Source organism: Mytilus galloprovincialis, chromosome 14 (genome assembly GCF_965363235.1).
Source record: "Mytilus galloprovincialis chromosome 14, xbMytGall1.hap1.1, whole genome shotgun sequence".
In the NCBI taxonomy this organism is placed as follows: Eukaryota; Metazoa; Mollusca; class Bivalvia; order Mytilida; family Mytilidae; genus Mytilus; species Mytilus galloprovincialis.
The window spans coordinates 37,096,136-37,240,314 of NC_134851.1; the positions used below are offsets into that span (position 1 = coordinate 37,096,136).

General features: G+C 32.0%; 5 protein-coding genes and 1 long non-coding RNA gene across 6 annotated transcripts; 2 read left to right on the top strand and 4 right to left on the bottom strand.

The window, feature by feature from the left end:
- Positions 1-230: 230 nt before the first annotated feature.
- LOC143058741 (uncharacterized) lies at positions 231-8,607 on the bottom strand. The gene is made up of 6 exons (XM_076232191.1): positions 8,469-8,607; positions 7,309-7,425; positions 6,208-6,259; positions 2,975-3,694; positions 1,504-1,652; positions 231-859 (listed from the first exon to the last, which is right to left on the bottom strand). The coding sequence occupies exons 1-6, from the start codon at positions 8,595-8,597 to the stop codon at positions 635-637; spliced, it is 1,392 nt and encodes a 463-aa protein (XP_076088306.1). The 5' UTR covers positions 8,598-8,607; the 3' UTR covers positions 231-634.
- A 1,913-nt stretch (positions 8,608-10,520) lies between these two features.
- Positions 10,521-11,639, bottom strand: LOC143058630 (uncharacterized). Its single transcript, XR_012973158.1, has 3 exons — positions 11,601-11,639; positions 11,027-11,132; positions 10,521-10,672 (listed from the first exon to the last, which is right to left on the bottom strand). It is a non-coding gene; the product is annotated as an uncharacterized LOC143058630 (long non-coding RNA).
- Positions 11,640-12,574: 935 nt separating this feature from the next.
- On the bottom strand, positions 12,575-19,050 carry LOC143059463 (uncharacterized). The gene is made up of 6 exons (XM_076232965.1): positions 18,979-19,050; positions 17,004-17,151; positions 14,030-14,132; positions 13,672-13,765; positions 13,314-13,391; positions 12,575-12,730 (listed from the first exon to the last, which is right to left on the bottom strand). The coding sequence occupies exons 1-6, from the start codon at positions 18,979-18,981 to the stop codon at positions 12,575-12,577; spliced, it is 582 nt and encodes a 193-aa protein (XP_076089080.1). The 5' UTR covers positions 18,982-19,050.
- Positions 19,051-54,635: 35,585 nt separating this feature from the next.
- On the bottom strand, positions 54,636-73,372 carry LOC143058671 (uncharacterized). The gene is made up of 17 exons (XM_076232135.1): positions 73,205-73,372; positions 72,327-72,535; positions 71,922-71,999; positions 69,878-70,025; positions 68,596-68,698; positions 68,232-68,325; positions 67,872-67,949; positions 67,078-67,229; positions 66,099-66,136; positions 65,524-65,629; positions 65,005-65,169; positions 62,657-62,801; positions 61,316-61,432; positions 60,210-60,261; positions 57,014-57,733; positions 55,520-55,668; positions 54,636-54,876 (listed from the first exon to the last, which is right to left on the bottom strand). The coding sequence occupies exons 1-17, from the start codon at positions 73,293-73,295 to the stop codon at positions 54,652-54,654; spliced, it is 2,670 nt and encodes an 889-aa protein (XP_076088250.1). The 5' UTR covers positions 73,296-73,372; the 3' UTR covers positions 54,636-54,651.
- Positions 73,373-83,729: 10,357 nt separating this feature from the next.
- On the top strand, positions 83,730-99,678 carry LOC143059465 (metalloprotease mig-17-like). The gene is made up of 15 exons (XM_076232967.1): positions 83,730-83,793; positions 85,157-85,365; positions 86,064-86,141; positions 89,351-89,498; positions 90,243-90,345; positions 91,076-91,169; positions 91,729-91,806; positions 93,129-93,283; positions 94,642-94,682; positions 94,945-95,050; positions 95,405-95,569; positions 96,064-96,208; positions 96,564-96,683; positions 98,032-98,083; positions 99,590-99,678. The coding sequence occupies exons 3-15, from the start codon at positions 86,139-86,141 to the stop codon at positions 99,676-99,678; spliced, it is 1,299 nt and encodes a 432-aa protein (XP_076089082.1). The 5' UTR covers positions 83,730-83,793; positions 85,157-85,365; positions 86,064-86,138.
- Positions 99,679-100,389: 711 nt separating this feature from the next.
- LOC143059417 (A disintegrin and metalloproteinase with thrombospondin motifs 7-like) lies at positions 100,390-111,311 on the top strand. The gene is made up of 9 exons (XM_076232905.1): positions 100,390-100,503; positions 101,450-101,501; positions 104,176-104,243; positions 105,494-105,613; positions 106,591-106,642; positions 107,067-107,134; positions 108,085-108,207; positions 109,914-109,965; positions 110,978-111,311. The coding sequence occupies exons 6-9, from the start codon at positions 107,072-107,074 to the stop codon at positions 111,244-111,246; spliced, it is 507 nt and encodes a 168-aa protein (XP_076089020.1). The 5' UTR covers positions 100,390-100,503; positions 101,450-101,501; positions 104,176-104,243; positions 105,494-105,613; positions 106,591-106,642; positions 107,067-107,071; the 3' UTR covers positions 111,247-111,311.
- Positions 111,312-144,179: the final 32,868 nt, after the last annotated feature.

The window sequence follows — 144,179 nt, forward strand, 5'->3', positions numbered from 1 at the left end:
TGCCCTAACTTAAATAATCCTGTTTTTCATGAGTTGATGTTCAAATTTCTTTCCCTTTGGCCTAGTCGATTAACTTTACAAAACCTTCCCAATAGATTCAGAAATGACATTATTCTCGTCTTGAATCTACAGGAAATATTTACCACTGAACGTTTAGCAACTAACAAGAAAACATTGAAATCCAAACCATGAGAATTTGTTTATTACTTTTATTACTAATCAGTAACTGTACATTTTCTTTAATTAAAACAACTACAGGAAAACTATACAGAGACCAATTATAGTTGCTTACGTCTACGTCATTTTGGTCATTGGTAGATAAATTTTATTTGTCTTATTGGCAATCCTTCCGAATCCCATTATTTTTAACATTCGAAATTCTCTTAATCATGCCATTGTTTACATATTAAATACTTTATTTTTCCATCTTCCGAAGCATGCTTTCAGAACACTTTTTCTACCTCGTTATTGACAATGATTGTTATCTAATGCTGTGATATACAGTCAAAAAGTATATGCTGTAGTATGAATGTCCATGTATATAAACGTCTATAGCCGTTTTAAAATATATGTGTTTTTTTTAGGTTGTATCACATTTGTACAAATAAGAAAATGCAGTACAGTTTTTAAACATTTAATATCGGTCAACATAATTATAATCGTCCATTTTTGAATAGTTATCTTGATAATGATATTGTGCATTCCAGACAGGTCTTATAACTTCTTTTGAGATTGTCGAATGGTTATCGTATATGTATATGTTATGCGGTGAATAGGGTTCTCCATGCAACACCCTCCGCGGCCATCTTCCATTTACCATTACTGGAGTTGAGGGGTTATCGTATGCAAAATAATCGGACTGAAAAAACAAAAGACATTAATCAGGTTAGTGTAAAGTACTATCAAAAGTGATTTCAATAAAGTCAATGTTTTTGTTTCGATTTATTGCAATATTTTTTTCAGATTTTGCTTGTCAAACTGATGTACCTACAATGAATAGTATTCTGAATTTTATATGAATGCATAAGGAAATGTTTGTACGTTTGTATATGATGTACCATCTTTGAGTCATTAACTATGTGAACATTTCTAGGGAGAAAACAAGGATTTGAAAGCGTATCGATTTTCAAATAAGTGATGTTAAGAAGTACAAATTAGCATGACATACGCGCGTTTCGTCTACAAAAGACTCATGAGTGACACATAAAAAAAGTTAAATCAAGTTCAAAGTCGATGAGCATTAATGTTCTTAATTATGATAGAGTTTTTACAGCTTAATCAACGTGTTTGTTAATTAACAAGATGTGCCTCCTAAGTTTAATTCGACATATTTCAGGTTTTAGTGTGTCGGTCACAATTATGAAACCAAATTATACTTAGTCTAGTAACATAGTAACATAGGATGCTCTTCGAAAATAACAATGTGTTAAACATTCCCGTTGTTCAAAATGTGACTACTATGACAAAAGTCATGCATCTGTGTAAAATGATTCCAATTCATACCTCTGAAGATCTTTTAAAATCCTTTGTATTCCGACTGTGGTATTTAGAGTGTTTTCCCTGTCTTCTATAGTACACTGTTAGACAAAGTATAACGATGCCAAGGATGGTCAAACTAATCACTGCAATACCTACTCCTATCACGACTGGGTCTACAATATGAATAAAAAAAAAATAAAAAAAAATTTGTAACTTATTTATTGAAAATATTTATTACTGGGCAATATAAATGGGAGACAATGAGAAGTTCCACAAGATTAGAGAGATGCCAACATAGTGCCACTTTACAAGAAAGGGGATACTCACCTAGCGGCCAATTATCGTCCAGTCTCCCTTACCTCCATCACATGTAAGCTGTTAGAGCATATAGTTCACAGTAGCATAATGAAACATTGTGATCAACAAAATATACTCTGTGACAACCAACATGGTTTCAGGAAACGCAGATCATGTGAAAGACAGCTCATCATCACTATTGATTGTATAGCCAAATACATTTCAAATGGCACCCAGATTGACATCATACTCCTGGACTTTGAAACGGCATTTGACAAGGTTCCTCATTCAAGACTACTGTACAAACTCAAATTTTATGGAGTAAGGGGCCGGACAAACTACTGGATCAGTTCATTACTATCAAACAGGAAACAACAGGTAGTATTGGAAGGGGCCAGATCTCAACAAGACTATGTTCTGTCAGTAGTGCCACAGAGCACAGTACTAGGTCCTTTATTGTTCCTAAAATACATTAATTACATGCCCGGATAACAGGTTATGCATGCTCTATCGTATCCAGAATGAGCTGATAGACATCAACAAGAGTACTTACCTCAAAGGTGGCGACAGTAGAACTCGTGGAGGACACAAGTTTTACCAACAGAGGGTCACCAGTGATTCTACAGGAACTCCTTCTTTCCAAGAACAATCATGGAATGAAATACATTACCTTCCAGGGTTTTCCGCTCAGGGCTACAGACAACACATTAATACCAGACTGAACGATTGTACATAATTTTAACCGTAACAACCTGATTTTATTGTAAATACTGTATATATAGCTTTAGAGGACTAGATATGTAATGTCACCATGCGTAGTCCCGCAGAGTTTAAACGTTTCATTAAAGGAACCCAACTCTTATATGGAAGAAGAAGACGAAGAAGAAGAAGAGTACACGTTCTAGTGATACAGTTCACTGTTAAACTATTACTGGATATTCCGTAAAGCTCGATACAAATTTATCTGTAAATCAAATCTAAAAACAAAGGCTGAAGAGCTAACAAACAAAATTGCCAACAGTAAAGCCAAACCCGAACAAGGATACAGAGCTTGGCATGATCGAAGAAAAGTATCAGATGTACTTCTTCGTACAAAAATCAAGTAAAACCCCTTGAATCAGAACTCTGATAATTGACGTTTAACATGTCAAGACTATAATCATTGTTAATTGAATTGATGTTAACATTGTTAACCTACCTATAATACTGTAAATATTATCTACAACATCAGTTTCATTAAGAGTAGATGTGCCTGGCTGCTGAGTTGTGTCTGTTGATACTATTGTTGCTTTCTGTGTCGGTGTTGATTCTGTTATAGTTTTGGTTGTACCAACTTTTTGGGCCGTTGAGGTTAGAACAGTTGTGGTAGTTTTAACATGTTCTGTTGTTGATTTCGACGTTTCTTCAAGTCTCGTTGTTAATTCCGTTGTTGTAGTCACACCTTTAGTTGAACTTTTCGGTTTTGTTGTTGTAGTGGTAGCTGATGTAGTTTCTACCTGTTCTGTCGATGGTGATTTAGGTGTTGTTGCAACACTTGAAGTTGTTGAAGTGTTGGTCGTTATTTTTTGAGGTGTTGTAGTATCTGCCATTGTTGTATGAATTGCGGGAGTTGTAGTTTTTGATTCAGTAGATTTTTCCATTGTTGTTTTAGTTTCGGAAGTGGTTTCTGGTTCCGTAGGAGTAGTTTTTAACGGCGTAGATGTATCCGAACCCTCTGTTGTAAAATGTTCTGTACTAGTGACATAACGTTGTGTTGAAATAGGTAATGTCGTTGTTTCAGGGAAACATGAACCACAACAAAATTGAGACACAACAGGTTGAGAAGTACATAGGCCTGGATTGCTAGCATACGCATCTGCGCATGTCCAACCAACGTTACTAAATATAATACCTTTCCTGTCACCATACAAACAGTTTTCTGTAAAAGAGTTAATTTTATTACAAAAATACTATGGTCTTGTACTAGGTAATACAATTAACGGTACCAATTTTCTTGCACCAGATGCGCATTTCGACAATACATGTCTCTTCAGTGATGCTCGTGGCCAAAATATTTGAAATCCAAAGCTTATATAAAAGATGAAGAGCTATAATCCAAAAGGTCCAAAAAGTATAGCCAAATCCGTAAAATGTGGTTTATTTTTACAGCTTTCCGGCTAAATTGATATTTATGCTAGACAAAAAAATAATAAAAAAAAATATAACATAAAGAATAGTTGAATGAACTAGTAGTATATAGTAATTTCACATTTGGATCCATGTTTATCTTCGTTTTTTGGGATTTAGAACAATTCAAAGATACAAGGCTACTAATTTGGCACGCCACGGTCATTCAGATGTGTGTTTTGTCTACTTGACACTCATCAGTTAGCGCCAATCAAATATAAATATTGTGGATTAAAAACAGAAAATTCAAAAAGGTTATACAAGATACTGTGAAAGCAATCTATTTCCGGGGGTTGCAAAACCTCGGTGTTAAGGTACTAATAATTCAATATCTTATAAACAAAAGTTTTAAAAAATGTTTAGTCTCATTGTGTAATGTTATGCATTGACACAGTACTGATGCGCTCAGATGAACAATGAACAAAACTGGACTAAGTTGTAGTTTTGACAAATCACAGACTAATATAAAATATATAACGTACTAATTGTTTGAGCAAACAATTTCCGGAACTCAATCGTCAAATAAAGACTGAGCTGGAATGTGTACTTTTATGAAATATATTTTCAAACTATGTGAAAATTAGCGGCAAGTTTTTAATAAGTTTTGGATTTTTATGTTAGACATAAAAAAATATGTTGAGTTATATAATCATTCATAATAGGTATTTTTTTGTTTTTAGATTTTTGTCCTTTTCCCCGGAGAAAATAGCAATTAAACAGTAAAGGACCTAGGTGTTACACTAAAAGCAAAACAGACAGTGTAAGTGTCTTTGTTTTTTAAAATCAAATCAAGTAGTTGAAATCAACGAATCCTTTTTTTTTTCATAATAAGATCGACTATAACATCATTGCCATTGCATTTAACAGAACAAAAGAGAGACGAAATATACAAGAGGAGCATTCAAACTAATAGGTCGAAATGATACTACAAATAAAACGTACTAATATATATAATGCACCAAACTCCGAAACAGTGGTGACGTTGCTTCGCTAAAGTCAATGTAGCGTAGTAAAGAGGACGTAACCGCTGTTTCGGAGTTTGATAATGCACTGGACTGTTGCCTGCCATTCTGTGTTGTTTCTCGAATTGTAATAGTCTCTATCGTTCAGACATTTTGAAAATCAAGTGTTTCTTTGCAAAGCCAATCGTCAAAGAAACGGAGGCTAGAACTACATCTCTTGGTTAACTAAAACCTGAATACCATGATACTTCATTCGTCATAACAATATTAGAATAAATGATCACGGTAGGTAATGTATATTCACCAGTGAATAATTAGACAGATAAAATGGTTATAAAAAACAATAAATTACGCAGGTACTTACATTCATATATATATGTAATATTTAAAGTAGTCTTTGGAACGTATTTGATAGGTGCAATTGTTATTAATGTCGATGAAGACAAAGAGATGTAGATTATTTCCCCAAGGAGACAGTATCCTATCAAAAAATACTAATAATACATCCAGGGGGAAAATAGTCTAGAAAGGTGTTAGTACAATATGCCAAGCTCTAAATCGTCCCCAGCTCTAAAATTGTTAAAGAGATACTATCCTCCCCTGCAACCAAATTCTCTAAATTATAACAAAAGTATTCTAAAAACGACACAATACAACTTAGGACAGGTAATACATTATTGCCACATATTCAAGTAAAATATATATTTTTTTACCTTTTTACCTATTGCGTCTGTTTCTTTTGTTTACACATCGATGACAGTATAATGGAATTTGATGCGACTGTCATACAAGTGAGAGGTTTAGCTAGCTATAAAAAAAGGATCAATCCACCATTTTCTACATTTGAAAATGCCTGTACCAAGTCAGGAATATGACAGTTCTTGTCCATTCGTTTTTGATGCGTTGTGTTACTTGATTTTGCCATGTGATTATAGACTTTCCGAATTGATTTTCCTCTGAGTTCAGTATTTTTGTGATTTTACTTTTTTTCATAATTTGGTATTTGGATCATCCCTTTTTACTTCCAGATTCAACTTATTCAATACGTTCATAAATTTCATCGCTGATTAATTCATGCATGGATTAGTGTGACTATAAATTTTCATTTTATTCCACATGCAATTAATTGCTAGCTCTCATCAAAGACATCCAGGCTTATAATTTGTACGCCAGACCCCTGTGTAGTCCACACAGATTCGTTACCACCGTTTTGCAGGTATCTCTTCAACTTGTTCCTTTTCTAACTTCAGCCTCGACTGTACTTACATTATTTCTCTTCTAATGTTCGAGGAATTAACCTTACCGTTCCCTTTGGGGGCTTTAACATCCTGGGTACACACGCCAGAAACACACCACTAAAATGGTAAAACCAATTTGTTATCTAACGTAATATAAAACACTGTTTGACCAAGTTGTATAATAAACGCATTCTTGAATATCACTGAACTGTTTTTTTTCTCTATAGACAATGATAGTTTATTACTTTGAGAGATGAAATTGCAAAACATCAATCTCTTAAGGTTCATCATAGCAAACGGACTAATATGGCTGTATTTACATGCCAAAAATTACTCTGAGTACAGACTTACCTGTGAACTTGGAAAAATTTTAATGCCTGGCATCCACTAGATATAATAAAGTTAAATGTATTTTGTGTTTCAGAAAGATAAAATCTCTTTTGGATTTTGATGGGCATTTTTTTCCTTCATGCTAAAGGTGTGAAAATTAACTAAGTTGTGGTACAACTATGAGATGCACCCTCAGGTAAAAAACCAGTTTGTATTGTTTCGATTGTCCTTAATTGAAATGGACAAGAGGTATCTTCACAACTATAGGTGAGTTAAAGAGTGTATCTGAGTATCTGTGAGTGGACAGTGTCAAAGTAATTCATGTGTTTGTTTATTTTTGTACCTTCTGCAGAAAGGGAAAAAAAAATGCCCATCAAAAACCAAGAAAGATTTTATCTTTCTTAAATAAAAAATGCATTTAACTTTTATATATCTAGTGGATGCTAGGTATTAAAACTTTCCAAACAGCACAGGTAAGTCTGTACACAGAGTGGTTTTTGAGGTGAAAATATTTGTCCATTTGTTATCATGAACCTTAACAAATATTTTGTGTAGTAAGTTTATTAGAAAATATCAGAAGGTTTACCTTCGAAAGCAATACTAGTATACAAAATACAATTATTAAAGTATTTAAAAAAGAATAGTTTTAAAACACCAGTTCTATGACAGTTAAGTTTGATAATATTAAACCTAGTAGCACTACGGCAAATGAAGTCATGACAATAGTCTTTATCGTTCTGTATCACACGAATAAAAGAACTGTATAATATCATGTATGCCTCTAAATAATGGGAACAATGGTTTAGCTAAGATCAAATGAGTTTTAATTCACTCACCTTTTGATTGCCACACTGCGTTCCTGTCCCTGCAACCGCTGACTGGCATTGAGCAATGTCTTGTTTGTAACACCAAAGAATATTACATATTGTCGAAAAATCGGCGTTGTATTGTTCCTTTAATTATAAAAATATGGAAATAAATTAACAGCAGCAAAGATTTCTAATAAAGGTCTATCTCATATACAATTTCCTAAGGTATATATTTAAAGAAATTGTAACTTCTCTAATAGAATTATGGGATGGAACGACTGAAATTGATAACACGTTAGATTTACGTTAAAATTAGGAAGTAGTGTTTCGCTGTCTTTGACCTATATGACAACATAGTTATTGGATTTGTTTCTAGCGTTAATTCCCTTTTCTGAATTTGATCTAAACTTTCACTATTTTAAAAATCAAACAATGGACGAGTTTATCGACTCCAAGCGTGTGTTCTAATTAAGAAACGCGGACGATACTGATCGTGAATCGAAGACATACTACCAACGCCAAAATAAACTTCACACGTGACATTCAAAGTCATGTGCCTTTCAAACTATAAACAGTAATACTCGTACAGTTACTCCTATTTTTTAAGAGCTAGAACATTGTTTTGTTGAAGCATATTTGATAAAACATTAGTTTGGTGTCAGTAAAACTACCTTATATTATGATGACAGTATTACAGAATTCGCAGTTCATCTACAGTGGTTATTAGCTTATCAACACTGAGGTTGTGAGAACTAAACCTCTATGTGTCATAAACCCCTCTTTGTCAAAGTATTTTCAACTTCAATTGACAATGACCACCAGTTTTCCTGTCGAAGTTCATTGGTTTGTTTCAATGTACTCCTGTTTAATCCATCATCCAAAAATGACCGTCGTAATATAGCCAAATGTGAAGAACACTGATTCGACCATATAACATGATTCATTATGCTATTGACGATGTATAATACAGAAAACAGTTGAAAATATACTGTTTTGAGCGATCCTGGTTCAGTAATCTGCAAAAGCGCTTCGGACGCATGCAATGTAGAAACTTTTATTAAACTACATCAAGTAAATTAGAAAATCTCGATATTAAATAGACACGAAGTGGACATGAATAGATTAAACGCGAGATAAAGTATCCCCGAAAATAAGTTGGTTTACAATATTACTGTATTTTTATTTACCCTGCACAAGTATGATCCATCTCCGTGCAGCTGTACACATTGACTATCTGCATTATATACTTGTCCTGCTAGAAACTGGTCGTAAGGAGATTGAGCTGTCGGGTCAAAACTTGGACTTAATGTCTTCATACAATTGTTATTAACCCTATGGATATAAAAAGCGCCATATTTATTTTGAAAATTATACAATTTTTCTAGATATACTTTCCCATATTTTTCGTCAGTAGAAAACACAATTGTATCGAGTTTCCTAAATTTTCTGCACTATAAATCGTTATAAATGATTGGTTATATGCACAGATGTAAGAAAACGAAAAAAAACCAAAACAAATGGTTATGGCATTCATACGAATATACGAGGATGTGAAATGCTTGCCAATGAGACAACTCTCCACTAGAGACGAATGACCTACACGTTAAAACCTATAATAGGTCACCGTACAACCATCAAAAATAAGCAAAGCCGATAAACGGGCTTGTTTATGTATAAAACAAGAAATACTGAAAACAATTCAATTGAGAAAAAGATCGGCCTGGTTTATGTATAATACAATGATCTAAAAAAGATATACTGTACAGAAACAAACGACAACCACTGAATCTATTATTGATCAAATTTGTACACCAATTATATGTATATTTAACTTTAACTGAATTTGATTTCCGTTAGACAGTTATTTGGAGAGATGGACCACAACAGTTCGTCAGTGGTTTTTGTTTTTTGTTACTAGTATACATGCACTCTTATGTGGAGTGAGACTTGTAAATCAAGAATAAACCTGCAGGCGCATCCTTAACATCCGATGGCATGAAAAGATATCAAACCAAGATCCGTAGGAAAATACAATCCCCACTTGATAAAGAGTTTAAACAAGAGAAAAAATGAATAATGCACACACTGAGGAAGCCAAATGCAAATAACAGCAATTCCGATTATAATTGACCCACAAATCAGGGGCAAACCAATATACACTTGAGAAGAAACATTTTAGCTAAGATGTAGAAAAAGGATACAAGTGGCATGATCTAGACAGGCTAGCAAAGTAATAGAACTAGGTGAAAAAATATCGTCAATGGCCTATGCTTTATCAAAGGAAAACAAGATTCAGTAAAGTAAGCATACATGTAAAAGACAATTGTTTAGTTTGTAAGTTAGTGAATAATAATGGTAGATCCAAGTCTGTTTGTGACTGTTTTTTCTAATCTATTGAATAATTTAATATGGTCACATTTTCGAAAAAAAAATATTTGCTTAACTTTGAATTTTTCGAAAAAAGAAGGATTAATTGTTCATTAAGAATACCTATTTGGAAGGACTTTTTTGATACGATCATGACTCATGAGTCTTTTAAAGACGAAACACTCGTTTGGAGTAAACAATTATAACCGTACAAAGCATATAGTAAATGTTTTGTGACACAATTATAAATCCTGAACTGATATTAATACCAAAATATACCATCTTTAACGACCTGACAACAGTATCGTAACAATATCCTTTCTAAATAATTTAAATCTGTTTTTAAATGTTTGGTTATTTTTTGCAGTGAATGCGGACATTTACTTGCTTTGTAAATAATATTACAATAACAGATTGGATGTGAAATACCCGAACCTATAAGATGTCTGTATGTTGTTTTTTTTACGAATGAAGTCCTTGTTCCTATGATAAAATTTAGAAAATGTTTTGAATAGTTTGTGATTTCGAAAAGTCTTGTGCAATAATTCTTCAGTAATACATAGATTGCTTTCGTTAAGATCAAATACGTTGTTATATGCACGAGCGAATCGAACAAGTTGAGATATATAAACACCATAAGATGAAGACAAGGAAACGTCACCATCTAAATAATTCACAATAGGGAATAAATTATCTGTTTTATCACAAATTTTGATTTTTCAAAAAAGCAAAATGAATTAAGATTGCATGCCTTGTATTTTGTTGTATCTTTCGGTAGGTTTCTTATTGACATATTTATTAACGATGTTCTAGTCTGTCTCTGCATTCTGTTTTGCAACTTATACTACTTAAAACTTACGAATCAAGTTGTTTGATGTATGAGGTAAAATATTGTGTAGAACAAGAAGAGAATATCCAAGGATGTGCTGCAGTGGCCCCTTGTTGTGGCATACTAGATGGTGCCATTATATATGCGTCAGATGAACTACACAGGTTACCAGTACCGTCATGTTTGGCGCTCAAACTGAAAAAATAAGATGTGGTACATGTATGCTTGCTATTGACGTCAATGAGACAATTCGTCGCAATAAACCAAATGACACAGAAATTAACCATAAGCAACAAAATGCAAAACAGCATTGTTAAAAAAATATTTTCTTGACGCTTATACATTGAATGCATTTATACATTTTCAGTTACGTGCAGCGTGTATATGTTTACGCTCTATGTAACTGAAAATATGAACTGTCAACGGATAAATCTTGTTTATAAGCATTTCAGAATTTTATTAGAATGGTCACCTTAATGATCGTAAGCATATGTATTGAATGGAACAGTTTTAGTCTAACATAACAAAAATACTATATTTAGGGCTTACCAGTGTCCTAGTTCGTGTGCTGCTGTTGTTATGACAACGAAATCAAATCTTTCCTCAACTATGGATTGGCTGTTTTCTGTACACACAGCACTAGTGAAAGCTAGACCTATACAATGTGTCACAACTCATTTTAGGTACATTGTAGTTTAAAGAGTATGCCCAATACAAACCAATATTTCTACAAAAAACAGTGCTGGATACACAGTCAACTTTTGTTTGTTTTACCATCTTGATTACAGTCACTGTCAGAACAAGGCCTTATTTTAATCTTATCAGAAAGTTATATACAGATTTTTTTAACGAATATATGTATCATTTTTAGGTCCATTGAAAAGTTGTTTTTAAGGTTGACGAAATTTCACGAAATTGAATCAAACTGACTGCTGATAACGAAATAGTATTTCACAACTCAGCGTTCATAAATTTATGAAACAAAGACAATTATATTCTATTTTTGTGGTGTAAAAAATCGTAGCAAATGCCCTTTAAATTATGCATATAAAAAGATACACATGACATTAAATATTTAAAACCACCTAATACATATTAGCACGTGATATTGTAAATGTCTTACCTGCATTTCCTGTTAACCCAGAGGCTGTCAGATCGTATCTTTAAATAAAATGGAAATTGTTGGATGGTATAAATTGCTGATACACTACAACTTTGGAGACACATGCCGTTTGATTTTACATATTAAACACAATTAATTCAGACTAACCAGTGAATTAAAGAAAATCTCATATTTTGACCTATGATAGTATGAAAAACTTGAATGTGATATTATTGCCAATGCGAAATCTACCTTCAAGAGTTTAAGTGCTCAGTCTTGTTTTTACGTTGTGTTGTTTTGTCTTATGGTCAATTTTCGTTTCTTTTTTTGTCAGCGTTTGTCAATTTGTCATCGATTCATGAATGTGAATGTCCCTTTAATATATTCCACCTGCATGATTGTATCTTTGACTGGCATATACAGCTGATTTACGAATTAATATTTGCTTCGTAAAAGACAATATTTTTTATCAAGAGGCTGAGTCCCAAGGGCTTAGCCAGGGTAAATTGGATGTGGATGCCTGAACACGCCGAGCGGAGCGAGTTGAAAAAAATTTAGGACCTTTTTATGCAGAAAATTATATTTTTTCGGTCTTTTTCTTTGAATGAATTTGTACTTACCCCAGATTCCGACACCACTTAGATTTTTGTTTTAAATCAATGAATAATAGCCTTGAAAATATCGAATAGGGTCACGATGATAATTTTATTATTTAAATATTTACAAAAATATTAACAATTCAGAATATTTACAACAAAAAGTTCAGCTTTCTTCCCTTAACTGTTGCAAATTTTGTAATAACATTTTGTCTATCGATTTGACTGGCACATACAGCGGATTTACGTATTAATATTTGCTTGGTAAAAGACAATGTTTTTTTATCAAGAGGCTGAGTCATTGTTCAGAGATATTAGTTACGTGTTAGGAATTTAGAAAAAGATTCCGCGAATAAATGAAATTGCAGTATATCCTTATAAAGTAAAGACTTATTATATTTACCGGGTAAACAACATTGCATGATCGTGATCTGGTAATCCGGTTTGTAGCTTCACCCATGTTTGGAAATTCCCTAAACCAACAGTCGAATCCACTCTGTTGGGGGTAAATGACGCATCTTTAATATTCTCTGTCCATGAAGCGTCACCTGGTGTCTACAAATAAAGGAACTTAACATGAAATGTTTGATGGGTTACCGTCTTGTTAACATTGAATATGAAGGCAAAAACTAAGTAGTTAACCAATTTTCTTTACTAATAAATCCATATAAAAGAGACAAATTAGGATAACAAACAAAAACTGACGATACCACATGAGCTTAAAGAGCTAGCTAGACCGAGTGAGTCGACAGGGTAAGCATTTCCTGCTTTGCATGCATTACCTGACATGCGTATTCACACTCCATTTGTTTCTAACATATAGCACATGTAACTCATTTTATTTTTCATTGCATCTAACGTTCTAACAAAACTAACCGAATGTTTAAATATGGAATTATTGGAATGAATTAAACTATGTATCATTAAAATATAGTATGCTGTAATTTTTCGTGGATTATATTCCTTGTTTTTTCCCTAGCTTTCCGATCTATACTGTGACTCTAATTTTACCCGATTATATAATATATTGAATTGCTGTATTCAAATAGAAGTTGCATGAATAGTCTAGAACAGCTAAAGTGAACAGGTCGAGAAAAAAATGGTTGACAGTATTTAAATCTTAAAATATATAATATACCTGAGAAATAATAATTCCAGCAAATAAAATAGATATTGTGTAAGCTGAAGTTTGGATATTTTTATACATGGCGTCCATCTGAAACAAAATAATAAATATAGCAAAATTACTACTAGAAGTGTATAACTGAAATAGAATTTACTCAACTTATGTAATTTTCCATTTCAGATTTTAATCAATTCTGAGTAATATTATCAAAAGCGTAAACCAATACGTTGAGGGTTGCTATCATATATCTATAATATCCATATTATCATATATATATATAACAAGCATGAAAGTTAAACCAATATTATTAAGTTTACCTTTATAACAATTCATATGTGAATTTACAAAACAGACCTTATACAACGCTTACCCCGTTCAGAACAAAAGCATAATACTGACGAATTGTTGTCAGGGCGTCTGTTTCCTTTTCCTGTATTGTGGATTTATCACTCTTAGCATACCAACTGAAAAAAGTTACAATAGCCCATGTTGAACATCGTATCACATCACAAACAGTGTTTCAATGATACATCCTAAAACGAAAGCAGTTTGACACCCATGCGCCCCAACTTTGAATAGCTATGGCACTAAAAAAAGGTTGACACAATGAACAATGATAAGATGAGTGATACAAAGTGTAATTAGATACTGAAATTGTCTTTATCGAATTTAATTTTTCGAAATTAAATCAATAAAATTATAATATATATCAGCTTAGTAAAACTTACTAACTATAAATAGCATAATCACAAAATATAAGTAATTCTATTTGTTGGCTTCCAGTGGCTCTTTTTCGTCTGTGGTAATTAGTCTGATTTTTGAAACTGTCACCTATAAGTTAAATGGTAAATCAATGTTGTGGTACAGAATGGACAAAAACACAATTATAACAGTTTCAGTAGCCACTAAACAGACAAGACAACCACAGTAGTATTCCGAGAGATCTTTCGAAAGACACGAACAACTCAGTAAAGATATGAAACCTCTAATTCGTGCTCGTTCTGAAAGCATATACAAGAAAGAAGTACATGCTTGAAAGTAAATAGTTCATACGCAAAGCTATTTCATGTTAATAAGTAAAATATTATTTAGATATTTGTTGTATTAAATAAAGGGATCTGGGATCACTGTAGAGCCCTTGCTGAAATTCTCTTTTGAAAAAAACGAAATAGGAAGGCAGATATTGCCTGTTTCTCATATCGAAAGTACCTTTTTTTTGTGTGTCACTTTATCTTAACTTCAGAAAAATATCTTCGAATGCTTGAAATAGCAGAATATTATAAATAAATCAATTAGTATAAATTATATACATTAAATAATGGTTTTATTCCTATAAATTAAAAAAAAATATATATTAGAAAGAGCAACCAGGCAGATGATTGTAACACAAGTTAACTCATAGTTGTACAAGACATGATAACTATAAAAAAAAAAATTAATAACATTTGAAATGATTTTTACGATGCAACTCGTCCTCTAGCTGATTGGCTGAAATTTTTTGTCTATCAGCTCATAGTCATAATTTTATCATGTGACCTTCACGTCATTAACTTTTTTTCATGATTTTCTCCTCAAAACTGGAAATAATAAGAATTAAATTACAAAGGAGTAACTGTAATATTCTTCCGTTTATCCAAAATGTGGTACACACTTTAAAATTAACCGCTACGCAGGGTATTCAGTTAGTACAACATTTTTAGGATATTCTGTTAAAGACAGGAAACTAGAGGCTCTAAAGAGCCTGTGTCGCTCACCTTGGTCTATGTGAATATTAAACAATGGACACAGATGGATTCATGACAAAATTGTGTTTTGGTGATGGTGATGTGTTTGTAGATCTTACTTTATTAAACATTCTTGCTGCTTACAATTATCTCTATCTATAACAGTACTTTCTGTGGAAAATGTTATTGAAAATCTTCAAATTTTAAGAAAATTGTTAAAAATTGACTATGAAGGGCAATAACTCCTTAGGGGGTCAATTGACTATTTTGGTCATACTGACTTATTTTTAGTTCTTACTTTGCTGTACATTATTGTTGTTTACAGTTTATCTCTATCTATAATAATATTCAAGATAATAACAAAAAAACCCAGCAAAATTTCCTCAAAATTACCAATTCAGGGGCAGCAACCTAACAACCGATTATCCGATTCATCTGAAAATTCCAGGGCAGATAGATCGTGACCTGATCAACAATTTTACTTCCTGTCAGATTTGCTCTTAATGCTTTGGTTTTTGAGTTAAAAGCCAAAAACTGCATTTTACCCCCATGTTCTATTGTTAGCCATGGCGGCCATCTTGGTTTGTTGGCCGAGTTACCAGACCTATTTTTTTTAACTAGATACCCCAATGATGATTATGGCTAAGTTTGGTTAAATTTGGCCAAGTAGTTTCAGAGGAGAAGATTTTTCTAAAAGATTACTAACTTAAAGATTTATGAAAAATGGTTAAAAATTGAATTTAAAGGGCAATAACTCCTAAAATGGTCAACTGACCATTTTGGTCATGTTGACTTATTTGTAGATCTTACTTTGCTGAACATTATTGCTGTTTACAGTTTATCTCTATCTATTATAATATTCAAGATAATAACCAAAAATAGCAAAATTTCCATAAAATTACCATTTCAGGGACAGCAATCCAACAACAAAATGTCCGATTCATCTGAAAATTCCAGGGCAGATACATCGTGACCTGATCAACAATTTACTTCCTGTCAGATTTGCTCTAAATGCTTTGGTTTTTGAGTTATAAGCCAAAAACTGCATTTTAACCCTATGTTCTATTTTTAGCCATGGCGGCCATCTTGGTTAGTTGGCCGGGTCACCGGACACATTTTTAAACTAGATACCCCAATGATGATTATGGCCAAGTTTGGTTAAATTTGGCACAGTAGTTTCAGAGGAGAAGATTTTTCTAAAAGATTACTAAGATTTACGAAAAATTGTTAAAAATTGACTATAAAGGGCAATAACTCCTAAAGTGGTCAACTGACCATTTCGATCCTGTTGACTAATTTGTAGATCTTACTTTGCTGAACATTATTGCTGTTTACAGTTTATCTCTATCTATAATAATATTCAAGATAATAACCAAAAACAGCAAAATTTCCTTAAAATTACTAATTCAGGGGCAGCAACCCAACAACGGGTTATCCGATTCATCTGAAAATTTCAGGGCAGATATATCTTCACCTGATTAACAAATGTACCCCATGTCAGATTTGCTCTAAATGCTTTGGTTTTTGAGTTATAAGCCAAAAACTGCATTTTACCCCTATGTTCTATTTTTAGCCATGGCGGCCATCTTGGATGGTTGGCCAGGCCACCGGACACATTTTTAAAACTAGATACCCCAATGATGCTTGTGGCCAAGTTTGATTTAATTTGGCCCAGTAGTTTCAGAGGAGAAGATTTTTGTAAAAGTTAACGACGACGACGGACGACGGACGACGACGGACGCCGGACGCCAAGTGATGAGAAAAGCTCACTTGGCCTTTTAGGCCAGGTGAGCTAAAAATAATACAGTCGTTCTTTAATTTTTGTGCACAACAGTTTGTTTATATTCCTAATTTTTAATTGCTTGATATGCTAAAATTTAAAAGGCATTTCAATTCAAAAGAGTTTTAGTTTTCAAGCTTCTAAAGCCGCAGACAGTGTTTACAATAAAGTGAAACAGAGTACCATGAACATATTTACCAATTTTATAAACGTCATCAAATTGAACATTTCTTTTGCGTTCTTTTATAAGATGAACATTTTCAAGTCTTCCATGAAAGGAGGAATAGTTTCTCTGTGATGAAGTCTGTATAATATACTCCTCCCCTGCAAAGCTGAACGTTCCAAACTGAAATCACATAAAAAAAATCCAATTAGGGAGCAATCATTTAAGTTAAAGGTGGGGTTATGGTTTTTTCGTTAGTTTTTCAACACGTAAGGTATACGAGATAAGCATGATTCAAAATAAATTTTTTTTTCATCTGCTTGATCACAATATATTTTTTCATCTAACGGGATCAGAATAATTTAAAAAAACCAAACCCATAAACCATTTTTGAAGTAAAATGGTCGTTCCCCTACGTCCTTTAAAGTGACAGAGACAAAATATATCAAAGTTAAATTCATATTTAGAAAACAAACTTGCAAAGCCATTGCTAAAAACGAAAAACGATGAAAAAGTCATACACAACATAAAATAAACTAAAGATTGGGCAACACGATCCACACCAAAAATTGTGAAGATATCAGGAGGTCCGGAAGGATAGCTCCGATTGCATATGTGGTTCAAGGTTCATATTTTCATAATATTAAGTCATGTATATAAGTTGGTACATGATTTTGAAATGGGGACTTACTGCTTTGGTCGATACACTAAACTTTCAGTAGACACAAATGAAAAATCCATATGTTACTGATAAATTGATATTATTTTTGGCGGTCAACTACATGGACAGCAGCAATTACAGGCGAAACACAGGGATTTGGGTATCCTATTCGATTTTGTTCTTTTTATGGTCGCTTAGGTGTTGTCCTTGAGAATCTATTCCTTATTCGCATTTCTTTTCAAGTTAAAGGAATATCTTGAACAAGGACAACCACGGTCGTTGACTTTTGAACTAATTCAAATTCAAATTGAGTTTATTAATTCAGAAAGTGAAATGCGATATCATTCTCTGTACCCAATAAGCTACACAAAAGTATTACATTTTAACGATAAAAGGTTTGTATACTTATGATCAAATTTCAATTAAATTACTTGTCCACGGATCTTTTTTGATTAAAAGTCTGGTGAAAGGTTACATTTGTACTTCGTGCGTTTATTAAGGTTAACAATATTGACAGAGCTTATGATTTTATCCCATAAAACTTTTTTGGTTGATAAATCAGAATGGTAAATATCAACTCCCACAAAATATAGAAGACCGTGCTAGAAATCGTGTAACTTCATTTCATTTTCAATTTATTCATATCGTATAACCTAATATTGTTGAGCTTTGAAATTTAATACACTGTTATAATATTAAAAGACCTTGAAAAAGAAATTTGTAAATAACTACCATTAAGGTACGTTAAACACATTTTTTTTTACTTCAAACTATGATTTTTTTTTATTGGAAATGGAATACAAAAAAAAAATGTATTTATATGCAAAATTATCATACAGAAATATTATACATTTGTACCCGTATATTTAAAGTGAGCGAAACAATTTATCTTAAAATGGTTTTTGATTACATGTATACTATCCTTAACGGTATATTCCAGCTGTGTCGTCTATGGTGAAGATATTACAGTCACACACGATGTGACATTGTACATTATCAATGCTTTACTGAATCTTTCATGTAATAACTTGTTTTTGATATTTGGCAGGATTTTAAAGTATTGAACATGGATATTCTTATTTGATTTTAACACGAGGGGCCAGCTGACGCCTGTCTTCTAATGTGGGATTTTCATGATGTGCTGGTTACCTATTTGTGGCCTTTGGCTGTTTTTACTCTTTAGGCGGGTTGTTGTCTCTTTGGCACATTCCCTGTAAATTTTCAATATTCTCAATTTTATTTCACGTTCTTTTTTTGTGCTTATTATAGGCCATACAGTGCCCTACAGTTGTTATCTCCTTATTTTTTTCAGATTTCTAGTGTTTAGTGCCTTAGAAAAACATAATTACCATATTTTGCTTTCCTTGTATATCTCTTTGAATCACAAATGATGCACCATTCTTTACGTCTTGATAAAAATTGAATCCTAAAAAAGAAACCATTTAAATAACAATTTAAATCCATTGAATTTTGTTGCTATTTGAAACGGCAAAGAATGTCTTTTAAGATAATAATTTTCTATTTGACTGTTTTCGTGAAGCAAAATTGACATGCTATGGTTTGGACGGAACAATCAAAAAATCATTTTGTAATCAGGAAATTTATTCTAAATTGAGTATAAACAGCTGGATAAACCAGTGAATTTAGGCGCAGATGCAGTAACGGATTTTCTTTTAAAAATGTGATTACTACCTCTTAATAAAAAATAATCCAAATGAAAAATAAAATATAAAGTGAGAAAAACAATATTGAACTATACCTCGTTTTCATGTCCATGGATTTTTTTCGTTGAGCCATGCTTCATGGTATGAATTGGAACATTCGTATGAACCTTGTCATTCCGTACAAGGTGAAGCTTAACATTTGACCTTTCAACTTCAAAGTCAAGGTCATATGTTCCTATAAGGTTTAAGCGGTCTGTAGACCTTCTAGATCGTTCTCCATTTGATATCTTAATATCAATTTCATCTGTTAATAAAGACAGCAAATTTTAATCATGAAAGATATTTCTTTTTCGGTTCAATCTATTATATCTAAATGAGGCAGTTGCTCTCTGAAAAACTTTATATTGGATATATAGATGCAACTTTATAAATGAAAAAAACCCAACACTTTAAAATTGTCATGCGTCTGTAACGCTTTAAAAATAGTTGATTTACCTTCATCAGGAACGCTCAAACAAAAACATTTGAAAGTTAAGGTGGAATTAATAGTTTAAAAGTTTAAAGCTATATGAGTAAAAGAGGAATAACAAGAAGGACCTTTCAATCTTCAGTGTACAGTGTGGTTTGCTCTACGTCTAGTGGCAAATATCTCATGTATATTCAGGACAAATTGACAATTATTAAAACGATAGATTCTGTAAAATAATCGGTAAACAAATACATATGATTGATTGCAGTTGATAGCTTAAACGTCCAGTAGCAAATGTCTCATGCATATTGTATACACCGAACTAACAATATATAATGATATGATACCGCACAGTGGGCGGTTGAATAAAACCAAATCTGCAATATAAATGCATACAAAAATAGATTATTTTACTAAATACATAGTCTTATTTCTAAAAAATATATTCAAAGGCCCGTTAAAATGTGTTTCAGTCTTACCATGATATTGAATTTCATCATTAAATGGCAGTTTTAGAAGACACTGACACCTTGTTATTAACAGTTCACTTATGATAATAAATATTTGCATTTCGTCTATAATACTTCCGTAAGCACAGTAGCAATGTTTAAATTTTACACGTTACACATGCTGAATTTATCGTACCGATGCTTAAGTTTTAGGAATAATATCACTATTGAAAGCTAAATTCTTTTGTGTGTTATGACCCTTATATAAACTTGCATATGAAAGCATTTATCTATTAAATTTTATTGAGATTTCTATTGCGTGCGATGGAGTCAGGGGTGACTGGTTTCTCTGTAATAGTTCATACCGTGACTTTTTAATAATTCATAAATATTTTATTAGACAGATTGAGTTCTTTATGATTTTGGGATTAAAAAAGAAAGAAATAACAAATAATTTATTGTTCTTCATAACACATTTGAAACGATTGATTGAACTGATATTTTTATTTAACGTCCAGTGCAAATATTTCATGTATAGCCAGAGTGCTAACTCATTAACAATACTTTTAAAAAGTGTTTTGGTAAGAATAAAGTTAGGGAAATTAAGACTATCATTGGAAGGATGAGTGTATAATTTTTAGTAGTTTAGACTTGGAACATGCCACGGGACATCTCAAAGACTTGTTGCAACGGTTCTTTAACGTGAAGTTATTTAATGAAGACTATCTCCTGGTATTTTATATAAAAAATCAAAACATTTAGTTGTCAATTTTTGTTATATAGGGCCTCGGTGGCCGAGTGGTCAAAGTAGATAATATATTGCGATCTGTAGCATATTAACTCCGAGGTTGTGAGTTCGAACCCAATTGTGGCGAAGAGTGCTCGATTTCATATCCTGCCAATTACGATTATGTATACGCTTCGTTTAACTCAGTGTAACCAGTGGAGAATCGGGGGGGGGGGGGGAGATGAGGGTTCCAAGGCTTATAACCCCCTTTTTTGACGATCAATGCTTTAGAATGGAGACATATGGTTGGAACCCCCCTTTAGTCTGGGTTTTACCCTTTAAACATGGCTGGTCCGCCCCTGGTAACATAACTTTTACAATGAAATATATTATTATGTTTCTGCAAATTAAGTATTTAACATATTTAATTCCTCAAATGAGAGACAAAAGGTACCAAAAAGGTTATTAAACAAGACGAAATAAAACCTGACAACTTTTGCAAATAAATCGAAAAACGACCAAACGACAAACGACAAACAACAGTAAATAAAACACATAAAATTGAGAGTGGAAATGGGGAATATGTCAAAGAGACAACAACCCGATTTCTGTTGACGGTACTCTTTTTTGGTATGATCAAATTAAACATATAATCAAAAAAGTTAGTTCTTCATTAACCTTATTAAAGAGAATCAAGACATATACTTGAATCATAATGCACGAATTCTATTTTACAATGCGTATATTCTTCCACATTTGGATTACTGTTGTTCAGTATGGGGAAACTGTGAAAAATTGCAAAAAAGGGAGCTAGAATTATTTTAAACGAACACGATATTCGTAAACCATTCCCGTTACTAAGAGAATACTTTACCACAAGTCATTATTAATGTATATATCAAAACATGAACTGGCACCAAAATATTTATCCAATCTTATTGTGCATACAAATAGTAAACAATCGTACAATACTCGACTTTCATCATCAGATAATTTTATTGTCCCTAAATCAAATACAGAATTATACAAATCAAGTTTTTCTTTTAGTGGCCCAAAAGTGTGGCATTCACTGTCCAGTGAAATTAAAAAATCAAAAAGTTTATCTGCATTCAAATTCTCTTACAAGTCATTATATTTTTAAAAGTGTGAAATTTATGAGTTAAGCCACTATGTATACTATAGGTGTTTTGTTGTTGTTGTTGTTATCTTTGTTTTTATATACATCTAGTGTTTATATGTGTGTAATAGTAGATTAATTTTGTTTTATACATGTAGTTGATATTGTATGTAGAGAGCCTTATTGAAAATTGGTTTAATCTCTTTAAATAAAGATAATATCATTATTATTATTATTATTATTATTATTATTATTATTATTATTATTATTATTATTATTATTATTATTATTATTATTATTTAACTAGAACACACCCGCGAAATCGCAGGCATTTAGTGTTCAATAAGTGTATGAAGACATCTTGACAATAATAAGCTATATATTTATTGACCTTCTATACAGGAGAGTATCATCATTGGCGGATCCAAAGGGGGGGGGGGTCCGGGGGGGGGGGGGGTGGCCCCCTTTTTTGGCCAATCATTGCATTTGAATGGGAGCATATAGTTGGAATCCCCCCTTTACTCTGGGTTGGGAACCCGACTTTTTAAGTGGTTGGATCCGCCCCATGATCATAATACATAACAGTAAAGTCCGGATCGTATCCGGTTAAGATATTCAATATTACGGTATGTGACATCCACCTTTTTCTAAAAGATGAAATGAAATGATTTAATGAGTAAATGAATTTGAGTATTACCCAGTTGAAATGAATACTGAAATGGTTTTGACTAGAAATTAATACTGACTAGATTAACGTCTATTTTCCAATTTAACTTAAAGTCTATATATTGTCTTTTCTGATAACTAACTAAAACTAACTAAATGATTTCTAGCAACTACTCGACAGTTCAACAAAATTATTTTACATAGTCATTTAATTTGGTTGGCACTTTTACTGCTCTTCCGAATCTTGTCACGGGTGACTTAAATGGTTCAATACGTTCATTTTCCTCGAACGCAACGGTTTCACTGCGGTCTAATGTTTGTGAAGTGTTACATACAGTTAAAGTTTTACGGACGGTTGAATTGTGATTGTTCTTGAAATGTTCTTTATCAACTGTGTTTTCATTGTAAGTTGTTGGTCTCATATGCCTACGGTTTCTTCTGTAACGCCTGCCATCTGATGTTTGTGAGCGAGGAGTGTGATGTTTTTGAATTATTTTCCCTGCTTTCCATTTTCCATCTGTGTACATTACAACAGAGTCTCCTTGTTTTACCTGTTCCAATTCAGGTCCACAATGTTTATCATAGTTAGTTTTAGCTTTCCTTTGACGAACTTCCAGTTTTTTGATAATTTCACGGTTGTTGACGTTTTGCGGCATCAATAGCGGTAATGAAGTAGGTAGTGATGTTTTTAATCTCCGATTTAGGAACAATTGTGCCGGCGAAAGATCAATGTCCAACGGTGTGTTTCGATAGTCTAAAAGAGCTTTGTGCGGATCCTTCGATTTCGTGATTAGCTTCTTGATGGTTTGAACACTTCTTTCTGCTTGTCCATTCGATTGAGCATAGTGTGGGCTTTTTTGTATGTTTATATCCATATTCGGTAGCTAATCTTTTGAATTCTAATGAAGAAAACTGAGGACCATTGTCAGAAACTAACTCGTCAATATATCCAAATCTTGACATTAGTCCTTTTAAATAATGAATGGTGTTTTTGCTAGTTTCATCGTCCAGTTTCATAACTTCTGGCCATTTTGAATAGTAGTCTACTACTAGTAGATAATGTTGTTTTATGCCCCACCTACGAAAGTAGTTGGGCATTATGTTTTCTGGTCTGTGGCTCCGTTCGTTTGTCCGTTCGTCTTTGCGTCCGTTCAGGTTAAAGTTTTTGGTCAAGGTAGTTTTTGATGAAGCTGAATAATCAACTTGAAACTTAGTACACTTGTTGCCTATGATATGATCTTTCTAATTTTAAAGCCAAATTAGACTTTTGACCCAAATGTCACGGTCGATGACTGAAAGTTCATCACAGAAAGTCTAATATGGCCTGAAAGAGTGTAAAACTTCAGATTTTTCATTTGGCCATCCCTCAAATATGACATCTTGTAATTCCTGAAGGTGCTCATCATTTGCAGTTTCCTTCTGAAATTTAGCATACATTTCTGGTGCAATTGGCATGTGTGATATCAAAAGAATGTCTGTCACGTGTAAGTCAGGTACTAATACTTCATTTGTTTCTACTGAGATGATCGGCTAGATACATCTCTTTGCCCGGTTTATAATCAACTTTAAGATCATACTTTTCTAATGCTATTAAAAGTCTCTGTAATCTAGGCGGTGTTTGGTGAACGGTTTCAGGAAGATTGATTGGAGCGGTTTATGATCTGTTTCTATTTGAACTCGGCGTCCATATACATACTCATGGGATTTATTACATCCAGACACAATTGCAAGAGTTTCTTTATCGATCTGTGGATATCGTTGTTGTGTTTGAGTAAGAGCACGTGATGCATACGCAACTGGTTTCTGATTTTGTATCAATACAGCTCCAAGTCCTTTTGAACTAGCATCAACACTGAGTGTTAGCGGTTTGTTCGGATCGTAGAATTGAAGCAGTGGTGCATTTGTTGCCATTTCTTTCTACCTTTGAAAGCTAGTTTCTTGTATTTCATCCCATCCCAGGAGTGTTCTTAACGGTGCACTGACTGTTGACATATTTGGCATAAACTTGCCAAGATATTGAATAAAACTCATGAAGGTTTAGGAGATCCTTGACGCACTCCGGTTTTGACATTCTATTGACTGCACGGATTTTTTCTGGGTCTGGTTTCACGCCTTCACTAGTTAGACGGTGTCCAACATATGTTACTTCCGGTTTGCTTATTTCGGATTTTCCAGCACTTAATTTCAAGTTGTATTATCGCGCTCTGTCTCGAACATGTTTAAGACGCATATCATATTCTTTTGGTCTGATCCCCAAATAAGAATGTCGTAGATTATTGCTTCTGCTGCTTCTATGTCGGATACCATTTCAGACACAATTTTCTGGAATAGTTACTCCCGATGCTGAATTTATTCCAAAAGGTAAACGAGCAAATCCATAGCGTCCAAATGGTGTATTAAATGTGCATAGCTTTGAGCTAGGTTCGTCTAGTTGAATATATCAAAATCCACGTGGAGGCATCCAGTTTACTAAAGACCTTAGCATTCGGCATTTGCGATATTACTTCTTCTACGTTTTTAACGGATAATGTTCACGTAATATGGCCTTGTTTAGATCACGTGGATCAATGCAAATTCGAATTTTGCCGTTTGATTAAATGACAGTTGCCATTGATTTACCTATTGTGTATATAGGTACTTGCTGTTTGTAGATTACACCAATGTCCTCCACACGGTAAAGTTCAGCTTTAACTTTGTCTTTGATAGCTATTGGTATATTACGCGGTGCGTGTAAAACTGGTGCTATGGTTTTGTTGATATACGTATCTTATGTGCACCTGGTAGACATCCTAGGCCTGTGAACAAATCTCCATATTGTTGTTCCAGATTTTCTGGTAATAATGAATGTGTCGTTTCGTGCGGCGTGCTAGTATGAGTGATTACAGGTATGCGCTTTAGGAGTTTCATCGCTTCGCATGTTTTGTCACCTATGACGGATTGTACATTACGATCTACAATATGAAATTTCACGGCATGATCCTGGCATTTATAGCTACAACTAAGATTGAATACTCAAACAGTGTCAATGATGTGTCCGGAGTATGAACGGATTGGTTATACTTGTTTTGTGATGATAGGATGCGAACAAATGGTTTTCAGTTTGTGCAGGGAAAGTACTTTACACTTCGCACCTGTTTCTAGCTGAGAGTTAACTGGTACGTCGTTGAAGTTGATTGTTTCGGTCCATTCATCGGTATTCAATTCTGAATCATCAATTGTACCAACAAAAATTTCATCATCATTAGATTCACTGTATATATCTAAAGTGTGCATTTTCTTTGTTGATTTGTTTGATGACAGACATACGGACGCAAAGTTGTTATATTTATGGCACTTGTTGCACTGTTACCAAATTGCAGGACATTTTCTACGCTCATGTTTACCTCCACAGTTTTTACATTTGTTTGCGAAATTGGGTGATTGCGCATGCCCCTTACTTGTTATTTTGAGGTGGTCCCCTTTGTGGTGTGTATTGCTTGCCATCCTTTTTACCTGATGTTAATTTGTTTGATCTTGATCCTTGTTTGTTCAACATGTTGATGGTTTTATCTTCGCTTTCCGTAGCTTTTAATTGTGCTTTAGAAAGTTCATACGTTCTTGCGAAATTGATAGCCTTTTCTAACGATAGTTCTGACCCTTCGGTGATGCATTGTTCACGAACTTTTCCTATCATGATTTTCTTGATAGAGGTTTGCTGCTCACAAGGAAGCTATTAAACCAAGAGTTCCAAATGGTGAAGTTGAAATCATCCCTTCGTAAATTTTACGGACGCCATCACGAGTTGGTTGACCGTTATGGAATAACCTTTTCAAAAATGATATCGGATATGTTCCTTACGTCCCAACTACAATCCCCTCCCCTTTCATGAATATGACCTACCGAATTAAGACTATTTACCGGATTTGTAATCATATAAGCAACACGACGGGTGCCACATGTGGAGCAGGATCTGCTTACCCTTCCGGAGCACCTGAGATCACCCCTAGTTTTTGGTGGGGTTCGTGTTGTTTATTCTTTAGTTTTCTATGTTGTGTCATGTGTACTATTGTGTTTTCTGTTTGTCTTTTTCATTTTTAGCCACGGCGTTGTCAGTTTGTTTTAGATTTATGAGTTTGACTGTCCCTTTGGTATCTTTTGTCCCTCTTTTGTAATCTTTAGTTCCAAAAACAACGGCATCACGGACCATTTCTTCTGGCGTTGCATAACCACAATCTTTTACCAATATTTTAAGGTCGGTGAGGTATTCTTCGAAAGTGTTAATGTCATTTTGTACACGGCTTTAAAATTTGTATCGTGAATAGATCTTGTTTGATTTAGGGCGGACGTGCTTATCAAAGTTCTGATAGTACACTTCAAGTTTCTTTTTGCCTTCTTCCGAGAGATCCCAGCCCTCCCCCTTTTTTTTCCAAAATCCGTTATTTTTTGTTTTCTATTTTTTAAGTATTTTTTTGTTTTTTTTTGTTTTTTTTGTTTTTTTTATACTATGAACATACATATACTATACATAAAGTATTTGATATTTAATACCAATTCCAAGTTTACTATCCACGGCGGTCACTGATATATTATATAGAGACATGAGACTACTATAGCATATAGTCGTCTCAGATAGAGACTCTGTATATGATATATCAGTGACCGCCGTTAATAGTAAACTTGTATTTAAAAAGAACAAACACAGTATAAATAGTATATGTATGTTCATAGTATACAGAAAACGCGAAATTTATTGTCCTGTCCCCAAGTACTTTTAAAATATGTGTAATTCTAAACAGTCCTAAACGGAAGTCTTGTCTATTACTTAAAGTAAGCCCGATGAAGGAAACAATATCCGGACGGCTTTATTTTCGTTTTTCTCCCAATATAACCAAAACAGAATAATAATAAGCGAGGATGACAAATGCGATTTTGCATGGTACCTTTAGGATACAAACGCATGATGATAAATTTATTGTGAAAGGACGAGAAGCGACACACAAAAATCAGGTCTTCTCATATTTTAATACTATAGATGTATCATCAAAAAATGTCAAGGGCAGCGACGAACTTCACTTTTATTATGGTAATAACACTTTTCTTCGCTATCTTTATCTTGTATTTAAAAAAACTACCCATACGGTGTACACATCATCGATTCTTTGAGATTAGTCGATATTGTTCTTATAAATTCATTTTTCTTTCTTTTCGTTAATAGACAAACTAAATAAAATAAACTTGTTTTAAGGAAATCAATGCTAGCACTTCATGTAATAATCCTATATCTATCAGTCATCAAATTGCCAAATATGAGAGTACAATGATAAAGACTGTGGATTTTCTATAAAAATCTTGATTTATTTGCCACAAAGTCCTCTTTTTCTATCAAATGCAATGAAACAGTAAAAAATAATGCTTTACATCAAGGTTCCCCTTGGAACATGTAAATGTCCTATCTCTATTATTTATTATATCTTTAGTTTTGATACAATTGAGGTTTGAAAAATTCGTACAAAAATGGCAAAAGAAGGGTACATAAACCTTAACCATGTTAACGGAATGCTACTTCATAATCATATGTATAAAACTAAAGAAATCGTCTAACGACCGAAGAACCCTTTCATGTATCTTTATTTTACTAATTCTTCCAGATTGACAAAAGAGGATAAAACGTACATGTCACTAACCAAACTAAGATATGGAATTTAATGAACGTTAATGGACAAATTGGATCTTGTAACAATTAAACATAATCAACGTATCATAATACAGAACGTCAACAATGCTCATTGAGATATCTTTGGTGCAAAATTTCAATAGGAACATTATTATATTAAACAAGGTCCACGTAGTAATAAATTGTCCTAAGAATCCGCAGGAAATGGATTAAAATGGATACAGGCAAAGAAAAAGTAACCATGCTTACTAAATTGACTGACATTACTGTCCTCGTTTAAAAATTCACAATTAACTCTGTTTGTTTTTTCCTTTTAAAGATATTGATACCGTTTTACGAACATGTGTATTTGTTTAGCAATGACTGCCTTCAGTTTGGGAATGCTATTAGGACTAGTATCTGATAGAGCGACATTGCAACCTGAAAGTTAACACCTATATATTGCATTTTATAAACACAGCTGCTTCTCCAATTACGCCTCTTTGGTGAGATGTTTAATGTCCATATATCTTTTGTTTTGTTTATCTACTTGTTCCCAGATATGATCTCAATGTGTCATCTCATAGAGACACAACTTGGGAATTTTACCAGGATAAATGCAGTTAGATAGTGGTCAAATTGAATTCTGAGGAAAACTCAAAGTAGAGGGAGGGGTATTACATAATTTTAGTGTACGTTTAAATACTAACAAGTTCAAGGCACATATATGTTGAAAATATGCCGTACAACCATATGTTTTGACCTTTATAAAAATAGTAGTGCATGTCATCTTTCCCTTCAAGTATTTTTTCATAGTAAAAGTGGCACAGTTTCAGCCCGTTAAAGGAGTAACTATGGGAAAATGCATTTTCCATATATACAGAAGTGAAACCTATAATATCTCATTGGGATAATTATTAAGCTCATATTTCCACAGTAATTTATTCCCTGTTTCTTCGCAGAGGGTTTCAGCAGCCCAGTTTTAAACATACAATATTATTGAAATGGTCATAAAGTGTAAAATTATTTTCAAATACTATTTGTATTGGTCCCAACACAGGTTGTCATATGGCAAATTGAACAACCTGAAATTTGAACCCGCGATCAATTTTTACATAGCGGGAAATTGACCCTCCCCCTAGAAAATTGACCCCCTGTTTGTCCTTTATTAATAAATGAATGTCAAGTGTACATAAGGTTAAATATTATAACTATATAAAATAGTTTGAATAGCTGTGACAAATTGACATTCTGAGGTCTATAGAGGTGGGTTCCATTTTCCATGGCTAGGTAAAAACAAATTAACACGTTTTGTTCAAACCAATTTTTATTGATACATAATTACTGTATAACATAGCTGGGATAGCTATGACATTTTGAAAATCAGAGGTCAATAGGGGTTCAATTTTCTATGGCAAAGTACAAGTGTTTAGAAATATTTTCTAACATGTTTAATTCCTACCAATTACTTATCTATGCATTATTACTATATGACAGACTTGGAATAGCTATGATAATTTGAAAATATGAGGTCAATAGTTAGTATAGGGGTTCCGTTTTGCATGGTAATGGGTTAAATTTTCCATGCCTGAGTAAAAATGTATAAAAATGTTTTCTCGTGTTTAATTCCTACCAGGTATAGATACCAGGATTGAAATTTTGTATATGCTCCAGACGCGCGTTACAAAAGACTCATCAGTTACGCTCGAATAAAAACAACAGTTGAAAAGGCCAAATAAAATACGAAGTTGAACAGTATTGGGGACCAAACATTCCTAAAAGTTTTGCCAAATACAGCTAAGGTAATCTATTCCTGGGACAGATAAGCCTTTAAGTTAGTATTTCCAAAGTTGAAAGTTTTGTAAACAGTTAATCTATAATTATGACCATATCAATGATAATTCATGTCAACACAGAAATGCTGAGTACTGGGCTGGTGATACCCTCGGGGAATAAAAAATCAACCAGCAGTGGCATCGATCCAGTACATTATATTACATTGCTGGAATAGTTATGACAATTTAAAATCTGATGTCTATAGGCAAGTTCAGTTTTCCATGGTAGGGGGGATCAATTTTCCATGGCTGAGTGAAAATGTTTAAAAGTATTTTCTAACATGTTTAATTCCTACCAAGTAATTTCAATGCATTATAACTACATAACATTACTGGAAAAGTTATGACAATTTAAAAATCTGCGGTCTGTAGGGGGATGGGAAGTTCAGTTTTCCATTGAAGGGTTTTCAATTATCCATGGCTGAGTGAAAATGTTTTCTAACATGTTTAATTACTACCAAGTTCTTTTAATCTATTATAACTTTATAACATGGCTGAAATAGGTATAACAATTAAAAATCTAAAGTTTATAGGAGACATCAGTTCTCCATGGTAGGGAGTTCAATTTTCCATGGCTGAGTGAAAATGTTTAAAAATATTTTCTAACATGTTTAATTCCTACTTAGTACTTTCAATGCATTTTACTACATAACATTCCTGGAATAGTTATGCTAATTTGAATATCTGTGGTCTATAGGGGTATGGGAAGTTCATTTTTCCACTGAAGGGGTTTTCAATTTTCCGTTGCTAAGTACAAATGTTTAAAAATATTTCCTATCATGTTTGATTCCTACTAATTATTTATTTATGTATTATCTCTATATAACATAGCTTGGATATTTCCTGTAGCTCGGTGAATGTGATGAAATTTTTAACCCTATTCCACGACGTAGACGCAGTCAATGTAATCGTCATTATACACCACCTACTCTCCATGATATCTCTATTAATGATCTACTGCCATTTATGCAAAAGCCATAAGTTATTCATCACATTTGCAAGAAGCTTTATTCATTAACCATTTCAAAACTTCATTATCTGTACATTTATCATGTTTATATTTGAAGAACACTGTTACTAATCCTCATTCAAACCAATACAAACTTATAGCTATCATTTCGGATATTGCTAGTCGCATACTTTTCAGTTCAAATCGCTTTGGAAAAGATGAAACGGAGAACAGACCCTTTCTTAAATTCCTTTTCCAACAAAAATATCGATTCAATCAACTTGGGCAATATCCTTCATCATAAGTAAGTTCACTTGAAAATCTATACTACTAAAGGAAGAGACTGATTTGATTGAGCCGCAACTCCTTCCAAAGTCGGACATATTTGTTAGATGACGTATACATGTAGTGTTTTGTACTTCCTAAATTTTTTAAAATCTTTTTCCACATACAACGCAAATTTTTGAGAAAATATCCAAATTCAGAGACCGTTATAAATCTAAGTCTTGTAACAAATTTCCTGATCCTTGTTACCTAATCTGTACGTTCCGCCTCTTTCAGGCGCACAACTAAACGGTGTATTCAGGATTTGCTTTAAACACATGTAATAATCACACCTGAACTTCGTCATTATACAGGAAATAAATTTGCACCTTGTAATCGGTTTGACTAAAAATACTGGCTAAAAATAAGACAAAGCTTCTTTGATTCAGTCACGACCTTACAATGTTGCGGGTATGGTCAAGCACCTCACTATTACTATACCTATCATTTTTATACCTATACCAAAGCAATTGCAACTAGAATTTGTAATTACAAACACGCGTTGTAGGATCTCAGTATTGACGACTTCAAGTCTTAAGTCTTAAGGGCATACGATCCCGTATTTACAGTTTGATGAAAATTTCCATATAGGCTATTTTTTCCCTGATTAAATCTAATATGTAATCAAACATATACCTTCATGTGCTACTTTTTGAGATAAATGAGGTCAAAATTTTGTATATTTGCTCAAAATTCGGATTTGTGACCGTATTTTCCTTTCGAAAGAGAGTCATAACTTTATTGTTTTAAAAGATAAACACAAATTGTTTTTTTGTTAAATGATTTGTAATTTCTATATTTTTATAAGCATCCTAAAAAGTTATACATCTTTTATTCAGAAAGAACTCATATACATCAAATGGTCATGAATTGAGAAAAAAATGTATTTTTTGCTGTATATTTATCAAAATTAAAAAAAATGCATTATTTACAGTTTTATAAAATTTGGTCCACACAATCTCCCTGTAAGATGAAACAAAATGTCGTTTTTAAAATTAGGGGTCCATGCTCTTGTTTTCAAATTAAATCACTTTGAATGGTAAACAATCAGTTGAAAAATGCATCTTTTCCCGATATGTCATAGTTTGACGTCGCGAAAATAACATTTTACGTAAGCAACGTCATTACCTCCCTAGTAACAGTTTCGTATGCTCTTAACCTCCTGACCAAATCCATCAATTAAATTAAAAACACAACTTCAAAATACTAATGGATTCAGCGAAGAATTATGCCAGGCAATGGGCTAAACGTGAGAAAGAAGACGCGGATATTCTTTTTGAATGGATTTAAAGGCTGTGAATCGTAAATTCAAATCAAAATTAGGAAACTGATTGGGTCTATTAATACCTAAGCTACATCTTTCTTTAAAAACCCAAAGTTACAAAACACTTGTCCTACTTCCATGACAAATATTCATTGTCCCCACAGATTAAGCCCCAAACAACATCGTTTTTTGTGTTAAATAGACTGCTTGATAAATGAATGAGATATTGACAATTCACTTGGAAACTCAACATAATCCCATTGGTCACATTTTTCTGGTTTCTGGTAACTAGTATAAATAAACAGGTAACCGGATAAATTTGACCAATCAGATTGCCCTGTTATATTTATTTCCTAAGTTAACCGGAAGTTAAGTACTTACAAATTCAATGATCTGGAAAAAGGTCAATATTTCCCATCTCAAGTGTGTTATACTGTTTGGGGGTATTCTCAAGGTACGTGAAAGTTGTTTAAGGGTAAAGACAAATCAATTACCGAAAGACTGGTGTATGTTTATTCGTGAGAGGGGCAAGTGAAAGTAATAACACATTGGTTGAAGCGGACACATTGAAAATTTCCGTTAGCTACCTTGTGTTTTTTTGTACGGGTATGGATAGTAAATCCCATATTGACAGAAACAAGTGCCTGTGAGTGAAACACCTAGCTTTTATCAAACTTTTATGTCAAAGATGTCTGCCTTAATATTCTTTTACAACGCGTAAAAGTATTTATAAATTTTGTAAAAAAACGAGCCTTTCCTTTACCAATTGGTTTCAAATCACGATGAAACATGACTTCAAAGGCAAAACACAGCCTCTTAAATTTTTAAGGCTTTCAAAAATAGTTCTGCATAATGAAATAATTAAAACTATCTTCTTACAGAAAGTTTGTGCTTCAGTTTTATAGAAAGAATCGGTGAACGCTTTTGATGTTATATGATTTTGTTTTGTTTGAAATATAAAAAAAGAAAAAAAAAAAAAAGAAAGAAAAAAACGCGTGTTGAGTGTTCATTAATTTTGTGATTAAATGAAGTGTTTGAACCTAATGACAACATATTAAAAGATTGATTAATAGATTTAATTTTCAATGACCGAGGAAATTAAAGTATTTTGAGATTCTATTTTGAATAATAAAAAGATTTTTGACGTCACATTGTTTTCTCTTCCTTTGACTTTTAATTTGACTTTTAATTATCTTGTTTAACGTGACATGCAACAAAATGAAACGCAAAATGTTTTATTTACGAATTAATTATCTAAAAGAAATAAAACACTACCAAAAACAAAAATAAAACCCAGCAAAAAACAAATATTTGAGCTTTAACATAAAAACTGAGGGGGCTCCTGGGTATAAATCAATATTTTTTTTCTAATATAGGATTTCGCTATATTTTTTTTTAAATGAACTTTATCATATACTTAAAAGAAAAATGAAGTAAAAAAATGGGGTCACCGTTCATTTAAGCTCACAATCTGCCTCCGGAAAAAGCATATATTTTTGTTAATGTCCTTTTTTTTCTGTTGAACTAATAGGAGAAATAGAGGTAATATTGAAATAAAAAAATAATCTAATTACAGAAATCGCTTAAATTTTACAATTATTAAGTTTATGTACAGCTTATTTGAAAACAATAATAAAAAAATATAGGTCACCGATGAGTTAAAAAAGATATTTCAAATTTAATGCCAAAAAATGGTATTTTTTGCACCAAAGGGAGATAATTTGGAGCTTTTTCAATGTTATAAACATTTTAAAAGTCATCTGGGGCCAAACTGAATCGATTTCTTGGGTTGATTTTTGTGCCATATCATAAAGTAATAACTTATAGTGTAATGAAAAAAATTTGTAATGAAAAAATAAAGGTTTCATTTTTTGCTGAAATTTTTGTACCCACGAGCCACCTTAATATGATAAAGTACTGGTTTTGGAAAAACTGCCAAATTTGCTCGATTTAGGCCTTCCTGCATGTAACAATATATTAACCTTACAAAACTTTGAATTTTGGAATTACTAAGGCGATTCTATCTTCAGGAATAGATTACCTTAGCTGTATTTGGCAAAACTTTTGGGAATGTTTGGTCCTCAATGCTTTTAACTTCGTTCTTTATTTGGCCTTTTAATTTTTCTTTTATTTGAGCGTCACTGATGAGTCTTTAGTAGACGAAACGCGCGTCTGGCGTTAATACAAAATTTCATTCCTGGTATCTATGATGAGTTTACTTGCACACTATTTCCAACATGACATCTCTGCACAAAGATACAGATACATGTAAATTAGTGTACTTGGTAAAAGAATGTAGCTCAATAGATAAATGATCACGTTTTTCCATTATTACACGTTTTTAACGTCAGACTCACTCAGAGTGACATCACAAGTAAATTGTTTTAAAGAACCAACATTTTTTTTTTAGTTTTTTACCCTAGATAGATAAAATATGTGCAACGCGGGGGACATTGTAACTTTGTTCTTTTATTGTACTACAATGAATTTGTCGTCCTTTTTATTTCATTAAAATAAAAAAAAAAAACACAATTTGAGAAGGACTTGAGAATAAATTACGTAAAAAAGATAATGAGTAAATATTAGAAAAAGTTTTAGGTCAGGATTCTTCTGAAAAGCTCATAACAAATTTATGAAATATATTATTGGTGTAAACAGAAAGTCAAGTAAAATAGCTGTAATGTCAGAGCTTGGTAGATTTCCTAGTATGTATTTTACTATAATTTTATTAATGTTAAAATATTGTCATAGCTAGACTGTAACGTTTGAAAGAAGGATTAATATTTGATGCATTTATATGTTATAAACAGTTACATAGTTCTAATGTAAATACATGCCGGTATTCTAGTATAGATTATATTCAGAGAGAGATTGGATTACCAAATCTTGACCAATCAATTGGTTCTTTATGTCAGTATGTTAAAAAAAAACTATGTAAAAGTTATTTCACATTTTGGAATAAATTGAAGTATCAAACAGTTAACTCCGAAAAAGGGAAGCTTGGTACTTATTTTTCTATAAAAAAATGTTTTAAAAAAGAAAAATATTTAGAATTACAGGACTTCAAAAAAAAGACAGTCAATTTGTAAATTAAGAATAAGCGTTCACTCTTTAAAAATTGAGACAGACAGATATTCAAAAAAACATATAGAAAGATCTGAGCGTCTTTGTTCTAATTGCTTACTTGGTCATGTTGGTCAAGTTGAAGATGAGCTTCATTTTTTATTAGAATGCCATTTTTATGATATTCAAAGGGACAATTTTTTAAAAGACATTTCTAACAATTGTTATAATCTTATAAATTTAAATAAATCCTCTAAATTTTTATGGCTCTTGACCCAAGAAAATGTTACTCATATGGAAAAACTGGGCTGTTATATTTGTAACTGTTTTGAATTAAAGAGATCAGGTATGAACACTGACACTAAGTCAAGTAAATAATTCGAGAATACATACATATATAATGTAATTGTATTATTCTTTTATTCACAATATATATATGTGGTTTTTAGCTTGATTCTGACCAATGCTTATATTCCAAATATATATGTATATGCCTCTATTATTGTTGTTGTTACCAATTATAAAAATTAATTGTATCTGATTTTATACCCTTTATGGGCCCTGTAATTTGGGAAATAAAAATATTCTATTCTATTCTATTCTAATTCTGTGAGCCAGATCAGGGCCTTATACTTCCTTCTCCTATAGAAAGCAAATGTTTACGTTAATGGATTGAGAGAAATTGATTTAAGTAAACAGTAGCCTAAAATTAATTGGCAAAGACTAAGGTGATATAACCGTACTAATTTGATACCTCAATTTCCAAAGATTTCAACCGTCTCATGGATGCGTGTTTGCAAGAGTGTGGTTCAAACCCTGGGCTTAAAAAAATTGAAGTGGGGAATTAGGGCAAATCAGTTATAGAGGGCTTGCAGTCTGAGTAGGATACAATATCAAATTGCGGACTGTTAACTTGTAAACTAGAATCCGGTACAGTGATCTATATTTGTTGCTAACTTCTACGACATTTGTTCTCTGGTGAAGAGTTGTCTCATTGGAAAGCATACCACATTTTTTGTATAGTACTTTACACAATCGGCTCATTGGATCAGTCTAGAACAAAGAAGAGTTTATTTGCATAATACATGAACATAGCTTCACAGGACGTTAAACACAATCCTATACACGATCTCTTAGACCGTCATAGGAATGTTCTGATGTAAATACAATATACATGTATGAAAGAATATAGTTCATGATTAAAAACTGCCCAGCAAAATTTATTATTTTTTTATTTAGATTATTCTACAAATCGCTGTATTTTTATGACTACAATATTAACGAGAAGACGTAAAATTTTGAACTTTTCAACTTTGTGTATTTCAAACAAAAGCGTAAAAATATATTCAATATGATTAAAAACGATATCTTTTGAGATAGACATCATTGCCGGTGTATGAATGGAGATGTTCCGTTGTTTACGAATCCCTTTCTTTATCAATATAATTAAACGGAGATAAAATATAATATAATAGAACATCAACTAATTAGTGAAGGTTAACTACCTACTAACTACATGTAGTATTTGAACACAACGATGTTAAGGTGGTACCTAACACTACAGGGAGATAACTCTGTAAAATCAGCTAAACGTTTTAATTACGTTGTGTTGTAAAGGGAATATTAAGCTTCTCAATGATCAAAATTGTTGTTTGTCAAACTGCTATATAACCAGTGTAATTTTTCTGACAAAACGGTTGGTTCAAAATTTTTGAAATTTTTATATACTTGTTAAAGGGTCAAAGTAAATACTTTGTCAAAATTTTATGAAAATTAAACGAGCCAAATTAATTTTAGTGAAAGTGTTGGGTACCACCTTAATCAATTAATATAAACATCTATACGGCGCATTAGAGTCTTCATAAACAGAGAAGCGCCCTACCATGTGCATATGAAAGCTCTCAACCTTTTGAATTTATACATGCTCAGTGAATAACTTCAACGCACAACTAATAAAAGATGAAGCAATAATATAAATAACAAATTTCTAATTCTAATGCAACAACGTTTGTAACGTTCATTTTGATTGGATAACGTCACTTTCTTACATGGCATCAATTGACTAACGCGTCGCCAGTAAACTTAATTTGCGACAATCAAATCCCAAATTGATGCCATCGGAGCTTAAAATATAATACAGGTATCTCCTGAATAGTCAATCAGTGTAACTACTAATACTGCTTCTAACATCTAATTAAAAAAGATAGTCGTAAACTTATATAAAAATGAACTGAAAAAGGAAAAATATAAGTTATAGTTATTGACCAAGCAAGTCGGTATATATCATTTAATCTGCACGGCTCGGGTGACCCTAATTAACCCGAACGACGTATGTAGTTAAAGGTTAGTATAAGTATTTAATTATCAACTTTTTTTTATATTTAGGGCTTCTTCCTAAATTGTAACATTATTTGGAGAATTGTGATTAAATGGTAGATTTTTATTTATCGTTTCTGTTAAATTTATTTACAATTTTTACAGAAATTAGTGACGATTTAGAAATTTACATATTGTGTAGACACCTATCTATTGTTGGAAACTACTATATGTTACCCTCTAGATGCCCCCAGTTTGTTTTTGCCCTTTTATTGCTGTTTTTTTTTTTACGTATAGTCTACATCACCTACAGTTTTAGTTCAGTATGGTGTACTTTTAAATCGGGTTATAAAATTCATAACTGAGAAGGTTATTGAGTATAGATTTATTGCCTTTCTTTTCCTCAATAATATGCTTAGAGGAAGATGAACCGGAAAGAGATCTTAATTCATAATATTCAGTAAACAGAAGAAAAATAAATGTTTCACTCCCTCCAAATTTTGTTCTATTGTATTAACTTTTGAAGAAATGTCGCATCCAAAAAAAAAAAGGGTTATTAATCTGCAGCTTATCACCCCAACCCCCGCTGTTTTAGTACAAACTTAAATATGATCCTCATTAAATTCGATTCCAAATAGTCTCCAATAAAGCATACATATCTAAACTTGATAATCGTGATAAATTCTATTGAGAAAAAAACTAATCAAAAACAGATTTTATTTATTTTGATATTCTAAAGTACATTTCTTTTTTGGAGAAATTACTATCTGGTTTGACTGTGAAACACTGTAAAATATTTTATGTCCCATCCTTTGATTTGAAAACATATCATGTTTAAGCATAAAATTGTCAAAAAAAATGTTTTTATTCTCGCTACACTCGGTGACATTTTTTTTTTTTTTTTTAAATTTTCTAATTTCATTGAATTACACTCCTTTTAAAATCCAGGGTCCGCCCCATAAGGTAAGAATACTTTTGAACTGTGTAGTATATCTGAGGTAGTTAATGCATACCTTAGCTGTGCATTATCCAGATTAAAGCACAGTAAGAACAAAGAAATTTTACCCATGTCATTTGTGATTTAATGTAGTCATTAAAGTGTTAAACGAAAGAAAATATTTGCAATTTCATTCGTTTAAACGGGCAGTGCATTAGCATGAAATTATTTCTCCTTGGTGTTTTCATCATATGTATCATAGAGGGCGTTAGGTTTTCCCGCTTCAAAATTATTTTCGCGGTATTTTATTGCCTAGGCCACACCAATTTAATTTCTTGTTCTACGGATTTTTGGACTCCAAAATTTGGGGCGAGCGAGCGATTTGAAAATTTTAATAAAAAAATATTCAATTTGGCAATTTTTGAGGCGAAGCTTGAAAAGTAAAGGCGAGCGATTATATGTTTTTTTTGAAAACATAAAATAGTAGGTTTTGACAATATTAAAACTTGATTTATCACTTTTACTTTGACATTTCTTTAATTTCTGAAGTATTTTTTCCCTATTCATCAAGAAATATATAAATCTGGTCTATGTATATGTTACTGCCAATGAGACAATTCTCCATCCAAGTCATAATCAGTTTGGGGGCAACCCCTTAATGTTATAAATATCCCTTTTACATGTTTTATGAGGGATCAATATAAGTTATAATATATTTGTTTGTACAAAAGGGCTCATATTTTCTCAAAGAACTATATATCTATCTGGTATTAAATGGTCAAAACATGTCCAAGAATTTTGTAATATTCCTGGACTTGAACCATGTTAATACATTAACTTTAACAGTTTAATATTATTCAAAATAAGTGCAAAGACCCTATACGTGAATCAACATTAAAGCCAAAATATGCCATCTTGACAACAGGACATGACCTAACAACAGTATCGTAACTATATCCCTTCTTTATAAGTCTGTTTAAAGGTTTTGTTAGCTTTTGAGGTGAATGCCGACATTTGTGTGCTTTGTAAATAATATTACCATAAAAAAATGGATGTGAAATACCTGAACGTACAAGATTTCTGCATGTTAATTTATATTTACGAATGATGTCCTTATACCGATGAGGAAATTAAATAAATGTTTTGACTAGTTTGTGATATCAAAAAACCCTGATGTAATCATTTTTCAGTAATACATAAATTTCTCTCGCTAAAATATAAAACTTTTTATAAAAGGGACATTCAAACTCATAAGTCGAAAATAAACTGAAATGCCATGGCTAAAAGAGAAAAAGACAAACAAACAAACATCAGTACACAAAAAATAACATAGCAAACCACAGACTTAGCAACACTAACCGAACTAAAAACTTGGGTGATCTTGTAAGGGTTTCATTCTTCTGCGATTATTTTTCCGGTGGAAGATTTGACACAGTAAATATTTTTTTACAGACATGGTACCAATTTCACGTGTAAATTTATTTCGGTAAATTGAATTCTTTCCATCTAATATAGAAATTATTTAACAGTAAATCCTTTCCGGTCCAAATTTCACATAAACTTGTGAACTGCAATCCAATTGTCTTAACTTCTTGAACCTGTATTTCAATTAGAAATGCCTTATTTTCTTAATGATCAGGATATTATTTCACAATTAAGATCTGTGAAACTATTTCTGGTTTTGTTACATATGTTTCATGATTATTGTTTTCATTTTTATATTGTGATTATGAAATAAAAAAAAAAATGTCTTTCAAACGAACGATATCTTACTGAAAAAGTATTTCAGGACATCTGTGATATTATTTCCGAGTACAATTCAATTATTTGGGTTTTTTAATCTCTAACTTAGGTTTTATTTAATTACTCCATTATTAGTTCATAATATTTGCAAAGATTTAGCTTTTTATTTTAACTTTTTAATATCTTAATCGCTAAAACTGACTACTTAAACTGAAAACAACAACTTCACACCTTCTACTATCTGTACAACTTTCTTGAACAAAATTTCATGGTAATGGAAAATATCTCACAGTGAAATAATTTCCTCTGGAAAATATCTTAAAACATTATCTGCTATTTTTTTTCCGACGGATGATATTTCATCCGGATAGAATTTTGCTTTGCAATCTCTGGTGCTCCGGAAGGGTAGAGCATACATGTATCAATCTCCACGTGTAGCTTCCGTAATGTTACTCATGTTAGTACAAACCCGGTGTGAGTCTATCTCGGTAGGTCAAATTCGGGGAAAAGGGGCCGAAATTGTAGTTACGACAATTGGAACATATCTGTTGTCATCTGTCAAACGAATACTCCATAAATGTTAACCAACTCGTGTTTGCGTCTGCAAAAATCTACTAATTATAAGAAATGGTTTCAAATTCACCACTTGAAACTCTTGGTTTAAAATCTTTCTTGTGAGCAGCAACCCTCAATCAAAGAAATCATGATAGAAAATACAAACGCTGGAATATCGTACCAACTGTGAGATATAGCCTCCGTATGCAAGCGCTGCTGAAATGTTGCTACATCATAGAAATAGAAAGTTCTCAATTGAGAAGCAAAAATCATCTTTTTTTTATCGTAAAAAGTTTGTTTGGACCATCATTTTTCAATTTCTAGATGTAAGTCGAGATTCGAAATTAATTAAATAAAATTAGAAAAAAAATTTGATAATATTGGAGTTGGCTAAGTAGACGCGGCATCCTGGGAATCAACAATTTAGGATTTCGCAAATTGGAATGTCACCAGATTCGGGGGGTAAGTGCCCATTGTCCCTCTTGGATCCGCCTCTTAAAACAATGCATTAAACTGGTGTGTGTCGAAATTTCTTGGAACTTATACAATTCCGAAAATAAAAGTGAAAATAAAATTATTATGACTTTTTCGTGAACTATTTGCTCCCAAATTATCCGTGCATCTTATCACAGACTTCACTTAACCCAGGCAAATTAAAAAAGAATGGTGTCTACCATGTTATTATTTTCTGAACAGTTATTCAATTTATTTAGAAACAAGACAAAAGTGAATATAATGTATTAAGCCCGGCAATGTGTTTTTGAATTACTTTGAGAAAGAACAGCCAAAGCTTATAAATAAACTCGTCATAGATAACAGGATTCAAATTTTGTACGCCATATAATATATAATAACACCCAATGCATACTAATGTCTATTGTTTTCATTAATCTGGGAACAGTGTATTTAACAATATATATTATCCTGCATTAATGTAATATTTATCTTCCCAGGAAATAGTCGTACTGGAACTTACATATGTTTACGCCCATCCTTAGCTTTCGGTCACGTGAGAAGCAGATAATTAACATACTCTGAAAAAGAGGATAAATTGAAATATAACTAGCTTGGAATCTATTTTACCACAGAATTGAACAAATACATTGATATTTTCGACGTAAGTTTTTATTTCAGATTTTTAGTTATTTACCTTAATTTCACGTTAATAATTGAGATAAATCATCCACGCATCCCTATTGCTTGTTGACCTCAACACTAAATATAATGGTTTTGCTGCTTTTCTACAATTTCAGGGAATGTTTTTTGTAAGAGTCTTAATATTTATTAAAGGTTTACTAGCGCTTGATCTTCAATAAAATAATAACATGACTGTTGTTTTGCTTTCAATAAAGTTTCGTTCACTTTAAATGCTTGAATATAAGTTCTTTTTTGGAAAAAGGCTGCTAGATTTTGAAGCTTTTATTTTTTCTTATAAATCACATAGATATACATTTAATCATCTTTGTTGTTGCTATGAAAGCCAAACTACAGGAATGCATTGATGATTTGTGATTTTTTTTATTAAATAAAATCTATAATTCTGTATAAAACTTTTTGTTCCCGTTTTATTAAATTTTTCGGGATATTTTTGTTTGTTTGTTTGGAATGAATACCAGCGTTTAAGATAAATGGAATATTTCGAGCGTCTGTAAACATGGTAAAGTTGGAATAGAAAGATGAAATGCACTGACGTTCGCTCGTGCAACTGGCGTAAGCGTTGATATTGAAAACTTAATAAAATATACAGTTTGTTTCGTCCCTTTACTACGTAGAAGGTCATGTAAGCCAATTAAAAAAACATTCAGACCATTATTATAAACACAAGTATTTAATCCGAACTCACATTGATTTTTTTAATAAATTTTAAATAAATGCCGTTAAATGTCACAAGGTCATTCTTTCATTTGGCAGTTTATGACGTCTTTTCACGTGTACTGATTGAAATTTTAGTCTGGGAAAATTGGCTCTTAAAGAGTGTGAAGACAAAAAGAATTCAGACCGTTTTCAAATTTGACATTTTCCGATTTACAGTTTCAGTGATATTGATTTTGCTTTTACATTCACATAACTATAACAAAAGCAATATTCTTGGCATGTTTTACGATGATCAAAGAAAAAAAAACGATATGAAAGACACGGAACTCTGATCTTTTGCACACATAATGTAACGTTGGACATTACGTTTTTTCGTTAATTTGGGATCATTAAGTGCTATAATTTTTGGCATTTTAAATTTCGATTCCTATCTTTCTTTATATTCAAGCCTATTTAACTCAATTCAACCAAAATCACTATTTTTTTTATCGAGCTGACCAGTCTACGCATATATTTTATGATAATTTATAGTAAAATAGAATTCGTACCAACATCGTGCGCAACGTGTTTTTTTATATTTTTGTACGAGTTTTTGGTGTACTTAATACCGATCAGATGAGTCAAGCCTTTCCCAACTGATTTTTATAGCTTGTACTTATTATGTGCTGTAACATTACTGGCCAAGATAAGGAGAGCGTGTACAATAAGTAATATGGAAATGTCTAAGTCGTTTTCAACTTACAGTTTGTGATTTCTACTGACCCACCTTTAACGACATTTATATACTTAAGCCTCGGTCACACCTTACCGAATAGCACCAACGGACGCCTAACGGATTTGTCCGTTGACAATTTTTTATCCGTTGGGAGTCCGTTGATGTTCTGACCAAATAAAACGGACACGTAACGGATGCATAACGGACACACAACGGATATGCAACGTACGAGAAACGGAAACGTAACGGACAGAACGGATGTCGAACGTACATCCAACGGACGAGTACCGCATAAAACGGACACCTAACGGAAGCGTACCGGATAAAAAAGATATACAGAAAAATTAAAGGCGACAATAATAATACATGTAAATCGCATAAATATTCAAAATGTTTCTGTGTAACTGGTTTTGGTTTGTTCTTCAAAATGCCGCCAAAGGGCAGTGTCTTGCCTGAATAAGAGCTTCAAGATTGCGAAGACGTGCTCTTACTCTATGGTCGATTATAAATAATAATGATAGATAGTTTATTTTCATTAAACCATACAAGTACAAAGGTTACAGAGAAGTAAAAAAATATATACATAAGAATAAAAATGCATTAAAAATGCATAAAATTCAAAATTTCGGATGAGATAACGTATAAAAGAATATATATACTTATACAGTCAAATATAAAAGTTAAAACTGTATAACGAAATACTTTCTATAAGTATAAGTATGGTAAATAAATTATGGTTGTTAAGAAGGAGTGAGCTTGCTATTAATACATCTTACAAAATTGCAGAGGTTTCTTAGTGTCTTTGTTTTTTTTTTTTGAATTAATAAAAATTCGTGAACCTTGCGAAGTCTAATTGGCAATTCTAACGCGAAATTTTCAATTGGCATTTATCCGTTTCAGATCCGTTTATCATCCGTTTTATCCGTTATACGTCCGGTAGAAGTCCGTTTCACATTCGTTCAACATCCGTTTTATCCGTTAGACGACCGTTAAAAGTCCGTTGGTGAATTCATCTGCCAAACCTCCAACGGATGTATAACGGACACGTAACAGATACAAAACGGAAACGAAACAGACGAGTACCGTACAAAACGGACGTCTACCGGACGTTCAACGGACATTTCATCCGCTGGACGTCCGTTCAAAGTTTTGAACATGATCAAAATTTTCCACCGGACAGAACGGACGTCGACGGATAAAACGTACGCTAAACGGACATGCAACGGATATGGACGGACGTCTAACGGATAAGAACGGACGTCTAACGGACATGAACGGATTGAAAAAAAGTTATCCGTTAGGCATGCGTTCGAGCTATCCGTTAAGGTGTGACCGAGGCTTTAGAAGGGTTGATCTCTCCTTGTAATTGGCTACCTCGGCAAACAATGGTTTCAAAAAAATAGAATGCTACTTCCGATATCAATTATACATTTTCTTCTCGATTTGTCATACCTTTGGCTTATAACAAATGCACAAAAACTAAAATATAAGAAAATATACGATAGTTTGAAAATCAAAAACTATTAATATATAACAAATATGCTAGTTGCAAGGTCGAATATGCCAGTTTAGCTTCTGTAATTAAAGTTTGGACTTGTTTAGACAATTATCAAATATAAATCATATATATTATATTTCCAGGAACCAAATATGTGTGGTTGTTATATATTCCTTGTATGGTTTTTGCTTCTTCCATATGCAAGTACAAGTATCTTTTTTACTACCAACAACTCTGATTTACTTACATCCGACAATGATTTTGATGTTCCAAATGTCACTGTATATCCGGAAATACCACAACGGAGTGGTGATGATGATGACAATGCGATTATCTCTAGTAGATACAACGAATCAGAGGTTATGCAACTTAAGAGTGTCTTACAAAACAATAGCTACTCATTAAATAATGATACTACGCAAATGCTTTCAGGTAGAAAGAATACGACCTGCGAACAGAGTAATACTTCGTATATAGAGGTAGCAGAAAACTGTTCAATGAATAGCAACATACTCGATTCCACTGATACCAAAGACAGATTAACATCATTAAAGAAAACGATAGCGGCTACCAACAAAGTTTTTATGTATATTTTACCATTTATATACATTCCTGGTTTAACATTAGGAATCACAGGGCTGCGTATATATCTAAAGGAAAACAAGAAAAATAAAGCGTCATTTAGCATGACATATTTTCTTTTAACGATCAGCGTAAGTCTTGTATTATCCATGGTAAAATACATTGTTTATAACATTTCCGTTTTTTTCCAGACAAGTGTCTGGTTAAATATTGGTCGTTGGACAGTACTGATAAGCTATTATCATTTAGGAAAAGTCATAAATTGGATGGTTTTTTCTCAATATGCAACGGTTGCAATTAATAGCTTTGTCTCAACTGCGTTTCCATTTCATGTAAGAAGATTTCCTTTGGCGCAGAATCCTAAAAGAGTAACAATAGTTTTGCTTACCATCTGTTTACTGTTTGGCCTTCTAAACGTTCCGAGACAAACAGTCATGGTTACACAAGACGAAATTACAGGGGTTAATTATATACCTGTTTATACTGACCTCGGAAATCAACACAAAAAACTATTTGATCTGTACGGCTTCTTCACTACAGTTTTACTAACAATGATTCCGATCATCCTTACAACAGTTTTCTATCTATTAACCATTGCTGCACTTGTAAAATCTCGTAAACGTGCTCCAGTAAGTGATAAAATACAAAGGTCAAAGGAAAGAACAACACGACGCCTGACAAGGATTTTCAGTGTACTCATAGCTATTAAACTTATAACAACGTACCCCTGCCTAATATTTGTGATGAGTAAGGGATTCACGTTTACTGCTAAAGATGACGAAGGTTCAGTGTTAGGTCTATTCGTTTTCAACGTTGTACAATATGTAGGCGATATAACGCATGGAATCAGCTCAGCTATTTTTATATTCATGTCAAGTTCGTTCCGTAAGGAACTTTACAGAATATACTGTTGTTGGAAAACAAAGGAAACAGACTCCACAGGACTAGAGAAAACAGACACAAAAGGATCAGCGAAAACAGACTCAACGGGATCGTCGAAAACTGACTCAACGGGATCGGCGAAAACAGACTTTTCAAATTCCAAATAGTTATCCAAACTTACAAAGTTTGAATTTTTAAATATATTAGTTTAAAATTCGTATCGTCAATAAAGTGTTCCCCTGTGTCCAGATATATGTTCATTGCATTCAATTGAATAACAGTTTTAAAGCTTTCTCGACAGTCAAGAATATTTTCACTTTCACATTTTTCATTTTATTCCTGGACTAATAATTTCAAGAAAAGAACATCCATAACTGACTACTTTTATGTCGTCTACTGAAAGTTGTATGGTGTCTTTATTTCAAAATTATTTTTATCAATTGAAGGAGATGTGCTATTTCAGAAATTTATTTTGAAGAACTCATGTTGTAATTGCTGTATTCAATATTTAAAACTCTGTTTAAAAATGATTATTGTGCTGACTATCACTGAGTGACGGTTAAGGATAGGGTACAGTAATTTCAAACTGCTTAATAGCCCCTTTGGTAGTTGTAATCAGCTTTCAAGCATCAGTCAAGGCGAGAATCAACACATATGCGCTCGGTTGTTTTGAATATACTTACTGTTAAACTATTTTTTCACTCAATAGATCACTTTTGAGTTATGTCTTTCAACGGAAAAGTTCGTCAATTTTGTGCGCCTGTGTGACGTCATATACCGGATAGAGAGGATTGCCTGTATCCCTGCTCTATTAAAGTTCATCAAGCGTCTTTGTGATCGTCATTATGAAGGATAAACTAGAAATAATGTTTGTTTCGTAAGTGCTTAATCACAATTCCCTAATGACAGCAGTGCTGATTATCAATTATCAGACTTGAATTTGCAGAATTATTCGTGCAATATAGCATTATCATTTTTTCAACTAATCGCTCAACATAGGAACGGAAGTGACAACGCCCCTAAACGCACAAATGATGTTCACTTTATCAAAGTTTTTGACGAAATGCAACGAACTCGAAAGTTGTCTATTGGTCTTTTATACAAATAAACCATAATTTCTATACATATAAATCTAAAATACCTATAATTGATTAAGACACACACCATATTAAATATATATGACTACCTATAAAAATCATAACTTTTACGATATCTGCTTTATAATTATACATTTCTTCAAATAACCTTGTTTATATAACTGAATGATGAAAATTTAAAAGAAAAAATAATTAGCCCACAACACACTCTTCTATCGGCCATCGTAAAGTATAATTCAATAGTTAACACCGATAAACATATACTCTGCAGATTTGCGTTATCCATTGTATTGTAATGCCAAACGGAATTGAAGATAAGAATCTGCTATACACGATAGAAAAACAATTGGTTAAATAGTAATAAGGAAAACATTTCCTATTGCATCAGCTATACCGATAGCCTGTAAAAAGGATGTGAATATCAAACTTTACTATAGTGCTTTTTATACTGACATTGCACAACGGATTTTCTGATTTAAGATTTATTTTAAATCATAAGCACAACATGACTGAGGTTTGCAATTCACTAAAGAAGCCGTTAGTACGGATGCTATCGGAACCTTCTTTACTTACAGTTTGAAGTTTGTAATACGTGTTCAGGATTTAAAATGTCAGTAAGTGAATTCGAAAATTCTAAACAATCAAAATGTCAATTTAGAACGCTATTGAAGCAAACAAGAAATAAAAGAATGTTTTGATTGATCCAAGTAAACAGATGTCAGCAGTCATAATTTTATCTTATATAGACACACAGGTGGCTTTTTTTTTATTAGAAACCTAAATAATTTATTGTGATACATATAATGTTTTGTATATATTTTCTATTGACTGTTTATTGTATTATAATTCATGTTTATTATTGTATATTTACCTCATGTTACAAATTCATGTGTCTGGGCGATGCTTTACAATAAAATCATGAAATTTTGATATCTTGATTGTTGAGTTTTAACGGAGAAAAAAAATTGCCTTCCACCCGAAACCTTAAGGAACAGGAGAAAGGCATTGAATGAAAAAAACACAATCGTCATTCATGGGCAAAATTCCGTATGGAGAGGTGTCGAAGAGCTCCAAAATATATTGGAAAAAAAGGGGCACGGAGCGAAATCTTTTGACATACAGCTAGTGCATATGAGGTCGAAAAGTAAAACGGAGTTTTTTCTATTCATCTGTCTATTGGGACATTTTTTTTACACCATATAACGTTTTGAAACTACATTGATCAACGGATGGACGGACGTCGATGTTGGAAGCCTAGTGATGACAAAAGCACACCTGGCCCTTATGGTAGGGTATCTAAAAGGTGAAAATCCAATATTAAACACTTCACTTCTGACGATTGCTCTATCCATTCATTTTAATCATGTTAATTACTTTACTCTCATTTGAGGTCTCGTGGTGGCGTGTTTGTTTCTACTGCTGGAAGTCGTTTGGACGTTCCCCAACCGAATCAAACCAAAGATTGAAAATTGGTATTTACTGCTAGTCTAAGAGTAGACTAGTAAGTACAAATGTACGCATTAACTAATTGTATATCAGACACTTAATCATGCTCAAGGAAGTTGACTTACGGATTAAAGATTAAAAATCCATAATAAGAACATCATAATTAAACATGGCAGGAAGATTATAAGAAATAAATAATAAATGCGGCGAGATTATATTAGCATGCTCAAGTTTATATAATACTATCAAAACTATTAATTGACGGAATGAGACCTATATAGCGATAAAAAATATTGTTCTGAATTTTATAATCTGTAATTTATCCTCATGTTGCCAAATAAATAAGATTTATTCTTCGTAAGTGCATGATAAGTTTTCGACATTGTAAGATTTGATCCCCAATTGCAATACATTGAGAATATATCATTACTTTTTAATATTCGATTAACTTTTTCCTGTTTAAGTTAAGGTTAAGTATACACAAAACTAGACGTTCAAAACTTTACTTTTCCCATGTATATTTAATAAAGAAACGATTTGTATATAAAATTGATACTCTATAACACTTATTAATAAAGTTCTTTACATAAATATTTGTCTAAACTTGATATATTTATTTGTTATAAAAACCCTTTACGTAGCCTTATAACCCCTTATTACGACTCATCCATCATCATTGCCGAACACATAATTCATTTGAAAAAGTCTTTCCGAATCGACTGGACGTACACAATGACAGAAATACTTGCCACTGGTCTTTACTCAAACAACGATTCACTCATAAATGCATTACTGAAAAAGGGTGAGGTTAATTGTTTGTTTGTGTAGTATCTCAGATCCGTAAAAATACAAATAGAAATTAAAAAAAAAATACCCCCTCCCTTTGCCAAATACTCCTTGGAGAAAAAAATACCATTTGAAACAAACAAAAAGATACAAATGTAGTGGTCCTTAACATTGCAATTCTTTTTCTTCGTCTGTAAGCACGCTGATGCAGCCTACGTTTTTATTCCGTAATCGAGACATCTTTAAACTACTGCAAATCATCCAAAATGACTTTCTTAAAGGAGCAACCACTTTACTTTTAAAAGTGGGGAAAGGGGGTATGGTTCTGAGTCAGATTTTTTCTTGCGCGGAAGTTAATATTTAGTTTTTTTTTCTCGATGTTACCAATTCAATATTTAACAATATAGTGTATGGGGAAACTTTGGATTCAGAATATTTTTTCATTCTAAACATCTGTATGACCGGATTTTTTTTTATCAATTGTGGAAAAATCCCCCCCCCCCTTTTTTTAAAGTCAAATGGTCGTTCCCTAACTGCTAGAAAAGTTGTCCGAAAATTTGAATTCGGTTCTACGTAATGAACATTTTAATGACATATAGTTTACAAGTGTGAACACATCTTATGTACAGGTAACTAAACAAGGTGTATCGATGTGAACAAATTTAATGTGATAAACGTGTACATTACATTAAACCAAATCTAAACATGTTTACTGTACACGGCGTTTGGTGTGAACACGGCCTAAGTCTACATACTTGAGAGCTTAAACATACCCCCTCCCCCAAATGAAAAAAAAATAATAAAAAAATCGCGAAACATTGATATTTGTCAGAAACGTAGTAAGAAGATAATAACATTTAAAAATAAGCTATTAAGTGAGGTGTAAATCCCGAATTATACAATTTTATGACTAATTGTTTTTGGAAACCAAAAATGGTCTTCTTTCTAGATAATATCACTCTGAACCGAAAAGTGTCAAAATCATTATAGTAACAGATAATGGTCCCTCAAACACTTGGTTACGCGTTGCTTCGCAAACAGTTTTGTCTTTATACATTTTTTTCCAGTTTCGTGTCACTTTTTAATAACCTTTGCAAGATGAACACATTATTTATAAATTTACACTCCAATGTACATATATATTTTTTGGAGAACTGCAATATAGGGTTTTTTGAACACTCGACTCTAAAATTTGAAAACTGTGAAAATTACGCAAAATGTTTCTATATATGTGCATTATACTTATAAGGTTGATAAAATCTTACAAAAAAATGATCAACTTTCTTTGTTATAAAAATTGTCGAAATCGAAAAGAAAAAAATGTACCCTCAGGCTGGTGTTTCACTTCTTATCTAACTCAATATATTGTGTATTTAAAACTAAAATATATTGTTTGCTGGTTATTTATATCATCTTGCACATGATTGATAATATTAATCTTGGATTATCATACTAGAGTTAAGTCCTGAAAGCAATAAAAAAACTTTTGTTTCATTTCAATATTTTGACCAAAAGATATATTCTTAATACAAAGATCAAACATTTAATGAAATATCAAAGTTAAGATACACAGTATCAATTCAATTGTGTTTCTTTTTATATTAATGAAATAAATCACTAACTGTTTAACACGGAAGACAATAGTTCTATAGAAAATAAAATAAAGATTGGATACGGCAATATGAAACAAATACATTATCATAGATACAAGGCTAGAACCTCTTTACTCCAGACGTTCATTTCGTCCACTCTAATTAAAAAGTTGGAACGCCCTATCAAACAAACAAGAAGTTATAGATCATTTGATGCTAAAAATTCTGAAAAGTTATGAAAATAGGGATAAGGCCGTCTATGCTTAGTGATTGAAAACCATAGTTTTTCGAATAATTCAAATTTTATTAACAAAATATATAAAACTGGTATTTAAGATGAGTTTTAGAAAATTACCATATCGATGATATTTCATGTCAAAACAATGTGCATTCTACTGAGTTGTTGATAACAAGTGGACGAAACATTAACCAGCAATGGCATCGACCAAGTGGTTATTAATTGATATGAAAGTGAATGTAAAAGAAGGAAAGTAAATGGCACAATCTGTTCATGCATAAAGATATTTACCTACTTTGTATATTCTAGAGCGAACTATTTGCTTCTAATTGTATTTTATAAATCTTCTTCAGGCTGTAAATTTAAAAAGGCCACATTCACTTTTTAGTGCAGTTAGATGCACAAGGAAGTTATCATAGGGATAAAAAAGATAAAATTCCCCGGACAAATTTTCCGTATGCAAAGTGATCTCAGTGTGACCCATCTCGTAAAAATCTGGTGATCACAATACGCATGGATGTCCTTAAAATAAACTATTATCTGAATTTACATGTTAAACACGTGCTCAATTTCCATGCTTTTTGTTGATTTTTTGTCGATTGTTGATAAACAGGTGACAATCGTTAAACTTCGGCTTCAAAACACGAGCTTTAATTACCTGCCATATTTTCACAACAAAACTGACCGATTGAAAAAAAAAAATTAACGATTATACGAAATTTACACGAACAAAATGATAAATTCGTGCACTGAAGACTAAGTTTATGATGTTTGTATGCATTAGTTCAAGAATTGGAAGAACAGTATTTTTCATCGGTCACTCGTTTCTTATGACTTTAACTTTTAAACACGGAAGATTAATTGTGTCAAATAAATAATATCAATAAGAAATTAAGATTATACTATTTGCAAGTTCCAAATGTATGTTAAATTAAAAAAAATATCAATGGACGGAATAAGACCCACATACAATATATTATATCATTCTGAATTAATAATTGGTTGTTTATACTTATTTTGCCAAATAAGAAAATACTATATCCAAAGTGCATGACAAATGTTCGACATTGTCAACTAACATTCCCCGACAAGTAAAGGATTTAAGATAACTTTTGCACTTTCGACTTCTTTCATTCAGATAATGTGTGTACAGAAATTGTATGTTGTTTGTATGTATAAAATACTACGAGTGAAATCAAAAATCATTACCAAAATTAAAATAACAAAATACCAAAATCCAAGGAGAATTCTAACCGAAAAGTTCCCAGGCAAATGGCAAAAGCAAAGCCTAAACACACTAAACGAATGGATAACAACTATTATATTTCTGACTTGGTACAGGCTTTTCCCACGGTTTAACCTGATTTTGATAGCTAGCTAAACCTCTCACTTGAATGGCATTCGCTATACATTCCACTCAAAGTATTTTGCATACTGTGAGAGAAATTTGTATTAGTGCTTATAATTTTAAGGACTTCAAATGTAAATCTTTAAAGATAATTACATATTTTTTTTTAAAATCTGCTGAAATAACTGGTTCAATGGATGCTGACCAGTTATTTGATACTAGTCCCAACAAAGTACATGTACAGTAAAAAATCTAGTGAGAAAATATTACCTTCCCTGTAAACACTGAAAACTAGATCTTTTCAATGTTTGTCTCATTTTAGCAAGGACGGTAATAAAAATGGATATACATTGAAATAAAATACAAACTCCACCCAATCTGATCATTTTCCTCCTTTAGTATCAAACCTCGAGTACAGCAGGCTATAGCTGCTTAACGTAAATTTAGTTTTAAATGCTAATATGTGAATAAATTCCTGGAGTACCAACTTCAATTTTTTTTCTGTCTGTATGCCTTTTTGGAACATCATTATTATTCGTATATATCCACATCTGCTCGAAATGGGTTGGGGGATGTGGTCAGTCCAATATCTTCTGTAGGGGGATTGTCGCGCTCTCTTCAAGTAAGATAGACCTTGCTAGTTGTAACAATTCCAAAGATCATGTCACAGAGCAAATTGCTGCCCTAACTTAAATAATCCTGTTTTTCATGAGTTGATGTTCAAATTTCTTTCCCTTTGGCCTAGTCGATTAACTTTACAAAACCTTCCCAATAGATTCAGAAATGACATTATTCTCGTCTTGAATCTACAGGAAATATTTACCACTGAACGTTTAGCAACTAACAAGAAAACATTGAAATCCAAACCATGAGAATTTGTTTATTACTTTTATTACTAATCAGTAACTGTACATTTTCTTTAATTAAAACAACTACAGGAAAACTATACAGAGACCAATTATAGTTGCTTACGTCTACGTCATTTTGGTCATTGGTAGATAAATTTTATTTGTCTTATTGGCAATCCTTCCGAATCCCATTATTTTTAACATTCGAAATTCTCTTAATCATGCCATTGTTTACATATTAAATACTTTATTTTTCCATCTTCCGAAGCATGCTTTCAGAACACTTTTTCTACCTCGTTATTGACAATGATTGTTATCTAATGCTGTGATATACAGTCAAAAAGTATATGCTGTAGTATGAATGTCCATGTATATAAACGTCTATAGCCGTTTTAAAATATATGTGTTTTTTTAGGTTGTATCACATTTGTACAAATAAGAAAATGCAGTACAGTTTTTAAACATTTAATATCGGTCAACATAATTATAATCGTCCATTTTTGAATAGTTATCTTGATAATGATACTGTGCATTCCAGACAGGTCTTATAACTTCTTTTGAGATTGTCGAATGGTTATCGTATATGTATATGTTATGCGGTGAATAGGGTTCTCCATGCAACACCCTCCGCGGCCATCTTCCATTTACCATTACTGGAGTTGAGGGGTTATCGTATGCAAAATAATCGGACTGAAAAAACAAAAGACATTAATCAGGTTAGTGTAAAGTACTATCAAAAGTGATTTCAATAAAGTCAATGTTTTTGTTTCGATTTATTGCAATATTTTTTTCAGATTTTGCTTGTCAAACTGATGTACCTACAATGAATAGTATTCTGAATTTTATATGAATGCATAAGGAAATGTTTGTACGTTTGTATATGATGTACCATCTTTGAGTCATTAACTATGTGAACATTTCTAGGGAGAAAACAAGGATTTGAAAGCGTATCGATTTTCAAATAAATGATGTTAAGAAGTACAAATTAGCATGACATACGCGCGTTTCGTCTACAAAAGACTCATGAGTGACAAATAAAAAAGTTAAATCAAGTTCAAAGTCGATGAGCATTAATGATCTTAATTATGATAGAGTTTTTACAGCTTAATCAACGTGTTTGTTAATTAACAAGATGTGCCTCCTAAGTTTAATTCGACATATTTCATGTTTTAGTGTGTCGGTCACAATTATGAAACCAAATTATACTTAGTCTAGTAACATAGTAACATATGATGCTCTTCGAAAATGACAATGTGTTAAACATTCCCGTTGTTCAAAATGTGACTACTATGACAAAAGTCATGCATCTGTGTAAAATGATTCCAATTCATACCTCTGAAGATCTTTTAAAATCCTTTGTATTCCGACTGTGGTATTTAGAGTGTTTTCCCTGTCTTCTATAGTACACTGTTAGACAAAGTATAACGATGCCAAGGATGGTCAAACTAATCACTGCAATACCTACTCCTATCACGACTGGGTCTACAATATGAATAAAAAAAAATAAAAATAAATTTGTAACTTATTTATTGAAAATATTTATTACTGGGCAATATAAATGGGAGACAATGAGAAGTTCCACAAGATTGGAGAGATGCCAACATAGTGCCACTTTACAAGAAAAGGGATACTCACCTAGCGGCCAATTATCGTCCAGTCTCCCTTACCTCCATCACATGTAAGCTGTTAGAGCATATAGTTCACAGTAGCATAATGAAACATTGTGATCAACAAAATATACTCTGTGACAACCAACATGGTTTCAGGAAACGCAGATCATGTGAAAGACAGCTCATCATCACTATTGATCGTATAGCCAAATACCTTTCAAATGGCACCCAGATTGTCATCATACTCCTGGACTTTGAAACGGCATTTGACAAGGTTCCTCATACAAGACTACTGTACAAACTAAAATTTTATGGAGTAAGGGGCCGGACAAACTACTGGATCAGTTCATTACTATCAAACAGGAAACAACAGGTAGTATTGGAAGGGGCTAGATCTCAACAAGACTATGTTCTGTCAGGAGTGCCACAGAGCACAGTACTAGGTCCTTTATTGTTCCTAAAATACATTAATTACATGCCCGGACAACAGTTTATACATGCTCTATCGTATCCAGAATGAGCTGATAGACATCAACAAGAGTACTTACCTCAAAGGTGGCGACAGTAGAACTCGTGGAGGACACAAGTTTTACCAACAGAGGGTCACCAGTGATTCTACAGGAACTCATTCTTTCCAAGAACAATCATGGAATGAAATACATTACCGTCCAGGGTTGCCGAAGCGTGATCAGTTGAAGATTTCCGCTCAGGGCTACAGACAACACATTAATACCAGACTGAACGATTGTACATAATTTTAACCGTAACAACCTGATTTTATTGTAAATACTGTATATATAGCTTTAGAGGACTAGATATGTAATGTCACCATGCGTAGTCCCGCAGAGTTTAAACGTTTCATTCAAGGAACCCAACTCTTATATGGAAGAAGAAGACGAAGAAGAAGAAGAGTACACGTTCTAGTGATACAGTTCACTGTTAAACTATTACTGGATATTCCGTAAAGCTCGATACAAATTTATCTGTAAATCAAATCTAAAAACAAAGGCTGAAGAGCTAACAAACAAAATTGCCAACAGTAAAGCCAAACCCGAACAAGGATACAGAGCTTGGCATGAGAGAAGAAAAGTATCAGATGTACTTCTTCGTACAAAAATCAAGTAAAACCCCTTGAATAAGAACTCTGATAATTGACGTTTAACATGTCAAGACTATAATCATTGTTAATTGAATTGATGTTAACATTGTTAACCTACCTATAATACTGTAAATATTATCTACAACATCAGTTTCATTAAGAGTAGATGTGCCTGGCTGCTGAGTTGTGTCTGTTGATACTATTGTTGCTTTCTGTGTCGGTGTTGATTCTGTTATAGTTTTGGTTGAACCAACTTTTTGGGCCGTTGAGGTTAGAACAGTTGTGGTAGTTTTAACATATTCTGTTGTTGATTTCGACGTTTCTTCAAGTCTCGTTGTTAATTCCGTTGTTGCAGTCACACCTTTAGTTGAACTTTTCGGTTTTGTTGTTGTAGTGGTAGCTGATGTAGTTTCTACCTGTTCTGTCGATGGTGATTTAGGTGTTGTTGCAACACTTGGAGTTGTTGAAGGGTTGGTCGTTATTTTTTGAGGTGTTGTAGTATCTGCCATTGTTGTATGAATTGCGGGAGTTGTAGTTTTTGATTCAGTAGATTTTTCCATTGTTGTTTTAGTTTCGGAAGTGGTTTCTGGTTCCGTAGGAGTTGTTTTTAACGGCGTAGATGTATCCGAACCCTCTGTTGTAAAATGTTCTGTACTAGTGACATAACGTTGTGTTGAAATAGGTACTGTCGTTGTTTCAGGGAAACATGAACCACAACAAAATTGAGACACAACAGGTTGAGAAGTACATAGGCCTGGATTGTTAGCATACGCATCTGCGCATGTCCAACCAACGTTACTAAATATAATACCTTTCCTGTCACCATACAAACAGTTTTCTGTAAAAGAGTTAATTTTATAATAAAAATACTATGGTCTTGTACTAGGTAATACAATTAACGGTACCAATTTTCTGGCACCAGATGCGCATTTCGACAATACATGTCTCTTCAGTGATGCTCGTGGCCAAAATATCTGAGATCCAAAGCTTATATAAAAGATGAAGAGCTATAATCCAAAAGGTCCAAAAAGTATAGCCAAATCCGTAAAATGTGGTTTATTTTTACAGCTTTCCGGCTAAATTGATATTTATGCAAGACAAAAAAAAATATAACATAAAGAATAGTTGAATGAACTAGTAGTATATAGTAATTTCACATTTGGATCTATGTTTATCTTCGTTTTCTGGGATTTAGAACACATCAAAGATACAAGACTACTAATTTGGCACGCCACGGTCATTCAGATGTGTGTTTTGTCTACTTGTCACTCATCAGTTAGCGCAAATCAAATATAAATATTGTGGATTAAAAACAGAAAATTCAAAAAGGTTATACAAGATACTGTGAAAGCAATCTATTTCCGGGGGTAGCAAAACCTCGGTGTTAAGGTACTAATAATTCAATATCTTATAAACAAAAGTTTAAAAAAATGTTTAGTCTCATTGTGTAATGTTATGCATTGACACAGTACTGATGCGCTAAGATGAGCAATGAACAAAACTGGACTAAGTTGTAGTTTTGACAAATCACAGACTAATATAAAATATATAACGTACTAATTGTTTGAGCAAACAATTTCCGGAACTCAATCGTCAAAAAAAGACTGAGCTAGAATGTGTACTTTTATGAAATATATTTTCAAACTATGTGAAAATTAGCGGCAAGTTTTTAATAAGTTTTGGATTTTTATGTTAGACATAAAAAATATGTTGAGTTATATTATCATTCATAATAGGTATTTTTTTGTTTTTAGATTTTTGTCCCTTTCCCCGGGGAAAATAGCAATTAAACAGTAAAGGACTTAGGTGTTATACTAAAAGCAAAACAGACAGTGTAAGTGTCTTTGTTTTTTAAAATCAAATCAAGTAGTTGAAATCAACGAATCCTTTTTTTTTTCATAATAAGATCGACTATAACATCATTGCCATTGCATTTAACAGAACAAAAGAGAGACGAAATATACAAGAGGAGCATTCAAACTAACAAATAAAACGTACTAATATATATAGTGCACCAAACTCCGAAACAGTGGTGATGTTGCTGCGCTAAAGTCAATGTAGCGTAGTAAAGAGGACGTAACCGCTGTTTCGGAGTTTGATAATGCACTGGACTGCTGCCTGCCATTCTGTTTTGTTTCTCGAATTGTAATAGTCTCAATCGTTCAGACATTTTGAAAATCAAGTGTTTCTTTGCAAAGCCAATCGTCAAAGAAACGGAGGCTAGAACTACATCTCTTGGTTAACTAAAACCTGAATACCATGATACTTCATTCGTCATAACAATATTACAATGAATGATCACGGTAGGTAATGTATATTCACCAGTGAATAATTAGACAGATAAAATGGTTATAAAAAAACAATAAATTACGCAGGTACTTACATTCATATATATATGTAATATTTAAAGTAGTCTTTGGAACGTATTTGATAGGTGCAATTGTTATTAATGTCGATGAAGACAAAGAGATGTAGATTATTTCCCCAAGGAGACAGTATACTATCAAAAAATACTAATAATACATCCAGGCGAAAAATAGTCTAGAAAGGTGTTAGTACAATATGCCAAGCTCTAAATCGTCCCGAGCTCTAAAATTGTTAAAGAGATACTATCCTCCCCTACAACCAAATTCTCTAAATTATAACAAAAGTATTCTAAAAACGACACAATACAACTTAGGACAGGTAATACATTATTGCCACATATTCAAGTAAAATATATATTTTTTGACCTTTTTACCTATTGTGTCTCTTTCTTCTTATACGTATCGATGACAGTATAATGGAATTTGATGCGACTGTCATACAAGTGAGAGGTTTAGCTAGCTATAAAACCAGGATCAATCCACCATTTTCTACATTTGAAAATGCCTATACCAAGTCAGGAATATGACAGTTCTTGTCCATTAGTTTTTGATGCGTTTTGTTACTTGATTTTGCCATATGATTATAGACTTTCCAAATTGATTTTCCTCTGAGTTCAGTATTTTTGTGATTTTACTTTTTTTCATAACTTGGTTTTTGGATCATCCCTTTTTGCTTCCAGGTTCAACTTATTCAATACGTTCATAAATTTCATCGCTGATTAATTCATGCATGGATTAGTGTGACTATAAATTTTCATTTTATTTCACGTGCAATTAGTTGCTAGCTCTCATCAAAGACATCCAGGCTAATAATTTGTACGCCAGACCCCTGTGTAGTCCACACAGATTCGTTACCACCGTTTTGCTCTTCAACTTGTTCCTTTTCTAACTTCAGCCTCGACTGTACTTACATTATTTCTCTTCTAATGTTCGAGAAATTAACCTTACCGTTCCCTTTGGGGGCTTTAACATCCTGGGTACACACACCAGAAACACACCACTAAAATGGTAAAACCAATTTGTTATCTAACGTAATATAAAACACTGCTTGACCAAGTTGTATTATAAACGCATTCTTGAATATCACTGAACTTTTTTTCTCTATAGACAATGATAGATTATTACTTTGAGCGATGAAATTGCAAAACACCAATCTCAAGGTTCATCATAACAAACGGACAAATATGGCTGTATTTACATGCCAAAAAGTACTCTGAGTACAGACTTACCTGTGAACTTGGAAACATTTTAATGCCTGGCATCCACTAGATATAGTAAAGTTAAATGCATTTTGTGTTTCAGAAAGATAAAATCTCTTTTGGATTTTGATGGGCATTTTTTTTCCTTCATGCTAAAGGTGTGAACATTAACTAAGTTGTGGTACAACTATGAGATGCACCCTCAGGTAAAAAACCAGTTTGTATTGTTTTGATTGTCCTTAATTGACATGGACAAGAGGTATCTTCACAACTATAGGTGAATTAAAGAGTTTATCTGAGTCAGCTGTGAGTGGACAGTATCAAAGTAATTCAGGTGTTTGTTTATTTTTGCACCTTCTGCTGAAAGGAAAAAAAAAATGCCCATCAAAAACCAAGAAAGATTTTATCTTTCTTAAATACAAAATGCATTTAACTTTTATATATCTAGTGGATACTAGGCATTAAAACTTTCCAAACAGCACAGGTAAGTATGTACACAGAGTGGTTTTGAGGTGAAAATATGGCCATATTTGCATGTCCATTTGTTATCATGAACCTTAACAAATATTTTTAAGTTTATTAGAAAATATCAGAAGGTTTACCTTCGATAGCAATACTAGTATACAAAATAAAATTATTAAAGTATTTAAAAAAGAATAGTTTTAAAACACCAGTTCTAATGACAGTTAAGTTTGATAATATTAAACCTAGTAGCAATACGGCAAATGAAGTCATGACAATAGTCTTTATCGTTCTGTATCACATGAATAAAAGAACTGTAAAATATCATGTATGCCTCTTAATAATGTAAAAAACAATGGTTTAGCTAAGATCAAATGAGTTTAATTCACTCACCTTTTGATTGCCACACTGCGTTCCTGTCCCTGCAACCGCTGACTGGCATTGAGCAATGTCTTGTTTGTAACACCAAAGAATATTACATATTGTCGAAAAATCGGCGTTGTATTGTTCCTTTAATTATAAAAATATGGAAATGAATTCACAGTAAATTATTCGATAACAGCAGCAAAGGTATCTAATAAAGGTCTATCTCATATACAATTTCCTAAGGTATATATTAAAAGTAATTGTAACTTCTCTAATAGAATTATGGGATGGAACGACTGAAATTGATAACACGTTAGATTTACGGTAAAATCAAGAAGTAGTGTCCTCATGAGAGATGTTTCGCTGTCTTTGACCTATATGACAACATAGTTATCGGATTTGTTTCTAGCGTTAATTCCCTTTTCTGAATTTGATCTAAACTTTTAAAAATCAAACAATGGACGAGTTTATCGACTCCAAGCATGTGTTCTAATTAAGAAACGCGGACGATACTGATCGTGAATCGAAGACATACTACCAACGCCAAAATAAACTTCACACGTGACATTCAAAGTCATGTGCCTTTCAAACTATAAACAGTAAGTACTCATACAGTTACTCTTATTTTTTAAGAGCTAGAACATTTTTTTATTGAAGCATATTTGATAAAACATTAGTTTGGTGTCAGTAAAACTACCTTATATTATGATGACAGTATTACAAAATTCGCAGTTCATCTACAGTGGTTATTAGCTTATCAACACTGAGGTGGTGAGAACTAAACCCCTATGTGTCATAAACCCCTCTTTGTCAAAGTATTTTCAACTTCAATTGGTCATTTCAGAATCTAAAGCATCATGGGTAATTTTATTGTTCGTACCCCAAAATGAAAATAATGTCATGTCATTGGTTAAATTTCCATTGTTTATGATATTTTTAACCAATCAGGACGTTTTGGTGGACACTTTTGAAAATATTACCCAGAATGCATTAGATTCTGAAACGGCGAATTGACAATGACCACCAGTTTTCCTGTCGAAGTTCATTGGTTTGTTTCAATGTACTCCTGTTTAATCCATCATCCAAAAATGACCGTCGTAATATAGCCAAATGTGTTAAGAACACTGATTCGACCATATTCATTATGCTATTGATGATGTATAATACAGAACACAGATGAAAATATACTGTTTTGAACGATCCTGGTTCAGTAAATCTGCAAAAGCGCTGTTACATGTATTGAACTACATCAAGTAAATTAGAAAATCTCGATATTAGATAGACACGAAGTGGACATGAATAGATTAAACGCGAAATAAAGTATCCCCGAAAATAAGTTGGTTTACAATATTACTGTATTTTTTTTACCCTGCACAAGTATGATCCATCTCCGTGCAGCTGTACACATTGACTATCTGCATTATATACTTGTCCTGCTAGAAACTGGTCGTAAGGAGATTGAGCTGTCGGGTCAAAACTTGGACTTAATGTCTTCATACAATTGTTATTAACCCTATGGATATAAAAAGCGCCATATTTATTTTGAAAAAATTACAATTTTTCTAGATATACTTTCCCATATTTTTCGTCAGTCAATAACACAATTGTATCGTGTTTCATAAATGTTCTGCACTACTTCACTATAAATCGTTATAAAAGATTGGTTATATGAACAGATGTAGGAAAACGCATACAAAGACCAAAACAAATGGTAATGGCATTCATACGAATATACGAGGATGTGGAATGATTGCCAATGAGACAACCCTCCACTAGAGACGAATGACCTAGACGTTAAAATCTATAATAGGTCACCATAAAACCATCAAAAATAAGCAAAGCCGATAAACGGGCTTGTTTATGTATAAAACAAGAAATTCTGAAAGCAATTCAATTGAGAAAAAGATCGGCCTGGTTTATGTATAATACAATGATCTAAAAACGATATACTGTACAGAAACAAACGACAACTACTGAATCACATGTTCCTGACTTGGGACAGACACATACACATGTAGTGGGGTTAAACAAGTTTGTTTGCACCAAACTCTCTCCCTAACCTTGGAAAGTGATGTTAAAGTATAAAATGAGGAATAAACTTAAAAAAGCAATCAAAAAGCAAAATTGCATCGTGATACCGTCCTTACTAAAATACACTGATACTGTCATATAAAGTACACTCATTTTACAATTCTTTGATCATGTTGATGGTATCCACAGAGTTGTCTTTTTTTTCGATGATTTGTAAACATAAAGATGAGGATTGGCTATTATTGACCAAATTTGTATACCAATTATATGTATATTTCACTTTAACTGAATTTGATTTCCGTTAGAAGGTTATTTGGAGGAAGGACCACAACAGTTCGTCAGTGGTTATCGTTTTTTGATCCTAGTATACATGTATAAATATTTGTGGAGTAAGACTTGTACAACAAGAATAAACCTGCAGGCGCATTCTTAACATCTGATGGCATGAAAATATATCAAACCAAGATCCGTAGGAAAATACAATACCCACTTGATAAAGAGTTTTAAAAAGAGAAAATGAATAATGTACACACTGAGGAAGCAAAATGAAAATAACAGCAATTCCGATCATAATGGAACCCACAAATCAGCGGCAAACCCATATACACTTGAAAAGAAACATTCTAGCTTAGATGTAGAAATACGATACAAGTAGCATGATCTGGACAGGCTAGCAAAATAATAGAACTAGGTGAAGAAATATCGTCAGTGGCCTATGCTTTATCAACGGAAAACAAGATTCAGCAAAGTAAGCATACATGTAAAAGACAATTGTTTAGTTTGTAAGTTAGTGAATACATAATGGTAGATCCAAGTCTGTTTGTGACTGGTTTTTTTTTCTAATCTATTCAATAATTTAATATAGTCAAATTTTTGAAAAAAATATTTGCTTAACTTTGAATTTTTCGAAAAAAGAAGGATTAATTCTTCATTAAGAATACATATTTGAAAGAACTTTTTTGATCCGATCGTGACTCATAATCATGAGTCTTTTAAAGACGAAACACATTTTTGGAGTAAACAATTATAACCCGTACAAAGCATATAGTAAATGTTTTGTGACACAATTATAGATCATGAACTGATATTAATATCAAAATATACCATCTTTAACGACCTGACAACAGTATGGTAACAATATCCTTTCTGAATAATTTAAGTCTGTTTTTAAATGTTTGGTTATTTTTTGCAGTGAATGCGGACATTTATTTACTTGGTAAAGAATATTACAATAACAGATTGGATGTGAAATACCCGAACCTATAAGATGTCTGTATGTTGTTTTTTTTTACGAATGAAGTCCTTGTTCCTATGATAAAATTTAGAAAATGTTTTGAATAGTTTGTGATTTCGAAAACTCTTGTGTAATAATTCTTCAGTAATACATAGATTGCTTTCGTTAAAATCAAATACGTTGTTATATGCACGAGCGAATCGAACAAGTTGAGATATATAAACACCATAAGATGAAGGCAAGGAAACGTCACCATCTAAATAATTCACAATAGGAAATAAATTATCTGTTTTATCACAAATTTTGATTTTTCAAAAAAGCAAAATGAATTAAGATTGCATGCCTTGTATTTTGTTGTATCCTTCGGTAGGTTTCTTATTAACATATTTATTAACGATGTTCTAGTCTGTCTATACATTCTGTTTTGCAACTTATACTACTTAAAACTTACGAATCAAGTTGATCGATGTATGAGGTAAAATATTGTGTAGAACAAGAAGAGAATATCCAAGGATGTGCTGCAGTGGCCCCTTGTTGTGGCATACTAGATGGTGCCATTATATATGCGTCAGATGAACTACACAGGTTACCAGTACCGTCATGTTTGGCACTCAAACTGAAAAAAGAAGATGTGGTACATGTATGCTTGCTATTGACGTCAATGAGACAATTCGTCGCAATAAACCAAATGACACAGAAATTAACCATAAGCAACAAAATGCAAAACAGCATTGTTAAAAAAATATTTTCTTGACGCTTATACATTGAATGCATTTATACATTTTCAGTTACGTGCAGCGTGTATATGTTTACGCTCTATGTAACTGAAAATATGAACTGTCAACGGATAAATCTTGTTCATAAGCATTTCAGAATTTTATTAGAATGGTCACCTTAATGATCGTAAGCATATGTATTGAATGGAACAGTTTTAGTCTAACATAACAAAAATACTATATATAGGGCTTACCAGTGTCCTAGTTCGTGCGCTGCTGTTGTTATGACAACGAAATCAAATCTTTCCTCAACTATGGATTGGCTGTTTTCTGTACACACAGCACTAGTGAAAGCTAGACCTATACAATGGGTCACAACTCATTTTAGATACATTGTAGTTTAAAGAGTATGCCCAATACAAACCAATATTTCTACAAAAAACAGTGCTGGATACACAGTCAACTTTTGTTTGTTTTACCATCTTGATTACAGTCACTGTCAGAACAAGGCCTTATTTTAATCTTATCAGAAAGTTATATACAGATTTTTTTTAACGAATATATGTATCATTTTTAGGTCCATTGAAAAGTTGTTTTTAAGGTTGACGAAATTTGACGAAATTGATTCAAACTGACTGCTGATAACAAAATAGTATTTCACAACTCAGCGTTCATAAATTTATGAAACAAAGACAATTATATTCTATTTTTGGGGTGTAAAAAATCGTAGCAAATGCCCTTTAAATTATGCATTTAAAAAGATGCACATGACATTAAATATTTAAAACCACCTAATACATATTAGCACGTGATATGGTAAATGTCTTACCTGCATTTCCTGTTAACCCAGATGCTGTCAGATCGTATCTTTAAATAAAATAGAAATTGTTGGATGGTATAAATTGCTGATACACTACAGCTTTGGAGACACATGCCGTTTGATTTTACATATAAAACACAAATAATTCAGACTTACCAGTGAATTAAAGAAAATCTCATATTTTGACCTATGGTAGTATGAAAAACTTGAATGTGATATTATTGCCAATGCGAAATCTACCTTCAAGAGTTTAAGTGCTCAGTCTTGTTTTTACGTTGTGTTGTTTTGTCTTATGGTCAATTTTCGTTTCTTTTTTTGTCAGCGTTTGTCAATTTGTCATCGATTCATGAATGTGAATGTCCCTTTAATATATTCCACCTGCATGATTGTATCTTTGACTGGCATATACAGCTGATTTACGAATTAATGTTTGCTTCGTAAAAGACTATATTTTTTATCAAGAGGCTGAGTCCCAAGGGCTTAACCAGGGTAAATTGGATGTGGATGCCTGAACACGCCGAGCGGAGCGAGTTGAAAAAAATTTGGGACCTTTTTATGCAGAAAATTAAATTTTTTCGGTCTTTTTCTTTGAATGAATTTGTACTTACCCCAGATTCCGACACCTCTTAGATTTTTGTTTTAAATCAATGAATAATAGCCTTGAAAATATCGAATAGGGTCACAATGATAATTTTATCATTTAAATATTTACAAAAATATTAACAATTCAGAATATTTACAACAAAAAGTTCAGCTTTCTTCCCCTAACTGTTGCAAATTTTGTAATAACATTTTGTCTATCGATTTGACTTGCACATACAGCGGATTTACGAATTAATATTTGCTTGGTAAAAGACAATATTATTTTTATCAAGAGGCTGAGTCATTGTTCAGAGATATTAGTTACGTGTTAGGAATTTAGAAAAAGATTCCGCGAATAAATGAAATTGCAGTATATCCTTATAAAATAAAGACTTATTATATTTACCGGGTAAACAGCATTGCATGATCGTGATCTGGTAATCCGGTTTGTAGGTTCACCCATGTTTGGAAATTCCCTAAACCAACAGTCGAATCCACTCTGTTGGGGGTAAATGACGCATCTTTAATATTCTCTGTCCATGGAGCGTCACCTGGTGTCTACAAATAAAGGAACTTAACATGAAATGTTTGATGGGTTACCGTCTTGTTAACATTGAATATGAAGGCAAAACTAAGTAGTTAACCAATTTTTTTTTACTAATAAATCCATATAAAAGAGACAAATTAGGATAACAAACAAAAACTGACGATACCACATGAGCTTAAAGAGCTAGCTAGACCGAGTGAGTCGACAGGGTAAGCATTTCCTGCTTTGCATGCATTACCTGACATGCGTATTCACACACCAAGAGTAACCACGATGACAACATTTGTTTCTAACATATAGCACATGTAACTCATTTTATTTTTCATTTCATCTAACGTTCAAAGAAAACTAACCGAATGTTTAAATATGGAATTATTGGAATGAATTAAACTATGTATCATTAAAATGTATAGTATGCTGTAATTTTTCGTGGATTATATTCCTTGTTTTTTCCCTAGCTTTCCGATCTATACTGTGACTCTCATTTTACCCGATTATATAATGTATTGAATTGCTGTATTCAAATAGAAGAAAATCCGTATATGGTATAATTGCGACTACTTATAATTGCATGAATAGTCTAGAACAGCTAAAGTGAACAGGTCGAGAAAAAGTTGGTTGACAGTATTTAAATCTTAAAATATATAATATACCTGAGAAATAATAATTCCAGCAAATAAAATAGATATTGTGTAAGCTGAAGTTTGGATATTTTTATACATGGCGTCCATCTGAAACAAAATAATAAATATAGCAAAATTACTACTAGAAGTGTATAACTGAAATAGAATTTACTCAACTTATGTAATTTTCCATTTCAGATTTTAATTAATTCTGAGTAATATTATCAAAAGCGTAAACCAATACGTTGAGGGTTGCTACCATATATCTATAATATCTATATTATCATAAATATATATATAACAAGCATGAAAGTTAAACCAATATTATGAAGTTTACCTTTACAATAATTCATACGTGAATTTACAAAACAGACCTTATGCAACGCTTACCCCGTTCAGAACAAAAGCATAATACTGACGAATTGTTGTCAGGGCGTCTGTTTCCTTTTCCTGTATTGTGGATTTATCACTCTTAGCATACCAACTGAAAAAGTTACAATAGCCTATGTTGAACATCGTATCACATCACAAACAGTGTTTCAATGATACATCCTGAAACGAAAGCAGTTTGACACCCATGCTCCCCAACTTAGAATAGTTATGGCACTAAAAAAAGTTTGACACAACATAATTGGATGAAAAATAAAATGCTGAGTGATACAAAATGTAATTAGATACTGAAATTGTCTTTATCGAATTAATTTTTCAAAATTAAATCAATAAAATCATAATATATCAGCTTAGTAAAACTTACTAACTATAAATAGCATAATCACAAAATAAAAGTAATTCTATTTGTTGGCTTCCAGTGGCTCTTTTTCGTCTGTGGTAATTAGTCTGATTTTTGAAACTGTCACCTATAATTTAAATGTTAAATCAATGTTGTGGTACAGAAAAGACAAAAGCACAATTATAACAGTTTCAGTAGCCACTAAACAGACAAGAAAACCACAGTAGTATTCCAAGAGATCTTTCGAAAGACACGAACAACTCAGTAAAGATATGAAACCTCTAATTCGTGCTCGTTCTGAAAGCATATACAAGAAAAAAGTACATGCTTGAAAGTTAATAGTTCATACGCAAAGCTATTTCATATTAATAAGTAAAATATTATTTAGATATTTTTTGTATTAAATAAAGGGATCTGGGATCACTGTAGAGACCTTGCTGAAATTTTCTTTTGAAAAAACGAAATAGGAAGGCATATGTTGCCTGTTTCTCATATCGGAAGTACCTTTTTGTCGTATTACCAAACTTCCGTGAACTCTACTACAAAAATGTATGCAATTAAAGGCAATAATTAAGCTCACTTTTAGCACAAACTAATGTAAAGTTCTGACATGAAATGTGTGTCACTTTATCTTAACTTCAGAAAAATATCTTCGAATATCTGCGAATAAATCAATTAGTATAAATCATATACATGAAATAATGGTTTTATTCCTATAGATTAAAAATGTGTATAATACATTTAAGTTGTAATTTTTTTTTTATTAGAAAGAGCAGATGATTGTAACACAAGTGAACTCATAGTTGTACAAAACATGATAACTATAAAAAAAATTAATAACATTTGAAATGATTTTTACGATGCAACTCGTCCTCTAGCTTATTGGCTGAACATTTTTGTCTATCAGCTCATAGTCATAATTTTATCATGTGACCGTCACGTCATTAACTTTTTTTCATGATTATCTCCTCAAAACTGGAAATAAGAATTAAAATACAAAGGAGTAACTGTAATATTCTTCCGTTTATTCAAAATATCTTCCAAAATGTGGTGCACACTTAAAATTAACCGTTACGCAGGGTATTCAGTTAGTACAGCATGTTTAGGATATTCTGTTAAAGACAGGAAAATTTTTTTAATCTTTAATTTTTGTGCACAACAGTTTGTTCATATTCCTAATTTTTAATTGCTTGATATGCGAAAATTTAAAAGGCATTTCAATTCAAAAGAATTTTACTTTTCAAGCTTCTAAATCCGCAGACAGTGTTAACAATAAAGTGAAACAGAGTACCATGAACATATTTACCAATTTTATAAACGTCATCAAATTGAACATTTCTTTTGCGTTCTTTTATAAGATGAACATTTCCAAGTCTTCCATGAAAGGAGGAATAGTTTCTTTGTGATAAAGTCTGTATAATATACTCCTCCCCTCCAAAGCTGAACATTCCAAACTGAAATCACATAAAAAATCCAATTAGGGAGCCACCATTTAAGTTAAAGGTTGCGTTATGTTTTTTTCGTATGTTTTTCAACACTTAAAGATATATGAGATAACTGGATTCAGAATATTTGTTTTTCATCTGCTTGATCACAATATATTTTTTTCATCTAACGGGATCAGAATAATTAAAAAAAGAAAACAAACCCATAACCCATTTTCGAAGTAAAATGGTCGTTCCCCGACGTCCTTTAAAGGGACAGAGGCAAAAGATATCAAAGTTACATTCATATTTAAAAAAACAAACTTGCAAAGCCATTGCTAAAAGCGAAAAACGACGAAATAGGCATACACAACATAAATTAAACTAAAGATTGGACAACACAAAAACTGTGAATATATTAGGAGGTCTGGAAGGGTAGATCCGATTGTATATTTGGTTCAAGTTATGAACATATTTTATAATATTAAGTCATGTATATAAGTTGGTACATGATTTTGAAATGGGGACTTCCTACTTTGGTCGGTACACTAAACTTTCAGTAGACACACATGAAAAATCCAATTGTTACTGATAAATCTATATTGTTTTGGCAGTGAACTACATAGACAGCAGCAATTACAGGCGAAACACAGGGATTTGGGTATCCTATTCGATTTTGTTCTTTTTATTATCGTTTATATATAGGTGTTGTCCTTGATAATCTATTCCTTATTCGCATTTCTTTTCGTTAAAGGAATATCTTGAACAAGGACAACCACGGTCGTTGACTTTTAAACTAATTCAAATTCAAATTGAATTGAACTCAGATAGTTAAATACGATATCATTCTCTGTACCTAATATGCTTCACAAAAGTATTACATTTTAACGATAAAGGTATTGTATACTTATGATCAAATTTCAATTAAACTACTTGTCCACGGAATTTAATTGACAAAAAGTCGAGAGAAAGGTTATTTCGTGTGTTTATTAAGGTTAACAATATTGACAGAGCTTATAGAATTTTTCTCACAAAACCTTTTTGGTTGAAAAATCAGCATTGTAAATATCAACACCTACAAAATATAAACGTATTTAGACGGTCGTGCTAGACATGTTGTATATTCATTTCATTTTTAATTTATTCATATCGTATAACCTAATATTATTGCGCTTTGAAATTTAATACACTGTTATAATAATAAAAAAAACCTTGAAGACAAATTTGTAAATAACTGCCATTAACGTTAAATACGTTTTTTTTTTATTTACTCCAAACTATTAAAAAATAAATATTGGAAATAGAATATTAAAATGCAAAATTAACATATAGTAATATTATAAATTTGTACAAGTATATATAAAGTGAGCAAAATGAAGTATCTCAAATCGTTTTTTGATTAAATGTATACCATCCTTAACGGTGTATTCCAGCTGTGTCTGTGGTGAAGAAATTACAGTCACACACGATGTGACATTGAACATTCTGAAACTTTCATGTAATAGCTTGATTTAGATATGCAGTATTTCATTTTCAAATATCGAAATGAATATTCTTATTTAGCAAGCCTTTTAACAAATAAGAAGTATCAAATATTATTGTGTTGTAGTTAACGATGTCCGATACTCTAGTTTTTGACATTTTGTCAAAAGTTTTTTGAATCCTCAAGTTTTATCCGTGTAATGCCAATAAAAATTTGGACCGATTTTTTATTTTTTTTTATCAAAATCTTTGTCGTTAATCATGAAAAAAGGATTCCAATGTAAACTATATAAAAAAAAAATAAAGAGAAGCATTTCTCGTTCTGTTTGTTGTGCTTATTGTTGAAGGCCATACAGTGCCCTACAGTTGTTAACTCCTATTTTTATGTTTTTGTTATTACATTTTCATTTTTTAGTGTTTAGTGCCTTACAAAAAGATAATTACCATATTTCGATTTCCTTGTAGATCCTCTTGAATCACAAACGATGCACCATTATTTACGTCTTGATAAAAATTTGAGTTCTAAAAGTAGAAAGGATTGAACTAACATTTGGAACTCATTTGTAATTGTATTAGAAAGGGCAATACATGAGATAATCATTTTTTATTTGTCTGTTTTTCTTGAAGTAAAAATTGACATATCATGATTGGGTAGAACAGACAAAACGCCGTTTTGTAATCAGAAAAATTATTCTAAATCGAGTATAATCAAAAGGAGAAACTAGCGAAATCAGACACGGATGTAGTACATGTAACTGGGTTCCACTCAAAAATGAAATTAATTTGTAAAAACACTATTTAAAAATGAAGAAATAAATGAACAACAACATTGATCTATTATACATGTACCTCTTTTTCACGTCCATTGATTTTTTTCGTTGATCCGTGTTTCATGGTATGAATTGGAACATTCGTATGAATCTTGTCATTACGTACAAGGTGAAGCTTAACATTTGACCTTTCAACTTCAAAGTCAAGGTCATATGTTTCTATATGGTTTGAGCTGTCTATAGACCTTTTAGATCGTTGTCCATTGGATATTTTGATATCAATTTCATCTGTTAATAAATACAGTAGGTTTCAATCATAAAACACATTTATTTTTCATTTTAATTCATTATAATAGATGAGGCCGGTGCTGTCTGAAAAACTGTATCTACGATATAGAGATACATCGTTATAAATGAAAATAACACTCAATAGGCATCGTAAACGCTTAAAACATATGAATTTACCTCATCAGAAACGCTTAAACATAAACATTTGAAATCCTAGGTGGAATTGATAGTTCAATAGTTTGGTGCTACATGTATATGAATAAATTATACATAAAAAGTCAGGTCTATCAATCTTCAGTGTGCTTGATTGTTTTTTGCTTGACGTCTTGCGGCAACTATCTCATGTATATTCAGGACAAAATGACAATTATTAAAACCATAGATTCGGTAAAATAAATGGTTGACAAATACATATAATTGATTGCGTTTGATAGCTGAAACGTCCAGTAGCAAGTGTATCATGCATATTGCTTATAGACGAACTAACAATATATAATGATATGATACCGCAAAGTCGGCAGTTGAATAAGACCCAATCTGCAATGTAAATGCATACAAAAATAGATTATTTTACTAAATACATAGTCTTATCAAGGTGGTTATATAACCTACTTGGTCTTATTTAAAAAAATATATTAAAAGGCCCGTAAAAATGTGTGTCAGTCTTACCATGATATTGAATTTCATCATTAAATGGCAGTTTTAGAAAACACTGACTCCTTGTTATTAACAGTACACTTATGAAAATGAATATTTGCATTTCGTCTACAATACCTCCGGATCGGCAAGCATAACACCAATGTTTTACACGTTATACATGCTGAATTTATCGTACCGATGCGTTTTTTTTTTTAATAATACCACCATTTAAAGCTTAACACTTTTGTGTGTTATGACTCTTATATACACTTGCATATGAAAGAATTTATCTATTGAATTTTTATTGAGATTGCGTGCGTTGGAGTCAGGGGTGACTGATTTCACTGTAATAGTTCATACCGTGACTTTTTAATAATTCATAAATATTTTATTAGATAGATTGAGTTCTTTATGATTTTGGGATTAAACAAAATGAATAAATGTGTAGTTCTTTTACTGAATTCTAAATTTGAAACGATCTATTAAATGAATATTGTATTTAACGTCCAGTTGCTAATACTTCACGCATATTCAGAATGCTTACTCTTTACAACAATAAATATAAAAAGGGTAATGGCAATGATAATAATTATAGAGAGAGGACAATTTAGGTGAATAGTTTTCAAAGGTACCAGGATAATAATTGAATACGCCGGAACCGCGTTTCGTCTACATAAAACTCACCAGTGACGCTCAGATCAAGAAAGTTATAAACCCAAACAAGTACAAAGTGGAAGAGCATTGAGAACTCAAAATTCAAAAAGGTTGTGCCAAATACATTATGTTTCCGTTACCTTCATGTAATATTTTAGTTTTCTTTTAGATTATTTTGTTTCATCCAGTATTAAGTTTTGAACATATCGTGCGAGTATGCCTCAGTCTATAAATGGCATGACTTTCAAAACGTATTTATCAGTCTACAGAAAGTGCGAAACGAGAAAACCGTTTCTTATGTGGAGAAGCGATATTTTCTTTTGTAAAACAGATGCATTATAAGGAGATCTCAGACGAATGTTGACATTTGCATGATTTCAAGAAAATTTCTCAAAAAGTACTTGTTTATTCTATTTAAAATAATAACGTTATATCCAGAACAATCGTATAATATATAACTTGCCATGTGTTCTAACCATTGCATCCAATGTATGTTGTATTTTTACGTTGAGTATATAAGATGATATAGCAGGAGATATATAAACGTAAAACACATTATATCAGGCTTCTATGTGGTTTCTTTCCCTCTTGTAATGCGGACTAATACCCCAAGTATGTTGCTATATCTTTGCACACAGTTGGGTTGACATGGATATTATTTAATTCCAAGTTAAAGGGACCAAAATGAAAATATCACACTGCCATAAGCAGAGGTTTATTTTTTTTAACTATACTATTTGTAATACAATTGCTTTAATGGGATAAATTATGACTGAGATTTGAAATCTTTTTGATGATCATTACTTAATTTATTAACAATTGAATCAAAAACAAAAATAATGCTGAAATTTGTTAAAATGTTCTACCTCTATGCATAAAGTAAAAAAACACGTAAACTCCTACAATGACTGGAGAACATTTACATAGATAGCTGTTGCATTCAATTTTCAATAAAACTGAAAATTCAAGTTGAGTGGCAATCTAACTATTCGGTCCCAGTACTTAAAATATCTCAATCCATTATGGGTGGATTTTACATACATAAATAAAATACCAAAAATAAAAAAAAAAAAATATATAGAGAATGAGGTTGTTAATTTTATCTATACCTTGCTTTTTTGTTAAATATTTGTTTGTTTTTATTATTGTGATGAAGATTATTACACAATGTTGACGGCTGTACCCCTATTTATGACATTTTGACCTATTATGTCTGTTTGTTTTGTTCACGCATCGTCAACGTAATGGAATTCGATGCGACTGTCATACAAGTGAGAGGTATAGCTTGCTATAAAACCCGGTTCTATCCACATTTTCTACAGAAGAAAATGCCTGTACGGTAACAATACCATGTCAGGAATTGACAGTTGTTATCCATTCGTTTGATGTGTTTGAGCTTTTCATTTAGCCATTTGATTAGGGACTTTCCATTTTGAATTTCCTTCGGAGTGCAGTGTTTTTGTGATTATTTTTTTTTTTGCCACTTATTTATTTTCAATATAAAAACATGTCCAGATATTTACATCTGAAAACTGCTACTTGCTGAAATTAATCATGTCGTGTAAAAATAAAGTATCTAGAATCAGGTGAATACAGCAGCAAAACAACGTTCTTTGCATTAAGCTATTTTGGCATCTACCAAGTATCCATTTTCTAGCAACAACTGACTATATAGTTATATCACAGTTATTCATTTATTTGTCTAAAAGATAGGCGAAATACACTAAAGGAACATCCTCCTTATAACTGATAAATAAACTGTCAAAAACATGGCTATTAAAGAAGAGGACCTTCAGACAAACAACAGTACACAAAACACAACATAGAAAAGTAAGGACTGAGCAACACGAACACTAGTACAAACTGAGAGTAATCCCAGGTGAACCGGAAGTGTAATCAGATCCTTCTATATGTGTGTGATCATTGTCAATATTATTGATAAGTGAGAGGTTTATAAAGTCAGGAATATGACAGTTGTTATCTATTCGTGTGATGAGTTTGAACTTTCGGTTTTGTCATTTGACTAGAGACTTTTCGGTTCGATTTTAAACGCAGTTGGAGATGGCTTAAAGTCAAGAAAACAATTAAACAAGATTCCTTGATAAACATCCAAAGAAAGTTCGGTAAGAACAGCTCATTTATTTCAAAGAAGTTAAGTGAACGGATGGCAACGCCTAGTGATGATAAAAAATCGTTTGGTGCCTATGTCAGGTGATATAAAAAAATGAAAATAATGTTAAGCACTTCAGTGATATGAACGAATGCAAGAAATTTGCTCAATCCAATCATTCTGATCATGTTACTTACCTACCCTAGTTTGTGTCTCGTGGTAGCGTCTTATGCTATAGGTCGTGGGTCTGAAATCCGGACGAGTCAAACAGAATATGAAAAATGGTATTAATGCTGTTACTACAAGTGCAAAAACTGGTACGTACGTACGTACTAATTATATTTATCAGTCAAGTAATCAAGTTACGGAAGATGACAAATGGATTAAAGATAATAAATCTTAAATAAGTAAATCAAAATTAAACATGGAAGGTAGATAATTTGAAATTAATGATAAATGCGGTGAGATTAAATTTAAAAATCAAATGTATAAAATACTATCAAAGCTATTGAATGACGGAATTATACCTATATAGCGATAACATATATTGTTCTGAGTTCTGTAATCTGTTACTTATCCTCACCTTACCAAGCAAATAACATTTATTCTTCGTAAGTACATGATTAGATTTCGGCATTGAAAGATTTGATTCCCTATTGCAATAAATTAGGAATATAACTTTCAATTACATCTGTCCTGGTTAAAGATAAACCACAAATTTGATAAAAATGTATGCCTCAGAATTAAAACATTAAAAACATCATGATACATTTTGTCCCACGACATTATTCAATCTAATCATATTATTGATGTTCGTCATATACTTATTTTTGAGATAATAAAATTCCAAAACTGAGTGTTTGGGAACTCGACTATCCGATAAAAGGAAAGGACATGTATTGCTTATCTTTTTCCTGGGAATTCGGTATTTTTGTGATTTATTTTTTTCTAACTTTGACTATTCAACAGATGTCTCCAATTACCCAATCCCGTGTAAAGAGAAACCACAAATTAATACATAATTTAGAGCTTAAACATAAAAAAAACAAGCAAAAACAAAAACATTCCGATACATTTTTTTCAGAAAAAATATTGATATTTGCCAGAAACGTAATACTAAATGCTCTTTTTCCAACTTTAAATATTTAACAGATGTCTGATGATGACTCATTATTTAAATCGAACAAATTGAATTCTGTTCAAAATATGGTATATATTTAAAATCAACCAATGCCAAAGCGACTCTGTATAGTCGCGTAACGGATGTTTGCATTCGTGTCAACTCGGCTGAGAGTAGCGGATTCTTCTGAGGATTGCCGAATGGGATGTTTGCTCCTCCTTTTTTGCCAAATATCTAGAATACTCGGATTCTATCCATGTAGTGAAAACCCCTATTTTTTTAATAATTTTATTACATACTGTTTTAAATGTCATTTTCATTTGTAAATCTGTTTAACTCCTATATATTTTTCAGTTTTTGAAAGATAAAAAGTACCAATGTGAAATGTATTCAAAATCTAGTGAGAACAATTTCCCTGCAATTTCAAATGGCTTATACTCGAAAATAAGCATACAGGCCCTAATTTTTGCTTTTTGTGTAATTCTAAAAAGCTTGTTATTTTTTAACGGAGTAGCAAACCTTCTCAACAAGTTATTTGCTGTTGCTTTTGTTACTGCTAAATACAAGATTTTAGAATTTTCCCATGTCAACATTTGTAATGTTTTGACTGACACCTCAGATAAACCACAAGACTTGTATGGGGGATAGTTATTAGTAGAGTTTTATCCTTGTCTAGCTCGATGACATTTAAAAAAAATCTAAACAATTCAACGTGAGTAATTGTTTTCACTGCAACCTTACGAAATAATCAAAAGATTTCAGAAATTTAAAAGTTTCATTCATAAAATAAGTGCTAGTTTATCATTTGAAATGGATTGAAATGATTTTTTGTTAACCATTTCTTTTACTTAAAAATATTATTATGTTGTCTTGGAATACTCTAACTATTTCAAAGCAAATTATTTCAGATCGATAATATACAAAGTGCACTAAATACATTTTTTTAAAGAACTTCTGGATAATCTTAAATCTCGATCCTTTTCTGGAATTAGTTCTAATTAAACTTTTGATTTTTCAATTTGTATACCACCATTGCCCATGTGAAATTATTTTTGAAAATAATTTGAACGACATAATTAATTAATATGTGTACCTGTGTTACGTTTACCTTCTGACGTCAAACACGCGACTTTACTAGAGCTGATGTGAGTGCAGTCACATGAATTCAAATATTTTAATCCTCTTAAAATACATAATTGTATAAGTAAGCAATGTTAAATTTGTTAGGAGCTTTTTGTGCTTCTTTGTTTAATAATTGTTTGTGTTTGTTCTATGTTATGATTGTGATATCGTGACACAGTGACGACTGCTGTTACCCATAGTTTGACAATTTTATCTATTATGTCTGTTTTGTCCATGCATCGTTGTGAATATAATGAAGTTCGATAAGACTGTCATACAAGTGAAAGGTTTAGCGCTATAAAACCAGGTTCAATCCATCATTTTTTTACATTTGAAGATGCCTGTACCAAGTCAGGAATATGACAGTTGTCCATTCGTTTGATGTGTTATCATTTGATTTTGCCATTTGATTAGGGACTTTGCGTTTTGAATTTTCCTCGGAGTTCAGTATTTTTGTGATTATACTTCACTAAAACACACCTGCAAAATCGCGGGCATTCAGAGCGTAGTTGAAATATGTAAAGTGTTGTTGGAAGAATTTTGTAAAATATTGAATGACTGGCGAATTTCAGGAAAAGTATCAAAAGTCATAGGTACTTGGGAACAGGAAAATGTTTTTTTTTTCATCCTTCCTCCTTTATTTCCAAAATACCCAATTTTTGGTTGTCTATTAATTTCTATATTTAGTATGATATAAACATTCAATTAATGAGCCTGTTACCCAGTGGTTGTCGTTTGTTTATGTATTACTTATTTGTTTTTCGTTCATTTTTTTGTACATAAACAAGGCCGCTAGTTTTCTTGTTTGAATATGTTTCACATTGTCATTTCGGGGCCTTTTATAGGCGACAATGCGGTATGGGCTTTGCAAGTTGTTGAAGGCCGTACAGTAACCTATAGTTGTAAATTTCTGTGTCATTTTGGTCTTTTGTGGAGAGTTGTCTCAACATGGCAATCATACCACATCTTCCTTTTTTGTAATCAATTATGTTTTGTAAAAGATTGAATGACTGGAGAATTTCAGAAAAGATATCAAAAGTTCACATGAATAATTTTAGCACTTATCTGTATGATCCTGTATATTATGAACATTCATTACTATATAAATAAAGTTTACTAATTGATCGGTGGTCATTAATATGTCATACAGGCCCTCTCTATTTAATAAACTCTGTGACCGTCGTGGATAGTAAACTTGAAAATGATAGCAGATAGAATTCTGAAAATACACTTTATTCGTAGTATATTTTATGTTCAAAGTATACAGAAAAACGCAAACCAGAAGTCTAATCTGACTTAAAATTTCGTCCAATGACGGAAACAATATCCGGATGCCTTTTTTCATCGTTTTTCTCCCAAAATAACTCAATCTGAATAATCATAGGAATGGATGACAAATGCGACTATGCACTGTACCTATAGGACACAGAGGCATGTTGATTAATTTATTGGGGAAAGAAGAGAATTAATTAAGCGACACACAAAATGAGGTCTTCTCGTTTAATAGTATAGATACCACAAAAGCTCCCAGTATGTAGTAATTGTAAAATTGAATGAATATTCATAAAACATGTGGCTACATTTTGCTTTACGAATGGTTTCATGTTCAGAATTTCACTCATAAATTCTATGTTTTTGTACTTGAAATTTGTATTGCAACTAATAAATGATAATTATGATTTATTGTTTTTTAGAAATGCGGAAAGAACTTCCTGGCGGATAATAACCAATTATGAGTTTAATCAAAAAATAACAAAATCGTTATAGTAATGAATAATGGTTTCTCACACATTTAGTTCAGCATTGCGGCGCAAAACGTTTTGTTGTCATCAACAATTTTTCAGTCTAACCTTTGCTAGATGATCCCATTATTATTAAATATGCACTCCGAAGTACAGAGATATTTTTTAGGGAACTGCTATATAGGCCTTTTTTAATATTTTTAATCTCAAAATCGAAACCTTTGAAAATTGTTGAAAATGTTTGGTTTGTATAAATAAATATATGCATTATTCTTGCATGGTTACAAGAATTTTACAATATATGGTGAACATTCTTGATAAAAAAGTCAAATTTTTCAATGAATTCGGAATTTACCCGGGGCTATTAGTGCTACATTTCTTATGTAATCACGTTTACTGTGTGTTCAATGTTCGAATATATTACTTGTTTGTTTTGTTTGTCATCTTGCAAATGATTGATAAATTTAATCTTGGATTATCATACACTTATCAATTGAAGAAATAAGACCCATATACAACATACTTTATCATTCTGAATTAATAATTGGTTGTTTATACTTATGTTGCCAAATAAGTAAAATTTATTCGTCCAAAGTGCATAATTAGTTTTCAACCTTGTCAACTAACATTCCCCCACAAGTAAAGGAGATTAGATAACTTTTGCACTTTCGATGTAAAAAATTGTGCTAGTGAACGCAAAAATCATTATATCAAAATGAAAATAACAAAAAGACTAAACTTCAAGTAAAATTCTAAACAAAAAGTCCTTAAGCTCAAACATACCAAAACGAATGGATAACAACTGTCATATTCCTGACTTCGTACATGCTTTTCTCAAGATTAAACATGGTTTTATAGCTAAACCTCTCACCTGAAAGACATTCGCGATAAATTTTACTCACAGCATTTTTCATGCTATGAGAGAAATTCGTTTATTAATTTTAGAGACTTGTAAATGTAATTTTACAAAATTAAACTTTTCTAAACTGCTAAAACAACTGGTTCGATAGACGATGGTACGTTATTTTAATACTAGTCACAACAAAGTACTAATAATATAAACAGAAATAAACACAGATGTCTTCCTTGTTTATAATTAACAATGATTTTAATTGACAAAATTGTTCTTTTTAATTAAAACGTATACATGTTTTTAGCAGAAGCAGTAAAAGATCTTCGAAAAAATCAAAAAGAACATTATGTAAACCTTTGATATCATAATATGTTATACAATGTCTATTGTTTTGTCTTACCGTATAGCGAGTTATTTTCGGCGGGTGTTAATTTCCGCTTTTTTGTTCGCGGACAAAAAAAATCGTCAAAGTAAATTCCGCCAATTTAAAAGTGCACATGTTAATGCATTGATAAAAGATTTTATTCAATGAAAATCGCGAAATTTTACACCCGCTATACAGTTTAGTGCATTTTTGTACTTAAATTTATATCAATTAATGTGACTGGTCTATCGTTCTCTAACCACAACTTCGAATAGCTTTCGTTTTGGATTACATTATACTTAAGGTAGATAGGGTGTCTTCCTCCATTTTGGATTTTGAAATACCAGAAAACAAGGTCTATATCTTTGATAAAATGTGCAAATTTTGAGACAAGTAGGTAATTCATGTGTAAGATTTTTCATTATAATATAGAAAATGCAATGTTTTATCATATTTATGGTTGTATTTTACCATTAACCGAATACTTTTGTTTGATTCAATTTTTTCCAACTTTGCAAAATAAGGGGAGATAACTCAAATGCAAGGGCAGATAATTCAGATTGTGTTATTTTTACAATAGAATGTGTTAGGAATTTACCCATTTTATTATGTAGCAAGAAAACGAGTTCGGTGACCCCCATTTTTCTTTTTCTTATCTGAAAGAATAATATTGCAGCCATCTTCTCATATTTTATCTAAAAATTCCATGGTGTAGTTTTCGTTTTAATGAGGAAAATTGGGTTTCCCATGCATATTCTATACTAAATCTGATAATTTTGCACAACCTGTCGTGTGAAAATAAATCCAGTGACCCATTCTTTTAATTAATGTTTTGAAACAAACAGGTTATAAACTACATTTTGGCAAATTATCAAAAAAATTCTATGGATTATAATTTAGACACCCCATCTACCTTAACTGTTATATTATCTTCCTTCTTATATTATTATATCATGATAATTCACTTCTTTACCATATACATCTCCGGCGTTAAAACAATTTGAAAGCAAAGCATTTATAAATTTAACTGTTAAGGTGGTACCTAACACTACAGGGAGATAACTCTGTAAAGTCAGGTAAACGTTTTAATTACGTTGTGTTGTAAAGGGGATATTAAGCTTCTCAATGATCAAAATTGGTGTTTGTCAAATTGCTATATAACCAGTGTAATTTTTCTGACAAAACGGTTGGTTCAAATTTTATAAGTATAAGTAAAGAGCCAAGTCATATAAGTATAAAAAAAACATAATAAGGCATTTAGACGAAGCACAATTTAGAAAAAATGATAGACAAGAATACAAAAATGTTTGACAATAACACCATAACGGGATGTATAAGAACAGAGCCACGTCATATGTATCAAAGAAACAACAAAGGGCATATAGACAAAACACATTGGCATTATGAAAGACAAGAATACGAGAATTATTCAAACCCGTTCTTTTTATTGAAGTGTCAATTAGTAATCTTCGAATTATCTTCCTGTTAACTAGTATGGACAACCTCCGAATTACAAAAATAACACGTTTTCAAATTATAAATACATATTTAGCTATTTCTCCACCAACATTTGTTAAAATTCAGTATTCGGAAAATATAACATTTAATGGTTCCATTAGTTAGTGATCAATACTATTGTTATACTTTTAGGGAAATGGTAGTCGTGCATTTTGTGTTATTTTTTCAGAGGTTCTTTGTATATAAAAAGATATAGGAAGATGTGACGTGAGTGCCAATGAGACAACTCTCCATCCAAATAACAATTTAAAAAAGGTAAACCATTATAGATCAATGTACGGCCTTCAACACGGAGCCTTGGCTCACACCGAACAACAAGCTATAAAGGGCCCCAAAATACTTATATATTTCTTTACAATATAAACATACCAAAAAGTAAAATAACAAAAACACTGAACACAGAGGAAAATCAAATCGGAAATTCACCTGACAAAATCAAATGACAAAACACATTAAAAAGGAATAGACACCAACTGTCATATTTCTGACTTGGTACAGGCATTTGTAGAAAATGTAGAAAATGGTGGATTAAAGCTGGTTTTATAGCGCTAAACCTCTCACTTTGTATGACAGTCTCATCAAATTCCGTTATATTTACAAACCAACCACTTTGATCAAATGTTAAATTAAAAAATTCTTAGATAACACTTTATCGATAGTATGGGAGTGAAAAAAGTAAATCATTCGGGTGATTTATAACACAAAATGAATCTAATTTACAAATTAAATGGTTGTAAATAATTTATCTCAACTATTGACAGAATAGCAAATATATTATACATGTTATAGATACTGAAATTCATAAATTTTTTATCTTAACTTTAATTCTTAAATAACCATGTGATTTTTTGTTTTTTTGTTTGTTTATTTCAAACATAGAATGAATAATGCCAACTTTTATCAGCACTACAAAGTCATGTTTTGGAGGTATTAATTAACCAACAACTTTCATTTAAATCATTGGCCATTTTTATCTGTCACATGATTCACTTTCGGTATAAATCAGATGTTCTATTTTTGAAAGTAATTTTTTAGTACCGAAAAGAATATGTTTTCTTTAATTTTTTGCTTATTGTGGGTTGCTGGCACGACTGGCTTTTTAAGACATCATATTGATGAAAATACTGAATACAAAGGTAAAATATACGTAAAATACTGTGGATTCATTTGTTTTCGCTGGGTACAATTTTTTTGTCGATTTTGTTTGTACAGCAGAACCACGAATTTAAATGTTCAACGAATTAAAAATTTCCCATGGGCTTGAATATCGACTTTAGTAAAACAACAAAATTAAATATCTACGAAATTTTGAGTTTTACTCAATCGACAAAAATTGATACTTACGAAAATAAATGAATCCACAATAGTAAGATCGGAGTTAAATGATCAATTCATTAGTCGATTATTGTCCGGTTAACTGTTCATATAATATTTTTGCTTCCAAATTGAGACTAATACAGCAGAGATCATTTCATTCTTTTGCTTACTGTATACAATGTGTAGTGCAGTAGTTAATAATTAATTAATTAGTAAAAAGGAAGTTTTACTGTCATTATGATTTCTTAACTGTCTATATAATATAACTATATATAATATTATATATTGTCATGGCATTTAAACATTTGTACATGCTATATAGCAAAAAATTGTTTAGCACTTGTAAGAATTTAAATCTCGTCCCTTTGCGAGACAAAGTTATGCGTTCCTATGAAAAATTGTAAGAAAATATCCAATTCTCTGAAATCAATGTTCATATCTGATATTCTAATATGACGTTTTTCTTTCGCTTTGTGGATAAACCCATCCAGTAAATTTGTTTTGCACATGCGTATATTGACTACTGCAGAATAATTAACTTTATCAAATTATCATGCATTTAAAATATTTTATTAACTTAAAACACTTCCAAACTCTTAAATGATGCAAATGTTGTTACTAATTCATTTATTATGACTGTAATGTGTTGCAATTCGAAATTGACATACTTGACCTTTATACGACAACCGTTCATACAAGCTGTTCAAAAGTACTCCCTCTGAAGAATCACATTGCCGGTCGTTTGCTTGTTTACCAAAAAAAGGGAGGTTCGCGGAAGAGCGTTCACAAACTCGCTACACATATTCACATCCGACATAGAAATTACCTTAGTTGTCCTATTCAGAATCGAAATAGTTGATGCAAGCTATACTTTACTTTAGTTTTAACATGGGTAGGCATTATATTCGTGTTATTTTAGCCCTCACTATCGTTCGGGCAAAAGTAATCACGAATATAAGGCCTACCCATGTTAAAACTACAATAAAACATACCTTGCATCAATTATTTCTTAAGCCATTTACAAACCATATCTACACTTGATTCGGCTTGCTTAATAGTTAAACAGACATGTTCATGACTTACATTATAAGATATTTTGTGAAGAGACCTAAAATTAATAATGAAATGTTGGTCCTCATTATCGTAATCATGATATCTTATATACCTATTTGAATTTAATAGCACATATAGATGTGGAAGTTTTCACTCATGGTCGAATTCGCCGAACAGTTGACATCAAAGATCACCCAGAAAGCTATGATCTTGTATTTCTGATTGAAAGATCTAAAGTTCATCTTCATTTAGTACAGAACAACGACATAAAAACAAAGGTCCCAACGTTTATTCTGAAGGATGGATTATTAATTAAAGACGAATTAGAAGATGATGAGGTATGATGATTTAGGCTATTTCTATTTGTAAAAAACTCTTTATCTCATTAAAACATTAAAATATTTTAAAGATTACTTTTGGTAAAAAAAATACCATTTATTTATTCGTGCGATAGTTTATATTGGGTTCTTTGTAATATATTGATCAATTTGTTATACTGGAAAAACAGTCCTCGTATGTTCTAACCAAATTATTTAACTGTCTTCGTTGTAAAGTCTTGCCTGACGGAACCTAACCATCCTACACTTTAATAGGTCGATTTTCCCTCAAATTGTTTAGTTTTAGGTTTAAATATAACTATTCATGTATTTGGTTTTGATGTTATATTTGTTATTCTCATCGGATTTTGTCTAATGCTTAGTCCGTTTCTGTGTGTGTTACATTTTAATGTTGTGTCGTTGTTCTCCTCTTATATTTAATGCGTTTCCCTCAGTTTTGGTTTTTTACTCCGATTTTGTTTTTTGTCCATAGATTTACGAGTTTTGAACAACGGTATACTACTGTTGCTTTTATTTAAATCTAACCGTATTTTGGCTATATCAATCAGACCTCATTATTGTTATGTTTAGATTTCAAAATTTAAAAAATGAACCTTTTTTTCAGAATCGTTTCATAATAATAAAATTGAGGTCGTTAAACCATAATTGAAATAAAATTACATAAAAAAACTATATCTTATGTCATTTTTTTTTATCAGGAATCAACTTTTTATCAGGACAGAAGAAATGGTGCGTCGTTTACAGTACAGTTTGTTCACAACCATTCACTCAACATGGTAGTATTTCCTACTCATAACTAAACGTATAGCGACAGTAGATTTACTGATCTCAGAAACATGTTAATTAGTTGTGAATAGAGAAAATAACACCACATAATTAATTGAGCCCTCTATGAAAAAATGTCAAAATTGTATACTCCTCTTGTCAAACATGCATATTCCTAACAGACACCTCCGAGTGCAGGAGTTTCTCGCTACATTGATGCCACATTGGTGGCATTCGGCTGTTGCCTGCTCTATGGTCGGCTTGTTGTCTATTTGACACATTCCCCATTTCCATTCCAATTTTACATTCCTCAATGCAAACCAATACTTGGAAAAAAAGTCACGATACAGAATTGAAAAATCTGACGATTATTCCGGTTTTTTAAGATCTAATATTTCTGGTAAGATTTGATATAGCCTAACCATATCGGCCATTTGGAGGAGTAGGCTCGACAAGGCTAAATAATGACCCACTTTTTAAATTTCAAATTAGGATTTATTGACCAATATCACAATGAATCACTGCAAATACAGTGACTAGATATGAAATGAGCCTTTCTGTTGAAAATTTATCTTCCTCTGTTTTATTCATGACGTCATAAATAGTACTCATTTTGATTTTCCAGAAAACATTTATGGAAATGAGTAAAATGTCCATTGATTATTGGACATGAAACATAGAGTGATACATGTGATACGTCGACAAAAAAGATCTTTTCAAATAATGTTTTTGCAAATATTTTACATGTCTTACTCGAATACTTAGTTTTTCGACGCCTGCGCTCTTTGTTTCCTGGTCCTAAATTTGGTTGAAAATCGGCCCATTTTGTAAAATTTGGGATGTAAAAATAAAAAGTTTCAGAAGAAAATCTTTGACACGAATAGTCCTATTCAACTTTCTCAATTGTCTGTAAGTCAACTTTAAACATTTTTTAACTTGTAAATTTGAACCATAGAATCGGGGTCAAATATGGCCTTTACCGAACTTTCTCCTTAATATGGTGACTTTTATAGATGTCAGTCGAACATTGCTATAACTCTGCTTGACAATTGTTTTGTTGGTTAATTATGGTCTGTTTTATGTGAACAATTAGTTTATTGGAATTTTCGAATATATTTTAATTAGGTTATAGAGCGTATTTCACAATGTACTAAAAAAAATGAAAAAGAAAAATGTAAAACCTGTTGTCATTAGACCATAACAACAGTTGTTGACGAGTTTTCTGCTTACGAACAGTATTCATATGGTGTAAGCGCTTCGGACACATGACCTTTATTACTTGTTGTTTTGCTTTTAAAGTCATATGAAACAAGTGCCCGGTGAAACATAATGTTAATTCAATTCTTGAACCAATGCATTCATACATCATTAACTTTAATAGTCTTCTATGCACGATTTTATCATTTCTTTCGCATAAATTTCGTATAGTCGACAAAAAAATATTCCAATCGGAAAATATGGCAGCTAATAAATGGTCGTGTTTTGATTTAATTTCTTGTTTACAAATCTTTGAAATTTTCGAAAAACTAAGGATTTTCTTTAGGCATAGATTACCTTAGCCGTATTTGGCACAACTTTTTGGAATTTTGGATTCAAAGCTCTTCAACTTTGTACTTCTTTGGCTTTATAAATATTTTGTTATGAGCGTCACTGATGAGTCTTATATAGACAAAACGCGTGTCTGACGTACTAAACTATAATTCTGGTACCTTTGATAACCATTTAAACCACTGGGTCGATGCCACTGCTGGTTGACGTTTCGTCCCTGAGGGTATCACCAGCCCAGTAGTCAAAACTTAGGTGTTGACATGAATATCAATAATGCGATCATTTTTATAAATTTCCTGTTTACAAAACTTTGATTTTTTTCGAAAACCTTAGGATTTTCTTATTCCAAGCATAGATTACCTTAAGTTAGCCGTATTTGGCACAACTATTTGGAATTTTGAATCATCAATGCTCTTCAACTTTGTACTTGTTTGGCTTTATAAATAGTTTGATATGAGCGTCACTGATGAGTCTTATATAGACGAAACGCGCGTCTGGCGTACTAAATTATAATCCTGGTACCTTTGATAACTATTAAAGCCGAACATTTGTCATCCGTTTGTAAACAATCAACAAAGAAGCATACATAGTCAGGTAGGCACGTGCATAACAGGTATTTTAAGATGTAGGATATATTGATGAGGGAGTGATGTTTACGTTTAGTTTTTCGTTTGCACTTGCATATTGCGATCACCGTGGTTTTTACGAGAAAGGTCACGAAAAACATGTCTGCGAATTGTTTGCTGGAAGCAAGCAATTAAAAAAAGGAAACTTCTAAATATAGAATTTCATTGAGAAAAAATTATATGTACATAAGTTTTATAATTAAAAAGAAGCCATTTAGTTATAAAAAAAAAATATGCAAAATATGCATATTTTTTTTTTAATTTGAAGTTTCATATGACTTTAACAGAACTGGGTCTATACCGCTGCTGGTGGACTATTAGTCAATTAACTTATTAGTCGGTACTTTTGTACCAACATGCATATGATTAATGTTTGTAAGTTTTTAAATTATAAAAAAAACTAAGATTTTCAGCCCCCTCGGTCAAAGTTGACATGAGATGAATTTGGATATTTTTGAAGGTCCTTTTTGGTCTAGTAGCTCTTCGGTTCTTATAATTCATGGCTTTCGATCACCTGAATTTAAAAGCGTTCTTAATGAAGATCAATTCTGAAGAGCGCTTCATACGCATGGAATTTATATAGTATTACATTCGTTTCTTACATATTTTTGTTTGATATTGTGTTTGTTATATCGCGTCAATATGTCAAACTCTTAGTTTAAATCTTTTTCAACACTATAGATCTAAAATTGTAGACAAGGAAGACGATCACGTGATACATAACTTCTTATTAGCTAGCGCTTTTATCCTTTGCTTGATGTGTGATATTTGAATAGAACAAAGTGTTTGAATAAGACTGTTATATTTTAAAATTTTGGCAAATGTTTAAAGACGTTAAAGTGATTTATTTTTCAACATATAACAAAAACTTTGGTTTCCTTTATCCCCATATTTGATGTATAACCTTTAATTGTGTTTTTGTATTTTCTTATATTTAATACGTTTCCCTCAGTTTTAGTTTGTATTCCGGATTTGTTTTTTTTTCTCTATCGATTTATGAATATTTAACAGCGGTATACTACTGTTGCCTTTATTTATCATTGCAGTTTGGATCATTTATTCGAAATGGAGAAGGGTATTTTCTACAATCAGCTGATACTAATGGATCAATAAATAACAGAGAGATGCACAAATTCGAAATAATAAAACAAAAAATCAAACCATTATTGTTTGATGAAGGTGAAATAACCAGCGGTATGTTTTGGTCTTTGTTATAAATCGGTTCAAGTCGTCGCGATTTTTTCTCTGTTCCTAAAAGATATACAAGCATGTGGTGTGAGTGCCAATGATACAACTCACCAACCTAATCTCAATTTACAAACGTTAAACATTATAAGTCTAATTACGGTCTGCAACACGGAGCCTTCGCTCACACTGACCAGCAAGCTATAAAGGACCCAGAAAATTACTAGTGTAAAACCATACAAACGGGAAAACCAACGGTATAATCTATATAAAAACAAGAAACTAGAATCACTCTACAAACAAATATGTGACACATCAACAAACGACAACAACTTAATTACTCCTGACTTTGGACAAGCACAGACATATAAAATGTGGCGGGATTAAACTTGTTAAGATCTTAAAAAATAAGCTTACCAACCCCGCCTCCACTTTCATTTTAGCGCGTAACCAAAGTCGTGAACCTAGCCTTTTTTAGACTCGTGTGTAGTTTTTTTGGTGTTTTTTGGTGTTTTTTGTTTTATTTTGGATTATTTATATGTTTCGGATTTTAATGTTGCGTCCATTTACCTGAAGTGATATATACATTATTATTTGGGGAAAACTAAAACCCGCCTCCGGGTTGAATATTTTTCTCTACATTGAACATCTTTTTCTTGTCCTTGGGCTGTTGTCTAATCTTTGTTCAGGTTTGGTCTATTGAAGACATAAATAAATTAAAACACAAATTAAACTAAACCTATCGTATTTTAGACAACTTTCAAAGAAATTTACACAAAAGCAACCGTCATCGAAGAGCCACTGGAACTTATCAAATAGAATTGCTGATGGTTTGTGATTATACTGTATATAACTTGTAAGTTCATTAATATGTACAAGGCTTATAATTTGATACGTCAAACGCGCGTTTCGTCTACATAAGACTCATCGGTGACGCTCAGATCAAAATAGTAAGAAACCTAAAAGAAGTACAAGGTTGAAGAACATTGAGGACCCATGACAACTGTTTCTTATTCACAATAAATAATTTGGTAATTAACTCAGATTATTTAGTCCATTCTTATACCGCGAAAATTTGGAAATGACTTGTAATCGTCTGTTTCTCTGTCCTGTATTTTCTCTAATGTATTTGTATTGTAGTCTTGTCATGTAATGTTGTCATTTTAATGTTATAATTAACATTGCCATTTAAGCGGAAAATTTGGAATGCCACAAAACCAGGTTACACCCACCATTTTTTATCTTAAAATGCCCTGTACCAAGTCAGGGAAATGGTCATTGTTATATTATAGTTTGTTTCTGTGTGTGTTGCATTTTAGTGTTTTATATTGTGTCGTAGTTCTCTTATATTTGATGCGTTTCATGTTTCCCTCAGTTTTAGTTTGTAACTCGGATTTGTTTTTTTCTCTATGGATTTATGAATTTCGAACAACGGTATACTACTGTTGCCTTTATTTGAAAGACATACTGATACAGGATGGCAATTTTCTATCAATATTATAGAGTGTAGTGTGAAAACAAAATTCTCTATGTGAAACAGATATGTCACAGTTTTAATAATTGATTAACTGTTCTTCCATCTTTAGCTGGTACACACAATCTACCAAGTCAACAGTTACAGAAAAAGTAAACGAAGCGATATCATCTATTCGTCAATATTATGCATTTGTCGTTAATGGGGTATGTAAATGTAATGAAAGTAAATCTTTATTAATATAAAACATACACGTCGAGGAAAATCAGTTAGAATCATTTAAATTTTTGTTCTTCTTTGCCCCATCTTTCATAAGCCTGAATAAATATGTGTTAATGCTATTACATTCACCAATGAAACAATAATATGACAATTTTTTTTAAATTTCCTATTTCTGAATTTATCAGGACCGGTAACCCATGAGTAAACAAGTTAAATAATATCAACTTTAACACAGTTCATGACTTCAGTCCATAAAAAAAATTGACAAAAAAGCTCATGACGTTTACGTCGTACATATAAAAATAAGGACTTTTGGTATGATTGCTAATGAGACAACTCTCCACCAGATAACAAATGACATCGAAGTTAACAACTAAAGAATCACCCAATGGCCGTCATATTTATAAAGGGATACAAAGGTTTCGCTGTTTTACCACATCTAATATAAAAGATAAGTAGATGTAGTATGATTGCCGATTTTCTAATTAACTCTCCATGAGAGACCAAATGACACATATGTAAACAAGTATATGCCTTTTTTAGATGGATGCCGTTTATAAGAATATACAGACATCTTCTTACACAATTTCTGTTTTATTTTCCTCGTTGATCATTTCTAAGGTAAGAAACAAAGATAAGTTTGAAGATTTCACACAGTATAACATTTTTGAGACAAACAGGGCTTTAAAAATATATATGTATATATCAATTGAATAAGGAAAGCATATTAAGGCAAACTGTAAAAACTACAAGGCAGCACTCGCACCCGCAAAGAGGAAAGGGATTAATATAAGTTGCTATAAACTTGTTTTCCAACCCACTTTAAATACATATGTTTAAAATATAAACAAGTTAAGGAAACAGACTAATAGGTGTCCAGTAAAAGAGAGGCGAAAAATACAATGGGATGTTCAAACATAACCGTCGAAAATGAACTGATACTGCCATGTCTAAAATAGAAAAAAAGAAAGACAACCATAGAACACAAAACACAACACAGAAAACTAAAAACTGAACACAAACCCTACAAAAAACTGGAGTGATATAAGGGACTCTGGAAGACTAAGCAGACCCTTTCCCGCATGCGGCAAATATCGTGTTATTCGTGTTAGTACAAGCCCGTTTATAAATTTAATTCGATAGAAATTGACATAACAAAAATAAGTTTGCACAAAACAAACGATTAAAGTTCAGTTCCAAGGACAACCTAAAGTTTTAAAATAAAGCAAAACGTTCTTAAACTGTCGACATTAATCTATTCCATAAAACTAATGTTACTGTCAATAAAAATGATGAATTCAACTATTTACAATGTTAAAATTGCAGACACTTTTTTTTTCGCGTTAAACCATTTCTTATACATGTTATTGTTTTCAGACGAATAAAAAAATAGTTTTGTTTACATAGTTTTATGTCATTTCAAATGTACAACCACGCATCACTTTTTTACGTATGACTTCCATTTATCATAGCCAATTCATAGATTATCTAAACTGTTCTTGGAAATGTTTCTTTAATTTTGGGTCCTCAATGCTCTATATCTTCATACTTTATTTTGCCTTTTGGCCTTGTTTTTTATTCTAGTCTCATTAATTAATTATTATTTTGTAGGTAAAACACGCGCATGGGGAACACAATTGAATGTCTGGTTTCTTTCACGAGTATTTTTTTCAATATCGAACACTTATTTGTCATTCACGGATATTTTTATCGTTGTTATTTACGATATACATCCACAGTATTATTAAAACAATGATTTTAAACAATAATTTTCTACGCCCATATGTGATGCAGCAAACAAGTGTGCGCCTCAATGTGTAATTAAAATGTCTAAAATTAAAAAAAAACCTCCTAATATAATGTCTCTAAAAATTTATGAACTATTTTATTAATTGTATTTAGAATATATGCAACATTTAGACATGTCTATTTTCATTTTGCAGACACCGAATGATGCGTCCTGGACGGAAACTGTCCAGAAGATTGATACTCCCCGGAATAGTGTCAACGCATCAGTTAGTTTGGACAAATTTAAAACGTGGATAAAGACAAAATTTTCCACCCTTCCTGTGCATGACCATGCAATGCTGTTTTCGAAGTACACTCTTAATTTATATTTGATATAAGTAACTATGCTAATTTAGGCAAAATTTAATAGTAGGAAGCATTTTAGTGAATTGCCAGCATGAGCATACGATACAGAGAAAGTTTTTTAACCTTCCATTTCTATGTAGCAACATTCTAGCAGCGCCTGTATACGGAATATATATCTCCAAATTAGTACGATATTCCCAGGCTTGTATTTTCTATCATGATTCACTTGGTAGATGTTTGCTGCTCATAAGGAAGTTATAAAACCAACAGTTTTAAATAGTCAAGTTGAAATCATGCCTTCGAAAATTTAAGGGACGTCATCACGAGCAGGTTAACCGTTATGGAATAACTGTATCCCAGATGATTTCGGATATGTCTCTTAAGTAGTTACTACAATCCTGTTCCATTGCCATGAATGTGACTACGTAATAAGACGATTTACTGGGTTTTTAATAACGGGCAACACGACGGAGTACCTGAGATATCATTTGTGAAACGTATACTCCGTAACGGTCAACCAACTCATCATTGCGTCTGTAAAATTAATGTAGAGATGATTTCAACTTCCCCATTTGGAACTTTTGATGTAATAGCTTCATTGTGAGCATCAACCCTCTTTCATGGAAATCATTGTAGGAAATACAGGCCTGAGAATATATTATCAATTGGGATATATACTCCGTATGCTGGCGCGTTCGGTATATTGCTACATAGAAATGGAAAGTTCACAATTTGGTAGCTGAAATCATCTCTTTTGTTATAACGTTTTATCTACAACCGACCCTCATTGTTAATTTCTAGATGTAAATCGGAATATGAGGCAGACTTAACTGTATCTGTTGTATCCATTATCTCTAGTTCGATGGGATAGTTGCGTTCAACACAGTCACCAAATTTAGAATAATTTAGTGAGTGAACATCATCTTTATGGAAGAAAGTAAAGGTAATGGATACTGCTAACTTCTTGTCTTTCTTCCTAAAATGTAAAATCACACTTCTTGTCTTTCTTCCTAAAAAGTAAAATCACAAAAATACTGAACTCCGAGGGAAAATGGAATCCTGACTTTGAACAGGTAAGAACTTCCTGTATGACGTCATTATCATGATAATAAAGAACAAGTCGACGAAAATAATATACAAAATTAAAACAAAGATTCAACAAAATATGAAGAAAACCTTGGGATAAAAAAAAAAACAAATTGAGAAACATGAATTAAGACCAATTTAATTTGAATGTATTAAGTCGAACATTTCGGGCAGGCATATTGATATGTTTTTATTTGTACTACTAAAATTTACGTATATATCCCTATATCATCATTGATATTATATCTGTATTTGTACTAATTATGACAATTTTAGGTATGACTTGGTAGGAAAAAACGGTTCACACGACCTTCTAGGTAATTATCAGTACACTGTTTAGGCTTAAAAAACCGTCTAACATTGTTGGATGAAAAAAGACATTTACAAATAGAAAATTGTATTAAAAAGAACATCTTTTAAAATGAGGGTCTTTCTTAGCCCTATTTCATTTACAATTGCAAACTAAAATATATCTTGTTTTGTTAAAGAATTTTACAAAAATGTATAAGCACGTTCATTTACACACACACTCTAAATTAAAATAAGATGCCATTATACATTCTTGTTGTATTTGAATAGGTCTAGCCTATGTGGGGGGCATATGTGGAGAGTCAGCCCAATCAATTATAGAAGATGATTTCGATTACGGTATCGTCATAACAACGTCTCATGAACTTGGACACAGGTAAACAAATTTTTTTTATTAGCTCTGAATAAATCATTATTCAAAACGACAATAAGAATTGGTAATCCGTTTTAGGCTTCATAATTTCATTTGATTTTCAGAAATTTATTTCAATTATTTCAGTTCACAACGATACAATTATAAGTCTTTGTGTTTTTAGTTCGTGTAACAATTCAATTGCACTTCAATATAGCGCTGCTCTGAAATTATACCATCAACATTGATACTTCTCGTTATCGTTTGAATTTACGTGTGTAAAAGTAACTGAGAGTGAAGTATACGTTTCTTCAGAGTTAAGTTTTATAAAGCAATAAATTGAGGTCCCGAATTGACAACTGTCTTTTTCTATTCTAGTCTCAGTTCACAACACGACGGCAAGGGCAATAACTGTCACGAATCTGATGGTTATGTTATGGCTGCTGCCAGGAAAGTTCATTTGGGTGCTACAGCAACACATCCTTGGATTTTTTCTAATTGTTCTACAAATTACTTCACTTCAAAGTTAGACAGCTTAGATTCGTAAGTACATCAGTTTTAAAACAAGATTAGGCACACAAAATTTAAAAATGGTAATTAATAACTGTTTGAATACTATGAATTTTTGGCAATGTTTAATTAAAAAAAACAAAACTCCAATACATAATAGAAAGCACAACTTGTATACTAAATATCAAAAAGAAGGTAATTGAAAAATAATAACATAATACCGGTACATTGTTGTTGAACTGTTATTTAATCATTGATGGGTCACATGAAACCTGCCTCTGAGTGTGGAATTTTCTAACTGTGCTGGAAAACAAATGGTGGCCTTGGACTGTTTTTGTTCTCTGGTCGGGTTGTTGTTTCATTGGCACATTCCCTATTTCCATTTCCTATCAAAAATCCGAACAATATTTTCTATCAGAATGTTTTTTTTTCAAATCGCAAAACACCAGCATGCCTAAAGCCACTAACACCTTGAACTTTATAAAGGACACTGCTTTTTCTGTCATTAATGTCTTAATGTCTTTCAGTCAGAACAAGAATTGTATGAAAACATTAGGACCAAATATTGATCCAACTGCCTTGGCAAAATATGATAAGTTATATGCAGGACAGGCATTCGATGCAGACGTTCAGTGTAAGCTTACTCACGGGAATAGTTCTAGCGTTTGCAAGGTAATATTTCAAACGTAAAAACAAAGTGAACCATCATGACAAAAGAAACAACAAAATAATTCCAATATCTTTATGATATGATACTGAATAAAGGGCGAAACACAACTGAATGTCTTATAATATATCTACAAGCATTAGGCAGAGGTATAATGTGTCCCTTGTCTTCCAAGTAGTGTATATAACTGGTGTACAGCTACATGTATGTTATGCAGTTAAAATTAATCTTTTGAATAAACTCACCAGATATATCATTATGCAATTCATCTTTTGAAATGAAAACCAAAACCGAAAACGCTAAATGATCTAGTTTAATAATTTCTGAACTGATAAACTGAAACTTTAGATTTTATTTTAGAGTCTCTTTAAAGGAAATTATACAACAATATGTGACAGGATGTATTGCAAAGATCCTACTGATTCTTCAAAGTGTATCCCATCAAAAGCATGGGATAGAACGGTGTGTGGGAACAAAAAGGTAAGACAATTAAATATTATCGTTAATCATCTCAACGAGAAAAACAAACGAGTTGAGATAACAATAATCTGTTGATCGCTATTTTACCTATGAAGACGTTGTCAATTTTATATCAATTTCATTACCAACGCCACGTGTGTCCTTAGTTTCTAGCGATAATTTTCCATCTCAAGCGAGTAACATGATATGAAAAATGATCACAAAAAAATACTAAAGGAAAAAAGCACAAAATAGCGATAACACATCTTAACAGTAAATATTTCTTCTCTCTAATAGACGTTGTTAACAAGACGGATACTAGTAAATGAAAATTATATACGGCTACCGAAGGACTAGATGATCTAAACTAGTATATATTATATAAACGATAGTTGGAAAAAAGACCAAACAACAATTTAAAGAAACTCTTATGTGTTAGGTAAACACAAAGAATTTGCTAAATTGAGACTCTTAATTTTTTAAATGAATTTTTACCATATTAGTATCAATGATATATGGAGCTGTTATACTTCTGACGTAATTGAAAATTTGTGAAATGGTCTATAGATTAAAAATGTATCACCAATCTTAGTCCAAATCTGAAGATTTTAAAGGGAATTCGTGCACAGTGTGTATGCTGAAAGCAATGTTTTTTTAACGGTCAATGTGGATCATTTGAATAACGGGTCAGTTTTCCCGTGTATTGAAGACGTGGTAGCCAAGTAATTAATTAAAAAAGGAATAAAAAAATAAATTTGAAAGGGGTTACCATATCATGAGTAATCGTTTACGTTTCGCTTTGAACAAGCACAGAACTGTAAAAAAATGTGCGTTAATTTCCTCTGTTGTGTATGTTTTTGTTCTGATTGAGATTGTGACACGGTGATGATGGCTGTACCCTATTTTATTCACACATCGTTATAAATATAATTGAATTTGATGCGACTGTCATACAAAATAGAGGTTTAGCGCTATAAAATCCGGTTCAATCCACCATTTTCAACACAAGAAAATGCCATTACCAAGTCAAGAATATGACAGTTATTATCCATTCGTTTTGATGTTTTTATCATTTGATTTTGACAATTGATTATGATTAGGGACTTTCCGATTTGAATTGTCATCTGAGTTCAGTACTTTTGTGATTTAACTTTTCCTTGGTGTAGTTGGTCTCAGCACCTGGTCATATAGGTTAGCAACAACCGGGCTATTGGTATTTGACAAATGATTATTAAACATAAATGAGCTGAAGACAGATTTCTAATTTATGATGTATTGTATGAAAAAAAATAGTTATGCTTTAATTGATGGCATGTCATTATTTGATTGAAATACAATTTCTTTTTATTTATGTATGTTTCATGTTTAGTGGTGTGTATATGGTGTATGTACGAACGATGTAAACGCACCAGTTTCTAACGGTAAGTATTTCTGTAGTAGATTTCTTCGTTATTAATCATTCAATATTTCTTTTAAACGTGTCCAAAAACTTTACAGTGGCACTGTCATTAGATAGTTGAAAGGCAAATCAGAAACGAAACTGTATAGTATTGAAAAACCAACGACCTCGAGAAGGTGGTTTAAATATGGCTTTTTGTCTTTCATGTTTTTTTTTCTCTAAATGATTCACATGAAAATAGTATAAAAAGTAAAATATCAAAAATATTGAACTCCGAGAAAATTCAAAACGGAAAAAAGCTTACACACATTAAAAAAAAAGAAAACAAATGTCATATTTCTGACTTGGTACATACTGTGAATGTTTTTCTTCACCCAATACGCGTTTGAATAATAAAACTCCACTCGGTAATGCTCGAGTCAAAATATTTGAAAGTCCAAAATTGATTCACAAAAGAAAAGATCTGATATACCAAAAAAAAATAATAGCCAAACCTCCATGGAAAAATGACGAAGAAATATTCATCAATTTAAAATAGTTTCTAAAATAAGATGTTTAAATCAAAATAAATTAGAATAATTTGATACTTACGAGAAAAGTTACTGCCGTTAATTTTAGATTTAAAAGTAGTTCAAATGTACATCTTCAATATCATGAATATGCTACTCCACCACATGGTATCAAATGAAAGTTTTTTTTAAAAATTAAAAAAAAATCTGAACGTTCCAAAAATGAAATTAATATTTAAGCATTTCATGAGTCCGAATTGCTTTTCTGGAGAACTGAGAAAATTTTAACCTGAACATTTGAAAGACACAGATATATATCAACATATGAACGTTGATAAAGACAACATCAGTATACCGCTATTCAGAAGTCGTAAATCGATTGAGAAAAAACAAATACAGGTTCCAAATAAAACCGAGGGAAACACAAAAACTACAAAATGAACTATAAAAAGAAAACAACACAATAACAGAAATCTTAAGGGCAACAAAAACAAACGATAATGCAACGAACACAGAAAATAACTATTATATAACATGTAACTGCTATATTCCTGACTTGGTACAGGACAAAACCTTTATAACCAGAAATGACTATTTGATTGTTTTGATGCGCAATTTGTTTTAAAACCAGCTCCACTTACGAGAATAACAAAGACAAAACACAGGTCAGGTATACTTAAAGATAAGCCTGGTAACTTTGGTATGTTGGTATCAAGCTACAGGAAATTATGCCGATACTGCATTTTGCAAACTTCATCTATAAATCGGATATCTACAACATGACGTTTGTTTAATCAAAGACTTAGTTTTTTTTTTTTGAATATTTATTTCGATATTTCATGTTGTTGACAATTTAAGTAATGAATTCTTGTATATGTACAGATGGCAACCAACATTCAATTCGATTATCTAATCAGTGCAGGATGCTTTTTCCACAACTATTAAAAGAAATATCTATTGGTTATGTTTGGCTTAATACTATTTAAACTATTCAATATGTTGATTTCAATATTTAACAGCCGGACAACTGTACGATCCAGACACCCAGTGTAAGCATATTTATGGAAATAATTCTGATATTTGCAGAGTAAGTAAAAAACCTAAATGACTTAATTTAATAACCTAACGTTTATCATAGCAGCCTTTTCGTCAGTATTGTTTAAAAATAATTGACGTAAATATGAAAAGATGATGTGGTATGATAGTCAATGAGACAACTATCCACAAAAGACCAAAATGAAACAGACATTAACAACTATAGGTCACCGTATGGACTTCAACAATGAGCAAATCCCATCCCGCATAGGCAGCTATAAAGGGCCCCGATAAGAAAAATGTAAAACAGTCCAAAGGAGAAAACTAAAGGCCTTATTTATGTAAAAAAAAAATTGACGAAAAACAAATATGCAACACATAAACAAACGACGACCACTGAATTACAGGCTCCATACTTCGGACAGGCACATACATAAATAATGTGGCAGGGTTAAACATGTAAGCGGAATCACAACCCACCCCCTAATCTGGGACAGTGGTATAACAGTACAACATAAGAACGAACTATAAAAATCTGTTGAAAAAGGTTTAACTCATCAGCTTTGCTAAATGACAGCTAAAAATACAAAACTACTAAGAAAATCAATTGAAACAAAACAAAATTAAAGTCGTCAATGTTATGATAAAAAACAACAAAATTTCAAAAAAACCGTTATAATGTATTTATAAGTTCATGGGTAAAATGAAACTTTCCAAATAGAGAAACTAAAAACTCATGAATTATAAATACAATAACAGATTTCACTATCAATTTCAGGGGATATATAAAGGCAATCTTACATATATCTGTGGTAAATTATACTGCAGAGATCCAGCTAATCCAAAGTCTTGCCATGAAGCAGTAGCCGAGGAAGGTACTCAGTGTGGCAACAAAAAGGTAGGTGGTGTATCAAACTAGATATGAACAGTAAAGATTACCAAATTTGTATGCCAATCGCACGCAATACCTTTATATTATTAACAACCAGATTTGAGCAAAACTGGTTCCAAGTTTAGAATATGATTAATCAGTACGAAATGTTACATCGAAATTGGTTATGACATAACAGAAAAGTGTCACTAAAAATTATGCAACCGTCATACAAGTTAGAGGTTCAGCTAACTATAAAATCAGGATTAATATACCCTTTTCTAAGTAAGTAAAAAAAAAAGAATGAAAGTCTAGTTCCATTTGTTTGATATGTTTGAGATTTTAATTTTGCCATTTGATAAGAGACGTTCTGTATGTTAAAGAATATCATTACAGTATACAGTGTAACTTATCTAATCCAACAAATGATCATTTCAACATCACGCTTTAACCGACACATGTTCATGGTCCTAAAATATGCTTATACTTGCAGAATAAACATGAGTATTCCGACACCCTGTCTATTCACACATTTTTATCTGGTCGGAGAGTTGCGGATAACACCGGTTACACCGTAGTTTTTTCTGTTTTTTATTATTAACAAGCACTTGCATGTCTTTTCGGTAAAGTGTTATTTTGGTCAACTATTTGATGCCATTGGTTTAATTAAAATATCGCATTGTTTGTATAAATTATTTATTGATTACTTTAAGGGGATTGAAAAACAAATGTTGATTTTTTACCACGAAGAACTTTAACAAATAGTGACTCACATGGCTTATCATTGTATAATTTGACACGCCAATTATTAGTAGTGTGCAATCTGAAACGTTGGATATTTCAAATTAGATGAATCAAGAATAAAAAAATGAATGTGGTATTTCCCTTTGAGTCCCTTAAATTACTTTCTAAGGATTTTCATAGTTTAAGATGAGGAGACACACGTTTAAATCAAACCCTATTTTTTTTCCAGTGGTGTGTTGACGGCGCATGTACGTTCGATACGAAAGCACCAGAGAGTAATGGTAAGTTGTAAGCATTTAAGTTTTTACCTCACCTGGTTCGAAGGGCCAAGTGAGCTTTTCTCATCACTAGGCGTTCGTCGTCCGTTGGCCGTCGTCCGTTTTCCGTCGTCGTCTTCGTTAACTTTTTACATTTTGAATTTCTAGAGAACCATTGAATGAAATGAAACCAAACATGGCATGAATGTTCCTTATGAGGTTCTGACCAAGTGTTGTTACTTTGTAGCCGATCCATCATCCAATATTGGCGCCAGCGGGGGACTTAGTTTAACACATGACCCTATGGGAAATGCATACAAATGACTTATTTTAGAAAACCACTGAATTGAATGAAACCAAACATGGCATGAATGTTCCTTATTAGGTGCTGACCAAGTGTTGTTACATTGTAGCCGATCCGTCATCAAAGATTGTCGCCTGTGGGGGACTTAGTTTAACATAGGACCCTATGACAAATGCATATTAATGACTTCTTTAGAGAACCAAATAATGGAATGAAATCAAACATGGCAAGAATGTTCCTTATGAGGTGCTGATCAAGTGTTATTACTTTGTAGCCGATCCATCATTCAAGATTGCCGCAAGCGGTGGACTTAGTTTGACATTGGACCCTATAGGAAATACATACAAATGACTTCTTTTAGAGAACCACTGAATGGAATGAAACGAAACATGGCATGAATGTTCCTAATGAGGTGCTGACCAAGTGTTGTTACTTTGTAGGCGATCCATTATCCAAGATGGCCGCCAGCGGGGGACTTTGTTTAACATAGGATCCTATGGGAAATGCATACAAATGACTTCTTTAGGAGAACAACTGAATGGAATGAAACGAAACATGGCATGAATGTTCCTAATGAGGTGCTGACCAAGTGTTGTTAGTTTGTAGCCGATCCATCATCCAAGATGGCCGCTAGCGGTGGACTTTGTTTAACATAGGACCATATGGGAAATGCATACAAATGACTTCTTTTAGAGAACCACTGAATGGAATGAAACCAAACATGACATGAATTTGTTACTTTGTAGCAGATCCATCATCCAAGATGGCCGCCAGCGGGGGACTTAGTTTTACATAGGACCATATGGGAAATGCATACAAATGACTTCTTTTAGAGAACCACTGAATGGAATGAAACCAAACATGACATGAATGTTCCTTATGAGGTGCTGACCAGGTGTTGTTACTTTGTAGCAGATCCATCATCCAAGATGGCCGCCAGCGGGGGACTTAGTTTGACAAAGGACCCTATGGGAAATACACACAAATGTCTTCTTTTAGTGAACCACTGAATGGAATAAAACAAAACATAGCATTAATGTTCCTTATAAGGTGCTGACCAAGTGTTGTTACTTTGTAGCCGATCGATCATTCAAGACGGCTGCCAGCGGGAAACTTATTTTAACCTAGGATCCTATGGGAAATACATACAAATGTCTTCTTTTAGTGAACCACTGAATGGAATAAAACAAAACATAGCATGAATGTTCCTTATGAGGTGCTGACCAAGTGTTGTTACTTTGTAGCCGATCCATCATCCAAGATGGCCGCCAGTGTGGGACTTAAACATAGGACCCTACGGGAAATACATACAAATGTCTTCTTTTTGTGAACCACTGAATGAAATGAAACCAAACATGGCATGAATGTTCCTAATGAGATACTGACCAAGCGTTGTTACTTTGTCGCCATTCCAACGTCCAGGATAACTGTCAGTGGGCGACTTAATTTAACATAGGACCCTATGGGAAATACATACAAGTTTCTTCTTATAGAAAACCACTGAATAGAATAAAACCAAACATAGCATAAATGTTCCTTATGAGGTGCTGACCAAGTTTTGTTACTTTGTAGCCGATTCATCATCCAAGATGAGCGCCAGCGGGGAACTCTGTTTAACATAGGACCCTATGAGAAATACATACAAATGTCTTCTTTAAGTGAATCACTGAATGGAAGGAAACCAAACATAGCATGAATGTTCCTAATGAGATGCTGACCAAGTGTTTTTACTTTGTTGTTATTGCAACATCCAAGATTGCCGCCAGTGGGGGGTCTTAGTCTAACATAGGACGCTATCGGAAATGCGTACAAAAGTTTTCTTCTGAAGAACCACTGAATTGAATGAAATCAAACATATCGTGAATGTTCCTTTCCTTATGAGGTGCTGGTCAAGTGTTGTTACTTTTAGCCAAATTTTATATTTTTTTTTATATGATTTCAAAAACCCAAGTAGAAGCAGGTGAGCGATACAGGCTCTTGAGAGCCTCTAGTTATATAATCAGGTACTAGTATTTAACATTAATCAGAAATGATGCCAGTAGACCATAGACACGACTAAAAATCAAAATTGCATCGTTTTGCTCGTATAGTTTGATAAATGTATACGTGAAGAAAATATTAAATAAAAATACATGAATGTACAATTAAAGTAAAATGTGATCTATTTTTTATTAGAATTGTATTCTTATTGTAACATGTACATGTATCATTGTGTAGTGTAATATAAGTGATTCAAAGGTAGCAATTGCAACAAGGCATGAAAACAATATGCACCCTTTAACAAATGTTTAATTTCGATTGTTTACTCAATGTCTATTAAAAGAAATAGCTGTTGGTTATGTTTGACTAAATGCTATCTAATCTATTCAATATTTTGATTTTAATATTTAACAGCCGGACAACTGTACGACCCAGACACCCAGTGTAAGCATATTTATGGAAATAGTTCTGATCTTTGCAGAGTAAGTAAAAAACCAAAATGACCTATTTTAATTAAATAACCTAACGTTTATCATGTTTATCATTGCAGCCTTTTCGTCAGTATAGTTTAAAAATAATTGATGTAAATACTTTGTCAATACTGAACATGTTAAATAAAGAAGCTAAATATTAAATGTCCGTTCATATAACATTCACTCGTCTTATTTAATAATGACCAAAGCACTTTCTCTTATTTGTATTTTCATCAGGAGTTATAATTGAAATGTCTTTGCAGGACAAATAATTATAACTACTTACAAAAGTAATGCATCGAAATCTAATTAAAGTCAACCTTACAATCGGGAGTTTAAGAACATAAGTTTTCAAAATCTCTGTGTTATTCATAAACGGAAATTCATTCTTTATGTCTTTAATGCTTTTGTTTTTGCATCAATCTAAACAAAGGCAACAGTAGTACACCTCTGTTCGAAATTCACAAATCTATTGAGAAAAAAAAAACAAATCCTGGTTTCAAACTAATACTGAAGGAAACGCATCAAATATAAGAGAAGAACTACGACAAAACACAAACACAACACAAAAATAAAGAGTCAAACTCTCTTCAACTGAATTTTATAGTTTGTGTGTTTATCCCATAATTTGTAAAACATGTTATGTCAAAATTTTATACTACTTTATAGTTATAGATAGCTTTCCATATAACTTTACAGTTTGATCAACATATAAAAAAGTGAAAAATTTATGGTATTTTACCTATGAAAGGCTTTTCCACGTTTATTCTATTATTTCAAACAATTATTTGTTATCCATGATAGTAGTTAATGTTGACCTTACAAACTTTTCTAAGAAACATCTAGCAAACAATTACATTATAAAGATAAAATTAAAACTTCTTTAATTTATTCAAGGAAAAAATCAACTACTTTTCAAATAACTGAAAAATGATATTTCAATCATTTTGGGGAAAATGAATTTGTTGATACTCAATGTTAGAAATGTAACCCATCAGTAATTGTATTTTCTGCGTGAGACAGAATAACTGTTGAGCACAAAGAATAAATGACAGCTAAAAATACAAAACTACTAAGAAAATCAATTAAAACAAAACAAAGTTAAAGTCGTCAATGTTATGATAAAAAACAACAAAATTTAAACAAAAACCGTAAAAATGTATTTATATAACATCATGGGTAAAATGAAACTTTCCAAATAGGAAAACTAAAAACTCATGAATTATAAATACAATAACAGATTTCACTATCAATTTCAGGGGATATATAAAGGCAATCTTACATATATCTGTGGTAAATTATACTGCAGAGATCCAGCTAATCCAAAGTCTTGCCATGAAGCAGTAGCCGAGGAAGGTACTCAGTGTGGCAACAAAAAGGTAGGTGGTGTATCAAACTAGATATGAATAGTAAAAATTACCAAAGTTGTATGCCAATCGCACGCAATACCATTATATTAACAACCAGATTTGAGCAAAACTGGTTCCAAGTGTAGAATATGATTAATCAGTACGAAATGTTACATCAAAATTAGTTATGACATAACAGAAAAGTGTCTCTAAAAATTATACAACCGTCATACAAGTTAGAGGTTCAGCTAACTATAAAATCAGGATTAATATACCCTTTTCTAAGTAAGTAAAAAAAAAGAATGAAAGTCTAGTTCCATTTGTTTGATATGTTTGAGATTTTGATTTTGCCATTTGATAAGAGACGTTCTGTATGTTAAAGAATATTATTACAGTATACAGTATAACTTATCTAATCCAACAAATGATCATTCCAACATCATGCTTTAACCGACACATGTTCATGGTCCTAAAAATATGCTTACACTTGCAGAATAAACGAGTATTCCGACACCCAGCGTATTCACACATTTTAATCTGGTCGGCGTGTTGCGGATAACACCGGTTGTACCTTAGTTTTTTTTTATTTATTATTAACAAGCACTTGCATGTCTTTTCGGTAAAGTGTTATTTTGGGCAACTATTTGATGCCAATGGTTTAATCAAAATATTACATTGTTTGTATTTATTATTTATTGATTACTTTAAGGGGATTGAAAAACAAATGTTGATATATGTGACTTATAAAATGATGATTTTTTTTTTACCACGAAGGACTTTTAACAAATAGTGACTCACATGGCTTATCATTGTATAATTTGATACGCCAATAATTAGTAGTGTGCAATCTGAAACGTTGGATATTTCCAATTAGATGAATCAAGAATAAGAAAATGAATGCGGTATTTCCCTTTTAGTGATTTTAGTCCCTTAAATTACTTTCTAAGGATTTTCATAGTTTAAGATGAGAAGACACACGTTTAAATCAAACCCTATTTTTTTTCCAGTGGTGTGTTGACGGCGCATGTACGTTCGATACGAAAGCACCAGAAAGTAATGGTAAGTTGTAAGCATATAAGTTTTTATATACTCAGGTACTAGTATTTAACATTAAACAGAAATGATGCCAGTAGACCATAGTCACAACTAAAAATCAAAATCGCATCGTTTTTCTCGTATAGTTAGATAAATGTATACGTAAAGAAAAATATTTAATAAAAATACATGAATGTACAATTAAAGTAAAATGTGATCTATATATTACTAGAATTATAGTCTTATGGTAACATGAATTGTAGTGTAATATAAGTAATTCAAAGGTAGCAATTTCAACAAGGCATAAATACAATATGCACCCTTTAACAAATGTTTAATTTTGATTCTTTACTCAATGTTGGATGCTTTCTTTGAAATTGTTAATAAAAATCGTAATTTTTTTTTGCAACGAAAATGATATTTTTTTTATTTCATAAATATAATATAGCTGGGATGCTGTATGACCCAGACACCCAGTGTAGACATATTTACGGAAACAGTTCAGAGCTATCCAGGGTAGGTTGAATAAAATGAAATCAGATAACTTTATATTTATCATTCAGAGACAGTGCCTTATAATGTTTTACGAACGTAAGTTGTCGTTTCACAACACATACGTTTAAAAAATAGCTAAATATATATTGAAATAAATCTAATTTTCAATTATAGTCGTTTGTTGATGTGCTTCAAAAGTTTCGTTTTTAATTTGGCTTTCCTGTTCGAACGGTCACTTTTGGGATCCTTTATAGCTTGCTGCTTCGTGTGCGTCAATGCTGCGTGTTGAATGTCGTACTTTTTCTTACAAAGGTTTACTTCGACAAATCTTGACTATGACAACACACCACACATATTAATACATCGAATAAACAAAGCTAATATTACACCTGTAGCTTTGACTCCTACAAATTCAGCTGATATTTTAAGATACATAACAGTGATCAAAACAAATAAAAGTAAAATGCATAACACGCAAGGCATAATCTATCATTCGAAAGGACTCTTTGCTTTGTTTTTCCTTTGAAATCATTTTTTTCTTATATCATATTGGTTTGATACATTCATTTTATGCTCACATACTTGAACAAGTATATAAACAGTGACTTTACTTAGCTTTCGAAGCAACCAAACCCTCGATTCCTTTTTTTAAATGTTAAATCAAATTACTCTCAGTAAACAGAACGACGAAACACAAAGTATGGAACCGTTAATAAGGAACCGTTTCGTGGACTTTCTAAATGTGCATGTCATATGCCTTTAAATCGAGCGTCAATGATGTCGTGAGTAGACGAGAAACGTCTGTCTGGCGTACACTATGTCTATCATGCATTGTCATGGTATCTATTATGAGTTTATATATGTTTAGTATATTTAGCATGTTAGTACCTTATTGTTGTTTCTATAATCTTAAAGCTGTATCTTATTCATTAAAATATGAATAATATTATTGGTCTCTCTCTCACTCTTAGTGGTCGTATAAAGGAGATTTTACATCTATATGTGGTGAATTGAACTGTAAAAATCCAAAGGATCCAACTTCCTACATTCAAACAGAAGCCGCCGAGGAACGTACTCAGTGTGGCAACAAAAAGGTAAGTGTTGTACTTCAAATATTGACTTATTATAAAGTTTATATTATATAGATTATATTGATACCAGTGGACTATCGGATTTATGCAATCGAAAGAGATAGATTATCAGTTTTAATGTCCGAGCGTCGGCGAGGACTTTAAAAGTGTTAATTTAACTATCAAGACAAACTGTTCTAATTCTTATATTGACCTCTAGTGATTTTCAACTAGGTCAATACAATGTGTTATCAAAGAAGGGTTCCTTACATCTATAGCCACTGAGAAAAGATAATCTGAATAGTCACAAAATAAATCAAATTAACAAAAATTTATAATGTAGTTCATAATTTGGATTATGAGAAAGCAATACTAACTATGACATATTACGCTGTGTATAGAATGCAATCAATACCATAAATAATCATTTTCCGAAAATTGTTTTGATTTAGCATGCAATTACCTTAAAAAATTTTAATCCCTACCTACGGTAGTAGAGGGGCATTATGTTTTCTGTTCTGAGGGTCCGTTCGTCCCGTTCGTCCGTTTTCAGGTTTAAGTTTTTAGTCAAGGTAGTTTTTGATGAAGTTGAAGTCCAATCAACTTGAAGCTATTAAACCAAGAGTTCCAAATGGGGTAATTGAAATCATCCCTTCGTAAATTTTACGGACGCAATCACGAGTTGGTTGACCGTTATGGAACAACCGTTTCACAAATGATATCGGACAATTTACCGGATTTGTTATAACATACGCAACACGACGGGTGCCACATGTGGAGCAGGATCTGCTTATCCTTCCGTATAGTAGTACTTGAGATCACCCTAATTTTAAGTGGGGTTCGTGTTGCTTATTCTTTACTTTTCTATGTTGTGTCATGTGCACTATTGTTTGTATCTTTGTCTCTTTCATTTTTAGCTATGGCGTTGTCAGTTTATTTTTCGATTGATGAGTTTGACTGTACCTTTGGTATCTTTTGTCCCTCTTTTAGTACACATGTTCCCTATGATATGATCTTTCTCATTCTTATGCCTTATTAGAGTTTTGACCTCAATTTCATGGTTCACTGAAAATAGAAAATGATAGTGCAAATTTCAGGTTAAATTTTTTGGTCAAGGTTGTTTTTGATGAAGTTGAAGTCCAATCAACTTGAAACTTAAGATACAAATTTTCTGTGATAAGATCTTTCTAATTAAATGCCAAATTAGAGTTTTTACCCGAATTTCACGGTTCACTAAACATAGAAAATGATAGTGCGAGTGGGGCATCTGTGTACTATGGACACATTCTTATTATAAATAATTATAGTAGTATTTTCTTTTGTCAGACAATTCATTTCTTTTATTTTAGAAGTGTAATTGTTGAGTTATTGTGTAACTATCTGATGCAAATTGTTTAATTATCTGATGCAAATTGTATATTTAGCATTTCGGTCTTATATTTAGGATATATTTTATTTGACTGAAAAATATTAATAGCACATTATAATGTGATGTATCAGCTTTTGACCACAAAGGACTCAAACGTTTTATTACATATAACTTAACGGTCAATATTGACTCTTGCAACTATATATTCATTATTCAATAAAAGATAATAGTATGAAAATTCACAAGTTTTTAGGGTTTTCAATAAAGAAAACAAACGTAAGAAATCAAATGTTGTATTTCTTCATTTGTTTAGGCCCTTATACTACTAACTAATGCCGTGTGCATTTCATGTTATTTCCAGTGGTGTGTCGACGGAGCATGTACCTTTGATTCGAAAGCACCATCAGGCATTGGTAAGTTGTTAGCACAACGCTTGTCCATAATGTTGTATTCCAGAATAAAAGATATTCGAGATAACAGATCATGATGCAAGTAGACCTTGCCAACTAAAAACCTATTATAAAGAGATAACTAAAGGAAACTTTAAGACAAAAAAACTGCTTCATTTAGATGCCATAATATCTTTAGATTTTCAATTGAAACATTTTAGGACATATATATGTTCAATGCCATATTTGCAAATAGGTATCAATATATTTTTGCAATAAAGTTTAATAAGCAAATGCTAAATGTACAGGTTGTATTGCATAAAGTTTTTCATTCGTTGATCAGGTTGTAGCAAGAAGTATTAACAAATAAAAATAAAGTCTTTAAACGTAAGAAGTCACCATCCTTTAACATAACCGTATGATGTCAATATCCGTTCGCTTGACATATGATTCAAATAAATCTAATACGATACATTTGTATTAACGATTTTTGCAGCTACATGAACATGCATTTAACAGCGTAAGAACCATATGTTTCCACTAAAACAAGCTGTTTTTTTTCAAAAAAGGGACGAAAGATACCAAAGGACAGTCAAACTCATAAATCGAAAATAAACTGACAACGCCAAGGCTAAAAATGAAAAGGACAAACAGACAAACAATAGTACAATTGTGGTTATAACAATTTGAACGCACCCATCAGTGAAAGAGATATTTCATGAACGTAAACAAAATCATAATGGTGTCCGAACAATTTTCAAAGGCATCATTTTAAATTTGCCACTTGACAATATTGGTCCACTAATTACCTTGTCAGCGACATAACAGGTAATGCAAGTTCTGAAATACCGTTTCATTTAAGATAAACATATATGTTTTGCACACGATCTTTTATAATATTGGTAAGTCTAAAAAGATAAAAGAATCAATAAACACAAAAGACAGAGCAAGAAAATGTAACAAAAAATAGCGGATTTAGTATTGATGATTACTGTTTTGTTTTAATATATAATAAAAACAATATTATATCTTGTAGATAATTGTTTGTTTGGCGATGAAAAAAGTAATGTGTTCAGTAATGGTTGGTCGTGTGCAAAAATGGTGCAGGTAGCTCCTAATAATTGTCCAGCCGTACCGATAAAATGTTGTGCATCATGTGCACCTCCAACAACAACTACTCCATCCTCCACAAGCAAATCACCGACGACAATAACAACCCCTACAACGACCAGAATACCGACGACCACCACATTTTCGACAACAATAACAACACCTTCCACTTCCAAAATACCCACAACAACATGAATGTCTTATTGCTGTATTGTTTACTTTAGATGATCTATTTTATTGCTGGTTTTTTTTTTTATTGATGTATTGTATAGTTTATAAAAACCTATGTTACTTATAGCTGGGTTTCTTTTTTATTGATGTATTGTATAGTTTAAATGATCTATTTTATATAATGGTTTCTGTCTTATTGATGCTCTTTGATAGTTTGTGTTATGCAATGATAATGTATAATGTATTTAATTGCAGTTTTATTTCTGAATTCATAGTATTACTGTTTCTTAACATGATGTACTATGTACTTGGGTTGCCGTCTCACTCAACGTAGATGTTGCTGCCTTATTAATGTTCTATATAGTGTCTCATTTATGTATTTTGTAATTGGGTGCTGTCTAGTTGATATTAACACTAAAGCAACTGTTATGCTTACAAGTTGCATATATCATTTATTTTTAAAAAATGCATTAAATTTCAATGGTGTTATGTTATTAAGTATTTCAGCTCTGTATCAATACTAATTACCAATAGACAATTTTCAAATTAAATTTTTCCTTAAAGTCAACCATTTGTTTTAGTGGTAAATATATTTAGTATTTGGCATCTTGCACAATGTTGCAATATGCTTCAGTATAATATCCTATATATTAAAAAGGAATTGAGGTAGCATTTCTGTAAATATTGACAATGCAATTTCCCATAGGAACTCCTTTTACGACTACAACTGTACCATTTTTACTATGAAGTTTTTAATCTTATCCTAGAAATAAAAGTTCATATGCATTACATTTTTTTTTCAAAGGTCAGAATATAGGGTAGTGCGCCATATTTTCAACGTTTATATGCCCTGAACTTTTCAGATTTAAAACTAACACTCATTTTCTTTACTACCCCTACCTCGAATGAAGGGTCACCACAGATTTCAATGTAAACAATATGCACTTGTATATTTACTGGTGACATCCCCAAGTTATGTCTCTATGAGATGGAACCCAGAGAGCATAACTGGAACCAGTATGTTAATAAAATTAATTTTCCAGGAATATTCTAAATCTCCCCACAAGAGGCATGGCTTGAGAAACAGCTGTATTTACACAGTGCAACATTGAGCAATCAAAATATTTATGGACTTGGAAGCAAATTCAGAGCTATGACTCCCAAAAGCACGAGCTTTGTGTCTTAAACTTTTATGAAAAAAAAACTGGTTTAGAGAATTGAAATGGTACATGTACACGTATGCCATAATATGGTTGCTCAAAAACTAAAAAAAGGAAATAAAATTACAAGTAATCTTGCAACTTGTTTTGGTTTTCGGATAGACATTTATAAATGTATTACTAAGAAGCGTGGCTGATGGAGATACAAAAAGGATTAAAGCATAAACTTTACGGCCACGAGCATCGCTGAAGACACATGTATTGTCGAAATGCGCATCTGGTGGAGAAAAAATGGTACCGTTAATGTTATTACGGATGTTCTCATCCTTCTGAGATCTTCTGAACATAGCTTTGATGATATTTATCCCTCCCCCATTTATCCATGAAAGGTAAGTTAATATAAACAGTTCAAAACCTGACTGGCATGATCCTATTGATTATTAATATAATTACTGTATGGTGATTTTGTCTAGATGAGCGGGAAATATTTTTTGCGATGTCTAAAGGGATTTCTTTATAATTCTAGATGGTTTTTCAAATAAAATTTGGGATTCATGCTGTTGAAAACTACAATCTCAATAATACAATTATAATATACTAGATTATGGAGTGTGTGTCCGAGCGAGAACTGCTCTAGTTCATTACTTTAGGAATATTTATCTAAGAGTAGTATTTCAATATTCAGCCCCATTCTACTGTTTAGTCAGCCATCAGTCCTACCCTGATATACCCTATCTTTTTCGGGTAATTAATACTGATAGCGTTTTACATTTTTAGCCGTACAGATTTATCAATTTTACATAACTCAAATTATTGTATGCTGGTTCATATTCTGGACGCCAGTCTTTGCTCCTTTATAATATAATTCACTACCAAAAAACAATTATGAAGCTTAGAAATGGAAAAATATTAAATACTAAACTTGTTCAAAGAGTATCTACACGTCTCAATCTTCAAAATCGGTTATCTAAAAATACTACCATCGCTAACATTTTTATGATAAAAATCGTGGTTACCCTTCTATCGATAAGTGTCATGCCAAAAAATGACTTACATGTCCCCGTCTTTCCACCAACAATACGGTAAGGTCCACGTTTAATGGTCGCACATTTTCTTTGAATTTTGAAACTGATATAACTTGAAAAACAAACAGTATTATTTATTTACTCACATGAAACAAACCGGGATGTGGTATTCAGTACGTAGGAGAAACTAGACGATATTTATCTAAACACACTCAAGAACATCTGTATCGTTTTAAAAGACCCAATAAATTCAAAAGTATCATTTACCAACACATTAAGAAGCACAACCATCCTTTTTAATATTTAGCAGTTCAACCTTTACAAGTAGTAAATAAGCAACCTGGTGAATCTCATCCAAAGTTTGTACGATCACGGAAAATAATTGAATTAAATTGGATTAAAAAATTACAAACAGTCTACCCTCTCGGTCTTAATGATAAAATCATGGGAATTGGTAATATATCTAGAACCGATTCCGGTAACATTTTGGATATAGTTTCTGAAACTGTTCGTAAAAACGTAGAACAAATCGCAATCAAAGAAAATTTCGGACTAATCATACCAATATTTCGGACCTAATTTCTATTTAAAAAAAACAACGGAAGACATTATCTGTTAACGAAACTCTGTTCATTACCGGTTAATAAGTTAAATAAAATTTTGGAGGATTGCAACACAATTTCATATAGCAGTCCTAAGTATGAAATTGTTCAAATTATTATGGCATATTGTTATTCTAAACTAACGTTCCCAAAATTGATCGCCCTGAAGATCAGAAAAAAACATTTTATCAAAATAAGTATTTTGACAATACTGAGCTACCTCTTATTTGTTATATTTACAAGAAATCTACCCGGAAATTTGTGTTTAGTTATAGTCAACTGTGTAAAGAGGTTAATATCAGTGAAAATACACCTACTTCATGTAATTGTAGTACCTCCGAATATATTTATGGACCCATTTCCCATGTTATAACAGGAGATCTTAACATCGTTCAAGACCGAGAGTTAAAATCATTCCTCAGTAATGGACCTAAATATCGTCCCCCGTCAATTATTAATTGGAATGAGTGTCGTAATATCATCCACGACTCGCTCCATACTTACTGTCTGAAATGGATAAAACGGGGAAAAAGCTGACAAAAAAATCTTTTTTAATTCAGTAATGAAGATAGTTGATATACGTATTCAACATTTTAAAGAACATTTTACTATTAACAATAACCACAAAAAACCTATTTCTCGTATCAAACATAAACTAAAAGAACCAGCCATGAAATTTGTTTTGTCCTGGCCGATAAAGCTGCTAATAACATTATTATTGTTTGACGTAAATTTTACATTGAGGTTCTGAAAAAAGAAATCACCAATTCACCAACATTCCAACTGACTCCATTTTCAGAAACCGACATCTGTAACAAACATAAACTTTTAGCTACCGCTTTACAAGCAGAGCCAAATACAATGAAAGTCCAAACTATGTACTGGCTTCCGAAGCTACACAAAACACCTTACAAATATAGATTTAGTCCGTCTTCAAGCCACTACTAAATTGTCTATTCTTCTTACCAGCACACTTGGTACAATTAAAAATCTGATAATAAATTGTTCAAATAAGGCCTTCGAAAATAGTGGAATTAATTACTTTTGGAGTGTCAAAAACTCGTTGGAAGTACTTGATAAATTGCATGCTTATATTGGTGATTTTGAATCTGTTCAAAGTTTTGATTTTTCTACCCTGTATACCACATTTTCTCACATTCTCATTAAGAAAAAAATCACACACCTAATTAAATGGGCATTTAAAAAGTCAGAATGTGAATATATATGTTCAAACTCTTTTAGGTCATTTTTAGTAGCAACATACAAAAAAACTATGTCAATTGGACATGCTTTGATACTATATATGCCCTTGAATTTTTACTAGATAACATTTTTGTTCGCTTTGGGAATTCCGTATATCGTCAGATTATCGGAATTCCAATGGGGACTAACTGTGCACCACTTATTTCGGACCTGTTTTTGTATTGCTATGAGTTACAATTGATGACAAAAGTAAGCAAAGACCCATCAAAACAACATCTGATAAACAAATTTAATAATACTTTTAGATATTTGAATGATACTTTGGCTCTCAATAATGACGACTTCAGTATGTATATAAAAGAAATTTATCCTGCTGAACTTACTTTAAATAAAGCTAATACTAACAATGACCACTGTCCTTTTCTCGATCTTGATATCTATATCATTAACGGAAAGCTGAATACTAAAATTTATGATAAAAGAGATGATTTTTCATTTCCTATCGTTAATTATCCATTTTTAGATGGTGACGTTCCCTTGTCACCATCTTACGGTGTTTATATATCTCAACGTGTACGATTCGCTCGTGTATGTAACAATGTTTTATATTTTAACGAGAGAAATTTATGTATTACTGAAAAATTATTACACCAGGGTTTTCGATATCACAAACTAGTCAAAACATTTACTAAATTTTATCATCGGTATAAGGACATCATTCGTAAATAAATATAGCTCAACATGCAGACTTCTTATACGTTCAGGTATTTCACATCCAATGTGTTATGGAAATATTCTTTATGAAGCACAAAGGTGTCAGTATTCACCTCAAAGACTAACAAAACCTTTGAATATACTTATTAAGAAGGGATATAGTTACGATACTGTTGTCAGGTCATTAAAGATTGCATATTTTGGCGTTAATATTGATTCACTTATAGGGTCTTTGCATCGGAACTAAACACATTTATTCAAAAACCAGTTGTTGGCATGACACGGGTTATGTTGTTCTCATATATGTTATGATGGTATGATACTAAACCCCTAACGGGAAGGATTGTGCCTGATGTTCATATGATGAAATCATAATCTTTCAGTCAGTTTATTTCAAGTTTGGAGCTGGCATGTCAGTTAACTGCTAGTTGTCTGTTGTTATTTAGGTATTATTGTCATTTTGTTTATTTTCTTTAGTTACATCTTCTGACATCAGACTCGGACTTCTCTTAGACTGAATTTTAATGTGCGTATTGTTATGCGTTTACTTTTCTACATTGGCTAGAGGTATAGGTGGAGGGATGAGATCTCACAAACATGTTTAACCCCGCCGCATTTTTGCGCCTGTCCCAAGTCAGGAGCCTCTGGCCTTTGTTAGTCTTGTATTATTTTAATTTTAGTTTCTTGTGTACAATTTGGAAATTAGTATGGCGTTCATTATCACTGAACTAGTATGTATTTGTTTAGGGGCCAGCTGAAGGACGCCTCCGGGTGCGGGAATTTCTCGCTACATTGAAGACCTGTTGGTGACCTTCTGTTGTTGTTTTTTTCTATGGTCGGGTTGTTGTCTCTTTGGCACATTCCCCATTTCCATTCTCAATTTTAAGTTTTGATAAAAATATAAATCGATATGAAACCGGGGAAACTTTTGCACATTCAAATTATTTTATTTTATTTTTAAAGAAAATAATTTTGTACATTATAAACACAAACCAAATGTTTCATCGATGGTAATAATAATTACAATTAACAATTGAAAGTTTGCCGCCAACCAACTGCCCGGTTTCCGGATGAGACCTGTTTTATTCCGTGTTTGTCTCTCTGCGTCTTTGGTGCGTTTGTATTTATCTCTGAAAATGAAAACAATTCAACAACATTTTTTTAACCAAAAAAGGCAGGTTAAAGATCGATAAGTACTTCTCAGGCGTGTATGGTTTCAGCAGATGTTGCAGTTTCTAGAAAGTGATGTTACAAATCAAAATAATTGTGGTTCATTTTTCTAGCAGCATAGGAAGGGTATTGTTGTGGCTTTTTATGCCATTTTACTCGTAAATAGTACTCGTTTTTCATCTTAAAGTTAAAAATTAAACTTGTAACATCAGTTTTTATATAAAAAAAAAGGTAGAGCTAGGATTTCTAAAGTTCCTAGGTTGGCATTTGTACGTGACTATCTTCAATCTGCACTTTTCACTTTTGTGATCGAATATGTTTTTTTTTTGGATAAAGGTTCACGTGAATACTTTCCTTTTACTGCAAAACCGTTCAATGTAATAAAACTGTTTACATGTATGTTTTATGGAAATAAAAACATTGACATATAATTTTAACAAAAGTTATATGTGACAACAAGCGTGTTGTTGGCAGATACAAATTATGCCCAAAATTGATTGATTTTTCTTAAGTGTACCTTAACCTCGCTGCATGCACTCACAACGAATAAAATATCCACAATAATACCGACAACGACCACAAAAACAAATACAAATTCAACACCTGCAACTACCAAAATACCCAAAACAACATATCGAAAAACATCAACTGTAACAAAAACTACGCAAGATACGACAGCTTTTACAACCACAACAACGAGTACACCTTTCACAACATCGAAAACCAAACGACAAAGGTGGATATCCCAACAAACAGTCCGACATTCAAGCTAAACACCAATACACTTAGGAATTTTGAAGATTCCTGCAAACATGGTAAGTTTATATTTATATCTCTTACTCCTAATTCTAAATGTTCTTGATTTAAATCTCTAAAATATGTACTAATTTTTACTTCAATTTTATAAGAAAGTACTTGTAATTTTTTTAGCTTGATCTACGTGAAATATAGGTTGACTGTTAATACAGCCTTGCGTAACGGAGAAAGGTACAATAATGTCCTAAACCGTGACATCGTTTGGATGTCATCAGTGTCATACGTAGTTATCAGACGTTTTAACTATGTGAATAATCTTCCAAATGGATTGATTCTAGATCTGCATTAAGTAAACGTTGAATTAAATGATTGAATCTTTCATGGAAAAAATGACATATCAATTATTCCAGAATTCAAATAATAAAAGATGGGTAAACTTTTGATTAAGCATGCTACATGAGCGTAAACAAAAAATCGTTTTACGAAAAGCTCGTCAGGCGTATTAAATTATAATCATGATACCTTTGCTAACTATTTACACATCTGGGTCGATGCCACTGCAGGCACGTTTCGTCCCTGTGGGTATCACAATGCCAGTTGTCAGCACTTAGGTGTTGACATGAATATCAATTATTTGGTCATTTTAATAAATTTCCTGTTGACAAAAACTTTAAATTTGGCAAAACGTTTTGGAATTTTGGGTCATCAATGCTCTTCAACTTTGTAATTGTTTGGCTTTATAACTGTTTTGATCTGAGTATCACTGATGAACCTATATGTCTAGTGCTTTGTAGACTACCTGTCTTACATGTACATATTTTATTCTCTTTTTGAGACATTGTCTTACCTTTAGTTGTTTTTTAATACTATGTTATGATTTGTTTTTCATGTCCTACATGAAAAAATGCCTGTATCAAATCTAGAATGTGACAGTTGCTTCAGCTTTTGATTTTAGCCATTTGATAAGGGACTTTTGTATTTCTTCGGAGTTCGGTATTTTTGCAATTTTACTGTTTACAGATACGATGTTGATAGCAGCAGGAATAGCTGTTGAGGTTGTGGTATCCCTCATTCTTATTTGCATTGTAGTGTGAAGAAAAAAATTACTAAGGGAAAAAGATGAAGATATAGAAGCAAAAAGGGTAAACCCCAGAATGAGAAAAAAATCTTTAATTTTGAAACATAAAAATTACCGAACTACGAGAAAACAGAAAGTCTCTAATCAAATGACAAAACCGAAAGTGATATACATCAAACAAAACAACTGTTATATTCCTGACTTGGTACAGTCATTTTTTCCTTATGCAGAAAATGGTGGACAAAACCTTGTTTTATAGCCAACCTCCAACTTGTATGACAGTTGCATAGAATTCCATTGTATTGACAGCAATGTGTGAACAAAACAAACAGACATAATACTTGGTACAAATGGAACAAATACGAGTACACCAGTCAACGTTGTGTTAAAATTATTGATAAACCTTGTTTTACGGTAACCTTTAATATACTGTAATTGCTGTACGACGTGTCTCGGTATTTGTACATCCAACATTCATGTATTCATTTTTAATGTTTTCGTTATGTTATGTCTTATCGTTTGTAGTCCAAATAAGAATATAAATACCTTTCAATACCATCATCACCATGAAAGTTATTTGGATTAATATCGAAAACTGCATATTCAGGATAATTACTCTACATAGCAATAAAGATAAAACTTATTATCGCAAAAACAGAGAAAGTAACATAAAGACTTATAGCGGAAGAAATAATGTGAACTAGTAGCAGAAATATAGAATTGCAACAAGTCACAGTGGACATCTGCAAACTATGTCATAACGGTTCTTGAACGAGTAAGTTTAGAGAAAAAACTACCTATTAGTTTTATTCGTAGTAACATGAACTTTTTATTAGTTTTTGTTGGCTTTAAACTAGCAATCAATAAATGCTAGTACCCCTAGATCTGTACCGAGAGTCTTTTTTGTTGTTGGGATGGTCAAATACCCGGCAACGTCCTCCCTGTATTTTTGTTAGATGCATTTCTATTTGTATTCATCTGATGAGTTAAGCCTTTTTCAACTTATTTTGATAGTTCTTTTAATATGTTGACCTGCTACACCACTTTCAAAGCTGGTTTAGGGAGGATTGGGATCGCGCTAATTTGTCGATCCCGCTAATTTGTCGATCCCGCTACATTCTGTTTATATGAGCCAGTCCCAAGTTAGTAGCCTGTAATTCAGTGGTTGTCGTCATTTGCTGTGTTACTATTTTCTTTTTCGTTCATATTATGTACATTAATGAGCACGTTTGTTTTCTCGATTGAGTTGTTTTACATTCATTTTGTCATTACATGGAATGAGTTTTGCTCATTCGTCAATTTTTGACCTATAGATATTAATTTCTGTTTGTGAATAGTTGTCTCATTTGCAATTACACCACATTTACTTTATTATCTTAAAATATCTACTATTTATTCAAAAACCAACAATTTGGTTTTAATTTTATTTACTTTTGGACTCATTTGGCCGTGCGGACTTAGTTGACAAAGATTGCCAGTTTTCCTCCTGAGGGTGATATGTCCCCCGTGGTCTCCCGGTTTTCCCTTACTTACTTAGACTGCTTGCCACAGTACAGTCAGGGGAGTCAAAAGCGACGTTTTTACCGAAAAAAAAAAAAAACAGAAAAAAAGAAACTATTAATAGTTACAAATTACAAAATCAACTTTTGCTTTTCTTTTGTATACCTTCTCCAGGTTCCGACAAAATGTGACATGTTATTACGAAATCCTAAGAAAAACATCACATTTGTTTTTGAAATAATCAAACATTATCATCATAAGAGCTTATTGTAGTTTTTAGACTTTGATAAATGAACACCACATGATTATTTCAACACAACTTAATGGGGCATTAGCTACGAGATATAGATAACAAACGATTTGCTTTTATTTAATTATAAATGAAAGTGATAACGTGAAATACAAATTCAATTTGACATCTAGGGTGGTTCAGTTTTGTCAAAATAACGTTAATGAATTATTCACGTGCAAGCGAAAAACTTATTAAATCTGTAGTCGTGTAAACTTGAATTAAGTCTCTTAGGTAGAAATGGAATATGCATAAACTAAGCGTGGTCAGCTAGTAAAATGGAAAAGAAAGTGAAACAAGGGCAAATTATTTGATTGTCAGATTTGATCTACTTCAAAAACTCATTTTTATACAGCTAAACAAAATGATTAACATATTGTTATTACCTATAATAGAAAATCAAACAGACCTTTAAAAAACTCATTTGCACAAGTTTATGATCTATTTGTATCTATGTATATGTTTACAACAGGTTATATAACTATCCACAGTCTTCGTAAGGTCACCACGATGATTATGTCGGTGGCGTCTAGACTAAAATGCACACACATTACTGATACATACTATTGAGTTTACGCATCGGTAATAGTAAATTTTTAAGTGTTTTCTTTTATTTAGGTATATGTTTTAGTATATTTGAAGTCGAATATAAGAATTGGAGTCAAATCATGAATTTGACAGATAATCAATTAAAGGAGGTTTAAATAAAAGATTTTCAGATAAAGTCTTGAGAGAGTATATACTTAACAACACAAATATTTGAATTAATTTGTGTATAATTTTGATATTGCAAATGACGTAATTTTTTTTCAAAGTTGATGTTTTCTGAAATTGTCAAGCATTTCGCAGCCGTATAATATGTTTTTTTTTATTATTATTCATTCCTTATTTTTTTTATAAACTTGGTATTTACATTGTATCTTAGATCAAATGTATTCGTTCAATTGTTTTACTACGTCTTTTGATTGAGTTAAGCCATTCCAATAATCGTTTACTTTCATAAATTGTGACTTGGATGGAGAGTTGTCTCATTGGCAATCATATCATTTTCCTATATCTATATATGTACATACTACCATTTGGTCTAAGAATAAAGTGTTACACTAATCAATCTATGCATTATTGTAAATATATTTTTTTTGTTAACTACATGTTATATTTTAAGTTTATTTTGTGATTATTTTGTTTCATCCTGTGTTCAATTTTGAATTTATATATCGCGTGAGTTCGCCTCAGCCTATGAATGGCATTACTTTCAAAACATATGAAATGTCTTGTGCGTTGGAAATGCATGCGTGCCATTTTCCTGTTTGTATACATTTGTCATCAAATCAGGTGTATTAGGAGATGGTCGAAACAAAGCCTTGTGCTAGCGAAGACGATTCTCGGGGATTTTTAATTTTGTTTTCATCCAGCTTTTTCTTGAATGTGATGGTTTCATTAGGCACATGATTTAAAAAAAAATCAAACGCTAGTTTGTTTATAAAACTTTGTCGTAAAGGATGCAAACGAATCTTACAGCAACGAACTGTTCGCCTCTAGTTTCCGACCTCTATTTTCTGATGAGTCAGAATTTCTTCAGACACGTGTCAAAACAAGGATATAAGAAAACCTGATAATTTAATTCCACATTCAGGTATATTTGCTGCAACAATCAAAACATTTTAGTAGGGTTTCATAACTATTATAAAGAACTAGAGATTAAAGAAACAAAATACACGGCTTCGTCTGCCTAATTTTTAAACTTACACATGGAATTTGGCCTAAGCGGTCCTCTAATGTAAGTACTAGAATCTATGAAAAACAAAACAATTTTAGTTTTGAAATTTACAATTTCCCCCACATTAGACGCAATATATATTGTACCGACTTCACCTGCATATGGATACTAAACTAGTATAATTTTTTGTTTATGGGCCAGCCGAAGCATGCCTTCGGTGCGGGATTTTCTGACTGCCTTGAAGACCCATTGGTGGCCTTCGCTCTTTGGTCGGGTTGTTGTCTCTTTGACAAATTCCCCATTTCCATTCTCAATTTTATTTGATACATTTCCTAACTCATTCGGTATTTAAGAGCTTGTAGCTGCTACTCAAACTTTATAAAACGTCACCAGTGTCTGAGCAAAAAGTTGATAGAACAAGGTAATATCAAAGAACGTCTCGTTCTTTTTCTAAAAAAGTTTTATGAAGATACAATATTGCGTATCAACTTAACAAATAATACTCGAAGGTTTTGATGTATAGACTCTAGAAACTGACGTGGTTAATCATCTCAATGACGTATTATGGAGTTCTTCTATTTGTCTTTGTAAATGATTCCTTTTATTGTTTAAATTATTTTCGGCAAAATATATTTGACCTTGCTTGGTACTTACATTTCCTATCATTGTGTTATTGTGCTAAGATAATTTTTGTATTCTTGTCTTTCGTTTGGCTTATGTGCTTTGTATTTATAGATAAAGGAAGATGTGGTGTGAGTGCCAATGAGACAAATCTCCATTCGAATAACAATTTATAAAAGTAAACCATTATAGGTCAATGTACGGCTTTCAACACAGAGCCTTGGCTCACACCGAACAACACGATATAAAGGGCCCCATGCTTTTTTGTATTTTTTTTATTGCATATTTGTTTGTAGTTTTAATGATTAGGTGATAATAAAATGATGACTGCTGTAGCCCTATTATTGACATTTTTACCTGTTATGTCTGTTTGTTTTATTCACACATTGTCGTCAATATGATGAAATTTTATGCAACTGTCGTACAAGTGAGAGGTTTAGCTAGCTATAAAACCAGATTTAATCCACCATTTTCTAGCAAAACAATGTATGCGCCAAATCAGGAATATGAATATCAATTCGTTAGATGTGGTTGAGCTTTTGATTTTGCCATTTGATAAGGAACTATCCGTTTTAAGTTTTCATCGGAGTTTTGGTATTTTTGTAATTTCACCTTCTATGACATAAACTGCCGAAGTTCTGCATTCGATAAAATGTAGAAGGTAATCAATGTAAGACACAAGACACTGTTTTAAATAGGACATTTTCATATTATCGTTTACCTGCACTAGCTATTGATCTGTAAAAAATGCTGTAATCGGTTTGTTATAACCATTTGCGAGTTATGAAATGATAAAAAAAAAAACCGCATGATCAGTTTCATTTGCTTATTTGAAAGTCATTTTAAAAGATATTTTTGTAGATCTCGTTTTACTGATGAATATTTCTCCTTACAGTTACAACACTGTTTCTTCTATCATTTATAGTTTTCGTGAATACACTAACATGACTAAAATGTATGGAACGCCGGAACTGTCTTATAGTGTAAATATTTAATGTGTTCTGTCACTTTGTCTTTACGTCCTGTCGTTTCTTCTTTATATTATGTGCAAATGTCTGTATTTCTTGACACGGCATCTCTGTGTTATGTCAAATTAGTTATTTGTTTGGTCAAACAGTAGTATTATATGTCATTGCTAAAGTTTGTTGTGTACAATAGGCATTACATCATGCTTTTACTACTATATATTCTGTGAATACTTCGAAACTTTATGATCAACCACCGTTACATTCTCTCAAATTTGTTCTGAGAGAATGTTCTGTCTATTTTTCTTTTACGTAATTCGGTTAAAAATTGCGTCCTGTCTCAAGTGTTATTGTTATGCCAAAAGTTCTAAAGGTTTTGTTTTGTTCTATGTAAACCTCATGATATTATAGTCTTTTGGCGTTATGTTGTGTTAATACATATGTATCTCCAGTGAAAAACACAACACATCATGGTATAGTTCCTATGCGTTTTGCCGAACAATTGATACTCTCTGTGAGCATTCATTACGTCATATGCAAATGCCATTTACATTATGTGCAAACAACTTATACGTTTTGTGCAATTCTCGTTTACCTTATGTGCAAACATCGTTGCCCTTATGTGCAAACATAGTTTACCTTATGTGCAAAGACCTATTGCGTTATGTGCAAATACCTATTAAGTTATGTATAACAACTACATCATTATGTGCAAACACTATTACGTTATGTGCAAATACCGCTTACATTGTGTTCAAACACCATGTAAGTTATGTGCAAATGCCTATTACATTATGTCCAAACATCTATTACGTTATGTGCAAACACCTATTACGTTATGTCCAAACACCAATTACGTTATGTGCAAACACCTATTACGTTCTGGTAAACGCTTTTTTGACACAGATTAAAACAAAACGCATCAGTGATATACACTTTGAAAATTAAAAAAATTATAAGTTTTAGCTTTCTAAGAAAACTTTGAACTACTTCGTTGTATTCTTTTTCAAGATAATATTCATTGGATATAAATGTGAACTGAAGATTATATATGTGCATCGGGATGTTGATTTAGTATTGGAAATGTAGTATTTTTATATATTGATTGATATAAAAATGTTATATAAATATTTAGTTTTTTGTTCTACTATAAGAGTGTGCGTTATACATCCATTCTTTTTATATTTTGTTCACTTTACTTGTTGAAAATTAAAAATATTTACAAATATATAGACACGATTCTCCAGGTGTGTCTCTCTGGAGGACAAAAGTCATAAAATACATTTAATGCATTTTTGAAAACATTGTACAGGAACATTTTTTAGCAAACAAATTGTGCATATTGCAGATTAGCAATGCAAATAAACACTTATTAATGATTGATATTTCAATTTTCAATTTCAGTGTGTAATATATATGCATAATAAAACGACCATGAATTAATAACATTTTATCTGAAATATAATACACATAGTTAAGTTTCCGGCATTTGATGGCTTAATATCCTCAGAAGAGAACAGTTTGTAATTATTTATCGCATTTAAGCCACTAGTTGTTGCTAAATATCAGCCACATCATGAAGCAAACAAACAGAATTTATATGTGACAATTTATTATTTCAAGATGACGTGTATATAGACTGAAACTAAAAGCTCTGTCCTGTTATTCGAAGCAAAAAAAGCTACATGTAAAAACAAAATGCAACCTCATTTCTTTACGGAAAATGTGAACGGAAAATAAGTTGATTTAAAAAAGAAAACGTAGTATTATTGCCAATGAGACAACTCTCCACAAGAGACCAAAATGACACAGAAATTAACAACTTTAGGTAACCGTACGGCCTTCAACAATGAGCAAAGCCAATACCGCATAGTCAACAATAAAAGGCCCCGAAAAGATTATGTAAAACAATTCAAAAAATTCAAACGAGCGCACTAACGGCCTTATTTATGTAATGTTCTCTTTCATCTGCACCAAGAGGGTCATTTCATAGGTCGCCATATCTTGCATACATATTCATAACATATGGTTTTAGAAGGCGCCGAATTACATTTATGAATTATAGATTTTTGACAAGGTCAACACATTATATATGCGTCTATTCAGATGTTGTTGACCGAGGACGAAGATATTTTCCCGCCACCTGTTATCTTGTATTCGTTTTTTTGAATCAGCAGGGAGTTGTGGCAAAACTGAGCCCAGAGCCCCCTCTTAATCAAACTGCTTATAGAACCAACAAACGCAGCTCCATCATTTTCAAAATTCTGGTTCCGCCACTGGTCATTGAATAAGAAGTCAAAAAGAGAAGAAAAAAAATAGGTCCGTGTGTTTGTAATGATATCTTAATGAACAACTTCTCTATTCATTTTACATCGGATGACCGTGAGGGCATTAATGTGTATTGCTGTCGCCTAAAATTTCCATTACGTAACCTTAGTTTTGAGATTGTAACTGATCTATAAACATGATAATAATAAATACGCGGACGTTATCGAGTGCAAAATTACATTCCTTATCACTTGTTCTTAATTCATTTTAAATGAATACTCCTAAAAATATATTGTTTTGAACATAAATTAATGATATGAAAATGTCGTTAAACTCGTTAGAAACATAAATAAAGTAAAAAATCTTTAATATTTATAAGAACGTTTGCAATCTCCCATGCAGAGTTATCTGTCTTTGCTCCCTCTCTCTGCGTGGGACATTGAATGTTTTGCTGGAAAATATGAATGCCCACTCAAATTCAATCTATCAGAAAAATCGAATTATTACAGCAGAGTGTCCACCATGCACTTGCACAGCACTATAATTATTATAGTGCAATAGAATGATATACAAATGGATAAAAATTATATATACCTGTAACTGTAATTGACAAATATTAGAATAATGTATAACAAAAAAAAAACAGAGTTTACTGATTTGTATCACTTCTACGATGAGGTTGAATTTATCATCCACGCACAGAAAAAATATATATCTGTACTTAAACGTCACTTTCAGGTAAAGAGGTGTGATTTGGTTTTCTTAGACAAGTGCTTGTGACCGTCCACTAGAACTTGCGGTCATCCGATGTTCAGTACTTCAGTACTTTGATTAATATCTTCAACCTAAAGATGTTCTCAAAAATTGATAAACATAACAAAGGTTTTATATTTTTTTTTAAATGTCTTGTTATTTTTATTTTATTTTGATTCATTTTGAGAACTCAAACCGTATCAATGACATACTGCACATTTAAAGATTTTTGAAAACTGGGAGTTAGCTGGCAATTGTTTCATGGTGCTTTAAACGGATGAATAAGAGGGTTCCGAAATTCCAACAATACAAAACATGACTTTCTTAATTTACAATTGGTAGCAGGAAAATTACAGAAGAATTTACATGTAAGCCTTCTCTTTCGTGTTAAAGTCTTCACAGTTTTCTTTTCGTTATATAGGTGATTTTATTTTAAGAATTTTGACTGAATATGTTACGTCGATTTTAAGGCGAACAAGATTGCATCAATTCAAGATTGTTACCGCACTTTGAGGATAATTTGGATTGAATCATATGAACTTCATGCCTCGCAACCTATTAATAAAAAACCGTTTCGCTTTAACAGTAGCCGAGAAAAGGGGGAACGATATATCTAAAAATGGCAATATTTAACGGAAACTGTCAAAACATATTTTAGAATGATAACATTTAGATCCAAAAGAATATATTTGTATGAAATTTTATATTTTTTAACAGAATATTTCTTAAATAATGATGTGCAGCAAATCCCTTTTATGAACATTTGGCTTAATTGTGTATTTAGCTATATTTATCGAACCATTCGCGTTCATAACTAAACGCATCGAAGCTTACCATTTATACCGTATATCCCGCAATAATATTCATTGAATTTATGACTCCGTTCGGAAAATAGGTTGATGTTTCTAGTTTATACGACGATATTCGTTGAAATATTGAACAAAAAGATAAATTTATATCAACAGGCCGTACGGTGACCTATAGTTGATTTAATGTCTTTGTCATTTTGGTCTTTTGTGGATAGTTGTCTCATTGGCAATCATACCACATCTTCTTTTATATATATATCAAAAACTGTGGAATAATGTATTGATTATAAATGTAATTTGTCGGTAAACGTGAAATTTATTTGTACGAGCTTTAGACACAGGACGAAAAGCGAGGCTTACCGAATTTTCTCCTGTTTCGCAGCGAGAACTAATACATTTTATATTTCTGACAATGTACATATATTGTTTACAATTTACACCTGGTATTTGGGCATAAGTTGTTTAAATCTTAACCATTGTCTTTGATGTTTACAATTATTGAAACGCGGACTCGAAGAAAACCCCAAAATGAAGATTACCCAGAGAGAAATATATTACCGATTGATCAACATGGAAACGGGTAGCAGGAAAATTTATTTGTACATGTACAAACAAAGCAAAAAAAATTGGTTTATCTGTTATTTGTATACAATAACTAGCTAATTGCAGGATAAAAGCGAATTACTTAACTGTAAACTGGTGAAAAATTAAATGGGGTAGAAAAATAAATAGATTAGATGACTATGCGGTATGGGTGTTTTTTTAAAGGCCATACGAAGATCTATATATTGTTATTTATGTTCTCCTTCGCTTGCTCATCCGAACATAAAACTTTTCTGATTACTTCAAAGACAACTAAAGACTTATGTGAATTGAGAGATGCACCAAAGCAGTTTTAATAAACGTTTTTCAACAAAAATGTTTCATTCATATCCAATATATTAGTCCAAATTGTATTAAATTATTTCAAAGTCCAAATTATCAACACAATTCTGGAATCACACAATTTACAAATATAAATAATATGAATTGGAACAAGAAAAAAAAAAACTTCCATACAAAAACATTGTAATAAATAATATCTAAATATAACTGTAGAACTCGCTTTGGTGTTTTCTCGATAATTAGAAAAAGGCGCCAAAATAATTATATAAAGGTCTAGAACCGAATTACTTCTTATTACGCAAAGAAAGTAAATACAATTATTTTATTAAATAAGAAATATTATTATTTCTTTGTCATTTGGTCTCTCGTGGAGAATTGTCTCAATCATACCACATATTTTTTTTATAGATAGTCAGGTTTTTTCTGAAATTCAAAAGAAAAATTATGTTAAGATGACCATTTTAGCAACGAAATTATTTATTTATTTTTATAGACAACAAAATAAACGATATGCATATCACTTATAAAAATAATAGAAGAAAACATTTCAATTTACTATAATATTTATTTTTTGTATCGTTCTTGATGACACGGTTCGAAAAGTTACCGGACCAAATACGGAAAAATGAAAGTCATTATCTGGAGTTTCAAGTTGCGGGATATAATTTCGAGTGAAGGTGAAACAAGGCTGATAACCCTTTCATTAAAAAAAAAATAAAAAATATGTGTATGCGTCATTTTTGTAGATTACAGAATAATGCAGTTTTTAATATGAAAAAAAAAAATCTTAAACATTTGTAGGATTCCTTAGCTGCTACATGAATCGTGGGAGACGTCATTACATTTGTAGCATTAATCTAGTACACGTTTCTCGCTAGATGAAAACCGTACTTGGAGGGTAATAACAAATCATCCTGGTCTCTTGTGAAGAATTGTCACATTAGCATTCGTACCACATCTTCCTTTTTATATCGTATTGTTCCTTTCGGTTGCACCTCTTGAAAACTAAAGTCGTGTCTGTATATTTGTTATAATTTTCAACAAGTAAAGTAAACAAATTTTCAAAGCATGGATGCATAACGCACACTCTTGCGTAGAGCAAAATAATTTCCCATAAAAATAGATACATTGTATGTATATAGCATTTTTACACCAATCAATATAATTAATATAAAAATCCACAGTTTGTTAGAAAGGTCAAACTTTTAATTTTCTTCACTTTCAAAATGCCTATCATTGATGCGTTTTGTTTTAATCTGTGTCAAAAAAGCGTTTACCAGAACGTAATAGGTGTTTGCACATAACGTAATAGGTGTTTGGACATAACGTAATAGGTGTTTGCACATAACGTAATAGATGTTTGGACATAATGTAATAGGCATTTGCACATAACTTACATGGTGTTTGCACATAATGTAAGCGGTATTTGCACATAACGTAATAGTGTTTGCACATAATGATGTAGTTTTTATACATAACTTAATAGGTATTTGCACATAACGTAATAGGTGTTTGCACATAAGGTAAACGATGTTTGCACACAGGGTAAACGATGTTTGCACACAGGGTAAACGATGTTTGCACACAGGGTAAACGATGTTTGCACACAGGGTGAACGATGTTTGCACGTAAGGTAAACGAGGTTTGCACAAAACGTATTAGTTGTTTGCACATAATGTAAAAGGCATTTGCACATGACGTAATGAATGCTCACAGAGGGTATCAATTGTTCGGCAAAACGCATATGAATTATACCATGATGTATTGGGATTTTCACTGGAGATACATATGTATAAACAAAACATAATGCCAAAATACTATAATATCATGAGATTTACATAGAACAAAGGTGTATCAAAACAAAAGCTTTAGAACATTTGACATAACAATAACACTTGAGACAGGACGCAATTATTAACTGACTTACGTAAAAGAAGAATAGACACAGCATAGATAAAATATAAGAGAATGAAAAGGTGGTTGATCATAAAGTTTCGAGCTATTCACAGAATATATAGTAGTTACAGCATAATGTAATGCATATTTTACACAACAAAGTTTAGCAATGACATATCATACAATTGTTTGACCAAACAAATTACTAATTTTACATAACAAAGAGATGCCGTGTCAGGAAATAAAGGCATCTGCACATAACATAAAGAAGAAATGACAGGACGTAAAGGCAAATCGACAAAACACATTAAATATTTACACTATAAGACAGTTCCGGCGTTCCATAAAAATGGGTTTAAATTTATAACTGCTAGGTCGATGCCACTGATTGTTGAGTTTTTATTTTCCAAGTCTATCACCAGCCCAGTTGTAAGTACTTCTGTATTGACATGCATAAGCATTGGTATGTTCATAATTATAAATTAACTGTTCACAAAACATAGAATTTTTTTAAATACTAAGGCTTTTCTACTTCAGAAATAGATTACACTGACTGTATTTTGCATTGTTTTTTAAATTTTTTTTCAGCGTCACTGATGAGTCTGTTGTAGATAAAGCGCGCGACTGGCGCAAATACACAATTTATGTATAATTTAATTTAGTTTTTTTTTTTCATTAACATCATTTTTAAATATCAACAGCTACTTTTAATCAGTTGGCAATTTCGATTTTATTATTTGCGGAACACATTTGCTATTTACGTTTTCAAAATATCTTACTATCATTTATATTGTTCAATTGTACCCCTTCCAACCAATCATTTATTCATAGTGGCATTGGCACCGTGTGTAGACAAACAAAGTCAAAAATACAATTTTAAACAATGCTTCCTTTGAAACATTCAGGGAAAGTTCATTAACAGTGCCCCTTCAGATAATTTAAAAAAAAATATACGACACCGGATGTATGAATGACAACGTTGGACGCCTAGTGGGGGCAAACTATCGGTGGCGTTTCCCTCAGTTTTAGTTTGTTACCCCGATTTTGTTTTTTGTCCATGGATTTATGAGTTTGAACAGCGGTATACTACTGTTGCCTTTATTTGGTCCTTATGTAAGTAGATATAATAATAAAATGAAAATAAAAAAAGTTTAGCCCTTCAGTGATATAAAAGACAGAAAATAAATTGCGTGATGCATTCATTCTAATCATGTCAATTACCTAACTTTAGTTTACGGCTCTTGGTATCGTGTTACGCGTGCTAGAGGAGGTCGTAGGTTCAAACTCCGGCCTAGTCAAACAAACAATTAAAATTGGTATTTTCTGCTACTACAAGAGCAAAGACTTGTACGTACGTTCATACTAATTATATTTCACACAATCATGTTCAAGGAAGTTGACTTACTGATTAAAGATTAAAAATCTATAATAAGTAAATCATAATTAAACACGGAAGGTAGATTATGTGAAATAAATAGCAAATGCGGTGAGATTATATATGCATGATTTAATGTATATAATACTATCAAAGCTATTAATTGACGGAATAGGACATATTATAGCGATAACATATATTGTTCTGAGTTCTGTAATCTGTTATTCTTCCTCACTTTACCAAGTAAATAACATTAATTCTTCGTAAGTGCATGCTAAGTTTTCGAAATATTTGATTCTCTATTGCAATAAATTAGGAATATTACTTTTAATTACCTCTGTCCCGTTTAAAGAGAAATCACAAATTTAATTACAATTATGTCTTAGATACACAAGAACTTAAACAAGACAAAAAAAAAAAAAAAAAACAAAGAAAAAAAAACAAAGCATCCTGATACATTTTACCCGTAACATTATTCATGTTTTTGATGTTTGTCATAATTTCATGTTATATAGTTAAAAACCCCATATTTGAAAATCTTATACCATCCATTTTATTTTTCATTGTTTTTGAAAGACAAAGACAGATACCGATCGACATTAAAAGTATGTAAGATCTAGAGAAAATCATTTCCTGGCAACTATTCAAAGGAAAGCAAAGCACGCGGATCCCTATTCTTTCTGCTGTTATTTCCATACCATCAATTATAAAAGTCTTCTAAAAAGCTTGTTAGTTTGAAACGGAGAAGCGAAAATCCTTGACATGTTGTTCTTAGTTGCTTTTGTATAAGAATAGTTCATTAGAAAATGAAATAAAGATTAGACATGGCAATAAAACAATACCTCATCATATATAGATACAAGGCTAATATATTTTCGTCTATTCGAATTTAAAAGTTGGAATGCCCTATCAAACAAACATGTTATAGATCATTTAATGCTGAAAATTCCAAAATGCTATGTAAAATACGTATAAAACCGTATATTATCTGTGGTCGACACACTTAACCAGCAATAAAAAGAAGTAATGCACAAGAGCTCGGTGAAATCAACAAAATAAAAATTAAATAAAATTCCGCGAAAGTCTATTAATCTTTTTGGCGCATTTAAGTCATTTCAAAACATGACGTCATACAAATGAAACCGCTAAAGTTGAAAGTTTTCTTTTACGTGAACCATCGGAATTCGTATGATATTGTATTAAAACTGATTTTTGAGGTAGGTTTTGTTTTATTTTCTATTCTATTGCATTATTTGCATATTTACTCATTTCAGCAAGTCAACATGGCGGCTCCTTGGTTACAAAATGTCAACTTTGGATTTGACGGAAGCTTACGAACAAAACATGTAAATCAAAAATGGCAAATGTTGGGTTTGAGAACTTGAGAATTTAAAGAATTAAAAAGTTTTTTTCTAGCAGTTATTCACGAAATAACCTACGCAAGCTACATATTTATAAAGATATTTGAGCTTTATCTAACAGGGAGTAAAAAAGAACAGCCACACACACAGCATACCCTTCCTCGCTTCAGTTTTTTAATGAACGTATTTGTCCTATTAGAATCTAAATAATTCATTGAAGCCATAGATTGTTGGAAATTTAAACATGGCCTGGGACGTGATATTCGTTGATTTTATCCCTCACTAACGCTCAGGATAAAATTCGAATATCACAGCCAAGGCCAGGTGTAAGTTTCCAACAATCTATGGCTTCCATGAATTATTTCTCAATTTTATCACAGTGTTGTTTACAAAGCTAAAGAAGCATGTCATATTAGAATGGTTTATAAAACTTATATTTCTTTCACAATATAAACATATCAAACTTACCACTTTGATCAAAAGTTAAATTATTATTTCCTTGACTTAGATATCACTATATATACAGTATATGATTGAAAAAGTAAATACTAGGTGATTTATAACACAAGATTAATTAAATTTACAAATTAAATGCTCGCTAATAATTTATCTCAGCAATTAACAGAATTACAAATATGCATACTACTGAAATGAATCACATCATTAGTCCTAATTATCTCTTTTTTTAATTTCATCTCAATGAAATTTAAAATCAAATTCTTAAATTACCGTGTTTGTTTTCATCTCAAACATGGAATGGATTATGCCAACTTTTATTAGCACTAGGAAGTCATAGTGATTCAACAAAAATGTTCATTTTAATCATTGGACACATGATTCACTTTTTGTACATATCGCATGTTCTGCAAGTGAAATTGATTTTTAAGTACAGAAAAGAATATGTTTTCATTATTGTTTTGCCTTATTTTGATTGCGGACACGACTGGCTTTTAAGGCATCCTATTGACGAAAACACACAATACAAAGGTAAAATTAACATACACTATTGAGGTTGCAGTTGCAAGATTAGTTCATTGGCAGAGAACAGTCGGTTAAACATTTTACCAGCAATGGCGTCGTCCAAGTGATTATTTAATGATTTGAATTGAAAGAAAAAAGTAAATTACACAACCTGTTTATGCTAAAAGATATTTTACACTACTATTTATGTTCTAGAGCGAAATATTTACCTTTAATGGTATTATATAAATCTTCGAGGCTGTAAAAGAGGGGCAAAAGATACCAAACTCACAGGTCATAAATAAACTGGCAACACCATGGCTTAATAATAAAAAGACAAACAGACAAATAATAGAACAAAAAAACAACAACATAGAAAACTATATCCTAAGCAACACGAACCCCACCAAAAAACTTGGGTGATTTCAGGTGCTCCGGAAGGAAAAGGTGATTCTTCTCCACATGTGGCACCCATAGTGCTGCTCATGGTATCACAAACCCGGTAAATAGTCTAATTCGGTAGGTCACATTCGTGGTAAAGGGTAGTAAAGATAGACATAAGGAACTATCCGATATATATTCCATAACGGTCAACCATCACGTGATGGCGTCCTTAAAATTTACACAAGTCATCTGTAAGTTGATAAACTTAAGACTACACACACTGTTTATGGCAACAACATGCACAAGGAAGTGGACATAAGAATTAATAAAGATAAAGTACTTCACAATAAGCAATTAATTTTTAAACATGGAAGGTTGAATGTGTCAAATAAATAATATCAATATGAAATTAAGATTATACTATTTGCATGTTTCAATGTTTGTAACATTAACAAAACTTATCAATTGTCGGAATAAGACCCACTACAATATTCTATATCATTCTGAAATAAAAATTGGTTTTTTATTCTTATGTTGCCAAATAAATAAAATTTATTCGTCGAAAGTGAATGATTAATTTTCGACATTGTCAACTAACATTCCCCCACAAGTAAAGGATCATTTTAAATATCTTTTGCACTTTCGATTTCTTTCATTCAGTTATTGTGTGTTCGGATATTGAATTGTGTATGTATATATGAAATACTACGAGTGAAAGCAAAAATCATTATCAAAATTAAATTACAAAAATACTAAACTACAAGGAAAATTCTATATAAACGAAAAGTTCCTAGTAAGCAAATGACAAAAGCAAAGCCTGAACATACCAAACGAATGGATAACAACTGTTATATTTCTGACTTGGTACAGGCTTTTCAAACGGATAAACCTGGTTTTGATAGCTAGCGAAACATCTCACTTGAATGATATTCGCTATATATTTCACTCAAAGTATTTTGCATACTGTGAGAGAAATTTGTATTAGCGCTTATAATTTTAAGGACTTCAAATGTAAATCTCTTAAGATAATTACATTTTTCCGCTCTTTTTTTAATATTTTTTTTAAAAATCTGCTAAAATAACTTGTTCAATGGATGCTGATCAGTTATTTGATAATAGTACCAACAAAGTAATTACAGTAGAAAATCTAGTGACAAAATAATACCTTCCCTGTTAACACTGAAAACTAGATCTTCTCAATGTTTGTCTCATTTTAGCAAGGACGCTATCAATGATTGATTCGCGGAAAAATGTTCTAATTAATATTAAAAATGGATATAAATTGAAATAAAGTACAAATTCCACCTAATGTTATCATTTTCCTCCTTTAGTATCAAACCTCGTGTACAGCAGGATATAGCTGCTTAGGGTTAATTTGGTTTTAAAATTTTGATATGCGTATAAATTCCTGGAGTACCACCTTCAATATTTTTTACAGTCTGTATGCCTTTTTGGAACATCATAATTATTAATATATATATTTACATGTATATCTCTGTCAGAGAGTGTCAGGAAACAAATTCTAAATGAATCGGTTGATATGCAGCAAAGATTGGCACTTTTTAAATTAAGTTACTTAGCAAAATCAAACAGACATTATCTGGATGTTAACATTGAATGAGAATAGAGGCAACCGCAAATACTTGTACAAAACTCAAGACGACCTTTTCTTAAAATTGCATTCAAAAGAGTAAAAAGATACTTCTTTATAAAAATAGTTGCTTGAAAACTTAGATGTGACAAAACAAACGTACTTTTGCATTTTTGGAAATTGTAACACGCTAAGTACTTTTTAAAACAATCAAAAAATTGGTGACTCGAAAGAGCTTTCGATTTTATATGTACATGATTGTTTTCCATTCTTATTTATCAGTACAATGCAATATGCAGAAGATTGGTAGTTTTCGAAATAGCAGTTTCACAAGCTTTTAAAGCACTTTACTCAATAAATACTGAACAAAAAAAAAAAAATCTGTATTTGCATGTATTTTTCTAATAACATAGTTCAACAAATTATTTGTTTGAAATTTACCATTATTACTTAGAAATAACTTTTGATCAGTCTCTTAATACGTATTGATTTATTATTGACTTTCTCGACTTTATCATGAATTTGCCTTTGCTTTCGTTCACTTTATATCCCACTGCTAATGATCTAAACATAAAAAAAACTCAGATGTTTTCCTTGTCTAACAATGACAAAATTGTACTTTTTAACTAAAACGTGTACCAGTTTTATATACATGTATTGAATGTGACTTTTATATTGATATCATGTGTATTCAAAGGCACAACTTGTCCTTCTTTCAGAACTAAACATGCTACTATGCGGTATGGGCTTTGCTCATTGTTGAAGGCCGTACGGTGCCCTATAGTTGTTAATTTTAATGTCATGTTGATCTCTTGTGGACGTTCGTCTCATTGGCAATCATACCTTTTTAATATGCATTGACGGATATCTGAATGAATATGAAACTTCTAGTGACAAACTAAATGTATACAAAGGACGAAAACATGATCATAATGCTAAATGAAGATAAATGAAGATAAAGGCTTCTATGTATCATATTGAAACGTTCAAGATTATAAACGTACTAAACCAACAAATGTAAGCTTTATGACACGTTGAATGGCTAACCGAAATTTTTTAGTAGAAGTAGTAAAAGGTCTTCGAATGATTTATAAAGAATATAATGTGAACCATTGATATTAAAATATGTTTTGTAATCCACAACTCACCATGAAAGCAGAAGATTGGCATGCATAGATTAGTATGATATACATTCGTCTATCCAAATACTTCCAGGCTGAGCTTAAAATCATATAACTATCAGAAGATCTGTCAAAACAAATGTTTATTTAGGACAAAAATTACTGTACATAACTTATGAGATAAACATATATTCTCCATTTGTGTATTATGGTTTGTATGTTTGTCTTTTTTATAGCCATGGCGTTGTCTGTTTACTTTTGACAAATGAGTTTGAAATTTTCTTAAGTAACTTTCGTCTCTGTTCGTAAACAAAAATGGTATCCAATTGGTATAAGTGATAACCTAAAAGTAGTCAAAAGTCTAAAGTACTGGTACGTGCATGCAAAATTCATGATTTGATAAAACTTGTCAAATTCGGAACACAACTTTTTTAGGATTATAATTACTAACTTAATCTTCTTCGTGCATGTGTACTGTACAAGAGGTCAGTACCAACGCCCTCCACTGTTGCATATCTTTTGTCTTTCTTCCTGCCTCTCCCCATGTCATTTCGGTGATTCTTAGTGCACTCTCAATTGTGCGTCATCATGTTTCAGTCGGTCTCCCCGTCTGCAGGTGTCAATCGAAGAACGAGCTTTGTTTTTTCATGTTTGTTTTTTGGAAAAACAAGGCTAAATCATTTCCATCGCTTTTTTTTATTTCTGCTCTGATGTCTCTTTTAAAAGTTAGGTTGTATGGATCTGTATTACTGATGGGTTTTGGCCAAGAGATCTTGCAAAGTTAATGAAGACACGTATTATTTGTAGGGATGACAATTTGTTGAAGTCAGACATTATAGCCCTGTATGACTCGATTATCGATTTAGATTTTTGTTGAATTAGATATTGATGATAATTAATGATAATCATATTACTACCATTAACGTGTACATATTTTTATGATGCGATTCAGACATTACTAAGTCCTGATTAAATTAAAGTTAAAATCATATAAAGAATTCATTGATTTTTATCTAAACCGAAACTTAGCAAAAATATGTGAAACAGCATACTTATTTGGATAAACATAAAAAGAAAAATCACACAAAATCACACACAAGAGATATAAAAGGGCCTTCGTTGAGATGATAGACGAAAATGTATAATGAAAAATAAATTGAAAAAAAAAAAACATAGCTCGACTATACCAAGGAACCAAATATATAAAAAAAGACCTAAACAAATTTTCATAAAACCCCCTTAAGACCCTCATTAATACGTCATTTATGTTATGATATATAAGTAAGCTGTCTGATTTTTTGCAAAAGTCAGATTTCAGAACTAAGTTGATAAGCAGTAGGAAGCCAGATTTTGATTTAAACATAATTGTAAATTAAAACAATATATCAAAATAGTCATTCGCGATAAACTTTTTAAAGAGTTACTTATCATTGTGTCGACCTCTTCGAAGTTGATAAAAGTGGCCAAAGATTGTTGCATACAATCATTCAAGTATTAAAACTTTCAATGTAACAAATACAAAGGTTGCTAGTCAGATAAACCTAAATAAATATTTCAAAATGCAAAAACAGTGAATGTAAACACTAATGCTAACTTACTATGTACCTTGCTTTAATGTAACATATGGTTGTGTGTACTGTTGTTGTCTTTTCATCCTTTTTGTTTTATTGCAGTGTCATTTTCAGTTCAACATGTTTAATTTCGACTTATGAGTTTTATTATCCCTTTTGAAAATAGATTTCTCGTCAACATATTTCTCGAGTGCAGATATCGAAAGTTTTAGGAATGAAAATCAAATTAAGGGAACATTTCCTGACAAATGCAAAATTTGATTGAGAACATACTGAAAAACACATCTGGTTGTCTAATAATTTCCGAATGAAATTAAAATTGTTAAAAAATATCGATATTTACTAATTTGTATTATAAATATTTTATCAAATTTCACAAAATGTAGTGATTTCATTCGTTCTCCTTTTTGTTGCATTATTCATATTTTTATGTGACATTCCTTTGATTGTTTAGTGTGGATTTAAAAATATAGATGAAGATCTTTTCCTTTAGTATTCTTTTGGTCTCAGTTGACGCGTGACGAATAATATTTCTTAGGAAAATACAGAATGAACCTTCTGCACACGCGCAATCGTTTCTAAATGCGGACAAATTAATGCTCGAAATTCTCTCATCTTGATGATGTTGAATTGTTGAGTTGGGCGTCGATACATTTTGGGAAAATGAATTCACACTGTAAGCAAATTAATGACCGCTGTTCCAAAGATCATGGCCGGTGCATATATTTCATCTGTGCATTTGCAATAGCACAAAAAATATTATTTTTTACCTTTAACTTCATTTTTTTCTTTTCTTAAATTGAAATTCAATACATTAGTAGAATACATATGACCCGGTCTTCCATTAGGTTAATAGTTATTCATTGCAAAAAACTAATATGCTCAAGTCAATGGGTGTTTCGGATAAGCGAGATTTCTGAAATAAGAATGTTGGAAGGCAACACTTATTTAAGATGAACTCAATACAATAATGTAATTAGACCTATTTCTTTGTTTTTATAAAACTTTATTTATTAAAATTGCAGTAGTTATTTTATTATCTTAGTTTGGACAAGAAGAATACATAATTTAATTATCATTGTTTAGACAAAAGGAGAGAAACTAAATTAAATGTTATCCGAATTTCGATAGAATACATGATACACATTATCAAAGAATAATAACTGTTTATCCAAATTTGGATAAGAAGAATACATGACCTACAGCACAGGGCTACGTATGCAATGTGACGATCCTTATCCAAATTCGGATAAGTACTAGTATATCTACATTCAATATAAAGTCGTCTTGGTCGTTATCCGAATTCGGATAAGTACTAGTATATCTACATTCAATATAAAGTCGTCTTGGTCGTTATCCGAATTCGGATAAGAAGATAAACAAATTGTACATACAGTAGGAGATATGTTTTGTGATTTTCTTTTCCGAATTATAGGTACCAAAAACAATGAGTATATCAAGCAGCCTTATTATGAAAGACTAGATTAGACATTTACATTAATTTTCTATCCTAATTAGTTAAAAATGTGATTGATGATTTATTGTTGTTTGTTTTACGTCCAGTGGGAAATATTTCATGTACATGCAAATTTGAAAGCAAATTATTGACGGCACATTGGGTTCTACAAGTATTTCATTTGTCATTGGTACATGTTAGTATGTTAGACTGCAGTAGAAAAAATAATCTCCAACATTCCATCAAAAGGAACAATGAGGACCTCTCCACTGATTGTTGCATTTTTTTTTTAAGTTTTGGCAGTGCTATGTTCTCATTGTACATCCGAATGTATCGTTACACTAAATCGATGCGACTAGTTCGAATATGGTTAGCCACGAATGAAAGAAGTGAAGGAATTTTTATTTTTCTCTCCCAGATCATTTGTCGTTCTATTTTTTCAAGGTTTTACATGTCATCATGTGTAATGCTTTAAATTCATAGAAAAATATAACAAAAAGAGAAAGAAGATATTCCGAAATACTGCATTTTCATACAAAAGAAAATAATATATGAATATGCAAGTTTTTGTTGTATTTACTGATTCAATGTAATCAGTTGGAAGAATGTACATGTGTATCTTGAAGTTGAATATTTAGATACGATTGTTCGTCTCGTTTTACTTTATCATTTGGAGGACCCTTTAACCATGAATATCAATCGTTTGCCAGTAAACAAATTATATATTTTGAAAGTTTTAACATGTTGTACGACTTTGCCCCCCGCAGAGCTATAGAAAAACAGTACATTAACGGGTGTTACACGGACTCTTTTTAGACGATACACGGACTCTCTTTAGTTACACGGACACTTTTTATGAATAGAATCACTCGTGCATGATCAGTGAGTTCATGGGCACTTTAACTTTCAATTAGATTTGAACTTTTTGGTTCACCGACTTATTTCCTGTCTTTTTATTGAACAAAATATTAACGTTGGCATCAATATCTATTTTCAAACATTTCCATTAAAATACTATTCATATCAGTACACTAAGGGATTAGACATTTAACTTCAAAAGGGGGGAGGGGGTATGGTTTTTTCCTAAAAAAAGGTATTTTGATCACAAATTTTATCAGAAAAAAATTATTATGGTCAAGCAGATGACAAATTAATGTTTTGCATGATTCCCTGATTTCCGAATACCGTAAATAGTGCTAATTTAAACAAAAACATTTGGGTGATGGCGTTGAAAGTAAATAGTTAATTAATGTACTAAAAAAAAAGAACATACCGCCCCCTTTATGAAGCAAAATATTCGGTCAATAAACGTTTTCTTCAATATATGGATATGAATAGTATTTTAGACAATGCTGAAAGTAAAGAAATGATGATACTGACGTGTATATTTCAATAAAATTAAGACAGGAAATAAATAAATAAAAATCAAATCTTATCAAAAGATAAAATCCCTATCAACTCACCAATGCACGATTGATCCTATAAACAAAAAGTGTTCATGTAATACACGTACAAATAAGCAGCAAATCTAGAAGAAAATCATTCAACTTATGTCATCAATTTTGGGCGGTAAGCTGCGATTGGATCATATAGTAACACGTGTTTATTCCTGATCAACACTTGCAGATCTAGAGACGAGCATGCATTTAAAAAAAAATAAAGTATATGCCTGAATATATTTAATATTAAGACAAAATTCATTTTTTCATAAACATTTCATTTACTAATGAAGTAGGAAATTCATTCTTTTGATACATTTATATTGTTATCGAATATATCAGTGGCGGATCCAGGTCCAAATCCAGGACAAAACAGGGGGGGTCCAACTTTATGTCCCCATCTAAATGCATTGATCATCCAAAACAAGGTTGTTCCAACCCCCCCCCCCCCCCCCACCACTGAATATTAAATTCATAAATTTGGCAACAAACGTATTTTTTTAAGGGGGATGGGGGAGGGAATGGCATATCCTGCATTTTTCATCAGAAATAAAGATTACAGCCTGTTTATCTTAAAATGAATTACCCCCCCCCCCCCCTTCTTCCCCGCTTTCCGTTTCATCCATAAAGATCAAACGTAATCCTACTTACCACTAAAATATTTCTTTAATATATTACTTTTTTTACGAAGTTGCCTTTTAAAAGTCTTAAATGTGTACAACATTCATCTTTTCCTTTAAATGGCTCTTTTTTTTTATCAAATAATTAGATTCCTGATTTTTTTTTCTTTAAAAAAAATCTCGGTTGAAGGGAAATGAAAAATGTTTATACTATAACTTACATTTACTGCTTTATGGCTATCTAAATATCTAAAATGTTTAGTCTTGCAAAATGAATTATAACTTTCTTGAAACGTCGTACAAGTCAGATAAAAAACAAAAGTAACAAAGGAAACAGGCCGGTAACAACCAGCCGAATAGTTTTTCTGCACTTGTAGTCAGGTCAAGGTCCTCGGCTATCGCCTCGGACCTTGACCTGACTACTCGTGCAGAAAAACTATCCGGCAACGGTTGTTACCGGCCTGTTTCTTTGTTACCTTTGTATTTTATCTAATACTTACCAAATAGATAATTAAAGTCGTAACGTATAGCAAAAGATGCAGATCCAGGATTTGAAAAAAAGGATGGGGGTTTCCCCTACCTAGAAAAAGTTTGGATTTAAATAGGTAAAAAGTGTAGATAATGCAACAGTATATGAAGCATCTCAAGAAGGTGGAGGTGATGCTCCCTCCCTTGAATCCGCCTCTGAGTGAAAAGAGTTCTTAAAGAAGATATGAGCACACTTTTTTCATTTATTTTTTATTTTTTTTGTCTTTCAGCGTGTTTTCAAACATGACGATTCGACCAAACCTAGTATTGTAGTTAAGACAATCATATGTATATATTTTCAGTACACACTTTACTTCTATGATTATCTGTAAAAACTGTCAAAATTTCTGTAAAAAATGAAAATATTTAAGACCAAATCAAAACATGAAAAAAATAATTTATAAGAGATAATTCTGTAACCTGACTGTTTTAACTTTAATACGATAAATAGTATCGTCAAATAATTGATGCAGCGCGTTGTTAAAACATTAAGCATCTGATTACTTTATGTCGTTGTATGTTGCTACTTAAATCCTGTTTACATATATATAATTTACACTTTACTTGTATATAAAAATTATATATATAAACAAATACTTTACCTTTTGTAAACGAAAAAAAATAATATATGTTTAATTAATTTCCAAGTTAGTCAAGAACAAGACTCGATCACAAACTTTTTCCTGATTCAAATACGCATGTACAGATAAAGTACTATGACGTAGCTTTCCTTGTATTTCGGTGACCTAAGGTTGAATGACTTCTTGATTTTTTGTTATCGTAACAGCCTCATCTGTTTAGTATTTATGCCAATCATTACGCTCTCGGTTACGCTGTACTTTTACTAGATTGCACGTGAAAAGCGGGAAAGGATATACATAAGCTTTATGCCTATGGAAAAAATCGGCGGATAATCCCTTAATTTAGTTTAATATTAGAACAAAAATCGAGAATTATTTTAAAAAAAAATCAACAAAAGAAATCTGACTATTTCCGTAGCGAGAAGGTATTAAGTTTCACCCTTGACCGTCTGTACTTATGCGTCCCCCTAGAATTAGGTTACCATTCTCTAACTTAAGTTGGCCTCAGCCACATTTTATGGAACTTAAACGCAATGTTTATTTCCAACAATCAATA

Bases quoted from the DNA above. Each gene is read 5' to 3' on its own strand.
- LOC143058741 (XM_076232191.1), bottom strand. From the start codon at position 8,597: ATGAAGACATTAAGTCCAAGTTTTGACCCGACAGCTCAATCTCCTTAC. The intron at 3,695-6,207 runs GTAAGGTTAATT...ACTCTTTTACAG, and splicing joins TAAAGCCCCCAAAGGGAACG to AAAACTGTTTGTATGGTGAC. The intron at 860-1,503 runs GTATGAATTGGA...TTGTTTTTTCAG, and splicing joins ATTTTAAAAGATCTTCAGAG to TCCGATTATTTTGCATACGA.
- LOC143059463 (XM_076232965.1), bottom strand. The intron at 14,133-17,003 runs GTAAATATGTTC...TTTAACTTATAG, and splicing joins TGATGACGTTTATAAAATTG to GTGACAGTTTCAAAAATCAG. The intron at 12,731-13,313 runs GTATATTATATA...CTTTATTTGTAG, and splicing joins CTGGAATTATTATTTCTCAG to ACACCAGGTGACGCTTCATG.
- LOC143058671 (XM_076232135.1), bottom strand. From the start codon at position 73,295: ATGCAAATATTCATTTTCATAAGTGTACTGTTAATAACAAGGAGTCAG. The intron at 66,137-67,077 runs GTAAATATAATA...TTTTATTTAAAG, and splicing joins CATGCAATGCTGTTTACCCG to ATACGATCTGACAGCATCTG. The intron at 57,734-60,209 runs GTAAGGTTAATT...ACTCTTTTACAG, and splicing joins TAAAGCCCCCAAAGGGAACG to AAAACTGTTTGTATGGTGAC.
- LOC143059465 (XM_076232967.1), top strand. The intron at 89,499-90,242 runs GTATGTTTTGGT...ATCGTATTTTAG, and splicing joins TGAAGGTGAAATAACCAGCG to ACAACTTTCAAAGAAATTTA. The intron at 98,084-99,589 runs GTAAGTATTTCT...AATATTTAACAG, and splicing joins AAACGCACCAGTTTCTAACG to CCGGACAACTGTACGATCCA.
- LOC143059417 (XM_076232905.1), top strand. From the start codon at position 107,072: ATGCTGTATGACCCAGACACCCAGTGTAGACATATTTACGGAAACAGT. The intron at 107,135-108,084 runs GTAGGTTGAATA...TCTCACTCTTAG, and splicing joins ACAGTTCAGAGCTATCCAGG to TGGTCGTATAAAGGAGATTT. The intron at 109,966-110,977 runs GTAAGTTGTTAG...TATATCTTGTAG, and splicing joins GAAAGCACCATCAGGCATTG to ATAATTGTTTGTTTGGCGAT.